Source organism: Pelecanus crispus, chromosome 4, assembly GCF_030463565.1.
Source record: "Pelecanus crispus isolate bPelCri1 chromosome 4, bPelCri1.pri, whole genome shotgun sequence".
NCBI classification, from domain to species: Eukaryota; Metazoa; Chordata; class Aves; order Pelecaniformes; family Pelecanidae; genus Pelecanus; species Pelecanus crispus.
In genome coordinates this window covers 77,174,294-77,317,232 of record NC_134646.1, presented here as the reverse complement: position 1 = coordinate 77,317,232, position 142,939 = coordinate 77,174,294, and the positions used below count along the sequence as shown (strand labels likewise).

Sequence of the window (142,939 nt, the reverse complement as noted above, 5' to 3'; positions counted from 1 at the left end):
TGTGATGTGTCTTGCATTTTGAGAATTAAAAAAAAAAAAATCATCATTAAGCAAATAGATAGGCAGGTGTATTGAGGTAGGTAATACGGAAATTTCAAGACCCCATCATATTGCATGCGTCTTCCCCTGTGATGTTGGACCCAGTTTTCAAAATTGTTACTGAATTGCAGTCAAACTGATTCATAACTATTTCCTTCTCCATATTTTCCCTGCTCTCAAATGAAAGGACTGGGGAATAGAGGAATCTCAATAAACCAGCTGTGGAATTTTTAGGTTCAGAAAGTAAATATATAGCAATAGCCCTATTGGTACTGTAGGGTGTGATGCATAAAGTCATCTTCAGAACCAATGTTTTGAGGAATGTAAAAGAATGTGAGTCTTTCAGGAAAAATATCAATATATTCCTATATTGATATTTTTATATTAACATAGCCTATTGATTTTTCAGTGATGGCAGGTCCTGCAACAGAATACACAGAATAACATTAAAAATACCACATTCCCCCTGACAAACATGGATAACTTGATGTTGGAGGCAGCAGATCCTATCCTGAACCACTCTGCCCCTGGCCACCAGAGCACCTTCTCCAGTATTCTTGTTCTAGCGATGCAGTACGCAGAAACCTGAGGTGATGCAATGCAGAGCCAGCCAAGGTCTCGTAGGACTTGTTAGCGTTATCTTACAAAGGCAGCTGTAATGCCACTGGAGCCAGGTGAGCTTTGAAGCAATACAGCTGCATTCGCACTGCTGCCTCAGCTAGTGGCTGTGGCACAGCCCATCCACAACCTGGTTAATTGATAATTGAGAGTGAGCAATGCCTCAGCACTCCACGGAAGCACAGGTGCATGAATAATTCATGATTCATTCATTTACACGTTCGTTATACTATTTGCAGCCAAGACGACGAGGATAAGTGAATAAGGCTGACTCTTAAATCATCTAACAAAAGAGACTTAGAAAATCAGAGGTTTCACCTGTCTGATCTTAGTGACAGACTCATTAAGAAACCGTTTTAGTGCCAAAACCTGCACATTCCAGAGGTCTCTTACTCCAGTGTAACTGGCTAGACTACACAAGCCTTCATATGCAACTACAGTGTAACGAGGCCCAGATTACCTGAGGAAGACCAAGAGGTTTCACCCCTACAATTAGCATCAGACGCAGGGTGCTTGCACCTCACGTAACGCAAGTCACTGCTGGGTGGCATTTGGCTCCCTCTTCCAAATCAGCCCCAGTAAGGTGGCACAGCCCACATTCAGTGACTGCCTGGCCAGGTAATCCGATCTGCCCTAGACAGCACAGGTATTTTGGTATTTAAATGAAACTGAAGACACAGAGACAGGTATGTTGGAATGGCAAGCAAAAAAAAAAAAAAACCCAAACCCATCTAGTACAAATCTCTAAGCGCTGTTCACCCAGGGGAGAAGGCAAGAAAAGTCACCAGGAAAAGCTACGAGTTTATCTACAAGCAGCCAAGCGGCAGGCACGGGGCAGCAAGACCCAGGAAAGGCCACGATTCCTTGCGTTAAGGCGAAGCAGTTGGGAAAAATCCTTTTTGACGCCAAGGTGAGGGCATTGAAACACCTCTGCAAGTGTTTGCAATGAGTTTCATACAGGATCTGGACTAATTAGGCCAGAGGCAACTGGTAACGATCTCCCAAGTCAATGGCTCTGACGAATTTTGCTCGGCGCCTTGGAAACATTTCCAGAAGACTGAGATGGGGGGGAGGGGGAAGCCCCCGAAGCTCACACCCGCCCCGGTACCACAGCCCTGCCTCGGCCGCCCCTTTCAGGGTCTGTCAGAGCCGAGCTAACCCTGGGACGGAGGAACAGTCTCCAAGGGGCTGCCCCCGCCCCTCAGGGTCGCGGCTACCCGCCGTGAGGCGCAGCAGGCCCCGGGCAGCCCGGCACAGGCCGCAGGCCCGCTCCGCCCCCCGCCGCCAGCGAGACTACAACTCCCAGCACGCCCCGGGGCCGGATAAGGGGCGGGGCCGCTCTCTACGTCTTCCCAATTGACGTGCGCGGCGGCCATTCCGCGAGCCGCGGGATCGCCGTCCCCCCAATGGCGGGAGAGCGGAGGCGGGCGTTGCCCTACGCCGCTGCCGGGCCGGGCGCTGAGGGTGAGTGCTGCAGGCCGGGGGGCTCTGTCGGGGGGTGGGAGCGGCGGCCGGGAGCGGCACCGGCGCCACCGGGCCCGCCCGGCCTTGCTGAGGCGCCCGGGGCGGCGGGCGACAGGTGAGGGGAGATAGAGGGGGGCGGGGGGGGGAGGCAGCCGCGCCCGGCCGCGGTGGGGGAGGGGAGGGGAGGGGAGGGGCGGCGCGGAGGGGCGCGGGGCAGAGCGGGCTGCTTCCGCCGGCGCCGGGCCGCCGCTGCCCCCTTCTCCCGGGCGGGGACGGTGGCCCGAGCCCCTTCCCCCGGGCGCGGAGCGGGGGCCCGGCCCGGCGCTGTGGCGGCCCTGAGGGGCTCCCCCCAGCTGCCCCCGGCCCGCCCTGGCTGCGCCTGGGGTGTCCGTGCGGCGCGTCCCGCTTCCCCCCTCCCCCGGCCCTGGGGGGGGGGGGTGTGTGTATTCCCACCCCGGCGCTCTGGGTGGCTCCGGGGCCCGCGACCGCTGCTGCCCGGTCCTCGGGGCCGGCCGCGCCGCTCCTGCCCCCCGTCACCGCCGGGCAGCCGCTGCGCTGGGCTCCGGGGCCCAGCTGGGCCCGCGGCCGTCTTGTGCCGCGTGTTGCCTCGAAAGCGAGCCTGGCCGGGCCCTGCGGGCAGCCTCTCAGCCGCCTGTGCGCCGGGGGCATGGGCTGCATGTGCTGCCAGGCCGTTCGGAGCGTGTCCTCAAGTGGCTGGGAGGGACAAGTGCTGGGGGGGCGGCGATGCCTGCCTCCTCTCCTCTGGAGGAAGAGGGGTGGCTCAACGATGCAGCAGATGTAGCTGCGTGAAGGTGTTGGTCTGTCCTCCCATTTTGTGTGACAGCGGGAGCGGAGGGAGCGCTTCCTTCCTACCTCAGTACCTCCTACACCTCCATTACAGGACATGAGAAGACCCAACTTCTTCCTTTTTTCTGTATCTGATTTTGGGACTATTGAAAGTAAGCTGTAGCCTCTGTCAGTGAAACTTCTGCACGTAAGAACAATGAGGAGCTTTTCTTCTGGCCAGTCTTCATCTTTTTTTGTTGTTTCTGAAATAGGACATCTGGCCAGCTGAAAGTTTTCTGTGTGTTTTGTTCTCTGGGTGTTTTCTTAGCTTCTTTGTTTTGTTTTGGAGTTGCTTCTTGTTGGTTGGTTGGTTTTTTTGTTAGGCTGCTCATAAAGGTGTGTCTTATTTGTCTGTAGATGTACCTGACTGCTTAGAGCAGGCAGGCTAGTATATCTCTATGGTAGGCTGTTTATCTCTCATCTTTACTCTTTTTACAGTGCCTCTCACCAAGCTTTTGTAATACGGGACTGCTTGACCTAATTTGGATAAAACATAATAGACTCAGCTTCTGTTTTCACTAAAGTTGGTGTAGAGCATCTGAAAAAGTGAGAACGTCTTTAAAGGTACTGGAAATACACACGGTAGGAAAGTGTTGAAGAGTAAAATGGCAGATTGCTGTTTCCTGTGATAAAAAATTTTAAGACTAGCACTTTGTGATTGGTACATGCATCTTCTGACCCCAGAAATCTTTTTAATACGTGATGCATCTTTGATGCTGTGTTTCCTGTTGCTAGGAGTGCAAAGAGAGGTCTTAGGAGTGGAAATGAGAAGCAAAGTCTTAAAGACATAGCATATCATCTTTTGACAAATGCAGTGTATGCAGTTTTTGTCACCTGTGCCTTGCACACACCAAACATTTAGACGGATGTTACTGCTTTCTTCAAGTAGTTACTTTAGTGTATTTGTAATGGCTAGGATGATTAAGAAGTAAAGTCTTGTTTGTGTTAGTCAGATGTAGTAAAAATGTCTACTTCTTGCTTAAGCTAATTTGCCTCAATTCATGCTAAGCATGTGGGAGACCAAGACTTTGTTTTCAGAGGGGTGTAAGATAAGTTTTCAGTTTATGTTGTCTAGAGAATCCATTTTTTTTTAACTCAAACATGTTAAATCAGGTCAACTTGAACTCAGTGAAAATGTTAACTTTTTTCATAGAGGAAAAAATTTAATAGGAGGCTTAAATGATGACTATGGGAATCAATATTCTTTTACGCCTAGTGTAAACATTCTTAATATAGGTGACTTTACCTTTATTTTTCTCAGGTATCTACCTGCACAGTGAAAGGTTGATGGATAGAGTCCTTAAAATGCTAGTGAGTTAGCTAGAGTAAACCTTGAACTTTGTTGTTATGAGGACAATGCTATTTAGGCCCTTGGGAGAACTAAATGACAGGAACAATAACTGCATGTGCAGAGCTCTGCGTATGAGAGGAAGGGGGAGTGGCTTTTTTTGCTATGGTATCATCCTGCAGTGATGCAATAAAAAGTCTGTAAAAGTTAAAAGTAATTATTGGCTTGCTAGGTTGATCTGCTAAGTTTTCACAGTAAAAAAGTATTTTTCTACTTTTAAAAAAAAATCTTAATTCTAGAATTTTGAATTGATGTCTGAACGCATCTTGCTACAGGTGTAATAGATGAGCTCGCTAACAGCTTCAGCTGGAATTTTTTGATGCTTATGGGTTGAGGGGGAGGAGGTTGGTGCAGTAACTCTATTTGTATTATCCAATCCTGGGAGTCTTGGTGCTGGGTTTCATAGTGACTGCTGGAGGAGGACCATATAGACCTTATAATTTAATCTGGGCTATCCAGTCCTGTATAACAAATCATATTATTAAATTGTATGGTCCTGAGGTTTTGAAAATCTTTAAGGAATTCTTATTGATGAGTGTCTCTAAATGTGCAAAACTTGGAGCTGTTTCGGTTACCTCTGTTCTTGAACTTGATCTGTGGTGTATTCAATAAAGTAAGCTTTGCTTTATTTTTGCTACCCATTCTTACAGTTAGGTAACTAACTTAGGATGAAGTTTCCTGAGTAAGCCAATAACGTGGAAATCTGTAGCCTCACAGAAGAGGTTTGTTCTTAGAAGACAAAAAAGTTGCTGGATCATGAGACTCCTTCCATAGTCATAATAAATAAATCAACAGTCTGATTTTTTTTTTTTCTTTAAAATAAGTGTGACTCTCCTGAGTTGGGTACTGTTGATACTGATGAACCTGCCTATGATGATTTATTTTAAGGTGGTTTTTCAGCGATGAGCTTCCCTACAGGTATCCATTCTCAATGTTCTTCTTCAGGAGAAGCTTCTGAAGAGGTTTAAGATTTGAGCCATTAGCAGCTAGAACACTTGTGCCTTATTTATACTCTCTGTATTAAGTATAAAGAAAGCCTACTGCCAGTGCTGTAAGATTCTGAAAATTAAATGATGCAAATAGCAATGGTGCTCTCTGTCATTCAGTTCAAGAAGTGTTTCTGTCCTGTTTTGCCTTTGAGGTCTGATAGTAGGTCCTCCAAGACATGTCATAGTAATCCCATAAATAATCTGTTCCTTGGTATCTTGGTAAAGAAGCGTGTGGATATTTAATGTGGATAAGGTGGTCTTAGCATGACAGATCTTCTATTGTATATTACTTTGGTTTTCTTTTCACCGTAATTTTCAGATTTAAGGGTTTTGGTTGGTTGGTTTTGTTTGGGGTTTTGGAGGTTTGTTTTTCTTCTGTGATGGCTGTTCTTTGGCACTTCAGCCACTTGTGGCCTGAGAGAATCTGTGCAACACTTCATGTTTAGGTGCTTGCTCCCCCCTATATTTTTAACCATTTCTAAAGATACTTTGTCAACATACCATTGCACTGGGTTGTATTCAGCGTTAAGTTTGAAAAGCACAGAGTTGTGTGAAACCTTCTGGGTGTTTTACATCCAAAACTGTGCTGTCTAGTGAATGCATCAGACGTGGTTTTTGCTGTCTTTCAGCAGTGCAGATATGTCAGTGTATCAGATTGCTCTAACAGAGCAACAATTAAAAACAATTCCAACAACTTGTAGTTTAAAGTAAGATTATGTAAAGTTTATTTCTTTATAATCCTCGGATGTGTGTACAGCTAACATTTCCCAGCTTTTTAACGTCCAAGTATTTTTTCCAATTCCATATCTGAGGAGAATCAAGGAAAATGTCTCTTGGCTTTCTTGATGAAATAAACTTATAAAGAATCTAATGGCATAAATTCTTAATATATGTCATATGTTGCTCAGTCTTGTTCATCCTTCTGCTATGTGCGGAAAACTGCTTTGCTTTGTAACTTTTTTTTCAGTTACAGTTGTAGCTGTTAGGTGAAGATGGTAGCTTGTCTTTGAGCAACTAGTTTGAAAGAGCAGATGTGCTAGGTTTAGGGATGATTCTCTCCCTTTCCCTCATTCCTTGTGCTGTGTGTCCTCCATCTTCCTCTTGTCTCAAAAGCTCTAAAACCAAACCTATGAATGATAATCATGTGGAGAGAGGAACTCCTATTGCATCTAGAAAATGTGCTCACAGAACAGTCTGTCTAGTTTGTTTTGTGTGAGTGCAGAATTAGGCATGGTCTTGTTTTAAAAGTTCTTGTTCCCTATCCCAAAAATTCAGTGAAGTGACTAAAATAGGATCTTCCCAAGAATGTTGGTAAGACTGGCAGAAAAGCTTTTGTCATTAACAGATTAAATGAAATCTAGACCTTAAGAACAGTGGGGTGAAGTGTGCAAAGGGAACTGACATTACCTGGATACAGATTGTTATGAAAATGGTTGTGTAGGTGAGTCCTGTACTGAGGAAGCAGCAGACCGAAAGGCAGTTCCCAGCTTTCTCTGATAGGGAGCAAACTCTGAGCCTTAGTCTTCAACATCTCAGGTGAGAACATAAGGCTATTGCTCACATTTGTGAGAAAAACTCTGGGGTAACTGTACATTTAAGTTTAGATTTTTAAAAAAACATCTTTAAAAACAAACAAAAAATCTTAAAACTATCAAAACTGATTAGGTCCATGCTGGGAGTGGGAGTTATGCGTAATGGTTCTGAAAATTTCATCTGCTGTGACCAGAATCTGCCTGTGGGTTCACTGAACGTTAAGTCTGGCATGTTAACTTTCATTTTGGCTTTTGCAGTCCATTGCCAGTTTTAAAATGACAAAACGGGAGGAACTTGAGTGGCACATTGTGTTGCTTAAAACTGTGCACAAATATATCTTTGGGCTTAGTAAAAGTACCAAATTTAGCATAAGGAGTGTAAGAGGAAAAAAATCAGTCAGGCTTCCTTTAAGCCAAGGTTATGATTGACTACCAGTGCCATTCCTATCCCACTGCATGGTCTCAGTGTTTCTTAATCTGAGAACAAGTTAATAGCGTGTGTGCTGGTCTTTGCAGCGTAGATCAAGGTCAGTATTGGGAAGACAGCTCTGCAGTTCTTGTTTGACATAATTGTTTTTTTCCTAGTTCTTCCCCTGTCTCCCCCCTCATGTCCTCATTGTGTGTTGGACACAAGATAACTTTACCATGAGCAGGGTTTAACTTAGGAACGTCAGTACTGTGTCAGATACTCATAACTGTCTTTACACTTGCTTTTCACCTCTTCCCACTTAGGAGTTTGCTTTCTGGTGGGTAGGGGCATGCACAGATACAGTTACCACAGGGTAGCTACTGTACACTCGTATGCTCTTGCAGATCCATGAGTATTTCTAAACTGAAATGTCTCTACTCCACTTGCTTTAGATTCCTCTCAAGCTGTTCAGCTCCCACCTGTTGGAATCTGGAGATGGGTTGGAGAAGAGAACTGCTTAGCTGCAATTTTGTGTTCTCTCAAGATGGCTGCTTATGACACAATTCGCAGTGATTCCTGCCCACACACAAACATTACCTTGAGAGTCAATCAGCTGCTTTCAGTGAAACTTAATTAGGATTCCTCAGTGAAGACTGATCACCTGGAAACTATCAACTCCAGAAATCTGGCATTGGGCATTAGTTCATTTTGTCTTTGAGGCCATAACATGATGCCGACACCTTGACAGCAGCCCCGTGCCATCCCTTTTCTGGGATAACAGTGTTCATGGTCTAGAGTAGAGGAGGACCCACACAATCTGCCAGAATTTGCGCCCTTTAAGCTGATCTAATAATCCAGAGCTGTGTTGTAAGCAGTGAGCTAAATTCTCTAGAATGTTCAGGACCCTGGGGGACTCGCATAGGTAAGCTGCTTTGTCGCAAAAGCAGTGGGTTATCCTGCGTATGCATTTCTTCCCACTTGTTCGCTGAGGTTTGCTTTGTCAGAGCTCAGGGAGCATCTTTGGCCTGTTCCTGGCTGTGCCCTCTTTGTGAAGGACTCTGCGCTGGTCTTGGCAGCGTAGGTCAAGGTCAGTATCTGGAGCGAGTGGATTTCTGCCTTGCCTTCCTGTTTTGTTTGACGGCAGTGGAATAGGCCTTCTAGTAACTCTTATCTTTGGATGGCACTACTTAACTCGTTTTAAGGCTTGCCGGGGCTTCTGTGCTGCCAGACCTGTAAAAAACATACAGGGGCAGGGAATTCTAGATGGTCAGACCCATGGAGGAAAAAGCAGCTGTGTGTCCAGAGGTGATTTTTATTTTTTAAGACGGATTTGTAACAGACTTTCCGTAGGCTTGGTCAGTGGACACGGAGTTGTCTGTTAAGGCCTTTTCCAGTCGTTTGTGCAGTAAAATGCAAGTTGTCTGGCAGGCTTGATCCCGAGGCTTTTTAAACACTTTACTACTTCTTTTAAAGAAAATATTTTACCAACTAATTTGCAGTGCTTTGTCTTCTAAAATTAGTTATTTGGCTTGTTTGGGGTCCTCCCATTGCCTCCGCCACAGCTCCTCACGGTGTGTTGGACACGGGGTAATTTTACCGTGAGCAAGCTTTAAGATGTGAAATTCAGTACCACACACAAACATTGCCTTGAGAGCCAATCAGTTGCTTTCAGTGAAACTCAATTAGGATTCGTCAGTATGTTTTTTGGTTTGCTAACAACTAGCTTGTTCTGGTGTTTAGTTTAAGAAATGGGTAGGAATGACTGAGACTTCAGGTCCAGTTGTGGGTGTCTGAGGCTCAAATACCAAACTCTGGGTCTCCCCTTCTAGCTTTGGACAGAAACTGGTGTCTCGGGAATCGTGGAGAGGGGTGTACTTAAGAGAAGAAGCATTACAGGTAGTAATCGTCTCTCTTCTTTTCTTGCAGCTTTGGAAGGACATTGTTCTCAGCTACTGAGAAAGCTGGACTTTTTAACAGTCTACTACCAAAAGGAATAGAAGGAGCTGATAGTCGTAGCTTCCTTGCAATTAATTTCATGGTATTTGTGCCTCTCGCTTTTTGTGTGGTTTTAGATCAAGAAACACCATGAGCACAGTAAGTATTTTACTACTCAATGCAAACCTGATTCTTAAAATGTGTTGGTCATGGTACTTCTGTAAAGGTTTTTAGGAGTTTGTAGTAGCTACATGGGAAGATAAGCATACTAAAATTCAGGTAACTTTGTGTTCTGTGATACTCTAAGATTTTTAATCTCTCTGGGTGCTAGCAGTAGTTCAGAAATGCTTACAGCGTGAGCAAAAACCTTAGGTCAGACCGATTCCAGGGGCTGGCTGGAAGCAAACATCTGATGTAATTGTGAACTAGAGTTCTCGTTTGCAAAGCATCACGATATGTTTTTTCCTTTGTCACCCAGCTGGTAAGAGATCTGGGGTGATGTCTTTTCCTTGGTGCGATGCGTTCAGGTAGGAATGGCCCGTACCACCATTCTTTGCACATTACAGCCTTTCAGGGGAGTGTTTTGTGTCTCCTTGGGTGCTTTCATTGGTGCTGCAAAGATGAGGGCCGCGTTAATATTACTCCTGAAGAAAATGCTAAGGCTTTGTTCTCTCTTAGGCTCAACGAAAGCGCCGTGGAGGAGCAGTTAATTCTAGGCAAGCTCGGAAACGAAACAGGCTGGTGGCTTCTACTGCGGAAATGGCTTCAGAAGCAGAGCCAATAGAACTTGAAGAAAGTGGTAAGCTTTCTTTTTAACTTGGGAAGAACATAAACTGCTTCTGGAGGGTTGGGGTCCCACTTCACGTGTATTCTTGCCAGTTTCTAGGCCCTTTACTGGGGACAAAGGGAGACCTCTGAGTTTTAGAAAGGGTCTACTATGGTATCAGGCTGCCCAGAGAAGTGGTGGAGTCACCATCCCTGGAAGTGTTCAAAAAAACGGGTAGATGTGCCACTTGGGGACATGGTTTAGTCTAGTCTACCCTTGATTGGTTTAGTGTGGACTTATAATGTTAGGTTAGTGGTTGGACTGGATGGTCTTAAAGGTCTTTTCCAACCTAAACGATTCTATGAATCTAAGATAATTAAAAGTTTGTCATCAATCATGCCCTGTCCCTCAAGGGAAGATTTACAGCATGGTACTGTAAAATTACTATATGCGATATGATTCACGTGTTATTTTGTGTGATAAACATTCTCCTATATTCAGATGAATAATGTGTTGCTGTGTACCCCCCTCCCCAAGCTGTTGTCATACAACAAAAGTGTATGAGGAGCTCAGCTGCTGTTCCTTTTGCATTGCAACTTGCAGAAGGTGGTGGTGGTAATGCTCTCCGTGGACTGTTGAGGGTAAAGCTTGGGTGAAATGTTGGATATGTTCCTGAAGAGAGGAGGGATAGGGCAAGGTTGAATCATACCTCAGCCTGTTAGATGGTGGCAGGCAGTTTTATTCCTCTGCAATCTCTGATCTTGATTCTAACGTTATGTTTTGAAGCTGGTGAAGAAGTGGTAGATCTCACATGTGAATCTTCTGATCCTGTAGTCGTTGATCTAACTCACAATGATTCTGTTGTGGTAAGTATTGAGTGGCACACTCATCTAAATTATGTGGTCAAGTTAGTTTTGTATTGTGCTCCCTGATAGAATCTGGCTTTCAGGATAAGTTTTTAAGTTCAAAGGTGACTTGTCAGTGCATGAAAGCCACGTGGTCCAGGTCAACACTGAAGCTGCTCTGGAGGTGCTGCTCAGCAAAACCCTCCCTGGGCACAGCGATACAGCCTTGTTTTCTCAGACTCTTGTAAATCTGCATGGGTACTTTTCTTGAAAAGTGGCTGGTTACATGTCTATGCAAGATTTTATCCAGTTTAACCAGTCTAGAGGTGATCTTACACCTTTTCCTTGTGTAGACGTGATGATAAATGCATTTCAAGTATGATAGTCCCTAAGGATTGTAGACCCCTCATTCATAAATGTTAGTGTGAGGATCAGAGGAAGTCTGGTGTACCCATCATGGTGCAGTCATGAATGTTTGAGAAGAATCCTACTGATAACTGCTAAGCTTGAGGCGTCTTGAAGACTGAATGCTAAGGCCTTGAAGAATTCTATTGACATGCATATGTGACCAGTATTTGAAGATCTGTATGGTAAAAGTAAATGGATGTCATGAATGTGGCAGTAAAACTTAGGCTTAAACCTTACAAGGTTTGGGTCATAGTTTACCAAGGCCTTAGATATTCAAAGACTCATCTTCTGGGCTTGTCTTCTGGCACCTAAATAAGTAGCCTGACTTAAAGGGTTAAAACACAGCTCTGATTTACCACTTTAGACACTAGTGTTCCCATTCGGCCCCAAATGGACCTACGAATGTGTCAGCATCTATGAGTATCACTTGCAGATTCTGGCAGAGTAATTGAAATTAGCTTTTTGCTCCAGAACTTGGGCAGAATGTCTACTGGTCATGGGTAATGTAACATAAGGAGATGCAATGTACAGATGAAGCTGTGATAGATATAGCAAAGGTATAGGCCAATGATTTAAGTAAATAGTAAAGGAGATTAAACAGTAAGTCTTTGACATCACAAATACAAAGTGTTTAGCTGCAACGTTGGTTTAAGGTTCTCCTGTCACAGAGATGCCAAGCGCAACTGTAGCTGACCATGGTACAAACTAGTTCAGTTTATTACTCCAAGAAGTCTTAAGAAAACACAGTTTTTGGGGGGATGCCACTGCTGCTGTGCGGAACCAGAAACAAGCAGCAGGAGTAGTGTGGGGGTATCTCCTGCTGGGATCGTTCCCAAGCCTTTGCAAAGGAAAGGCCTGGAACTCTATGCCATACTCTGCACTGCCCCAGCTCTAGTTCCACCAAAGGCAATAGTGGGTTTGGCTTTGGTGTTTTGTTTTTTTTTTTCTTCAGCTGCTGTTAATGTAATTTGAAGTGTTTATGGCTATCACACCTGAATTTGCCTCTTTGAGGGAGCAAGAGGGAAAGAATCTCATCCAGCCTCAATCAGATGAGGGCACTGAAACTGGGCAGCAGGGAGGAGGGTGTTCAGATGGTTCGTAAGCTGCCTCCATTTCTGTCCCTTTGCAGCCCTGTGAGCAGAAGCAGAAGCAACTGCTTGCTTATTTTCAGAGCAGCAGCTGATTTACTACCGCTTTTAACATTCTCAACCAAATGCGAGTGATATCCTACCATTCTCAGCTTGTGTGGTTGTAATTGCGTAGCTAATCTGGTGTTTGTATGTAACACTGAGGGTGCACACCAAAGTCTAATTGTATTTTTCTTTTCTCTCCCTTCCCATATATTTTGATGCAAGATTGTTGAAGGTGAGTTGACGTTTTTTAATTGATAATGCAATTGTCCTAAACTTTTTTTTTCTTCTGCAATGAACTTGAGCAGCATGGATTGAAATGTCATTTACCAAAAGACAGAGGACTGTGCTAAAGTATCTGGCCAGCGTCTTAGGGAATGGATCCTGCCTGTGTTTGATAGTCGCTATTAGAGTTTGTAGCAAGTATCTGAAGTGAAATAGACTAAAGCTGCTCAAAATGTGTTTTCTTATTTTCCACATACAGAAGTTGTATAAGCCCAAAGTTGATGATAATTTTAATTATGATCTGGAATATCTACTTTGAATAAGAAAATGTTGAGAGGCTTTTGTAGCCTGTGAAGGAAAGTTACTCGTAGTCAGAGTATTCACTTTCATTATTTAGCCTAATGTGCCTCCAATTTAGTATTGAGAAGTATTAACAAGTGTGGATTTTTTTTCTACTTGAGGTGTGACCATAGTTATAGATATAAAGAAGTTCAATCCTTTACACCCTTCAGGCCTTGTTCTGATTATAATACCTGAAAGTTTTTAGTATGTTTTTAGCTGCTTCCGTAGAATATTCTGTGCTCTGAATGAAGCAAGAGCAAGTAAAAAATACTTGCAGCAAATGTTGTAGATCAGTACTTATGCCGGAAGGAACTTTAATTTTGACGCTGTTTATGTAATTTTAATTGATTGGTGCTTGATGATTGTTACATGTACACTTGAATTGCTGAGATAATTATTGCATGTGGTTTGTAATTGTTAAAAAGCAAACAGCAGTTCTTTAACCTTTGGGTGCTACAGACCAGACAATTAAAATTTTTTTTTTATCTCCTTTTATCTTGGGCAGTATGACTCCATTTTCAAGTTACGTTAACTCAGGAGGAAGATGATGAAAATATCTGAGAGATGCTGCTTAAAGTATTTTTATAATTTCCAAGAACTGTTCTTAAAAAGACTCATTTTATAGAAACTGCCTTTGAGTGAGGACGTTTGGTTTAACACAGACAAAAAGAGTGGAATAGTTTTGCAACATACCTGGGTAGAGCAGTGAGGAACCACAGCAGCATCTCTTCCATCACTTCTGAAACTTTCTGAACAAAGCACTCTGTGTTTTACCAGGCCTTTTTGTTGTGTGTGTGCTTACCTTTCCATGCTCCCTGGAAACTTAACTTCAGTCCTCCACTGTTTCTCCCCCCAACACTGTATCGTAGCACTCTCCATTAGTTAGAATTGGGAGAGGTAGCTTCCCTTTATAGGGGAGATTTATTCACAGGTAGTCTAACTATATGAAACTTAAGACACTCAGAATACTTAAGATCATGTTTTAGCTGTTTGTAGGGTGAATAGAGCAAACGTTTTATGTTGATACGTAGCAGAATGTTCACAATGTCTGCTGATGTTCAGTCTTAATATTTAGGAAGCTAGTTTGTTTAAGATTACTTTTTAACCCAGCTGAATATGGTCCCTTTAAAATACGAGCAGACTGCATTTCAAGGCTAGTTCCAGGGATATATATATCATAATATATCTAACTTATTAAATTACAGAGAATCAACGACAAAGGAGAAATCTCAGACTAAGAAGCCAGCGACAGTCGGACAGCTGTGTACTGAGTAGCGATGATGAAGATGAAACAAGAGATAATGATGTGTATGTGACGGATAAAGTGTCTCGAGAATTGGGACCACTGGAAGATGAAACTGCAAGTTCAAAGTATGTATGCCTTATGACCTGCCAAACATTGAATTTTGCTTTTCTTATACATACAGGACTAAGTTATATTATACCCTGGCTTATCTTTGAAGTCTTAACTTACTCTAGTTCTCTCTTTCAATGAGTACAACGTCACATTTCGCATGATAACCAAATAGTACCGTTTGCACTTTAGGATAAAAAGCCAGCCCAAGACAGATGTCAATTTTGCATACAGCCTCAAAGATGAGCGTGGGGGTATGGCAAGGAAGGAGGATTAGTCACAGGCCATAGCTCATAATGTATTACATTTATGTTTCATGCGAAGCTCTAGTAGCGATGTTAGATATGGTAATATTTTCATTGGTGTCCATGACACTTGGTATCATGAGACCGGTAGGCAGCAGCCTGGCAAATTCCAGTCAAAACTATTACTCATTCACTGCTTTTTTACACACTGTGCCACTTAATTTTTCTCTTGGAGCGGTAACCGTTCTTCCCAAGGTATACTTGCAAGGTGATTGTGGAGGTAATACTGTTGTGGCCAGTTCTTATTCTGTCTCATGTATGTCATGGAGCTCTGCTGTGCTGGCATGTGAGGTGGCAGTCTCACTGTTCGGGCCAGGTGCCTGCACAGTAGAGACCACATTCTGCAGAGAAACAGTAAACTCCTGCTGTAGGAGCGCTCCCTTATGTTAAGAAAGATGCAATGTATTAGACTAATTAAATCAGGTGTCCATGTGACTAGGGAAGATGAAGAACATGAGAATTGGGCATAAACCTTTTTAAAGTGTTTGGGGGGAGGAAAAAATACAGGTTTTAATAAAGCTGGTGTGCTTTGAGCCTTTGAGATTACTGGAAGGCAATGTAGGAGGGAACTTGGGTATGGAAATTTTGGGTGTCGGGTCTTAAATATGCCACTTAAAGGGCTTATTCTATTCTAAAACATAGTGTGTTTTGCCAATGGATTTGTACATTTTTAAATTTTGGTAGTTAAGTATGTAGGTGAGTAAATCCCACTAATTAGTTAGTATAAAAAGTTAATGTTTTGTTCCTTCAATCTCAAGCTTCTCTGTTAAAGAATGTGCCTTCCTGCTCTGTTTCTGTAAGGCTGAAACAACTCAGTGCTGCAGCGGTTAACGTTGACAAAAAGGTACTGATGCTGGAGATTGCCACAGAGCCGACTACGGTGTTAGTCTGTAGTGTTAGACTACTCTTGCTTATACGAAGGTTATCATCAATTGTAATTAATTACTGAGTTGGTGTTATAACTGCTGGATAAAGAATTTGAGTAGTAAAAATGGGAGAATTAATGGAGTTAAATTACGTATGTGAAACTAGGGGTAGACATTAGTAGTGCTCACTGCTTGAACTTAAGATTATGGGATAAAGGATATCTGATGCTTTCTATTCCTGTTTAATTAATCAATTACAAACTGTTCCTTAGCATGGGCAGTGACATAATAAAGCCAAGTGTTTATGGTAAAGACTTATGAAAGCAGTTTACTGTGATTGTTTAAAATAGAGATTGATTTGTAAATAGAAGTGGCAGGAAGCTCTTTCAGATAGAGAATATTATTCAGCACTTATGGTATGGCATGTTCCTTATGTAGAACAGCTATGTCTGTTAGTAAGTGTGCGTGCAATACGGCTGTCCTGGAGGCTGAAGGCAGGAGAGGTACATCTGTAACCACAGCTTGGTAACAGCCACTGAGTCGGCCTTTCCTTCTCTGAACTAGAAATTTATTTTTGAATGTTACCTCACGTTAGTGTGTTCCTGCCCTATGTTTTACAAGGAAGGAGCTCTTGATATGCATATGTTACTGGGCTGGGGTGTTGCTAAGTTAGAGTAGGGGATGTTTTAATTTCTGACAACTTCTTTCACTTCTTGAATGAATACTTTCTAAAGGACAGCTATCTGGTTTTTTTACAAAACTCTTATTTATGACCTGTTGATACTGCCATACGAATGCTGCACAGTGCTATAGACTGCTGTTACTTCTAATAATAGAGCAGGGTGGCTACCTGCATCTTCCCCCTAATGAAAACTGAGACGCCAGTTCCTTTAGGTAAGGGAGACCCTAACGACTTAGTAAATGCCACAGACTGAGAGAGCTGAAGGTATGCAGGGATCTTCAGATGAAATGCATCCTGGCTTGTCCGTGCAGTTGGATGATGATGTGATGCTTTATGTATCGGTAACCCTTCAATGCACAGTGAAATTAATGGATGCATGTTCTTTCTGGTTTTGTTCTCTCTCTCCCCCAAGGCCGTCTGGTACCATTAGCTGTCCGATTTGCATGGATGGCTACTCAGAGGTAAGGATCCACGTGTTGTGATTGTTTCTTTTGTGTTGGAGGGAGAACGGGGCAGAGGGTGAGCTATGCAACTCTGTTGGGTTATGTGGGATGCCAGAGGCAGCTGGCTTAAAGTACGGACCTTGGATTTAAGGTGAAATTAGCATGTAAGTCAGTCATTTCTTAGTGATGTATGTAGAGGGAGAAACACTTTCCAAGATGGCACTGAAAGATCTTTGGTTCCTTGCTATTAAGGTAGTAATGTACTGACTGCAGATACTCCAAGTCCTGTTTGCCTGGTGCCAGTAGACCAGCAAAGTTGAATTCTTTACTCCAAATACCTGTTGTGGTTTCTTGTCTTCCAGATCGTGCAAAGTGGACGACTGATTGTGTCAACCAAATGCGGCCATGTCTTCTGTAGTCAGTGCCTCCGTGATTCCCTTAGGAATGCCAACTCTTGCCCGACCTGCAGGAAGAAACTCACTCACAGACAATATCATCCTATTTATATATGAGTACTTCTATTTCTCAGGACAGACTCAACTGGATTTTTGGGGAAAATGTCATGTTTTCAGTGCTCTGAAGATTTAAAGAGCAGCGGGTTGTGCCCACATCCAAATAAAACTCTTTTTTTGGAGAATAACTTGTACATATATAGACAGCTTTTTTTTATGGTCCAAGCTGCTTCTTGTTACGTCCCTGGTTATAATGTTAAATTTATGACTGTCTCTAAACTAGACCAGCAGCCTGTATCAGAAAGGAAGCAGCTAACCCATTTCCTTTTACCTTTTTAATGCTTAAGAGGGGTCTGAATATTTTGTTATTTCTTACTCTTTAAATTATTCCCACCATCGCATACAGATATGGAATAGTTACTTTTCAAAATACAGGTGAACAATTTGCTATTTCATTACACTTTTGTTTTTATCCTATAAGAAGCTCATGACTATATTGCTTTCTGCTATACCATCTTTGCCCAAGTAGAGTAAGTTCTGTAATGATGGATTGTTTTATCGTAAATCAATATTAAATTGACAACCAGGGTCATGCAATAAAATAACCTGCTGTTAACCAGCAATCAGGTTTTTTAAGCAGAAGGCTTGAACATGTAGATGTCTTTATGAACTCCGTGAGATCTAAAGTACGTAGACAAATTGCAACATGTACAATGTGAAAATACTCCTTTGAATGTTTTAACTGCCAAGAATTCCTGTATTTGAATTGCAACACTGAATTTATTTTCTGATGGGATGAGATGGTCTCTGGGGTTTACTACTGTTCTATAGCGCTCTCTCCTGATAAGTAAGGAGAATATAGTCTTCTCTAGGCTTGCTAGTGATGAATAAGAAGTAAATTGTATGCTTTTCTCTTGTCAGCTGAATACCAAACTACCTACAGATCATCTTACTGTATCAAGGGTACCCAGTGTAATGCTTAAAGTTCAGTATGTTCCCTTTGCTGTTCTCTTCAGTTGTTATGCTGACACCTGACTGGTTTTAGCCTGGTGCATAGGATTAAAAATTAAATAATTGTATTGCTGTGGATTTAGGAAGTGGAGGCTTCAAAAGGTAGCAATCTTGCCAAGGTAGCAATCTTGACTTGGCAGCTTTTTGGAGAGAAGTTTAATCTCCCTTTGCCCTGAGGGTTGTCCAGCTTTATTTAAATGTGCGTTTTTGAAAAAGAAGAGAAGTCAGATACATGTCCTCAGAGGGAGAATTCCTCTATGGAAGCAAGGCAGGAATACACAGGTTTATCCACTGTTATCAAGTCACTTCTGGGTTTGTTTGGGTTTTTTTTCCAGGACTGTTATAAATGTTGGCTTTAAACCTGCTACAGCTAAAATCTGCAAGCTGATGTGGAATCCCAGATGAGCTGATACAAACAGGATTGTAGTAATTAGATAAGATGATTAAAATCAGTATTTTATGATTCATGTATGCAGTAGCTGCATCTATGAAGGTTGAAATTTGGTCTGTAAAAAAAAAAAGTCCAAAATTAAACTCAGAAACTCAGATGCCTTTTGGCAGTTGGTTGATTATGATAAACCAATAGAAGCACCATTCTGTGCTCTGGTGCAGCAAAATTGTAGGATGCGTTTAGTTAATGTTGGTATCTGATGTGTCCCTGCTAACCTGTCCTAGGGATCTGTAGGAAGCCTTTAATTAAAGCAGCTCTTCTAATTAGCTGTCTCAAGTTCTTTAGGGAAGACTGCAACACAAAAGTAAAGGTTGTGTTTTTTTTTTTAATTAGGATGTTTAGGGACGTTTCTGGCTGTAGTAATACAGACAGAGTTTTGTTCCATAAAGGCCTGCTGAAGAAATGCAATACCTTCCCTACCCTGGTTTTGAATAGCTTTGATGCAGCCCGGTTGTCAGGAATATGCAGTTTCTGCAGTGTGGCAATATGTTAAGTACTAAAAAGTTACACATGTTTAGTTACTGTGTGCTCCCATTGGCAATACAAACTACAAGTGAGGACTACAGCAGTCTTAGGATAGCGCAGTGACAACAACGGCTGGAATTTGGGTCTGAAAAACCATAGAAACGATGAAACAGTACTAAAGATTGCTTAAAGCATTAATTGCATGAAGAGCAGCAGCCCAACATTAAAACTGTCAAGATATTTAAGGGCCACAGAAACAGCTTTCTCCCGATAGCTTAAAAAATCAGCAATTATGGCCAGTTTTCCTTGGGTGGCTACTGTACGAGAGGGAGGACAAGGAGAGGATTGAAGGGATTACCTCGGGGGATGAGGGCGAGTCACGTATCCGTGCAGCTTTCACCGTGTACTAGCCATAGCCTAAAATGACTTTGCACAACTCCCTCCATGTAAATACCACTTTATAGTTTGTGTCTCAATATAGATCTAATTGAAATTTAGGTACCACAAACTATAAAATATTTAACAAAGAACTTTTTAGCTTTTGTGAACCCTGTGAAGTACCACAGATTTTGTGCAGCTCAAACTGAATTTTACGTCTCGGTACATAGAAAAATACTGAATTGCGTTACACACTTTTTTAGGAAAAAAGAAAAAGGAAACCCCAATATATTTGAGTTCCAGTGATGTTTCCCATTGGCAAGAGTGATAGATAATATAAAGATTTTTTCATTATGTAAATGTATGTCTTGTTGTATATAGTTGGATTTTTCCTGTATTTAATTGTATTCATGTCTGTCTGTCCCATCTATGTTGGACTCTGCTGGTAGGCAAACAGTTCTTTTAACAAGTGGAAATAAAACCATCGATTTAATCAATCGGAAGCGCTCGTGCTTTTAATTGCCCTGTATTAATTGACTTGGAGGGGAAAAAAGTCCTAAATCCCCAAACCTTTCAGTTCTTTTGCCTAAATCCCCAAACCTTTTAGTTCTTTCGGCCCGTGTGGGTTGTGGGGGGGGGAAGGAGGAAGGCGCTGCCCGGGGCGGGAGAGATGCGGGGGTGAGGGGTGCAGCCCCGCTCGAGGCGGGGGGACCCTGGGAGCCGGCGGCAGAGGGCTCATGTCAAAGGGCGGGGGGTGCCGGGTGTCTCCCTGCTCTTACGCTGATGTGGCGTGCACAGGCGGCGCACGAAATGCCGTGCTGGGGAGAGAGCGAGGCGGGATGCTGAGGAGAGGACCAGGCACGCAGGGGTTTGAAAGTCACTATAAAGCTTATTTTATTTCTTCTCCAAACAAACTAAATAGATAGCGTTCCCTTGAAGTTCTTTTCTTGAAGAAGAAAAATTATTTCTGTTCAGGCTGGCCATTTATGTATGTATAAGCAGTTTATAGAGCATGTTCACCAGGATTGTTTCCATATGCAAATGCACTGCGTTAGAGGTCTACTTGTAATCTTATTTATTCAGTTGGTCTTAGAACAAGTGTTTCATGATGGACCTGAACAGCTGCTGTGTGTGTAAATGGATTATTCTGAATTATGTTGCTGCTAATAACACTCATTAAGTGCGTATGCTTTCTGTTGATCCTCGTTTACAGCAGACTGATGCCTTTCTGCATCTTCTGGTTGCATTCTTCCCTGCCCTATGTGCCCTAGTTCAGCTACGCTGGGAAATGGTTTTACTTTCTGGTAAGAAGAAGCTTACCTGTTTTGTAGGATTTCAAAAGAAAGAACTTGCATTACCTGGACACAGAAGGTTATGGAAATGGTTGCCTAGGTGAGTCCTGCACTGAGGATGCAGGAGACTGAAGGTCAGTTCCCAGCGTTCTCTGATGGCCAACCCTGAGCTGTAGTCTTCTATGTCCCAGGTGAGAACATAAGGCAATTTGCTCACATTTGTGAGAAAAACTCTTGAGTTACTGTGCATGTAAGTGTAGATTTTTTTAAAGAGCATTTCCTGTCATGTGTAGCAGAAATCTTAAAACTATCAAAACTGATCAGGTTTATATCGGGAACAGGAGTTAATGCATAACAGTTCTGAAAACTTCATCTGCTGTGACCGGAATCTGCCTGTGGGCTCACTGATCGTTAAGTTTGGCACATAACAGGTAGGCTGAGTCATTTTGGAATAGGATAGAATATTTGCAGTTGCAAGGGACCTACAAGGACCATCTAGTCCAACTGCCTGACCACTTCAGGGCTGACCCAAAGTTAAAGCGTGCTGTTTCGGGCACTGTTAAATGCCCCTTAACATGGACAGGCTTGGGGCATGGACCACCCCTCTGGGAAGCCTGTTCTGGTGTCTGACCACCCGCTCAGTAAAGAAATGCTTCCTGATGTCCAGTCTGAACGTCCCCTGGTGCAGCTTTGAACCATTCCCCTGTGTCCTGTCGCTAGATCCCAGGAAGAAATGCTCAGCACCTCCCTCTCGACGTCCACTCCTCAGGAAGCTGTAGAGAGCAATGAGGTTGCCCCTCAGCCTCCTTTAAACTAGACAAGCTCAAAGTCCCCAGCCGCTCCTCACAGGACATTCCTTCCAGCCCTTTCACCAGCTCTCTTGCTGTCCTCTGGACCTTCACATCCTTCTTAAATTGTGGGGCCCCAAACTGCATGCAGTACTTGGGGTGAGGCCACAGCAGCACTGAATCCAGCGGGACAGTCACCTCTTGACTGGCTGGTCATGCTGTGTCTGATGCACCCCGGGATGCAGGTTGCCCTCTTGGCTGCTGGGGCACACTGCTGACTCGTATGGAGCCTGCTGGTGACCAGCACCCACAGATCCCTTCCTGCAGGGGATTTATTATTATTATTTTCCAGCCACTCCTCTCCCAACTTATACTTCTGCCTGGTGTTACTCCATCCCAGGTGCAGAATCTGGCACTTGGACTTGTTAAATTTAACCATAGCCCAATGCTCCAATCTATCTAGGTCCCTCTGCAAGGCTGCTGGTCCTTCAGGAGAATCAACAGCACCTCCCAGTTTGGTATCATCAGCAAACTTGCTAATGGTGCGCTCAACTCCTGCATCCACATTGCTGATAAATGAACCGGCCCTAGGACTGAGCCCTGAGGAGCACCCCTGGTGACCAGTCGCCAGCCAGTGTAACGCCATTCACTACAAGCCTTTGAGCTGTGCCCTTCAGCCAGTTCTTCACCCAGTGCACTGTGAACCCACTCACCCCACAGCTGGACAACTTGTCCAGAAGGATGCTGGGAGGGACAGTATCAAAAGCCTTACTAAAATCCAGAAAACCTACATCCACCACCTTTCCTTCATACGCTAGGCAGGTGACCTTAGCATAGAAGATTATCAAATTATGTGAACCCGTGTTGACCGTGCTTGATGATTGCATTATTCTTTAAATGACTTTTAGTAGTACCCAGTATAACCTTCTCCATAATTTTTCCAGGAACTGAGCTTAGACTAAGAGCTCTGTAGTTCCCTGGGTCTTCCCTCACGCCCTTCTTGTAAATCGGAAGAGCATTGGCCAGCTTCCAGCCAGCAGGGACCTCCCCAGCCCCCCAACACCTTTGGTAGATGATTGAGAGGGGTCCTGCCAAAGCACCCGCTCACTCCTTCAGTACTCCGGGATGAATCCCATCAGGCTCCATGGACTTGTCAACATTCAGCTGATACAGCTGGTCCCTCACAATTTCAGTGTCCACAAATGGAAAGTCACTCTTCCCACGCTTGAGGCCCTCCTACTCAGGGGACTGGGCAGGCCAAGGTCTATCAGCGTTGTAAAAGACTGAGGCAAAAAGAAGAGAAATATTCCATGCCTCCGCTTTATCTTCATTCCTGTTAGTCAGACGACCATGTTCCACAAGTATCAGGCCAAAGTTTTCTTTAGACTTCCTTAGCTTTTGCAATCCGGTGTCAGTTTTGAAATGACAAAATGGGAGAAAATTGATGAGTGGTGCATTGTGTTGCTTAAAACTGTGCATAAATGTATCTTTGGGCTTAGTAGAAGTACCAAATTTAGTGTAAGGATTTTTCTCAAGCATGTTTTGTGGGTCTCTTAAGGAAGTAAGTCATTGAAGAAATACAGAGGAAGATTAAGAGGAAAAAAAGTCAGTCAGGCTTCCTTTAACTCAAGGTTATGATTGACTACCAGTGCCATTCCATCCCACTGCATGGTCTCAGTGTTTCTTAGTCTGAGAAATAGGTTCATAGCCTGCTAATTAGTTTTGATCTTTCAACTGACACAGGCAAAAAAAAAAAAAAAAAAAAAAAAAAGAAAAAAAAAGGTGGGTAGGGGGAGATCCCAAAATCCATACTGAGATTGTGTGATGAGGATAATTCAAAGGTCATCCAAGCTTTGGTATGAAGACTTTTCCTTTTAACTCACAGGGATATGCACCTAGCTCAAACCTAATATTAGTGCAAGTCCTCTTGACCTCTTCTAAGTCCTTCATTTCCAACTTCAGTACAGATGGTAAAGTTTGTGGGAGCCAGAGTAAACAGAGCAGTGCTCAGATATATACTGATCTGTGTATTTAGGAGGACTATAAACTAGTTATGGATTTATTTTATGCTTTTAGATGATGTTTTGTGTGTCCATTGGTGCTCTTGTCTTGATTTGCCTGAAGTCCCTACAACTCTTGTTTAGCGAAGACTGATCACCTGGAAACTATCAACTCCAGAAATCTGGCATTGGGCATTAGTTCATTTTGTCTTTGAGGCCATAACATGATGCCGACACCTTGACAGCAGCCCCGTGCCATCCCTTTTCTGGGATAACAGTGTTCATGGTCTAGAGTAGAGGAGGACCCACACAATCTGCCAGAATTTGCGCCCTTTAAGCTGATCTAATAATCCAGAGCTGTGTTGTAAGCAGTGAGCTAAATTCTCTAGAATGTTCAGGACCCTGGGGGACTCGCATAGGTAAGCTGCTTTGTCGCAAAAGCAGTGGGTTATCCTGCGTATGCATTTCTTCCCACTTGTTCGCTGAGGTTTGCTTTGTCAGAGCTCAGGGAGCATCTTTGGCCTGTTCCTGGCTGTGCCCTCTTTGTGAAGGACTCTGCGCTGGTCTTGGCAGCGTAGGTCAAGGTCAGTATCTGGAGCGAGTGGATTTCTGCCTTGCCTTCCTGTTTTGTTTGACGGCAGTGGAATAGGCCTTCTAGTAACTCTTATCTTTGGATGGCACTACTTAACTCGTTTTAAGGCTTGCCGGGGCTTCTGTGCTGCCAGACCTGTAAAAAACATACAGGGGCAGGGAATTCTAGATGGTCAGACCCATGGAGGAAAAAGCAGCTGTGTGTCCAGAGGTGATTTTTATTTTTTAAGACGGATTTGTAACAGACTTTCCGTAGGCTTGGTCAGTGGACACGGAGTTGTCTGTTAAGGCCTTTTCCAGTCGTTTGTGCAGTAAAATGCAAGTTGTCTGGCAGGCTTGATCCCGAGGCTTTTTAAACACTTTACTACTTCTTTTAAAGAAAATATTTTACCAACTAATTTGCAGTGCTTTGTCTTCTAAAATTAGTTATTTGGCTTGTTTGGGGTCCTCCCATTGCCTCCGCCACAGCTCCTCACGGTGTGTTGGACACGGGGTAATTTTACCGTGAGCAAGCTTTAAGATGTGAAATTCAGTACCACACACAAACATTGCCTTGAGAGCCAATCAGTTGCTTTCAGTGAAACTCAATTAGGATTCGTCAGTATGTTTTTTGGTTTGCTAACAACTAGCTTGTTCTGGTGTTTAGTTTAAGAAATGGGTAGGAATGACTGAGACTTCAGGTCCAGTTGTGGGTGTCTGAGGCTCAAATACCAAACTCTGGGTCTCCCCTTCTAGCTTTGGACAGAAACTGGTGTCTCGGGAATCGTGGAGAGGGGTGTACTTAAGAGAAGAAGCATTACAGGTAGTAATCGTCTCTCTTCTTTTCTTGCAGCTTTGGAAGGACATTGTTCTCAGCTACTGAGAAAGCTGGACTTTTTAACAGTCTACTACCAAAAGGAACAGAAGGAGCTGATAGTCGTAGCTTCCTTGCAATTAATTTCATGGTATTTGTGCCTCTCGCTTTTTGTGTGGTTTTAGATCAAGAAACACCATGAGCACAGTAAGTATTTTACTACTCAATGCAAACCTGATTCTTAAAATGTGTTGGTCATGGTACTTCTGTAAAGGTTTTTAGGAGTTTGTAGTAGCTACATGGGAAGATAAGCATACTAAAATTCAGGTAACTTTGTGTTCTGTGATACTCTAAGATTTTTAATCTCTCTGGGTGCTAGCAGTAGTTCAGAAATGCTTACAGCGTGAGCAAAAACCTTAGGTCAGACCGATTCCAGGGGCTGGCTGGAAGCAAACATCTGGTGTAATTGTGAACTAGAGTTCTCGTTTGCAAAGCATCACGATATGTTTTTTCCTTTGTCACCCAGCTGGTAAGAGATCTGGGGTGATGTCTTTTCCTTGGTGCGATGCGTTCAGGTAGGAATGGCCCGTACCACCATTCTTTGCACATTACAGCCTTTCAGGGGAGTGTTTTGTGTCTCCTTGGGTGCTTTCATTGGTGCTGCAAAGATGAGGGCCGCGTTAATATTACTCCTGAAGAAAATGCTAAGGCTTTGTTCTCTCTTAGGCTCAACGAAAGCGCCGTGGAGGAGCAGTTAATTCTAGGCAAGCTCGGAAACGAAACAGGCTGGTGGCTTCTACTGCGGAAATGGCTTCAGAAGCAGAGCCAATAGAACTTGAAGAAAGTGGTAAGCTTTCTTTTTAACTTGGGAAGAACATAAACTGCTCTGGAGGGTTGGGGTCCCACTTCACGTGTATTCTTGCCAGTTTCTAGGCCCTTTACTGGGGACAAAGGGAGACCTCTGAGTTTTAGAAAGGGTCTACTATGGTATCAGGCTGCCCAGAGAAGTGGTGGAGTCACCATCCCTGGAAGTGTTCAAAAAACGGGTAGATGTGCCACTTGGGGACATGGTTTAGTCTAGTCTACCCTTGATTGGTTTAGTGTGGACTTATAATGTTAGGTTAGTGGTTGGACTGGATGGTCTTAAAGGTCTTTTCCAACCTAAACGATTCTATGAATCTAAGATAATTAAAAGTTTGTCATCAATCATGCCCTGTCCCTCAAGGGAAGATTTACAGCATGGTACTGTAAAATTACTATATGCGATATGATTCACGTGTTATTTTGTGTGATAAACATTCTCCTGTATTCAGATGAATAATGTGTTGCTGTGTACCCCCCTCCCCAAGCTGTTGTCATACAACAAAAGTGTATGAGGAGCTCAGCTGCTGTTCCTTTTGCATTGCAACTTGCAGAAGGTGGTGGTGGTAATGCTCTCCGTGGACTGTTGAGGGTAAAGCTTGGGTGAAATGTTGGATATGTTCCTGAAGAGAGGAGGGATAGGGCAAGGTTGAATCATACCTCAGCCTGTTAGATGGTGGCAGGCAGTTTTATTCCTCTGCAATCTCTGATCTTGATTCTAACGTTATGTTTTGAAGCTGGTGAAGAAGTGGTAGATCTCACATGTGAATCTTCTGATCCTGTAGTCGTTGATCTAACTCACAATGATTCTGTTGTGGTAAGTATTGAGTGGCACACTCATCTAAATTATGTGGTCAAGTTAGTTTTGTATTGTGCTCCCTGATAGAATCTGGCTTTCAGGATAAGTTTTTAAGTTCAAAGGTGACTTGTCAGTGCATGAAAGCCACGTGGTCCAGGTCAACACTGAAGCTGCTCTGGAGGTGCTGCTCAGCAAAACCCTCCCTGGGCACAGCGATACAGCCTTGTTTTCTCAGACTCTTGTAAATCTGCATGGGTACTTTTCTTGAAAAGTGGCTGGTTACATGTCTATGCAAGATTTTATCCAGTTTAACCAGTCTAGAGGTGATCTTACACCTTTTCCTTGTGTAGACGTGATGATAAATGCATTTCAAGTATGATAGTCCCTAAGGATTGTAGACCCCTCATTCATAAATGTTAGTGTGAGGATCAGAGGAAGTCTGGTGTACCCATCATGGTGCAGTCATGAATGTTTGAGAAGAATCCTACTGATAACTACTAAGCTTGAGGCGTCTTGAAGACTGAATGCTAAGGCCTTGAAGAATTCTATTGACATGCATATGTGACCAGTATTTGAAGATCTGTATGGTAAAAGTAAATGGATGTCATGAATGTGGCAGTAAAACTTAGGCTTAAACCTTACAAGGTTTGGGTCATAGTTTACCAAGGCCTTAGATATTCAAAGACTCATCTTCTGGGCTTGTCTTCTGGCACCTAAATAAGTAGCCTGACTTAAAGGGTTAAAACACAGCTCTGATTTACCACTTTAGACACTAGTGTTCCCATTCGGCCCCAAATGGACCTACGAATGTGTCAGCATCTATGAGTATCACTTGCAGATTCTGGCAGAGTAATTGAAATTAGCTTTTTGCTCCAGAACTTGGGCAGAATGTCTACTGGTCATGGGTAATGTAACATAAGGAGATGCAATGTACAGATGAAGCTGTGATAGATATAGCAAAGGTATAGGCCAATGATTTAAGTAAATAGTAAAGGAGATTAAACAGTAAGTCTTTGACATCACAAATACAAAGTGTTTAGCTGCAACGTTGGTTTAAGGTTCTCCTGTCACAGAGATGCCAAGCGCAACTGTAGCTGACCATGGTACAAACTAGTTCAGTTTATTACTCCAAGAAGTCTTAAGAAAACACAGTTTTTGGGGGGATGCCACTGCTGCTGTGCGGAACCAGAAACAAGCAGCAGGAGTAGTGTGGGGGTATCTCCTGCTGGGATCGTTCCCAAGCCTTTGCAAAGGAAAGGCCTGGAACTCTATGCCATACTCTGCACTGCCCCAGCTCTAGTTCCACCAAAGGCAATAGTGGGTTTGGCTTTGGTGTTTTGGTTTTTTTTTTTCTTCAGCTGCTGTTAATGTAATTTGAAGTGTTTATGGCTATCACACCTGAATTTGCCTCTTTGAGGGAGCAAGAGGGAAAGAATCTCATCCAGCCTCAATCAGATGAGGGCACTGAAACTGGGCAGCAGGGAGGAGGGTGTTCAGATGGTTCGTAAGCTGCCTCCATTTCTGTCCCTTTGCAGCCCTGTGAGCAGAAGCAGAAGCAACTGCTTGCTTATTTTCAGAGCAGCAGCTGATTTACTACCGCTTTTAACATTCTCAACCAAATGCGAGTGATATCCTACCATTCTCAGCTTGTGTGGTTGTAATTGCGTAGCTAATCTGGTGTTTGTATGTAACACTGAGGGTGCACACCAAAGTCTAATTGTATTTTTCTTTTCTCTCCCTTCCCATATATTTTGATGCAAGATTGTTGAAGGTGAGTTGACGTTTTTTAATTGATAATGCAATTGTCCTAAACTTTTTTTTTCTTCTGCAATGAACTTGAGCAGCATGGATTGAAATGTCATTTACCAAAAGACAGAGGACTGTGCTAAAGTATCTGGCCAGCGTCTTAGGGAATGGATCCTGCCTGTGTTTGATAGTCGCTATTAGAGTTTGTAGCAAGTATCTGAAGTGAAATAGACTAAAGCTGCTCAAAATGTGTTTTCTTATTTTCCACATACAGAAGTTGTATAAGCCCAAAGTTGATGATAATTTTAATTATAATAATTTCCTGACTATATTGCTTTCTGCTATACCAACTTTGCCCAAGTAAGTTCTGTAACGATGGATTGTTTTTTCATAAATCAATATTAAATTGACAATGAGGGTCATGCAATAAAATAACCTGCTGTTAACCAGCAATCAGTTTTTTTAAGCAGAAGCTGTGCAGACACATAGGCTGTTGTGATGGGTGAGTCCTTGTTGGTTCAGTTAAGTCCTTGGTCTGCTTCTGCTGCAATCCCAGATCCATCAGAACTACCCTCTGATCTGCAGTCAGATTTGATGGTTTGGCAGGATGAAGCATGCAGCAACTGCAGAAAGCTTTTCTCACTTGGCGTCCGATTCTTGATCACATTTTTGGAGAGGAGAAGGGGTGAATATGAAACATGAGCCAGATATCAAAGTTTGTGAAGCTCTAGTCCAGGACCAAGGATGACCAGTCCTGGGCTAGGAAGCCAGGTACGAAGCATGGTCCAGGGGTTAGGTGGAACGTGCCATCTGGGGGATGCTCGCAGTGCTGCAATGTCTGGAGTGAAGGGTGAGATGAGTGGGGAGGATGGTCCTGGGGGCTGGAGTGGGCACCGGTGCTATGGAGTGGGGACCAGTGCTGGAGCATCGTGAGCCAGAAACTGGAACTACAGAGCAAAGTGCAGAGATGTGGCTGCAGCAGATGTGTGAGCAGCCAGGCAGCAAAGGGGAATCACCAAGGGTAAATGTTGGTGCACATCAGATGGATCAGCTTAGCAGGGCCATACCTTCTGCAAGGAGCTGTTGTGTTCTGGTTGCAGAGCTTAAACCTCGATTTGCCTGGGCTAGGTCTCATGGGGTGGTGACACAGCTCTGGGGCGATGCTTACAGGTGATGCAACTTTACCTAGGAAGCTTTTGTTAACTGTAGAAACATATGTCCTTACATTGTGTCTGATCTACACTTGGTGGCAGCGAGTGCTAATTTCATATGTTCTGTTTAAATCTACTTTATTCTCTAGGTCAGGAGCATGCAAATGAGCCTTTGGGCTTGTGAGGTCGTTTTAACCTCCAAATATTTTATGTCTTTTTATCTCTCTTTTTCCTGATGATGTGAAACCCAGCTTGGTTATTTGTGTGGTGCTCTGTTTCATCTGAAGACCAAATTCATAATAGTTTCTACAGCTGACTTAGGGCCCGCTAGCTGTGAGATGCCATAGGGCTGCTTCATATTCTTTCTGACATCCTAAGTCCTCCTACAATTTCTCTTCGAGGGTTCTGGGAAGGTAAGAGGAACAGCAATATCTGGTCTGGGGCTTCCCAGAGAAGATTGCCATCTGCACCAAGGAGAGTTTCTGGTGCTGTGTCCAGATGCAGTCCAAGAGTTCTTTCCCCTGACATGTCACTTCAGAGAGGGGTTCCACCCATGCTGGTGGTGGAGGATGAATACAGAGGTGATGTGATGTATTCTTCTGGTTTTGTTAGGAATGAGATGGAGGTCTCTAAGACCATTTTAAAAAGATATTGAATAGTTACAACATCTTTCATTCAGTAAAGCCCTTGATTATACCAGCAACATAAACCTGAAAGCCTTACTTCCCACTAGGAACTCTGCTACCCACATATTGTAGATTCAGACTTGGTGTATTTTTTTTTTCCGTATTAGATGTTACCTTAAGGTTGTAGGCAAGGCAGTTAAAAGCAGATACATTATGAATGAAAACGTGAATGGGGAACTGCTTATTTGTAAACCTGCTTCCTTTCCCAAATTGCATGAACAAGACATTAGCATTAAAAACTTTACACAGAAAAATGACAGGTTATGATACTTAGTTAATATAGAGGTAACAGAGGTCAGGGGATTAATGGTCTCAGAGCTCTGTCTATGCAAGCAATTGCAGACGTCCATTTTAAACACAGTTCAATTATTTATATGGAAGCTTGTTTCCCAGGGAGTGCACAAAATTCATTCACAGCTAGTGAGGGATTCTCCTTGCTTCCTGGGGAAGGTGAAGGACCTCTGCTTCCTCCTGCAGTAGTTTATTCCTCATTCCCTTTAACAAGCGTTCATCCTTTCGATCTCTGCTCCGATACCCTCTGCCCTTCCCAGTCCCCAGTGGCACACACGGCGGCAGAGCAGAAGCCACCCCTGGCTCAGCGCCCTCCGCTCCCGCAGAGCATCGGAAGGTGCCAAGTTAAATATTCTCTCTGCCGCAGAGACCTCAATTGAGACAAGGTCCTTGCTGTGCTCTATGAGTTCACGCTTCCCCTGATGGCAGAGACATATAGCATAGGTGCCTCGTGGCTCTGTGGGATGGGATAGATGCAGCAGCATTATTTTTTTATGCAAACTCCTGTGTAGCTCTCTTTGCATATCTTGATTTGCAGCATCATGACAAGTGGGCACTTTATAATTAGCGTGATTAAAAGTGCACACATTGCAGTGGAAGGGAACATGTAAATTAGGCGTTAAAACTGCTGCAAGGAGGTGGTATGCTACGGCTTCTTTCCTTTGCCATAAATTCCTCCATAAATTTCATTCCAATTCTTGCTCTGTGGAGGAAGGGTATGAAGCTGTGGCTATTTCAGTGACCAATGTTCCAACACCATTTCCCCAAATCATTTATTAATAGCCACAAAGATCGTAGCTTATTTCTAACTAATTCAGCAATCAGAATTTTAGACATGGATCATGCATATATTTGTGCCTTCCTCCTTGCTGGAGTGAAGACAAATGAATTTTAAAAATAGCCTGGGGTGAAGGTTTAAGTCATTCATTTAACAAGGCTCTTTAAAAGCTTCTTTTCTAACCTGCCAAATTATAGGATGGTTATAATTTGTTTAAGTCTTTCAACATTTAAGAAAATGCCTGCTGCATATTGAAGCATTAGCACCCCTTAGCTGAGCAAATTGAGCGTGGGGCTACGGGAGCAGCCAGGACTCCGCTGGGGAAGAGAGCTGTCTGCTCGACGCGAGGCCTCATGAATTGCAAAGAGCTAATTAGAAGAGATGCTTGCAAAAGAGTGATTTTCCAACACTTCTGGCTAAAACATATTTGAAGTGCTTTTGTCATACCGAGGGCTCTCTGTCAGCAGAGATAGTTTAGTAGGTTTGCCATCCAGCGTTCCTTTTATTTTTGCCTTCTCCTGCCTCTTGTATTCGGAGGTAGGGAGCATTGCACAGAAAGCAGCGCTGTGAGGCTGTGTGACTGCCACCATCGCTCAGAAAGAAAGGGGGCTTCAAGCTGGAGGTGCTTGGACCCTAAAACCAATTTTTATTATTATTTTTTATTTGACTAGCAAAAATCAGCCAGTTCCATAAATTTCTACAGCCGTCTGCAGGAGCTGCAAATAGCCCCCCAGCGCCATTGCCCGAGGGGAGCTGCGGGGAGCGATCCGAGCGGTGCTGCAGGCTGCCAGCTCGAGAAATGCCGCCTGGTTCCCAACAGCAATACCGTGAAGTCAGGCAGAGCCTTCGTTTCGGAACCTCCCCCCCGCCCCGCGACAGCGTGGGGCTGTTGTTTGCCACACGTTCGGGGACGCCGAGGGAAAAGGCTGGCGCCCTGTTTGCCAGATCGGCCGCGAGCCCACCGCTCCCTCTGGCACCAGTGGGGTTTCACAGGGCCAGAGCAGGGCAACGTCCATTTGTGTGAGAGATGAGTGAAATAACTGTGCTGGGTGCGCAGCAGCTCCCTGGAAATGAAAGGGAAGTAGGAGGGGTTTGATATTAAAGAAATGGAAAGTAAAGCTGCGTATACTTTTGTTATACATCAGCATTGCTACCTAGATATCATGTATCATTTTATTAAGTTTATTATTGTTTCGTATCTGTTAGGATGCCTAGAAAAAGCTTATTTTGACATTATTTTGAAAACAAATATTTATGCATTTATATATCTATACTGCCCTATACACTGATGTTTTTTTACAGCTGAAATTGCAAATGCTTAGATATTCTGGACAGAAGTGAGAGTATCAAGTCTAACCTCAGTCATGCCTCTGGACCGCCACATCTGAATTAGCAAATATCCACAAGCCTGCATCCTTAATATCTGAGAGATCCCTGGGGTAACGTGCTGTGTTTATGGGCTGGGAAATGCCTGCGGTCCCGGGCTTGCGTCCCGCACCCCTCGTCCCCTGCCGTACTGGTGCCCAGAGCTGTGGTCAGCCAGACCCGGGCACAGCACAGTTCACTAGGGCACAAAACCCTGTGCGTCTGTTTTAGCTTAGGTCCAACACTTAGGAAGAGTTTGGGGCTGCCACTAGGACAAGCCTGGTGTCTGACAGCGCAGCTTTGGCTTGGCCCCGGACAGGCGGGGTTCCCAGGGCTGGAGCTCACCTCCCCAAACCCAGTTACGCTGCTCCTACCTCACGTGCTGCGGCCGCAACACCCCGGACCCCGCGGGAGAGACCGTCCAGCGCTGACCTGCCCGCGTGGCTTGGGGAGCTGCACCCTGCTGCTGGATTTCTCCTGGAAGAGGGTCTTGCCCCAGGTGGGAACACCCGGGAAACGTCCCCTCAGATGCACTGACCTCACGGAGAGGAGGAGCTGACAGCGCAAGGGGGGACTTGGTTTCACGCCGATCCTGATGGGGTTTTGTGCCATGTCTCTATTTTCTGGTTGTGGGAATAACCAAAACGTAGGGGTAGGATAAAAACAAGGTGGGGAAATACGCTGTTGGCTGGTGCTGCACCATTTTGGTGTGGACCAACAGAGGTCTGGGATTAGTGTTTCTAACCAAAATCCAAAGTGTACGTGCATGTAAGCCACCATTAGCTTTATTTTTCTTATGTTGTAACGAAATATTGTTGGAACGCTGGGTTGAAGATTTTGTTCATTATACAACAGTAAGAAAACTTGATTAGAAATGAATGTCTTTCTAACTAGTCTATTTTTGCTTTATGCCTTCAGTAATTTGAAGAAATTAGTGGTGAATAGCAAATTTTGTCAGTGTTGTGAATAATTATACCTGCAATTATTAAACACTTGTTATTAAAGCAGATGATTAAGCTGGCAATTCCTGTTTAAGCTGCGTACTGATAATATTAAGGAAGCCAAGAGAAAAACAATGGAGATGATTAGGGATCTTGGTGGGATGTATGGAAGAAAGCTGACTTCTATTTAGCCTAATAAGGGAACTGTTAGAGAGGATTTCATGCAAGTATTTAGTATATTGAAATATATTGTAATAAGAGGCCCAGTATGAGAGAGGAGGGATCATTCAAGGTTAATGGCAAATGTTAAACCACATCGTTATGGTTCTTTATTTTCTTTAGCGCTCAGCTGTGAGCCAGGTGTCACACCAATATCTTACCTTACTTTTTACACATGAGATAAGAGGAAAAATGCCTGACCAATAGACGGGTGGACGGATGAACAGCAAAATGATACAACTCACAGAAGGGCAGTTTGAATTCAGCACCAAACGTAGCGGTTGAATCTGCTGGGACCCCGTCGGCAGCTTCCCGGCTCCTAGAAGCAGCTGATGCTGGAAAGGGAGAAGCGCAGCCTGGCACAAGCCCCGACCGAGACACTTGGGGCTGGCCACCTCACCGCACGGTGGTGGCAGTTCGTGCTCTTAATGCTGCCCCTCTTGGTTGCAAATCCTGCTGACCCAGGAGAAGATCCTCCTGCCTCTTGCTGAAGAAAAAATTCTGAAAATAATTGTAAAGACAGTAACTAAGGCCCCTCTTGGAGTTTTACTTTCTGGGCAGCCTAGAAGCAAAGAGCTACCAGGAGGCAACATCATTCAAAATTAAAATAGTCTTCTCCAAGAACTAAGTATTTTCTTGGAAGGCATTTTTATTTATAATTGTGATAGCCCAGTGCAGGACACTGCTATTGCAATGCCCAGTTCTTGCTGACTTCCCCACACCATAGCACATGGGGTTTGTGAGCGTCTGTGCTGGCCCTAGAGAGGAATTCTTCCCTTCCGAGCTCTGATGTATTTCAATTCATGCTGATTTTAATTCATATTTATTTTTTTGTTGTGTTAATTTCTCTGTCGAATAGCTGAGCACCCTTCAAGGTGGTGACTGGTGAGAAGCAGCGTCCCCCCTTGCCGTGGCATTTTGGGGTCTTGACCACGGGCGAGTTAGTCGCGGCTTTGCCAGATGCGCTGTCAGTGTGGCCCAGTCCAGGAGCAAAGGCCAGACAAGCCATTCGCCTCATCCTCTGGCTGAGGCAGGACAAGAGTCTGCCAACACCATAAGATATTGGAGGGGCAAAGACCAGAATACATATATATATATATATTATTCAGAAAATAACACGACCTCAAAAGCTATTTTCCCCAAGAACCCTGCTGAGGGCTACCACATTTGGTTCACATATATCCAACTGGTAACGAAAAGGGTCAAAATGTCGGAAGGGAGCTCCATGACTGTTCTCAGTAGACAGGACAACGGGGATTTCCCAGTGCTGGCTGTTGTGCACAGGTGCCAGGATCCTATGGATTTGCTGTGAGAGAAGGCGGTCGCTGGTGCTGTGGTACGTGTCACCGCATCGCTCGCCCGTGGGCCAGCGAGGATTTGAGGACCTCTGGATTATAAATTCACATCATATTTTGTTCCTGGAGGTAAGATGCCAGATGTGCTTAAATGATGATGGGCTCTATTTACTCTAGGGTCTGTGTGGAAAAAGAAATTATGCCTCGGATTAGAGATCAGAGATGAGCAAAGTGAAAACTCATATTTTCCAAATGACCTCAGCTCCAGTGGAGAGATTAACAGGCATCATTGGGATGTCTCCATTACACAGATCTCCACCTAATGGTTCCAGCTAGACCGAAATATTTTCTTTCTACTGCTCTAGAGCAGATGAAACTCTACTAGAGGAAAATAATGGATATTAACTTTCAAAAGCATGGTGATCTGGGCTGAAATAAAATTCCTGTGGTTGACAATATGTGCTGGAGTCGTAAGATCAAGTAGTGAATTACTTATGAAATTGCTACGGGGATATCTTTGAAGTGGTGAATAGGGGTAAAGCGTGCCATAATATATTTAGCAACTGATAATGCAAATTGCAGAAGAAGAGAGGAGGAGAGGAAAATAAATTAACTCTCTAAAATGTTGTTGAGTATTTATGGGGAGGTAATAGGTTTCCTGACACTTCTTATGAGAACCTGGTCATTAATCCTAGGGTCCTGGAGAAAAGCCAGTTCAGGTAATTGTGCTCTCTCAGCCCGAGTCGCGGCCACGGCCGCAGCTGGGTGCTGCTGGCTTGCGTCTGCTCCAAGCCCCTCCGCCGCACGGGGAAGCACTTCCCACCTCTCTTGTGCCCTTGGGTCATTTGCAAACCGACCCCTCTGAAGTTCTGCTGATGGTTTAAGACCCTTAAAGATTACGGATAAAATGTCCGTACTCTTGCACGAAATGTGTCGGTGTTTTCCCGCCCGGCTCCCTGCCGGCAGCGCCGTGGTCTGTCCCTGTGCACGGCTGGAAGCTGCTGTCAGCTGCAGAGGCGCTGGATGCCTTCACTGGCCTGACTTGGCCGAGCAAGTGATGGGCCTGTTCCCGAGGGGGGAATTTCTACCAGTCCTGGGGGTTTTGTGGCTGATGCGAATCCAGATGATTAAGGAATCTGGTTGCCACTCTCCCTGAGGCGGAGAGGGCAAAGTCACTGCTTCAGCATGGGAGAGCCCTCAAGATCAGCTCCTGTGACAATGTCCCTTGGCCTTGAGCAAGGAGTTTGACCCTCCTCTCTGGCTGGGTTCCCCATTTCCCCTCCTGCTGAGCTGCTCCGCCTGCTGCATCTGTGGCTTCCCACGCAAAAATGCTTGGTGCTTTGCTGGAGGAGATGTGCTCTTTGGGAATATATCAGAGGAGGTGGCAGGGACACCTCGTGTGGTGCAGGCCGCTTTCACTCAGGCTGAAGAAGAGGGTGCGTAGTCTCGTGGGTGGCCAAGACCTGCCAGATGATTAAGCATTGGAACCAGCTGCCCAGAGAGGTGGTGGAGTCACCATCCATGGAGGTGTTTAAAAAACGGGTAGACGTGGCACTCTGGGACATGGTTTAGTGGGCATGGTGGTGTTGGGTTGATGGTTGGACTGATGATCTTAGAGGTCCTTTCCAACCTTAATGATTCCTAGTTTTACTTTCATTAAAAATAATCTAGCCACCAAGCCAGGAAACATGAAATTAATTATTGCTCTACCCTTAATTGGTTTAGTGGTGGATTTGGTAGTGTTAGGTTAACGGTTGGACTTGATGATCTTAAAGGTCTTTTCCAACCAAAACAATTCCATGATTCTGTGAACACCCATCCCTGCACAGGCTGGTTAGATATGGGGAAGCTGGAGGTGCAGTATGGTGTCAGTGGGGCAGAGAGTGGTGGAGGATGGGTTTCGGACGAAAGCTCACTATTGTTTCCATGAGCTCCACTCCTTGCAAGTGGCAGGTACCTGGGTCAGCTGTGGTTTGCAGGGGGGTTGTGATTAGAGTCAGCTGCCTCTCAGCATTATACATCCCGGTAGATGACTTTGAGTATGGCCCTTTCGTTACTTTTACGTTGAAATTCAATCAGTTTTACATTGCTGTATACAAAACAGACTGACATATCTGTTGAGGTCTAGATAAGATTAACTGAAAGGTAACGTAGCTCCTGAAAGCCATGAACACTGAGCTATGTATTTGCCTGTCCTGGTTTTGGCTGGGATAGAGTTAATTTTCTTCCTAGTAGCTGGCATAGTGCCGTGTTTTGGATTTAGTAGGAGAATAATGCTGATAACACGCTGATATTTTAGTTGTTGCTAAGTACTGCTTATGCTAGTCAAGGACTTTTCAGCTTCCCATGCTCTGCCAGGCGCACAAGAAACTGAGAGGGGGCACAGCCAGTCCAGCTGACCCAAACTGCCCAAAGGGCTATTCCATACCATATGGCATCATGCTCAGTATAGAAACTGGGGGGGGTTGGCCGGGGGGCAGCGATTGCTGCTCAGGAACTGTCTGGGTATCGGTCAGCGGGTGGTGAGCAATTGCATTGTGCATCACTTGCTTTGTATATTGTTGTTATTATTATCATTATTATATTGTTCTTATTATCATTACCATTTTACTTTATTTCAATTATTAAACTGTTCTTATCTCAACCCAGGAGTGTTTCTCACTCTTACTCCTCCGATTCTCTCCCCATCCCACCGGGGCAGGGGGAGTGAGCGAGCGGCTGCGTGGTGCTGAGCTGCTGGCTGGGGCTAAACCACGACATTGCCTTACTTGAGACCTGACATACTCTGCAAAATATTCTCACTCCTTCCACAGGCAGCTGGGCTCTGTGATGGTCACCATCTTTATTTCCTGCATGGATTTAAAATTTTTTCATCTGAATCCTTTATATTCTCTCAAGACTTGGTCACCGTAATGCATCTTCAGCGACTTTTAACTCTCCAGGGTCACCGTGCCGTACTACATGGTGAACATGAGCTGCGTAAACACGTTCTTCCACTGCAGCTTCAAAAAAATTAGAGAAGAAATCATTTCCCTTTAACCTGAAATAGTTTCTTACATTTTTTCAGTGAATGAGAGAAACAATTTTAATAACCTTAAATTCTTTTCTAAAGGAAAAGCATTTTGAAATATTAAAATTAACCATTTCTGCGCAGGTGGGAATTTTTGTGTCACTGAAACAGTCCAGTGTAACTGGTGTGAATTTGTGAAGTATCTTGGTTAACTTCTTTTCTTTTTTTTTTTTTTTAAAGGAAACTGCTGAGAAATGTCTTACCCAGCTCAGCTTAAGAACAGAGGAGCTACTTAATGAGCAGGTGTTTGCAAGGGCAGAGGATGCGGGATGCTCAGCCATGCCTGTGCCTGGTGAGCTGACCTGTGCCGAGGCCCAGCTCCTGTGCGGGCGTTTGTGTGCCCCGTCAATCTGCGGAATGCCGCTTGGCTCCTCCAGCCCCTTCAGTTCCCCTTTAGCACCGGCGCTGTGGGTCAGGCACACGAGTGGGTCTAACAGCACCTGCTAAGGCCACAGCATCCCCACCACTTGCACCAGGCTCACAGGCAGAGCCCAGTGCAAAAAGCAAATATTGACCCTCATTCAAATGTTGCCGCGGTGCCTTGAATCCCCAACTTCTATTTTCAATCCCAGCATGATGTAATCACCGTTTTTCACACATATACATGCAGGTTCTTAAATAGTCTGACCACTCCAAAACCCTTGCTCAGCCTCTTTCCACCAAAGATAACGCAATTTCTGTGTTTAACATCTCCTCTCCAGAAGCACTGCTGCCAAGAACGCCTCGGTGGTACTGGCCACCACAATTTAATTAGCACCAGATTCCATGCTGTGAAAGACTTCCTAGAATAACTGATGTAAGAACAGAAAGCTGTGATGTAAGAACACGCTCTACATAACACAATTAATAATTGAGGTGCACTTAAAGCAACAGCGTGTGACTCGCACCTTGTGAATGTGCGTGTAGCCTGACCCTAGTCCGGACACATGGGTCTTCATGATGTCAGTCTGCAGGAAAGATACTGTCCTGGTTTTGGCTGGGATAGAGTTAATTTTCTTCCTAGTAGCTGGCATAGTGCCGTGTTTTGGATTTAGTAGGAGAATAATGTTGATAGCACACTGATGTTTTAGTTGTTGCTAAGTACTGCTTATGCTAGTCAAGGACTTTTCAGCTTCCCATGCTCTGCCAGGGGCACAAGAAACTGGGAGGGGGCACAGCCAGAATAGTTGATCCAAACTGACCAAAGGGCTATTCCATACCATATGGCATCATGCTCAGTATAGAAACTGGGCGGGGTTGGCCGGGGAGCAGCGATTGCTGCTCGGGAACTGTCTGGGTATCTGTCGGCGGGTGGTGAGCAATTGCATTGTGCATCACTTGCTTTGTATATTGTTATTACTATTATTATTATATTGTTATTATTATTATTTTACTTTATTTTATTTCAATTATTAAACTGTTCTTATCTCAACCCAGGAGTGTTTCTCACTCTTACTCCTCCGATTCTCTCCCCCATCCCACCGGGGTAGGGGGAGTGAGCGAGCGGCTGCATGGTGCTGAGCTGCTGGCTGGGGCTAAACCACGACAACACTCAGCTAGAGAGGTCATCGCTTTGGTCCCCCACCTTCCTCCTTCTACCTCGATGCTCCCAAAGAGACCCCCTGCAACAGTTTTTAATTGCCAGGACTTGCGCTCCCCTGATTCACACAGCATGACCGGCAGCACAGCGTTCACTGCTGCTCCACCAGCACCCCGGGAGAGCTGGGCGCAGGTGGTGGCTCGCTCCACGAGTCAGCTGTGGCATCTGCCTGCAAACACGGAGCTGGACCAGGTAAGGGAATCAAATGGCCCGGAGAGTTGATGGGTGAGAAGAACTGGAGTCTGGGTTCAGATCCAGTTTCACCTAGAAACCTCAAAAAAAGCCTCCGGTTCTGTCTGGTGATTTATGCTAGAGGCAGCCAAACCTCCTGGCTCGCTGAGCAAAGTGCCAAAATCCCTTGTGGTTCCCAATGATACGGATGCACAGCCCCCCTCCTGGGGGGGCAGCCGGGTGCTGAAGGGGCACAGGCAACAGCAAGGGCCCCCAGGGACAGGGCAGGGCATCAGCTCCCCCCTGTAGCTGCTGCAGGAGCACAGCCTGACACGTTACGTGGGGTAGCCCACGCCGGGGAGAGTGGCTGCTTCCACGCAGGGGACTGCAGCTCTTGCTTGCAGCAGCCTCTTTCCCTTTGCCCTTGTCTGCCTTGCACCTTATTGCAAGCCCTGAATGCACTTCAGAGAATTATAAATCAATAAAAACCAGTGTGTTGCAGCAGTTCAGTACATCGGAGGCAGATTAAAAGGCCGTAACTATCATGAACAGACGTAAGCGTCGAGAGAGATTTATTTCAAAACAGCTTTGGTGCTCCCCGGTGCTCCTGCACCAGTTAGAACTAATGCATAAGTCATCTATAATCTGCCAGCGACTATATACACAATGTGCTGCTGAACTGATGCTTGCACTCTAATTCATAGGGTACGCATATTGTGCCCTCTGGATGTACCACGGTGCTGCCTGGAACTCAGCACAGCAAATAAATACACATATTCTTACGTAGCCAGAAAGCAGAGCTGCTGTAAGCCTAGGATTTGCACAACGCAGTGGTCAGTGTGGTTTTGATTTTGCACGTGGCTTTCATCGTTTTCCATGGAAAATAAACTTCCACTATTTCCCTACCCCACTCCACCCCAATGTCTCTGGGTACAAATAACAAATACGTGACCCAGTGCAGTGCTGTGCCGCTTCACGTGGAGGCAGAGGTTTCACAGCACCCCATGCTGGTGCTCAGGCACCGTGCTGCAGCCACCAGCAGCTCTTGCGTGGTTGCCATCCTGCTGCGGGGGGGGCCAGGATGGGGCCAGCCCTGAGCTGGAGAGGGCCAGTCAAGCCCTGCCACACTGTCTCCACTCTGTGCCAGGCTAAGCAGGGCTAGCAGAAGTAATCATGAGCTGCTAATTTGCCCCGGGGTCTTTCCCTTGCAATACAGGTTGTGCTCTGCACCTTGCCTGCAAAGCGGGAGAGTCCCCCCAGTCTTCTTGCTGCAAAGCAAATCCTGCCTTGGGAATGGCGGTGCTCCCGTGGGTTCGTGCCCGAGAAGGAGGGGAATAAACCACCCAGCTCACAGAGACACGAACACATTTGTTGTCTGTCACATTTTAACATCAAAACAAAATGCTCCTGTGGTGGATGGCTTACTCATTCCTTTTGCTGCCCGAACAACCACAGGCACCAGTCCAGACTCCACAAGTCTCTGTTGCATCAGAGGCTGCAGCTGAGCAGAGCTCCAGCCCAGTGAGCGCTCCGCTGCATGACCACAGCCGTGTTACGCTCCTGGTGAGGACTGGAGGGAAGAGGGGAGATGACCAGAGCTCTCCTCATCTCCATCCATCTTCCTCCTTCCCAGTTTCCCAGACTTCAGGAGTTTCTTGGTCAGGCTGGGGATGACCTTGCCTTGCTCCGACCTCAGGCGCATTTCAAAGGGCTGCCGACAGCAATTCAAGTGTCTGTGCTCTATTGCCGCTTACCATCTCCCAGCCTTCAGTTGCGTCTTGAACTCTATGGGACTGGGCAAGGCTGCGCTGGGAAAGGTGTCCTACAAACTGCCCCTGTGCGAGGCCCAGGGCTGGGTTTATCAATTTTCCTTTAAAACATCTGGCATTGATTGCTCAGAGGCAGACGGCAGCCTGGACGAGGTGTCGGTCTGACTTAGCTGGACATCAAAGACTACCCTGCAAGAACAGATTTTAATGTTTTAAAGAAATGCCCATTACATCCAAGTGTGTACAGTATATGCTTACGGTTTCCCCTCAGAATTACCAGAAGGAAAACCAAAAAGGAGACAAGCATCTTCTGGGGCCAGCTTTCTGTTTGTTTTCTTAGGACACCGACTGAAATGTATCTATTAAACCAAGCATCCACTGCTTGCAAAACCGCAGGGTGTTATGAAATTTTGAGCTGAAGGAGGTCTGCAGAAAGACTCTAGTGAGGGTAAATCAAGCTTAAAATAAATCTGGTTTTTGGTTTGTGGCAAAACTCTGGAGAAGAAATTCCAGAAAGATGTTTTAAAGTTTAGAAAATGTTCCCCAAGATTTCAGGAGGTCCCAGAGGCAGCAAGGGGCCAGGTGCTGCATCCACACCAAGCCCTTCCTCTGAGGAGCCCATGGAAAGGAACATGCACCTTTTGATATATAAAGTGAGAAACCTTAAAATCGGAGTCTTCCTCAGGCAACTCAAGACTTAATATTAGGCACAAACAACATTTGTAACCATCACCTTAGAGGACAGAGCAAAACAAAGATCAAATGATTAATTTTGTTGTTTACAATGTAGGTACAATGCTCATTCCCAGGTGCAAGGACTTGAACTGCATTCGAAAACACTCACCATCTCATAAAATAAATGCCCTAATTCATCTTTTTTTCTTACCGGTCTTTAAAAAACTGATTACAAATAGATCTTTTCTTTCTGCCTTTTTCCTACCTCCTTTCAAACAATGGCCCATCCAAGGGCATCTCTCGGCTACAGCTGCTGCTACCTGCAAGAGAATATATAACAGGCTTCACCTCCAGGCATCACCTTGGAAACGGCAGAGTGGCTTTATGCAGTGTCCAGAGGAGAGCGCGATGCTTTGCAGGGAAATGAAAAGGCATTGCCCTTCTCCAGACTGCTCTCAATCTGTTGTTTACACGAGGTAACAGTACCCAGGTGGACGTATATTGGTGTGGGCTGATGCTTGCGGCTGTCAGCCTTGACTCCGCAGCCCTGAGCACGGTGGGGTCAGTGGGGTGAGCACGGTTGGGCGCACAGTTCTCGGTTCCCAGGCCTGGGACGTTGTTTCCAAGACTTGTGTTAATACCGGCAATGGAGGTCTGTCGAGCACATCTCTCAACGTCTTTTGTTATCGCAAGGAGGAGTCTTTGCACTGCGTCAAAATGTTCTGCACCGCGGAGGGAGCCCGTGGCTATTGCTGCAACATAACTGACTGCAAGGAGTCGCATCGTGCTGAAATAAATCACATCCTCCACTGGTTGATGTCACTGTGGAAAGGAATGGCTTCATAGCCTGCAAATCTAAGGCTGGTAATGGACAAAATGGTAATGCATGCACTCAGCTTCTCACAGAAAGGGTTTATTCATTAAAGACAAACCAGAAAAGCAGTATCAATCCCTGTAGAAAAAATACATAAGAGTGACATGGACACTTACAAAGCCGTAGAATAAAATCAGGCTGTTTTTTCCATCTGTCTTTAATCACACCTTATCCAAGCAGCCTGGTATTGTCATCCACCCTTGCTCTGTGCACGCGGAATAGCTCTGCTGACTGCCACAGGGTCGGCTGCAACATCTCCGTGATGTTCTGGCCACCCCAGAGATCCCTTCCAACGCACCGCCATAAATAAGGCAAAGTGAAGGCCTGGGAAGGCACCTGTGGCGTAGGTCAGACTCGTGGCATTCATCCTGCTGCAAACCAAGGGGATCCCACTTGTTTTATCTAATTACCAAGGAATTTTGCAAGAAACACCCTGTGAAAAAGGGATGGCAGAGCTGGGGGAGATGCCGCGGTGCTGGGGGAGTGTTGCAGCCTGCGGTGACGTGACAGCTACATGTGCCCTTGACTGCGTGGTCTGTCTTATGAACTGAGCTGTACTTTGTAATATTTTCACAGCAAAACCCAGTAATGGGGATGCTGGTGAGAGGGAAGCCGGAAAACCAGCAGAAGGTCAGCAGAGATTGTGTGACTGGGGGTCAGAGACAGCGAGCATTAATTGTCTTCAGCTTGTCAGCTGTCTGTGATATTTGTATATGCCTTTATTTCTAGAGGTGATACAGGGATGCTGTAAGAATAAGGATCACTTCAGCTTGCAGGCAGAAGGATGTTTCTGCTAAAGGTGAAACACTTTGAGAACACTCCTGACACTGAAAAGACATTTTCCTCCATGCTTGGTCTTGAAAAGACAGAAAAGCCTCCTGGGTCAAAGGTGGAGATGCCGGACCTGGAGTGGAAATCGAGCTTTTCCCAGCTTACCGCTTTCGCTGCAGGTGAGTGGCTTGCCGCCCACCCCTGAGCCCACATCACGCAGCCCTCAGCATCCTCACTGCCAGCTGCCGAAAGAGGCAGGCAATGCCTCCCGGTGCCGGCGGCCACACGTGGCATCAGTAAGGACCGGCAAAACCCGATGCACAATTTCCCCTCACGGATGGAGGCAAACAGGGCTTTGGGATGTGGGACACAATCTCACAGAGATAAAGCCAGGAGAAGCTGTCACCGGCTGATGTACCAGGGCTGTGTGTGTGTTGGTGGTCTCTCCATATCTCCATGAGCCTCAGAGGAAAGACGTGGCCACACAGAGCAATTCAGCAGCCACCTAGGATGGCTACAAACCATAAGCAGGCAGGTTCATTTACTACCTTGACTCTTGCAGGCTGCCTTGGGCTGAGAAAATCAAATCATCCACAGAGAGTGAAGCAAATGGAAAACTATAAACATCTGTCTCTGGTGCTGGCTGCTGGGAAAAGAAGCTCACCTGCATTTCAAGATGAGGGAGGCACCGACAGGGCCTCGGGCTTTGGGAAGTGACTGCGTGTGGCAATGGGAATGAAGTGAAAACCATTAATTAGCACCATTATTGGGAAAAGCAGGACTCTCTTACATGAACGGGGTAAGTTCATGGGGAAAATAACCTTTTTATTTACAGACGTTTACGTTTTTCAGCTGAAGGCCTGAGCTCGAAGGCACGTGCAGGCATGCACAGCCTCCCCGGTGCTGCGGCAAAGCCAGGACTGACTTCCCCAACAGTAGTCATGACTGGGGGGGAAAAAGAGAAAATGGGTGCCTGGTGTTGCCACGGTTACTCTGAGGCTTGACTAGCTGAGAAAGAATTGGACGTTACAGTAATTTGGATGTACCCTAAGCATTAATTTTTAAGAAAATACTTCAATTTTTTTTTTTTTTTTTCCTAAAGAAAAAGGTTTCATCTCTTGTGCAGAGGGGGACATGGATGAGCTCACAAGTCTTGCAGTTGGGCATTTTGAGATCACCACTACACTTAACTGCAGTGCATGGAGCTGCAAAGGTGCTCTGCCCCTGAGCTGATTTTGCATGTGGGCCTAATAAAGTGAAAGAAGGGGTGGCTCAAAAACTTGACATTTTTCTTTGTCCCCTTTGCCTTTTGTTCTTCTGTTCTCCGTGAGCTGCATTTTCTGTGCCATCTTCTCCTGGTTTCTGCTTCCCCACCCTCACCCCTTGCCCTCTCGGCTGCTGAAGAAGCTTTCTGGCTTTTCTTCAGGAGACCTTCACTGCAACCGAAGTCTCAGAGACATCTCCAAAAGTCCACATCTTCCTTTCTTTCCTCCAGTCATCGCCTCCCCTCCTGTGACACTCACTCACGGGACACTCACCTGCTCTCCCCAGCCCACCTCCCAGCTCTTTTGGGACTTACATCCCCTTGAAGTCATCAGTTTCTCAGCCTTTTTTGGGGGTACATCTTCCACAGCCGTGGCGTTTCATTCACTCCTCACCACGTCCGAGCCCACTTTGTGCTCCTAAAGGATGCCCTTCTCATCTCTCCTCCACTTTCCCTCTTCTTTCTGTTCTTACCAATAATTACAGCTGGGGTTAGACAAAGCCTTCATTGTACCAGACCTCCAAGGGTAACAGGAGGAAAATGCTGTAGAAACTCACCCAAGTTAACTAGGCAAAACAGATGAGACTTCTTCTTGCAGTTTAACAGCAATAGCGGGAGCTTTTTCCAATTTTATGCAGAACTTAAAAAAATGGTCAATGATATTCTCCAGAAAACAGGGTCACATTTTAAAACCTGGGAGGGGAAGAAGATTTTACTTTAACAGCTAAGAACACGCTCAGCATGAACTCAGGCAGATCTATTTCCCTGAGTTATAGGCAGACCGGTGTCTTATGGAGTGGAAAGTGCTGCAGCTCCTTTGGCTTAACATGATGGTGTTCAGACTCCAGCATCTCACCTGGGTGAGGAAACTGGGACTATGGTCTTTTTGTAAGGCTTTAACAGTGAAAGCACTAAGGAACTACTGTATGTAACTGGTAGAACTAGAACAGTTACTAAATTGCTATAAGATAGCGATTTAGTATTTTATTGCCACTTTAAAAAAAAAGGAGTTTTTAAATTGTTTTAATAAATGCTTGAGGGAAGATGCTTTAACCAAGTATCACAAATACTGTGACAAGGCAGCAGATTTATAACTCCTTACTGCAGATCTGAATTGCCTGAACGTTAAGCCATCCTAACACCGGATGACAAAACAGAGAGCACAGCTTTTCAAGTGCTGCCAACATTAGATACCACTTCTTAGATTGTTTTAGAGTGATTTGACCTGTGCCAATATAATTCCACTGACTTTTTACATGATGCTACTGTTGTGTTTCGTAGGAGAAAAAGATGGTTTAGTTCAACCACGGCAGCTTTTTTCACAGATCAACCTACTTTATAGATCAGATTTATATGGTCCTTGCAAACTTCAGTAATTTATTCTGGAAACAGTAAGATACCATGCCAGAGAGGCTCAGAAGGAAGATTTGCACAGTGGGTTTTATTTCCATTTTATACAAGGGAAACTGAGCCCAAGGAGGTTAAATAAATGGTCAGAATCACACAGGGCACTGGGCAGAAAAGGAAACTCAACCCAGACCCTGCATATACTAAGCTAGAGCACGAGCAGCAAGTAACGTCCAAGGGGTAACCCAGGTTAGATCGATTTCTAAAGGGTATCCTCAGTAGAAAGTCTTCTTCGAAGAAACACATTTCTGGCAGCCCTTCCCCTACCAGCTTTCTAAGCTTTCAAGCTGCCAAAACTGAATTGCTCTCTTTGACAAAGCTTTCGAATTCATTCAGGCTGAATCTGCTGCCCCTTCTGGATTCGAGTTCTTAACCATTATTTTTATCTACGATGCATCCAGTTACCACATACTCTTAAATAAAGACATTTTCCACTTTTTTTCTTTTGCACTTTGAAACAAATAAAATTGCTTGAAATGTAGAGAGGTGACCCCTCTTTGAGAAGTGCAGGATATTCAAGTAAATCTTTAGGACAGAGTACTTCTCAAAGCAGCAAGTTATTTTACTGAAGCCCGCGATGTAGTGGTTTTCTATATCATTTATTTGCAGTCATGTAATGAAATAGCTCTTCTTTGTTCCAACCTGTTTTGAATTTAGTCACCAAGAAATAAAAGAATTCAGAGAATACACCCATCTCTTATCTGGCATAACAGCCATGTCATATTTTTAATTTTGAATGAGATAAGTGCTTCATTAGCCAAAGACAGGGAGCTGTTATATGACCTGTAGAAGCTGAAATGTGATATCAATAAGTATAAATAAAGTTATTGTAACCAAACCCAACTACAGCCTGCTTCCCTTGACTTCAGTTGGCATGAATTGCCTACAATAATGTAGACACTTTAAAAGGGGGAAGAGAAAATTTCTCATTTCTCCGTCAGCCTTGACTCAGGTACCGATTAGCCAGGATGGGGAAATTTTACCCTTGAAAAAAACAATTTCTGATTATTTAAAGTTGCAGCACTGTCTCCCTGTTGTTCAAAATCATTTGGACACCATCCTGGAGGGAACTGGGAGAAGTGGGAGGAAGACTTGCGCAGAAGAAAAAAGGAAGATGTTGCTTTCGTCCCCAGGTTTGCCAGTATTTGCCAGGGGATCAAACAGGCAGAAATCAATGGAGTGATCCACAATGCCTTTGAAGCTGCATTTACATGCTCTCCCCTGACGTTCTCTATAACTGGTAGGGTTGCATGTGGTAAAATGTTTACAATGTCCAGACTTTCCTTGTTCCACCCCTTTCCCAAACAAATGGCACGTGGTTGTTGGCACGACGCACTCTCTGAAGGTGGATGCTTTAAAAACAAATCGCGGCATACAGCTGCGCCCTGATTTCTCTCTGGAGTTAAAGGTATGCTCAAATGTGTATGCTAAATGTGACCAAAGTTCCTTTTCATTCATATGCATGAACAAGCCAGTGCACGTGTCATTTTTACTACTTCAAAATAAATACATAGAGAGATAGATAAACTCAGACTAGCAAAAGCCCTGAAACCCAGCAACTGTAGCCTTCTGCTAATGGTTTGTGCCCAGAAACAGTGTACATTAACAAGCCTATCTCTGCTGAAGCTTTTGATATTGCTGTTGCAGTTGACAACTTTGATACTGAAGTGGCTCAGAAAATGTCTCTGCCAGCCTTGCTAATGCACAAACTGCCTCCTTGCACTTACAGAAATGCCTCTTGCAAGCGCATACTGTGCAAACATGTCAGTGTTTATTAAATCTGGGGCTGAGATGTGAAGCGGCCTCAGTCCCATCTGATACCAAGGCAGACGATGTTCTACCCCCTGCAGGATCAGCTCTTAGCTGGTAAATAATGCTATATTCTCATTCTTCGTCAAGTAAATTCCCTTTCTCTGGCAATCGCATGCTCTTGGAGTGATGCCAGCCTTATCCAAATGTGACTTGCCCTTTGGGGAATTTCCTTGAATATTTTCTCTCATAGGGATGAGAGAAGCTCAGAATTATGACACCCTGTATTCATATAAATACCATGAAATGGTTGTTTACAGTTAACTGCTTATCAATCCAGCAAAAAGCCCCACTGTGCAAACGATGTGAATGAGGTTAGAATAACAGGTAGCTCTTAAAGGACCTGCAGCTGAAACCCAGACGTATTTATACTTGCTGCTGCGAGGTTTCTGGTGCTCAGCATCTTTTTGGATCACATCATTATATTAACTGCTCAAGTTTTCTGAGGGTTAAAAGACTTGTTTTGGACTTCAGAAAACAAGGTGGAAATGATTCGACAATCCAGGGGCAAGCTCAGTCAGTTCCAATAATCTCATCAAGCAAACTAAATATTTAAGTTGAAGTACAGATACTTATTGTGGTAAGGAATTAGTTCTGGACTGGAATTTCACAGCTGGTTTTGGTATCTTTGATCTTGGACCAAACACTAGCCCCCAGTGCCCCAGGCTTGGAGGCATCTCAGTGAGGCCACCTCTGAATCTCAGTCTTCACTAAAATGTGCTGCTCTATGAGGAGTGGAAATGAAGTTTCCCGTGGGGTTGGACTTTGCATCTCCACATTCCTTCCCTTCCCCTCCCGGCTCTCTCATTTCCTCTCTGCCTGGCCAGGCAAGCGGCAGCATCTTTTATGCCGTGCTTGAAGTTATGCATGGGCTGACTGGCCAGCGGGTTCTTGCCTCTTGTTACAGATAAGAGACTGAAAGTGTTTTTCCCTTTGTGGGGCTACCCTGGGGATGTGAAAGTTAATGTCTCCCTAAAACTTGTAGGATGGCGTATCTGGGGATTCTGCCTCTGTCAAATGGGACTGAAAGTGATAGGTGGATTAAAAAAATTCTTAGGCAGGTCACTGAGACAAGGTGGTAGCATACAGTTTGGTTTCCTTTGCACACCACTGCTAGAAACAGCTTATAGAAATTAGCTTTTCTAGCTTACTTCTTTTTTTAGTGCTTAAACTGATATGTTCTTCTGGAGCCAAAAACCTCACTCCAGACATGGGATGTGTCTACTGCACAGCATCGGGTGATTCATATTAACCTTGCATTAGAAGCAAAAGCAGTAAAACTTAGTTTTGGTGCCTTGTTCTCCACTGTGTTGTGTAGCTAAAACATCATGGTTTGGTGGTAGGTGTCTGCACCACAGTCTAAGGTGCAAAGATGACAGGCTCACGGGGGTTTGAATCCATTCCTGTAAAGGAGCTGGAGGCTTTTGATGGACCTCTTCTCCCTCAGACTCCACTCAGGGTGGGGACAGAAACAGGGACTGGCACATTGCAGAAGACCTGGGGAAGAGACAGGCAGAGATCAAGAACCTGAAACATACAGGATTATCAACTTCATGAGGGTTCCTGCTAGTCTGTTTGAGCAAGGCACCATAAAAACCAGTCCCATAAAAACCAGTGCCTTGCCGCAGCTTCAAAACTTCCTCAAAGTGAGTGCCCCGTGTTTGCTCCCCTCAGCCTGCCCACGTGCAGAACATGACTCCCACCCCTTCTGCCCCACGATGAGACCTACAGGCCCTGCTCCTTGCCAAGCCGAATTACAATTACTGCCAGCACTGAGTCATTTTTGCTGGGGTTTGATCTGTGTGTTGCTTTTCCAGCTTGCTCTCCACCTACCCCATAATAAAGGATGGGCAGTGCCCTCACTTTGCTGCCATCCCTTCCTGCCTCCTGGGCAGTCATTCCCAGGGCAGCACCCACGTGCTCCTCATTCAGTAAGTGGGGAGGCTGTCAAAATGTGCAATGAAGAAGAAATTAACGTGTTCCAGATGCATGAAATGACACTGGGCTTCCTGAAGACGGCAGTGGACAATGCTCCAGGCATGGCAGGGCAATTTGCTGCCTCAGTTGAACTTTTTCTGTGACCATGTGTTCTCCGTTATTCAGTATTTTTAAGGTTGCGACCAGAGATCTTTTGGAAAACATATTGTCATCCAGCAACTGGTTTGGGGGCATCCCAATGATAAGTGAAATTTTAAGAATTATGTTGAAAGTGGTCAGGTAAATTGGGCTTTTCTAGGCTTAAAGGCTACACCAGCAGCATCCTAAGGCCCCAGTTCTCCACTTCTTTCTGTTCAACCAGGATGGACAAAAGATGCTGTCGGTGACTGCTGCTAGTTCCCCAGTGTCGTGCTGGTGGAGAGGTGTTCCCATCCAGGACTCACCCTCTCCTGCCATCAAAGAAAGGTGGTCCGAGCCCATAAAACCCCTCACTGTTACTCTGGGTTCAACTGCTCTACAAATGGCAATTAAAATTCATTAACTTGATTGCTCAGAGACAAGAAGAGGGAAAATGGAAATTTTTATCCCTTTTCCCCGTTGGGTTTCTCAGACATAGGGTGGAAACCTGGGTGATCCATGAGCTCTGTTAAGCTTCCTCATGTTATGCTACTATAACCACAACTCAGTGATAGGGAAAAAGAAATTATTTGGGATATTTTGAGGAAACAGCAGACAGAAGAGCAATAAGATATTCTTTTTTCCTCTGTGGTGATAAATTTAAAAGCCAAAGAAACAGAAAGATAAACGGTAAGAAAGATTCACAAGCTGCATTGTTCATTTTGAAAATGTTAAAAAGCTCCAGATCAACGAGTGCAAAAGCAAAACATGCTTCGATCAGCACAACTCACAATGAAATTGGACGTGTGCTTGTAGGTGCTAATGGCTGCCAGGAGGCAGGTTCTGATCTTTCAGCTGTCATACTCTGGATTAAAACTGATGGATGGATTTAGCATCTTTTAAAAGGTGGAATGAAAGGGTCAAAAGAGCCCCAAACCTTGTTATACAGCAGTAGCTGGAAACAGGAGAAACACTACTAGAACAATTCTGACCCAACAGGCAGAACCAACCCCAAAATGCTGGGACACCTCACAGCAAATGGCTGCCAGTGCTGAATTTTAAGGGTTATTCACAATAATGATGGAAGGAAAAGGCAGAGAAGGTGAACATCCCCAGTGACCGTGGCCTTCAGAGGGAGCGGAGAGCCTGGGCTCCTCAAGGCACGGAGCTGGCTGGGCAGGCAGGACTGGAAACTGTGAGCAAGGAAACTGCTGCTGTATTTTCCTACTGCGTGGGGACTCTGTGAATAGAGCAGATCACACTATGGAAATATCCTCTCCACTCCCCCAGCACACCAGCAAAGCTCTGAATGTGTAGGTTAACACCTATGCTGACAGGTGGAAATTGGATTTTCTTCCAAAACTCTAGCTGAGAGACTTAAACTTCATTCCCCATACACTTTATTTCACGAGTTTGAAAGCGTCTAAGGGCAGACTTGTCCAAGCTGCTCTGCTTCACTTTGAACTGCTGCTGGTATTGCTGGTAAGGCCATCCTCCAGCTGTGTGCCAGCAACCTGCAGGTACGCCATTTCCTACGTACAGGTATATCTCATGCTCTTGTCAGGAAAAACTGGAACCAGTACAGAGTCTTATCTGTGGTCTTGGTACTGATGAGCAAAATGTTTCTTTGTAACTGTTTCAATAGGCAACAAGGGACAGCAATGTGGCTTTTTAATGCAAAAAGGCACCATATTTCATTATGTAAAATGTCAGCTCGCAGAGAGCAACGTTACGTGACATAACCCATATTTCAGTGGTCAGAATTAAGCAATGCTTTATAAAATGCAGGTTACATTTCAAAAGATGTTCTTCAGAATAGGCTGAAAGTGTTTACTCTGAGGGGGGAAAAAGTGGAGACTCAAAGGAATATTGGGAAAAAAGTTGCTGAATTAAGATCAGTTCAGTAGGCAAACACGTTCTAGCATTCCCATTAAAAGAAACAGACCTTCATTCAGTTTATTTACTGAGGTGTTTGGGACGGGGAAAAAAATTGTCTTGCTTTTCTGCTTCTGCATTTATTGTTTATAAGTTCAGCACAACACAGGAGTCTTTCAGCACTGGCACTATGAACGAGAACCTAGGAATCACACATTTTCTCAGCTACAGCAAGTACCAAGACAAGGTTTCCCTGGGATATTGTTCTCTGCGGCAGATGCTCTGGAGCAAGTCTGATTTTCTGCAAGACCTCTGTGCTTATGGCTTTAAAGAACACATTGCTTAAGGGCCAGTGAAGATTGTCTAGAAAAAAGCCAATAACCATAAAGCCAAAGAGGTCATAAAGCTCCTGAAATCAAATTTTATTGTACAACACGTGAGATTCCTTTTATTTTGCTCTAAACCTCTCGGTTTTCTCGGCTGAGGCATCTGGCTGTGAAACAAATTCCAGAGGAGATTAGGTGACACTGAATTTGGCCATCTAAAGGAAAACCTGGAGTCCTCTGCTTTACAGAAAGCCTTGCCAGAAGAGCAATGTTGCTTGCATCATTCTTCAGTTTAGTCCCACCAAGCAACCGAAAACTCTCTCGACCAAAGCAAATAAATCAATAACCTTATCCTGAGAACATTTTCTGTCTTTGAAAAGGAGGCAGTGCCTAGGATTCCATGAAGCCCATTCAGGAATTTGTTGTCAATATCCATTGTACGTAGAAGGAGCTCAGACACTCTGGCGTTGGGTATGAGAAATGGAGGTGAGCTGATTAAAGGTATTGGCTGTAGATATATGCTGTGGTGCTGCTTTAGTGATCTATGTGCCAGCTTGTAATCATGATACTATCGCTGTGTGACCACAGATTGAGCTCTTCTGTGAGACCTCAGTCACCTCCAGGTGCTTTCCCAAAAAGTGGTGGGCTGTGAGTTTGGTATGTGGATCATGGAGGGGGTCTCCCACCATTATGATGATCCTTAAAGTGATAGGAACGCAAGACTGGAAGAGCCCTACCTAGTCCTCATGCCATGCTGTGGCAAGGTCCAGTACAGTAGGTCCTCTTAACCCAACCTGGGGAAAAGACAGAACAGCCTCTGGAGGTGAACAACGTGGACCTCTAATGCCACAGCCACTGTCAACACTCACATGAGATGAAGTGTGTGGGCTCAATATTTTCTAAGTGTTTTCACTGATATGTAAATACATCCTTCCCTATACCCACACACGTGCATGTTCACTCTCCTGTAGAGAAGCCTTTTAGAAAAATGAACTCGCTATTAAAATGACAGCTTGTTGGACAGCGAAGATAAATTAGTGCTAGTTGCAGAATAATTACATTGACAAATTGCTTGAGTTGTATAATGTTAGTATCAGTGAAAAGCCCCAGGTCCTCAGTAAAACTGCAGCAATATGGGAAAAATGGAGAGAAACCCAGGACCCCGAAGTAAGTTTTGGAAATGTAAATGAAACAATAGTTCCGTGAATCAGGGTAATTACAGAATGGTGAGGAACAGAAGGACAGCTTTAAACTCTTCTCGGGGCTGCCTTGCATGTGAGCTGCTCATTTGACTTCAGTCCATTACTGATGTCACCAAGTAGCACTTGCAGAATTAGGAACTACATGCATAATTAAGAACCCCTTGAAACTAAAGAAACCATAAATTTTAACCTCTCTGGCACAGAGACTATTATTTCAAGAACAGTAACAATTAGCAGGTCTCTTATTTTTTACTTGAAGTTATAACAACAGTTCGGTGCATAGATTCCTCACATCATTGCGTGTGCAACAGGAGACCAGCACAAATATTCCAGCGAGGAGGTAAAACCATATTGAGTTTTCCCAGCCACCGTGGCATCTTGAAGGCAGAACTCGAAGGTAACTGTGACCCGCACAACTCATTGACTTTATGGCTCACAGAGAAAACTACAGTGCTGCTGAAACTGGGCTGGTTCAAAGGAAGAGCATGGGAAAGCACTGCAGTGAACTGCACTGTTTATGCAGTGAGTTTTTTATAAATGTCATTCCTGGAAAATTTGAAAAATTTCAGAGTATAAATAATTTTTCCCCCCAAAGGATTTTGAAGCGCAATGCCACGTTTTAAATTAACAATGAGGTAAATTAAAGTTAGTTTGTTCAAATGGCTGAGTTTATTTTTTTAGGTATGAGGTGGAACATTTTAAGTAATTTGATTCAAGTAAGGGCAAGAAACTTAGTTGTAGGTCTTCACAGCAGTCAAATTAATTTCCTCTCGCTTTTCCTCCGGTTTGTACAAATGCTCAAATCCACCACCAAAGAGGCAAGTTCATTTCTAAAACAACCCACTGGCTCAGCAGCTAACTGTAAGTTAAAAACAAGGTGTGGTAGCAGAGTTCAGTTCAAAACCATAAAAGTACTTCATTTCCCTGAGCACTAGTATTTACTTGCAGGTTTAAAAAAAGACCCCGACCTGCACAGTTTGTAAAAACTTATCGTCCCGCACTGTGAATTTTCTTTAATATTGAAAACTGGATCTAGAAAAAAAATCATCTGGATGGCCCTACATCTGAAGTGTAAAAGGAAAACATTTATGTTTCTATAATGAGAGTATGGGAATTAAATGTTGTAATGTCAGACTAAGTAGTATTACTTTAGCTCCTGTACGATTGAGTGATTTTACTATAATAGTTTCTCATAATAATGCTTTTTATCTGTAATACATAGGGGATGGAGAGACTGACAGAGCTGTAATCTTTCTTTCAGAAGCACGGTGTTAAATGAACAGGGACCAAGTGAAAATATAATTCTGAAAGGAAGATAAAGACGGCCCTATATAAGACTCAAATAAGACGTGTCACCATTTCAAGTGAAAGATGTTAGCTCTGAAAATAATGCCATATATTAAGAAGAGATGTCACACAAAGCCAACTTCAAATTTATACTACAAGGCCTAGAATTTATTTGCTTGTGGCAAAAGGCTGTATACAATTGTGTGAGTTTTGTATAGCCCCTACTCTCGCCGCTGCTATTTGCTGTTCATGCAGCGCTGCGCGTGCTAAGCGTTGAACGCGTTTATGAAGGCTAGGGCCCTGCCCCAAAAAAATCACCATTTACTAGACCACAGAACGAACAAACATGTTCTCCTGGTTTCACAGCTGCCTGCGTGTACGTGCAAATCTCTTCCGCCTGTACCGAGGCAAACTAATGCTGGAACAGCTTCAGCATGGATGGTAGCTTCTACCGGAGCTGCCAACCGCTCATCAGGGCAACGCTGAGATGAGCGTCGCCTTCCATTTCCCTCCCAAAACGCCAGAGCTGTCTTTTCCATGACCTTTTAAGCGCGTATGGTCATCGGTGAATGAAAGGCAAACACACCGGTGCCCCTGAACTATACGCTCACCCGCTATCACTACCACGCAACGCCATCAAAATTTTAACGCTGCAGTAAGATTTTATACCGCTGTAACTTGGAATCATAGAGTGCTTTGGGTTGGAAGGGACCTTTAGAGCTCATCCAGCCCAACCCGCCTGGAGTGAGCAGGGACAGCTTTAACCAGATCAGGGTGCTCAGAGCCCCGTCCAACCTGGCCTTGACCAGGTTTAATGCGCTCGTTATCTATTATTTTTACATTATGCCGCCCGGTCACGTCAAAGCCCAGCGCTACTGCGTTTCATCTGGGCCCGCACGCGTGGCGGTGGAGAGCAACCCGGGGAAACCACGGCCATTGCGGCGGTGGTTTATAACGCGCGGGCAGGCGATGGTGGGAGGAGGAGTAGCCGGGCTGTCGTGGTTGATGGAGTTAGGCTACAGGAGACCCTCCTTTGGCCTAACATGGAGGCCGGCGCCTCAGCAGCGAGGAGCCCCATGGCTGAGGCCTGCTCGCCTCGTGCTCTTCAGGAAGGGACAGCAAGGCCCTCGGTTAAACCGCCATATCACGGGGCTGCGTCCCCTCAGAGCGGCGGGCGGGCTGCGGCCGCAGCCCGCCCGCCGCTCTGAGGGGACGCAGCCCCTGGCGCCTCAGCTCCCTACGGGAGCAACCGGCAGCTGCGGCCCCTTTAAGACGCGGGGAGGGGCGCGCGTCACGTGGTGCTCGCCGGCAGCCGGGCGGCGGTGTAGTCCCTTGAGCGGGGTGGCAACGTCGGCCGGCGGCGCTAACGGCGGCGGAGGGGACTACAGCTCCCAGCAGGCACCGCGGGGACGGATGAGCTCACCGGCCGCGCCCAGGCGGGCCTCGCAGTGCACGCCGGAAGTTGTAGTCCGCCGTCCGCCTCCGGCCAAGGGCGGTGGCGCCGGGCGGGAACTACGCATCCCAGCGTGCCCCGCCGGGCGGGTTCCCGTCAGCGCAAGGGGGAGCCCCCCGACGTAAAGGGGGATCACTTTCCCCTTGTGTCCGCCATATTGGACGGTAACTCTGGTCAGCGGCGCTGGGGCCGAGGGAGTCCCCGTTGCCGTGACAGTCGGTGCGCTCCGCTCCTCGGCGCCCGGGGTGGCCCGCGCCCCGGCCCTGCCCCTCCCCTCCGCTCCCGGGCGCTCGCGGCGGCCCCGCGCCCCTTCCCCTCCTCCTTCTCCTCCTCTTCCTCCTCCTCCTCCTCCTCCTCCTCCCCCCCGCTCCCTCCTCCCTTGCCCGGGTGTCAGGCACGATGAGTCCGGCCGACGCCAAGCGCGGAGCCAAGCGCCGGAAGAACAAGCGGGGCGGCGGCCTCAGCAGCACCGGCGGGCCGGGACCCAGCGGCGGCGGCGGCGCCGGCGGCCTGGGCAAGGCCGGGGCGGCGGCGGGAGCGGCCCCTCTGCGGGCTGCGACCCAGGCGGCCGCCGCCTCGCCGAGCGCGGTGGGCGGCCTGCTGACAGCGCCGGCGACGGCCGCCGGCAACGGAGCCCTGGGCGGCGGCGGGGCCGCGGCGGGACACGGCGAGGTGAGGGGGGGGAGCCGAGGCGGGCGGCGGTGACATCCCGCTGCGGCGGGCCCGGCACACACCCACCCGCCCGGGCGGGCGGCGCTGGCAGGGGCGGGGGGCTGCCGCCGCCGCGCCATCCGCCCTCCCCTCCTGCCCTTTCCGGCGGGTGCGGGCCCCAGGGCCTCGGCGGGGCGGGGGGAGCCAGCGCTGGGCCCCCGGCGGCGGCGGGGGGCCGCGGCGCTGCCCTGCGCGGCGGGGCGGTGGGGCTGGGCAGCGTCCCCGGCTCCCCACCCTTTGTGGGGGAAGGGCAGCGCAGGCTGCTCGGGGCCGCGCCGTCCTGGGGTCGCTCCTGAAAGCCCGGCGGGGGGCAGCGCCGGGGTCCCCATCCTCGGGGGTCTGCGGGCTCGGGCCCCGCCTTAATGGAGGAGCTGGAAGAAATAGGTGGGCAGGCCTTGAAAAAGCAAAAATATACCTTTGTGTGGTTTTTTTTCCCCCCCCCCATTAATATTAGAGCCCTTCTTGCAGCAGACAACTTCGTTGAGCATAGGAGGTTCATTGGAGCTTGGACTGTGGTTTGCACTCTGGTGCCTCAGAATAATTTAGATCTGTTACATTATTTCATAATATGGTGAAATTTATTGGAAGCAGATTGTGTGGTTTAATTGGTCTTTCCCCCCCCCCCCCCCCCCCCAAGAAAAATTGCTCAGGGATTAGGCCTTTAGAAAGGTATCCTAGTGGCTCAAGTGACAAAAGAATAAATAAGTTTACATTCCTTTCTGTCATAAAGGTTACCCCAAATTTTTCGTTATCTACACAAAGCTTGTGTTTAGGTGTCATATTTACAAAAGCATTTCCGGCTGACAGCATCTTCAGACTTCCATGTGTATGTCATACAGCCTGCTGTTTCCTCTCTCTCATAAACTTATGTTGTACACGGGAGGGGGAAATAGAAGAAATGGCTTTTGTGATTTAGGGTGTCTGAAATACGTGATGTAACAAATGGCTCTTTTTTTTGGGGGGGGGGGTGGGGTGGGTGGGTTTTTTTTTTTTTTGTTCTCCATGTAATTTTGTGCCCATCTATTTTGCTAGGTCAACAAGGAATTTGATGATTGTAGATTAACTTCTTCCCCCCCCTTTAAAACTTGTCTTTCTACACTCTTATACTTGGTGACCCAAAATCCACAGTGCTTTAGATTAACCATTTCTGTATGTCTGTTCTAATCTGACACTTATTTCAGGCATAATTTCCTTTTGGGACAGTAGCCCTTATGTGATTTAGATATCCGGAAGAATGATGTGCATAATGTCGAAGAGGTGTGCAAGTTTTTATTTGTCACTTTGCAAGTCATCACTAAAGTCTGTTCTAGTTAAACCTCCAGCAAGAATATGCATCTTGTTTTGTTTTACATCATAGATTGCAAGCTCTTTCAGGCACGGGTTCCTAGGCATTGTTGGAATAAACATGATAACACAGGGGAAATAAAACAAGCAGTGGAGTGATATGCAGAATGGGACATGGATGTGATTCAAATAGTGAAGGCTCCACTATGCCTGATATTTTGATATGTTTGTATCTTGTGGTTATGTGTAGTCTAGGACTTTGGTTCTAACCTAATTGCACTGTATCAGATCTTTTTCTGAAATTCATTTTAAAAGGGCAACATCACTGCTAGTCTTCCTACTTCATGTTTCTTCTGTCTTTCAGACTAGGTAGTTCCTAATAAGATTTCTCAGTCTTCAGGAGTCTTCGCTTGGAAAGTATAAGTCACATCTTCAAAATTAAATACAGTATTTCAGCATGACATTTCTGGGGAAAATACTTCTCTATGTTACATGTACTGATAGGTTATTCATGCTCTTATAAGTATGCACAACATGTTATTTTGAATGCATTTGTAACCATCTTCATTGATCTTTTTTGCTGGTACTCTTAGATGTGTACGCAATTTGTCAAATGTTTCCATTTCACTTAACAGTGTGGTACAAGTGATTCTGAAGACTGATGGACAAATGGGGAATTAAGTTGGTTTAATAGATCAGTTAGTTAAGCTAGAATAAACCTGCAACACAGACTTATTTAATCAAACAGTAAGCATATTAGAATTAGATTTTGAGGATAGATAAATCCCTGTGCTCAGATTCTGAAAGGTAAATGCTTATACTCTATAATAGCCTTTTAAAGTTGCTGTTACTTCCTCCATACTGGTTTGTGATCTTTTTCGTGACATTTTCAATACCTTTCCAGTGGTGGTGACATATGAAAGTTGCCAGTACTTAAAAGTTAACTGATAATCTTGTTTCAAAGATGAAAGCAAAGATGAAATCTTAAAGCATCATTACATGACTATGACTTAATATGAAAATGTGATCTCCTTAATAGTTAATAATTTGCTAGTTAAGGGTACATGGTCAAAACAAGATTTCGCTCTTTGAGTGAAAGACTAGCATATGTTGTTTCTGGACGAAGTTGAGAAAGAAAACTGTGTGTTTTATATGACTGATCACTTCTAAATTAGGTGCAATATTTGTTTTGGATGGATGGAGAGTAAGCAATGCGCTAATAGCTGTAAAGTAGTAACCGGAGTTGCTTTACTTTCATCTCACAGAGAATATGGTAAAGTTCCCGTTAGTGGGTAAGAGAAGTCACCAGCCAATTCTCTGCTGGACAAACTTGAATGTTTAATCTCTGAAAATATATAAAATATAAAAAAAACCCCAAATTTCATATTTGCTGCACAGCATAATGTTTTCTACTTGTTAGCATGCTTTCTGTTTCCAGGTTTTCGTCACTTACCTGGTTTTAGGGCACTCATTCTGGATTTGGTGGGCACACCCTTCTACTAATGTTCTATCAGATGCTTCTTCCAAAACTTGTCTAAAAATATGGAGTGAAACAAGATGTTTAAGGAATGATCCCACATGTGTTCTGCATTCTTGTGTGTCAGTAATTGTTCAGAATGAGGTATAATTTCAACATGTATAAAACAGGTTGAACAGAGTTTTAAAACAGCTATATTTATGGTTGAAACTAAAAGCGCGTGTGACAGTATTGAAATTCTAGCTGAGCCTGTTAGAGCTAACAAATATATTTTAATTGAGGTTTTTATACATCTTATCTGGAGTTTTTTCTAAGACTGTAGGCTAAATTCTCCATTAGAGTACCTGTTAAGTCTTGTTCTGGGGTGCAAGTGGGCAACTCCTGATGGAATCTTCCTGGAAGCTACGTTGCCCCATGCACATGCTTCATAGCATCCGAATTCATCCTCTCTAGCACTGTCAGATGTTTTAGAATGATAGTGAAATTAAGGATGCTTTGTCAGTGTTTCAGTGCAAGGGAGTATCTCAGTTTTGGAAACCTGTAACTGTGTTGACATTAACTGGAATTGGAAACAAAGTCATTTACTTGTGTGGTGCTGCTGCAGGACTTCCCTAGGAGTTACATTTTTTTTTTCCTTACAGAACTATTTACAGCAATGTTATGGAGTGAAGACTCGGGTATCCTATAAATAACAGTAATTTGTAACAATAAAATAAAATACATATTTTGAAGTTTAATGTATATGCTTAATGAAATAGATCTTGCTTTCTGTTGGGTGGTTTTTTTTTAAATTCAGTAATGCATTGCATCAGGCTTTCATGATTTGATGCTATAAATTTTTGACTGACAGTTAGATTATTGATGCTGTGAGATGCATTTGATTATCTTTATCAACCACTGCATAACTCATAGATATACTCTAGTAAAATTGGCTGTTCCTTAGTATGTTCAGGTACTTTGGAATGAAGAGTTATACGTCAGTGGCTGGGTCAGCTACAGTAGTAGTTTTTGTTACGGGCCTGACTGATCTTGTGTTATTAAGGGAAATAATTTAGTAGCCATTTTACAAGTCTTTCACTTGCATTTTTCAAAATATCGTTTGTCTGTCAAGTGTAGTAATATATTAAGTCATCTTACATTTGAGAGCTGTCTGTTTCAGAATTTTCATAAAATACTTCACTGGACTATTCCTTTATTATGAGATACTGCTTTTTAAATAGATATTCTATACATAGCAGACGATACATTGCCACCTTTTAGACCAATTTTTTCAGCAGCTTTGTAGTTCATTGCATTTTACTGGTATCTGTGCTTGATTTGTTGTTTGAGATTTTCCCTTTCCTCTCTTCCCCCTCTGTGATTCAAACATTCAAAAGGAATAGTATACAAAAGAGGAGCTTTGTCAGGAACTCAGAAGTTCAGCAAATTGCTAGCTTTTGCACTTTTATGTAAGGCCTCCTCCCCTCCAAAAGCAAACTTATTTTGGCATATTTTTCTTAAGGCTCAGGTAAACTAGATTCATTCCAATAAATAAAACAGTATTGTAACCTCTACTCTTCAGGCTGAGGAAGCAGGTACTTCTAAACACTTGTAACACTTACTCGATGAAAAATGAGTCTTTTTGACAGTCTGGTAGCACATTTGCTCCTCTGACTAACTGCAGTTTGCGCGCTCTCTTTTTTTTTTTCCTTCTGCCCCCCTGCCCCCAATAGACATGCAGTCCCTGCCCTAAAGAGTTTATGCTCTGCTTGTTTTTTTAATAAAAGGAGATATAACAGAATGAGATGAAACTGTTAGGATTGGGTTTAGGTGGTAAGGTTGAGTAAACTTGCTAATTTAGAAAGAGAATCTGTTGTGACTTAAATGAATCTAACTAGAACACTTCAAACTTTAAAACAAGCTTAATGGTTGCATAACATTCACATTAATAGCTCTTTCTTAGCTTCTTCCCATGATCAGTTAAGGCATTTTTCAGCTAATAGGTCTGGGACCACAGGCCCACGTATTAGTGGTTCGTTCAGATCTTGTAACACTGCTCCTGGGAAGTGTGTGCCTGTGTGTACTCATGACCTTGATGTATATCCAATCCCTGAGCGCTGCATTTGTCCCCCACCTCCTGCACCTGCTATATCATGGTCAATTGATAATGAGAGTAATCGGTTGTGAATTGTTAAATGAAACATGTGGAAAGTGTGTCCAAAAAAATGGCATCTGCTTCAGCGGTGTCTAATCTGTACTACCTAAGTATCCTCCTATGGCTTTGTTCTGAGACACTTGATTCTGGGTGTGAAGGCAAAGGATTTCCCCCCCACCCCTCTTACTGTATTGCTTGCAAAATGGTTGAGAGAGATTGAGAGAGAAATCTTTTACTCTGAAAAAACATAGTGACTCCCTTCCGCTCCAAACTTTTGTTTCCTGACTGTGAAAACGAAACCTTGTTGATGTAATTTGGAACTAGATTAATATGAAAAGTTAGTTCTGAAATAGGTGCATATTGATGAGACTATTCAGGGTTCTATCCACTTCTCATCCTGCAACTTTTTTGGATCCCAAACAGTAGCTGAAGCTTCATTTAGGTATTTAATATCACATTCTTTTCTTGGTTATGGCATTTATTGTTTTGCAGTGGTATCCCACCTTGAGGGGAGCCCTCAGATCCTTTCTCCTTTACAGTCTGTGTAAGGAAGGGATCCAGGCTTACTCTCGTCTCCTTGCCTGGCAAGGAGAGCTGAGTGGATGTGGAAATTCAATTTGGTGGTGTTTGGTGCCTACAAGGCTAATGCTTAGTCCCTGATGTATGTGTAGCAAGGGTGGTCCTTAAAAAATACAGGTCTGCTGAAGGTGTGTTGTGGAAAAGTTATTATGAGAAATAACTGGGAAATAAACTTGCTTTGCTTAGGATGTACAGTGCTTCATGGATGTGCTAGGCAGTGTTCCAGGTTTATATGGATCTGGGTAATCAAAGAAGATTTAATATTTGTTGGGGCTCCTTCACTGGTGGGAAAGTAGGTCATATATCCTCTTTTATTAAGGTAATGAAAACAGTTCCTACATTTTCCTTTCTTGTGGCAACTTTTTTTATTTTAATAGCAACCGAGGTAGCTTTGGACTGCTCTCTTTTAAGAAAGAGTATTCCATATATGAAATTTTCCTAGGATAATTGAACAGAAGGAAAAATTTCAGTTAAATGGATAGAATAATGCTTCAGTTCTCTTTCTCCGCTAATATCTTAATCTACAAGTTTTAAATTTTGTGTGCTGCAAATGAAGACTTCAACTGGGAAATAACATTTATGATGCTGCTCGTAATGTCATTATGGGAACTGCCCAAACTGAAGCTTGTCTGAGAATGCAATAAAAGGAATATGCTGTTATTTTTTTTTTTGACACAAGAATCACTTAATTTCATATTGTAAAAATTCAAGACAGCCTATGACATTATTGACCTTCACCTCCTAGCTGTGTGGGGAAACATAGTAGAAATAGTATTAAAGATAGGTCTGAGCAACATAGTAATTGTCCTGAAGTATACAGAAAAGATATGAAAAAAGAAAACATATATTTTCTTTTTTTTATATAGAATATACAACTGCTTTAGTGGTGCAGAAGTTAGTCCGAGCACTGTTTTATGAAGTGGATTTTTAGGGGAAAAATTAATGGGGTTGCCTGCAAGGCTGTTTGAGGCTGTTGAACTGAAGTTGTTCATGTGGGACCGGTGATAGCGCTGGATCAGAACTTTCTTGGAGTGTGAACTTTAACCATGTTCTTAAATAATCAACTTGCCTTCTGTTGCACAAACCACAAATGTAGTTCTCTCCATCTCAAAATTCCTAGTAGTGACAGAACACACTCTGAGAGGGAGGCACTCCTGTTCTGCATCACTCTGTAGAGTGGCCATCTCTCACCACTCTTTATTAAAGGAAGCCTTGAGGGACTTTGGTACTAACTGGATGCCCAAAGATGCGTAGTATGGAAAATCTCTGTAGGGGGCCATGCTTAGCCTCTACTGGCCTATTTGGTTATGGCTTCTTCCTTTTTTTAAAAAAAAAAAAAAAAAAAAAAAAAAAAATGGTTGGTGCTCAGAAGGGTTGAGATGAGTGACCCCTTAGGTAATTTCTTAAAACTGAAAGAATAGCTTTGCTCATTTACAGGGAGGAAACAAAAGATTGACTCCACTGTGCATTTCTCAGAAGAAAAGCTCTGTGTACTTCCATGAAATATTGCTATGCATAGTCTTTTCTCAGGGCTAGAGAAATAAAACAGAATAGGTTGTAGATGCCTCTGTAGTGTTACTTATGGTGGTATGTCACAAAGTTAAGTCCTCGTGCACAGTAGATCTTTACAATAGTCCTCCTTTAACGCATTAACTGGTTTGTAGTAGCTTTCTCAAGTGTTTGCTTCTGAAGGAACTTCAAAAACATAAGACCACAATCATGCAGGTAAATAAGTTTTTACAGGATTACAAAAGTCATTATTTTGAAGTTCAGGGCTTTGGATTGCCTTGATCTAGAGCAGACTTGTCAGCCATGGCATCTGGGCTTTAGGGCTTCTCTTATGGTCTCATTTTCTACTCGTCTTAGAACGTGGCTGTGGGAGGTGAATTGCTGGTGGTCCAGGAGGGGCCAGGAGCCCTGCGCCGCAATAGACAGGGAGGACTAATTTCTGGGAGTGTGCGTGGATGGCAGTTGCTCTTAGAAAAAGCTGCTGGATTTTTTTTTTTAACTGCTTTGGCAGCAGTTCAGTGGTCTGTGTTGAGCTGCGAACAGATGGAGGATGTGATCAGCTGTTGGGGCAGTGTTTGCTGCTCTAAATAGCTGTTCCTTGTCTTCTCCAGGGAAAGGTAGCAGGCTGGACAGAAGTGTCCGGCTGGTAGCCCAGGGGACTTCACTGTTCTAGATCTCTATTTTGAGATGCCCATCTTTATTCTTCTAGATATTAATTATGCCTACGCTATCAAAAGTGTTAGTTTAGTCATGGCTTGCATTGCAATGTCAGCTTTGCTCACTTTGATCCATAAGTCAGTTGTTGCTCTTTTTGGAAATAACAGCTTCTCTGCTTAAAAGTTAGAGCAAAGCCAAACAGTGTAGAGAACTGGGGTAGTGGTTGGTTTATGTCCCAAATCTGTGAATATGCTCAAGAGGTAAGCTTTCTAAAGACTGTATATAAATACATGCATTACTAGCATATAAAACTCTAGTGATTGATATCTGTTTATTAAATAGTATATGATTGATATGTTAGCTATATTAATTAAATCCAGTAGTTTCGTGTGAAAATGGCTCCACGTTATGGGCTCCACGGACCCATAACTCTGTAGTTTTCTGAATTAGGAATGCAAACACGGGCAGCTTAAGTCTATACTAAGGCTTTTAGTGCTTACACTTCTGTGGACAGCAGTGAAATAACTGAGAGGTGGTTTTGTGTAGCTTTTTCTCCCTCACCCTTAAGGTCTCACGTCCTTTCGGAAATCTGCGAGCATAGCAGAAGTAACTGCTGAAATTATTCCCCAAAGAGGGTATGGGAGAGTAAAGGGTAGAGCCGAAGGCATGTTCCTCTCCAACACCAGAAGCTGAAGGAGGTTTACAGTAACGGGAATCTCATTTAGTTATAACACTCAGAAAGCTATTGGGAAGGGGGAAAAATGCATATGGCATGTTGTGGTAGGACCATCCGTCTCCTGAGCCAGCTTTCATCTAAAATTGGTCATCTAAGATAATATATGATCTGGATCCATGGTAGTAATCTGCCTCTCAGGTGGACTTAGCACACCTGTGTGCTAGCAGGGCTGTCTGGCTTCTGCCAGAGCTGGTGCATAGTAACTCAGTGTTCAGCCATGTCTATCAATGTTCTTTCTGTGCCACCACCAACCATTTAGGAGCTGTAAACCTGGATATTTACAAACTAGACTGAGGTCTGAACAAGACCCCGAAACAGCACCTGGATATACTTTGTATGTAGCAAAATATTGCTTTCTCAGGGACTGGTATCTTTTGGTCTACTTTTATTCTCCCCATCTGTCAGAAGAAACAAGTGACAATTACAGATCTGGTAAGTTAAGAGAAATCTGTGGTTAGTGAATGAGGATGGGGTCTTTGGAAGGATAGATTAAGACTAAAGTGGCTTTTCCTTTCCCCTTTGATGATGTAGGAGAAGAGTTAATGTGGATAAGGAGAGAAAGAGCTGTAAAAGGGCAAACATTATTGATGTTACATGAAATATGCTTAGCCTTTTGAAATGGGCAAGTGAGTTCATGAAAGAAAGACTCTTGAACATATTAACTGACCGTGACATTATGTAACTTTTTTTTTAAACTTGCCTAATAAGTTTTGGTCATGCCCTTCATAGTTTTTGAGTGTCTGTCATTAGTGACATCTAAAATAAACTTAATTATATCGGCATTGTAAAGTGAGGGAAGGAAAAGAAGGCTGTCAATTGAATCCTACTTCTGGAAGAAGTCTGTTAATGCAAGCCATGACTCTTTAAAATCTATGTATTTCTTTATTAGGGCATATCTCATTGTGTGTAGTGCTAAAATTTGTTGGAAACTATATTAAATGTAATGTACACGTAATATTCTGCAAAGTACTGTAAGGCTCTACCTTGACTCCTGTTCTGCTTTAAGCTTTGTGCTGTCAAACTGCATCAATGACAGCTCCTTACAAACAAAGAAGTGGCTTTAGGCAGGGGTGCCAGACTTGAATGCACTCTGCCACCACTTCTTCTCTTTGAGGCTTTTTTCAAAGTGAGAGAACTAGTGCAAACAGCTGTATGTTGATGTCATCGGAGTCAGTGCACTAACTGTGGGCACTGCAAACTTTTGGATTTCTTCTGTATTTTGGGACTAAAGTAATTTTGCTTTTAAACTAAGATGAGGGTGTTTTTTGAAAGCCAAAGCTTGTTTTCTGTTTTTTCTTTTTTTTTTTTCCCCCTATGTGCAGAAATAGTAGCTTTAGCTCTCAGAGCAGAACTCTTCCAAACCTAGGAAGGTGGTGCTACCACTGAATTGTACACAAGGGTGGTTCAGCTATTTTCTAATATTCAGTGCTTTTTCCATTGATCTAGGTGCAACAGTGTGATTTAAAAATACCTCGAGTTAACATGTTTTCATAGGCAGGCTTTGGTTAGTTTGTGAATATTACAAGAAGTTATGGAACCTCTTTCAAATTCTGTAACCATATTAAACCCAATAGTTGACTATTTCAAACTTGTTGTAGGGAGTATTTCACAGAGATGGATGTGAGACTGAATTTGGATAACACTAATATTGCCGCAAGCCCAGAGACACTTTCGTGGACGGATGCGTGAGTGAGAACGTGTGTGTGCATGCTCATACATGTGTGTGCATGTATCCAAGCTTTTGAAAACATGGCATTTTTGAATGTGGATTAATGATGTTGCTGTGTAAGTGTAGGCATGAAGTAAATACTTTGTATGTGTGCATGTACATGTTTTGGATTAGGAGAATACGTACATATGTGTTAGGGCTGCTGATGGACAAAGAAGTGCCTGGTAAATGTTTAAAGGCTCTTTGCCACAGTGGATCTCATAGTGACACTAGTCATTGGGAACAGAAGAGTTTGCCTTAAAAAGGAGTTCTGAGCCACAGTACGGTTTTGCCAGCCTTTAGTGTTTAATTGGTGTGGAGTTAATGACCAAAAGATTTCTTAATTGCCGTAATGCTTCCAGGCTGCTTATCTTCAATAAGCTGCTGCCACAACAGATGGTAAGTTAGTGGTTTAGCTGAGGTTCACTGGAAGGTTTTCACCACTATTTTAATGGCCGTAACTTATCTATGTGGCTATAGGTAATGTGTAGTTGAAACCCAAATCTTCACTGGAATAGGCTTCAGATGAATTAAGGTTTTATTTTGTCACTCAGCAAGAGATAGAACACTCCTTTACTGTCAGAGGAAACTTTGCAGTTTTATCTGTGTGATCATCTTTGTTTTATCTTTACTTCTTTTTCCTGGCTAGTCCCAAGATTCATCTTCACTATACTGTCATTCTCCGCTTCTTTTCAGGGAGTCTGCAGGGAATTGTACTGGTGTCTGCTGTGATTTGAGACAGCTTGCAGCAGCAGCCTGAAGATGACTGGGGTTTTTGGTTTGGTGGTTTTTTTTTTTGTTAGCGTCATAACTGGCTAAGAGTCTGAACCACTGGAATAAAGGTGGACAAAACTAAACTTCCATAATTTTCAGATATACGTTGCTTTAAAAAAGATTCTTATGCTTTCAATGGAAACAAATTACAATTTTTTTTTTTTCTGTCCTGAAAACAGGCTGCCATACTTGCACAGTATCCTTCACTAGCTATAAATTTGAAACCTTATGTAGGAGGAGGAGGAACTTTGTACTGAGGAACATTGCATAGTAACGAAGTTAAATATTAATTATTATTTAATGTTTTTGGGAGTGCTGTCGTTGGCAACCTAGCTTACTGGTTTTTGGAATTATGGGGAAATCATGACACTTAATCATGCATACTTTGAATATTATTTAGACTGCTTCTTGCATGTTTTTTTTAAACTTGATGGCTGTATCATGTCTTCATAATAAGAATGAAGAGGAATATTCTTTTGTCAATATTTAAAGTCATTCTGACCCTGTGTTTTCATTTTTAATCAGGTGAAAAATCTACTGATTGTGTAAGGTTTAGGGGATTGTTCTGGTCCCCAGGAATTTGTTAAGACATTACTAGTAATGGCCTGTGGGGATTTGCTCCTTAAGTACAAGTAGAGTTTTCAAATAGAAGTCTGAATGTGTGCTTGCCTTTGTGGCTTTTGACTAAGGACATAGAAATGAGTATTCATCTAAATGTGAAGCCAGTTCTGAAACAAACTCTGAAGTCAGCGGGTTGCACCTAATGATGTTACCTGTTAGTGATACTCGCTCATCCTCTCAGTCAATAAGGTATTTCTGACAATTTGACAGCTAAGCCGCAAAAGTCTACCGTAGTATGTGTTTGTTTTCTGTTAAAGCCCAGAGGATCCTAACCAGTGTTAGACCTCCCTTATACTGAAGACACTAACAAATCTGTTAAAGAAAGTTACTCCCAACCCTGTTAATAATTAGGATAATCCTGAGAAAGTCGACATCCCTATCATTACCTTTTTCCGTGAAGTCTTGGCTTGGCAAAATGGCTGATGCATAGTGTGCAATGCTTTATTATAAGGATACTTGAGGTATTGCTGTAATGTTGAAAAATCATTCCCAAATGATTGTATTTGTACACTTTAATTGTTTTCCCAAGTTAGGGATGAATTCTTCTGTTGAGAAAAGAATTTTCTATGGTTTCTTTGTGACTCGTATTTCCTTTTCTTTCATAGCAGGAAGTTAGTCTTCACTGTTTTATTTTGCTTGCATTGTCCTATCTCCAATGCTTCTGCCACAAATATATTCTTTTGTATAGTTTGCTTGAGTAATTTAACTTTTTGAAGTTACATGCAAAATTTTTTTTTTTAGTGTTTGTTAACATTTTGATCAGCAAAAAAAAGTTGATGCAATGGAGTCTGCCTTTACTGATGCTTTTAAGGCTTTGCATTTATGACTAGTAAATTTTTGGTGTCCTTGTCTTAATCTTTTTCACCAAAATGGATATTTTGTAGGGGAGCTGTCTATGACATGAGAGAGTTTGGGTAAGTATAGGAATAATCTATTAATAAGTGTTAGTACATGGTCAGGGAGGTGTTATGTCTGATGATTATTCCTTTTGTAGGTGTCTCTGCTTAGTGGGGTTTAGTGGAGCATGAATCCCTTTCATTAAACCGTGAGAGGATCACTGGAAGATGTCTTTCTGGCACCTGTTGTGTCTGCCCCTCCAATATGTTGTTGTGATTCTTCCTTTCCTCTTAAGCAAAATTTGATTGACACTGGTCAACAGGGAGGATGACTGTAGCTCCTCTTTCTGGAAAGCCAGCCCTCTTTGTGGTCAGACATCCTGATCTAGTTGGCCTACTTGAAAGGAATATTACATTGGATAGGCTTAAAACTCCAGTATAATGCCAGAAAATAGTGGTGGGGAAGGCATAAAAGATGTCTGTGTGTCCCACTGCTACTATGTGGATTTAGCCTTTTAATTAGGCTGTCTTTCCCTCCTCCTCCCCCCCCATCTTCCTAATCACACTTTTACTTGTACATTCATGAGAGAGAGCGTGCATTGGTAACTGGTGAGCAGGCAGGCAGTCTGAGCACGGCGGTGTGTCAGGAGCTGGGGAGCTACCAGGGAAGTTGAGCTTTGTGGCCCTGTTTTTTCCCTTTGTGAATTGTCTTAGGTAGACTCTACTGATTATAGGGATTTTTATCTTCTTTTAAAATACCAATTGACAACAGTATTGGTAATTAGCTACCTCGATACATATGAAAAGGTGGATGATTTGTCTGAAAAATACAATTAATTTTCTTTAAGGTTGTTTTTTGTTGTGGGCTTTTTGGGTTTTGGGGTGTTTTTCTTTTTTTTTTTTTTGGTTTTTTTTTGTAGTTGCATTCTAGGAAGCAGACATAAATCCAAGCAATCGTCTTTTAGAGTACTGCTCATAACTGTGGTAATTTAACTATGCTTGCTTTACCTTTTAAATCTCATGCTAGCCAAGTAGCCAGACTTGCTGCTAGTCTAACATAGCTGCTTCCTCTGTGCAAAAATGCTTTGCTACAATCTTACCACAACACCTGTGTTAATTTCATTCTGTTACAAAGGTATCCTTGCTCGGTAGGCCATGGTTCTTGGGTGTGGATTTGGGGATTTTTCTTGTTGAAGAGCCCATTAGAACATGATGTTTTATTCTTGTGAAGGTACTTGGTTACTGTAACAGAATTACCCCTCAACCTCTTTTTTCATAATCAAAACTCACTAGACTCTCAATTATTCTAAGCATGTGCGCTGGCTCTCAGGTAGTTCTTTGGTTCCTTCTGCACTTTTCTAACTATCTCCTTAAGTTTGATACCAGGGCTGAATGTAATATTCCAGAATCTCTTATCAGTGCTATAAAATCTTGACTTCAAGCTTCATTCCATCCTTGTTTTTATCTCATTCATTTATCCATCTTCTGGCCAGTGGAGACAGCACTGATTATATTTTTGTCACTTGTTTGTCTAACCTGCTCTTAAAATGACCTCGTTGATGGAGACTCCACAACCTCACCAAGCAGCCTATCTTTGTCCTTAAATACTTTGCGGTGTATTTTCTATGGCATAGAAATCTCCCTTGCTGCAATTCAAACATTTTATTGCTTGTGCTGTTTGCTGTGGAAACACAGTCCCCTCAGTATTCTGATCTGTAAGCTTGGTGTTCCCAGTTCTTTCAGCCTTTCCTGGCAGGTAATATTGTCTACATCTGGTAGTTGTTCTCTTGTGGCTTTTCTCCAGCTGTTCCTGTCTGGCTTGAAGACCTGTGTTCAGAATGAGTTGCAGTTTTCCCTCTGAGACTTACTGGAGCAGTATTAGGTGGAAGGATTATGTTGTGTGTCACATAAGCTATACATCCCAAGGTAGCATTAGCTTTTTTCCAGCAGTCTGACCTTGTTGACTCCTCTTTTGCATATAGTCACCTATGTCTCTTTGGAAATTCATGGTAATTCTATCAAGATCTGGCTTTTTAGTTTGGCTGTGAGAAAGTTTCAGTAATTAAGACTGTCACAAACATTAATCAAGTAAATCATGACATTTATTCTTTCTCCCCTGTGTAACTCTGTCATGGAAGAAAGTTGTACTGGTTTGACATGGCTTGTTTTTGACAAAACCAAGGTGGCTGTTCCTCATCTCCATATCATCTAAGTGCTTAAAAAGACTTGTTTGAATATATTTGACTAACTTTTCTGGGAACTGAAGACAGGCCACTATTATTCCTCAGGTGTGTCAGCCCTTCATCCCTTTTCTCTCAGTTTTTTTTGGTTTGGTGTTTTTTGGTTTTTTTTTTTTTCTTGAGGGGTGAGATTGTTAATTTACTTTAAAAAAAGGGTTTATATAGTTCAACTTTTTCTAGGCTTCTTCTAAGATATCTCAGGCATCCTCCCTGAGTTTACAAAGATAGGATTATTGATTTTGAGATGGCTCAAAGGATTTCCTGAGCAACTTGGTTGAATGTCATCAGATCCAGCCAACTTGGAAAAAAATGTAAGTATGGCTATTTCCAATAATAGACTGACTCTGGGTGGGGGGATTTTTACCTATTTATTTGTGCTAATTGTGCTAGTCACCTGCTTGTAGTTGATGTCTTTAGTGAAGAGTTGTTCTTTTTTAATCTGTTTTCCCTCTTCATTCAGTAATGGGCAAATTCTCTTAGTAGTGTACTGATAGAATTTCTTATTTGTAGCCTCAAGCTGTTTTATGAGAATTATTTCATTTTGTGCCTTTAGCCTTTTTGATTTGTCCCCTGTATTCTGTTGCCATTGTTATGCTTGTTATTCCTTTTCTGAGTCATTATTCTCTTGCTATGTTTTCTATTCTCTTGCTGTGCTTGGTTTTCTTGAATTTGTTTGTATCTGTTGTGTCATTTGAGAATTAGCTCTTCCTTCCGTTAGACCTGCCTTCTGCAAGCTCTTATTTAGTGATGTTAAATCTGTCTCTTGCTGTTCTTCCTTCCTTTCCCTCTTCAGTAACCATTGACTTGACGGTTCACTTCCAATGAAACTGTCTCTCATTGTTTACTGTCAACCACTTCTTTCTTGCTGGCTGCAGCTAAAGGAAGGTCTCTGATTGCTTTCTGTGTTTTAAAAAAGTAAGTTCCTTGAACTCTTGCTGGAGTTCTGCTATGTTGCGTTCCCAGTAGGTGCCTAGGGTCTTAGTATTTCCTTGTAACAAGAAGTCCTGTGCTTTTCTTCACTCTTCTGCCTGCTCAGAAAAGGTATCATCTGTCTGTCTGTCACTTTCGATGGTCTGTAGTAAGCTTGTAGCTTGATAGCACTCATGTGCTTTCTCCTTTTCATTATTTGTAGGCTTCCAAAATACCTTCCTCTGCATTTGTGATGCTTACATCCTTTAGATATAGGGCATAACACTCGTGTGCACTTGGATTTGTTTGTTTTGGTTGCTTGTTTTCTTGGTTTTGGTTTTGGTGGTTTGTTGGTTTTTTTTTTTTTCCCAGTGAACTGACTGTATCCTCTTTCTGTTAGTATTCTAGCTGGGAATGGACTCTTGTGGAGTAGATCACAATCTTGATGACGTTCAAAGAATTCTAGCTCCCCTTCTTATGATTCATACATTAGTATGCATACCTCTAAGACTGATGGATTGGTTGCTTGTTTCTTATGAACTTTATGTGAGTAATTACTTGTTCTTACTTTTAGGCTCTTGTTCAGGTTGCCCTGGTATATCATCTTTGGACTCTTGATGTTTTGCTCGTGATCCTAGTGTAAAATATTCTTCACTCAAGTTAACAATCAGGAAGAGCTTCTTTTGTGTGTTAATTCCTTGAAATCTTCTACATCGTCAGCTACCAGCACATGGAACCTCATCACATGGTCAGAGAAGCCAAAGCTGTCCTCTGATAGCATTTTCAAACACATGGGGTTGTCTGCAGGATGCGTATGTTCCTGACAGTGTTAGGATATGGAGGGCTGATTAGGAGCTTCTTATTCATTCTTGATCGTTGTTCGCAGCATAACTAGTACCCATGTGGATAAGCAGCCATGAGCAGTAGCTGGTGTGATGAATGAACATTGAAACAGCTTTCTGTGACACCTTCAAGGTGGTGCACATTTGCCTGTTGGTTAGACCTGATATATGTGATTTCTGCTCCTCTTAGGAGTCGGACAACCACTTCTGTTTTCTTGGGTCTGAAGGAGGCAGAGAAGAACTGGAGAAGCATGCTGCCCTAGGTAGGGCCAGCAGACAGCTTGTTCTCTGTGGCTTTTTCTCTGACACAGCTGTTGAGCTGCCTTTGTCTTTGGCAGTCTCTTCACAGACTGCCTTAAAGACATCACAATCATGGATGTCTCAGCTCAGCTGTCTCCTGCTTCTCCTTAATGTCCCCCCCCGCCCCCCCAGTCCAAAACCCACACCCAAACCCCCAAAAGCACTTTCTAAGACAATCTGTAATGAAGAAATTCACTGCACTGGATGTTTTCCTTGTGATCTTCCTCAGTATAGGAAATACAAGCAACTGTTCCTACAAATCCAGTCCAGGGCTTAGGTTTGGCTTGCTATCTGGATATAGTCCTTACATCTCTGGGTCAGGGAACATTTGAGAGGAGAGTTTTGGAGATGCCACTTTCCTTTTTTGTTCCGGTTATGCATGTTGGGATCATGGCTGGCTTCCTGCTATTAGCACCCCTGCCTTTTGGTGAGGGGTAGCTGAATAGACTCCCCTGGACTCTCTGATCTCAGCTTCTTAAGCTGCAGCAGTAAATCACGTGCTTGGGTTGAAGGACTTCAAGCTTTACATATTTCCTCAGTTAATTCAGTAAATTTCTGGTCCCTCCCATAGTGGTAGTTGAGGCACACCATGTGTTATGTTTCAGTAGTGTATCTCATGTGGCTGTAAGAAACTTAATATATGATGTGTTGTATGCATGTATGGTGGACATCTAGTGTTGGGCATTTTGGGGATAATGGAAGTGCAAGGACTGAGGTAATCTGCTATGGATATTAGCTTAACTTGTGGTTTTATTAACTTCATAGTGATTTGTTAGAAACATAACCTTTAAATGCAGTTCTGATGTTAAATCTTACTTGCTGCATCTTCTCCCGTAATTTTGCTGATTGTTCTTAAGTCTAGCTATTAAACTACGACTTTGCTTCATGTTGGTGCTGATTTTTGTAGGATTGAAGGGGCTTAGAACTGGAGAATTACTTTTCTGCCTTTTATTGTCTGTGTCATGTCCGAGTACAGCATATGCAATTTGCCTGTCAGTTCTGTTTCTCTGTTCTGGGAAAAACATGGCTAGTTTTAGAAATTATATTTGGAGGATCCTTCTGAAAATGCCCTTTCCCATGCATGGCTTAATATTTTAGGAGATTTTGTTGTCAAGAGTGAGTATGTTTAACCCTTTACCAGTTACCAGGTGAGGTCATTTTCTTGTAACATAATTCCTGGAGTAGAGCATCTACAGTTGTATCATTGAAGCTACATAGTCAAGCAATTAATTCCAAAATGTTGTCTTATGCATCTTAAACTTGCCTTTGGATGAATGCTTCTTACTGTTCATAGGGGAAGTGCTGGCACATTTTGAGGGCTTTTTGTTTTGCATAATCCTATTAATTTTACATATTTCTGTTCAGGATTGAAGTATAAACAACAGATTAAATCTCTAACAACTCTTTACTAGGAAAAAAATGTATATGCACAGTTGTTACCTGTCAGGGCTAGTTGAGAGAATTTTGGGGCGTTTTAACTACCTGCTCAGAACACTTTTGGCCATTGTACTGGGGAAAAGAAATGCTTGAATCATCTTCATTATTAGCTTCTGGTATTTTTTTTTTAGCACGTGGCTGCATAATTGCTGGAAAAACATTGAACATTTTTCTAGTACAGGAAAGGCAGAATCCTGGTAGGAGGTGGATTAGCTCTGTTCTGCTGTGTCATATTTGGCTACAAAGAAGGGAAGTATTGCATGTGGGATATGTGCTCCTAAAGAATTTGATGTGTGTAATTAAAACAAAATCTCCTTCCCTCCCTTTTTCCCCTGGAGAGCACGGGTTCTTGGTGGCTGCACATCTAGGTATTACAGACCCAAGTCTTTTTTCACTCAAGTCTAAGCTTGTCCACGTTTGAATTAGTTCTGTTATTTCATATACCTGTTGCCATTTCACTTGTCAACTAGGGAATAGCATTTAATGCTGCACAGAAAACTCTTTAAATATAATTAATTACTATACTTCAACTAGTAAAAGACATGATTTCCTCCTCCTCCTCCCCTTATGGCTTAATATTAAGTTTGATTTTAATTCGGTTTCAAGTTTTCAAGTTTGCTTTGTCTTGCAAATTGTGCATACCTTTACACAAAACTTAAAATACTGACTTTTTCTTTGTTTTATTTTAAATGCAGTGTTAAAAGATACAAAACCCTTAAAAACTACTGCAGGCAAATTTCCCTTCATCTCCCCTGCCACAAATAGAATTTTGAAAAAACACCCAGAAGACAAAGGCAGCTCATATATTACAACTAAGTTCCAAATATATTTGGGCAACTGAAAAGCTTTTTCATGTGAATGGTCATAAACATGTGAAGGGATCTGGGCAGTTTTTTTGGTGCTGCCTATCTGTAGAAATGCCATACAATGCCTTTCATTAACTGATTCAACTTCATTGAAATGGATCTTCACTATCCCTATCTTCAGTTCTGCTTCACATCCTTCATGCTGTGACTGATAGTATTTTACTTCAGTTTGAATGTATTCCAGGACATTTTACTCGGCTTTCCCTGTCCTCAGTTTGATTCTTGTTTTCCGCCCACCCCCACTGCATTCAGGGAGAGAACTTCGTTGCTTCGCTAAGCTAAACGAAGCAGGCCTCTTGCTGACCGCCCTGTTTGGTTGCCACCGTGCCTATTGCAGTTAGTCGTTTCTTGAAGGTGGTTGACCAAATGAGGTCTTCTCCAGAGGTCTGCGAAGCCACACTAATACTTTCCAGTGTCTCTTGAAAACGGTGTGATGCATCTTGGAATCATGTTTCCTTTTCACAGTCTTAGGGATGAGCATAAGCCATTGGTGTAATCAAATCCTTGTCCCCATTCGCTTCCAAATCTTGATGGAGAGTTAATCTCAGAAAGGCCGTTCGGTTGCAAATATAGCATGAGACACTTGTCAGTGTCTCTGACTTTTCTTGATGTTTCCTTAAGATGTGAAATTTCTTGATTTGGAGCTGGGGATAGAAAAATTCTGACAATTGGAAATGTAAATTATGAATAATTATTTTAATAAGATGAAAGGAAAGAAGTTAGAGAATTATCAGTACAAATCATTAAATATGCATGTGCACAGTGATACTTCTTAAAAAAATAACCAATTTCTAATAACATTTTTCAATTTACATGCAGTACATCAGATTGATGCAATGCAAAAAGATAAGGATACTAATTGCTGCTGCCTTTAATCTGAATAAACGGTCTTATTTAGCCAAGTAATTGGTTGCACAAGTATAGGCATGCTGTAGTTTCTTGGTTACACATGATTTAAGAGCTGAGAGCCTCATACTTATTGTAGTTTGGGTTTTATTCTGTTTAAAAACATTTTTTTCTCTAATAGAAGAATGAAGATACAATTACAAACAAGATGAGTGCAAGCTTATGTCATGGTTTGCAGCCTTCTGATTTGTATTTCATTTTTTACTTCAAAACCTAGGGCTTTGATTCTTCCTGTCTTCACCATTTCTTTACTGAAATATCATTGGTTTAGTACGCTAAGCAAGCTGCAATATTTCTATACTAAATCCCATTTTAACTTACTGTCCCTCCGTTAAGCTTAAATATAGATTTTTTTTAAAAAAAATTACTATTTTTTTTAATGACCAAAACTAATGTTTTGTTTTATTCTGGAAGTCAATTTTTCCTCTCTTTATGATGCTATGAGGAAATGGCTCATCATCTGAGGCTGCCTGTTTGTACAAATAGTGATGCTGTAGTTTACAAAGTGAAGTTTGACAGCTGGATAAAAGTGTATCTAAAGCTTCTATTCCTCTCCTCCAATCCCCCCAAGGGCAATATCTTTCATTTATTGCAATACAGTGTGAATTTCAGTATGGTAGATGATAAATATTTTTCTAGTATGTGTTTATAGATTTAAGTGTGGTATAAATTGTGATTCTGATACTTTTAGTTTTTTGTAAGATGAGACAGATGGTCTTAGGTTCAAAGGAAGATACAGTGGCAAGATGGGACTTGCAAGCATAGGCACTTTTCATGGCATCAGGGATCTGTTGCTTTCTCCTGTAGCAATCCTTCTCCACTGGAAGGCAATTAACCATTAACCACCAGAGACTTCAGTCAGTGCAGGTTCACTATGGCATTAATAACTGTTGCTTGGAAGCATACGTCTTCCTTGAGAATGAACGTATGCAGGGCCACGGGGACGGCTGGGGAGTTTTATCTTCAGGGTTGGGGTAGCACTGCATCTGGTGTTTACTGCTTTTGAAAAAGTAAGGGTGACTTCAGCTTGTTTGCTTTCAAATGGAATAGGAGTATTTTTGTTCCCAGATGATGTAGATCTTCCAGCTTTTTGTCCTGGAAAATCTTCAGTTACTAATCGTAAATGGGTATATTGCTAGTGGGTTGTAGGGAATTGTGGTAATGCTGTTAACATTTTTGTGTTGGCTTGGAAGAAAATGTGAGATTTCGTTGATAAAGCTTCCAGAGGATATAATGACTTGGGAAGGGATAATAAGAGCTCTCAGCTGATGGAGGAAAACCAGTATTTGTTCATATGCTACAAACAAACAGTATTCATGCAAGTGTTGTCAAATTTCGTGTGACTTAACTAGATAGATAGATTGACCTTTTGGGGTGGCTGTGCTGATAGCCTGTGCCTAGCTGCACAATATTTTGTGTACAAAAAAAAAAAAAAAAAAGACTAGCCTGGTCCTTGAATCTATTCACAGTGGTATCAAATGGAGGAGTAGGGGAGGTTATTTGGTATCTGGCAGGGATTTCTTCCTGAAAACCAGTTCTTGTAGCTACCTTGTAGGAAGGATCACGCTAATTGTGCTCCTTCCTGACTTCCAAGGGCCTGTTTTCTAGCTCTTTGCCATTTCTCAGAAGGTAAGGAATAAATGGTTCACAAGATAGAAGCATCTGAATACATAACAGAAGAAAAATTATAATGGAGAATAAACAAAAATAATGAAATTTGCTAATTGATTCTGAGCCCAGATGAATTCTGTTTTGGATGACTTGCTACTTGCAATCTTTAAATAAGGATTGCACTAGATCATATCTTCTGGAAAAAGCTCCCAAACAGGAATTAATCTGGGAAGGTCTTTGGCCTTTGTTAATACAGATTTAATGAGATCGTGTGCCAGGCAGTGCTTAGATATTTTTCTTAAGGACAGCTTATGTAGGTTTGGTTTTAGTGGTGGAATTCAAGTTAGAGTGTCTACAGAGCGCAGCAGGACTTCTGGTAGGGTCTGGATACTTTATTCTACAAAGCAACTGTGTATTTCTTTATTATTTTTTTTCCTTAGGGTATTATTTGATAGTGATTAGTTGTCACATCAGACTTTAAAAAAAAAAAAGGGTGGGGGGGCGGTTATTGCAGTGGTTGAGGTAGGAATGGATGTACCCATCTGTACGTTTCATGGAATGAATAGTTGAAGTCTGCATCATTCAAATTAGTGTCCAAGGAAGTAATCTGTCCTTGTTTAATAAAACAAAATAGATGAAAGACCTCTTCTTTGAGTATAACCTTGCTTTAACTTTCAGTTAAAAAGTTAAGCGATTGTAGGTCATTCTGTCTTATAATGGGATACAGATCGGAGTTTCATCTTTTTAATTTTGGTTTATGAATGCTTCCTAGTTCCTGTAGAGACCATAGCTTTTTGTGTGTGTGCTAACATTTTCATATTGTGGCACTATAACCTGTGAACTCCTTATTTCCTAACAGGTGCTCATTTCCTGAGGGATGTATTTTAGATTGATTTAGCTAAAAGAAAAATTGAGTGCACTGTTGAAGAATGTGTGGGAGGAAGGGCACAGAATATAGATGTTGCTCCTGTAAAACTCATTACAGAATAACAATATCTACGTTCTTTTGAAAGTACTACTTCAAAGTTGTCTTTTTGAGGTACTACTGAAAAAAAAGAAAAACCAACTTTCCCAGGATGGTTTCAGGCACCTTTATTTGTGGTGTAGTTCATTTCATTTAAGATGGCTGTGTTTCTGAGCATAGCTTTTTGTCAATCAAGGTTTGATGCGTTTGTGAATTTAAGTAGCTATTTAGACTTTAGGCTATTCTGATTACTGTGTTACAGTAGAATTGTTATATCTTGGCTCTGAGGACCCAAAGGAAAAAAAGATGCAGCAGGTAAATAATCAGTTCTGTGTAAATCCACCAGAAGTGTTGCTTTTACCTATTTTCAGAGGACATGAGTCCTTACAGAACTAGAAGTAGAAAGATGACTGGTTTTCTTCCTATTCAGCATTGTTCAGTGCTGTCTGATTTCCTTCCTCCCTGCTCTATTTTTGAGGATCGTGTGTGTGTCTGGTCATACTGAAAACAAAACAAAACCTTGATTATGTATACTTTTTGCATTGACTTTTTGAAGTTATCTATGTATTTGATCCGGCAGATGCTAACAGTGCATGACCAGCACTTTTCCAAACCATGGTGAGAAAAAATGCCTTTAACTTTCTCCAACTACTGTTATGCCTTGTGGTGAGAAACGGGGCTGTCTATAGGTGACTTACACAGACACCCTCCACCCCCCCATGATGAGCCTGTAAATAGTTGCATCTTACAGAAATTTTTTGGCACAAGGTCTTGTTGTCCGAGTAACTTAGACTTGAGTTTTAGCAGGAGCTAGCAGAAACTTGTCATCTTGGTTCTGGTTTAGGCTATCTCCCAAAATGGGTGAGACAGGGACTGCCTCCCCACCCACCCCCAACCCCACTCTTAACTCATAGCTTTTGCTAAACCAGAAAGGGTTGGTCTTTTTGAACAAGTCCAGTATATGCCTACTGTTTACACTTTTTAGAATTCCTCTCCCTAGATTGAACATCTATAGTGATAAAAGCTTCAACTGGAGAAAGTATTTCCTTTGAAAAAATTTCAATTTCTGTTGAAAACTCCTTTGACGTTTTGACTTAGTATCAAAGGTCCTAAGAGATTTCACTGCTGGAAAAGCAGCAAATCAGGTTTGGGATCTTGGGGGTGTGGGTAGAAGAATAATTATGTTGGGTTTTTGAGTCATTCATAGTAAACTTGCTTCGTTATCTATATGCAAGGTAGACTGAGCTTTCTAGATTAAGCCTTCCCACCCTCAGCTTGTCAGCTTGTTTGACATCAACAATTTATTTTAGGAGTAGCTTTTACTAAGCTATGGAAATACAGTGTTATGTTTACTTAAATCCAAGTGATAAGTTTTAATAATATGACTTGTTGAAGAAGAGAAGCCTTCAGAAAACCTGTCTTGCAGGTTAGTCAAATTCTGTAATGGATTTTACTTAATAAAGAAAACACTGGAAGACGATGTTATTACATTAAAAAGATGAAAATTGCAATGAAGTGTCACTAAAATTATTGAAGTCTCCTAATGTTGATTGTCTACGAATAATGAGCATTTCCCAGAAAATTACAAACAAGAAAACTATTTGTTATATTGGCTGAAAAGAAATTTACCTGGTATCTCACAAACTGGATTTTAGCAGTAGTACAAGTCAAAAGGGATAGAAACCATTTTGCTCGTAAGTATTTTCTGTGGAGATGCTTGGATAGCGAGTACCTAATCTAGGATTAATGTGATGACTGTCTATTGCAAATACATCTTAAAAACTTTTAATAGATTTATCTTCATATCTTGATCCTAATATGAGGTAATATCATGCTTCACCTTTTGGAGGGCTAAATGAGTGACCTACTTGACAACAGCCTTGTTAGCTCCTTGAACAAGTTTCTAATCCAGCGCAACACTGGTGCTATCTGCTCAGCATTTTCCTATCTTTTGCTTGTCTTTACAAACAAAACCAGTGTGAATTCTCAAGTTCGATGAATCATCTTTTGCTGGTGCCAGCATTGTCTCTCTTCCTCCTTCCCCCCTTCATAGGTTACTTCCTGTGGTTAGCCCTTTAGTACATAATTCCCGCTGGCTAAGTGTCATGGAGGGAGCATGACATGATGGGCTAGCATGCTTTACAGTCACAAGATTTCCAACCTGCCCTATCCAAATGTGTATACACAAGATAGTACATAACCAACTGCATGTTACTAAAACTGATTTATCATGGCTAGTTGCTATATCTCACAGCTAAGATGGTGTTCTGCAGCAAATCTGCTTCCACAAATGTCCTCTTTGACCAGGAGGGGGGTGTGCAGTCACGTTGTGCTTAGCTCCTTGGCTGTCAAGTGGAGTTTGGGCTTATTTCTACTTCAGAACAGTGTGGTAGGGTTATATGTTTGACTGACTGACCTCTCTGGTATGATGTTAATGATTTCTGTTTGGTACGATAGCTATTGAACAGAAATGTGCTGTGTATTAGATACCAGCATAAGTAAGGGTTGCGTCAACACGTTAGCTGTGTTGGTGTGCAGTGCTTTCTGCCATCCTGAGCCTCTGCCAGGTTTCTCACTAATGCTTTACTCTTGGCTGTTGTTCAACTTCTGGCAACTTCTCTTTCTTCTGGTACTTAATTATTTCAGATCTAAAAGGTATTTTAGCTGTATTTGAGAGTAATATTGAGATTTTGTATTTCAAATTTTGGGTATCAAGAGAGTCACAAAAGCCTTGTGACGCTCCTTGGAATGCTGCTTCTTCTGTAGACTTCACTTTTCTATATCCCTGTCAATTGACATAAAGATTTAAAGGTTCTCTGAAATTGCGTGTAGTCCAGTAGCTTTTTAAAGGAGTACCAAGGGACTGACTTCTTGCATCACTGACTTGTTTATGGATATGTTTTCCTTCATTGAAAAGTTTTTGATCTCAAGAGTGTGGACTATACTAGAATAATGCAGGCTAGGCTGGGAAGAGATAACTTAGGAGTTTTTGGGTATTAATGCCCAAAATAGCATGCTAGGTAAAATGGCTTAATAGTCTGTAAAATTAATCAATTGGCCCGATCAAGCGTTGGCTGCCTTAATATAGATATTTGAATTTTAATTATTATCACCTTGTCTTTGCCTTCTCTGGTTTCTATTTAGTACTTTGGCATCCTTAGTAAAAACAAGGATCTTTTTGTGTAGGAAACATTCACAGCTTTCCCTGTTGGTGATGGTTGCAGCTAATCAATAATCACTTTTTCTGTCAGTGTCTCTCCTGTAATACTGAGACTCCCTGGCAAGCGTGTAAGTATAACTGCATTCTGTTCAGTGTCACTATATCACACTAAACCATGACTATGTTTGGAAGTAGGAACCTCCAAACTTTTCACCGTTGCCAGTCAAACATTTACCAATTTCCACGCTACTGCTTAAAAGCTCTTTGGAATTAGATTTTGTATAACTGATGTCAAAAGAATTTTTTTCTCTAAAACAATAATAATAAACTCTGATAGCTGCTTGAGTTTCTCGAGCATTGCTGTGCCAGTGAACCTGGAAGTATGTTGCGTATTGCTGATTGTTTTCCTGCCTCTTGTTGGGCATGTTAAATTTGCATTCTCCATACTCCAGTGCTAGGAAGAAAACCCCTACATTTAATCTTTTTAAAAATACAATGCTTTTCTAAAAGGGCATGTCCTCTTACTGCAAAACTTTTGGGCATTATTTAACAATGAAAAATAAGAACTCTTTAGTTTTCTATCTTACTTTCTATTAGAAAAAGTTTCCTGTTCACCTGCCACTTTGGCTTTGGACTTCCATGACCATGGACAGGGACCATTGGTCACCTTGGGCCAGCCCAGCTGCCCCTCACTGAGTGCAGCAGGTCCAGGCACGCTGTGTCAGAGGACACTTCTGTGTTTTTTGGCCATGGCGATATTGGCCATAAATATTCCTGTGGCTGCATTAGTAATGTGGTCATCTTCTCCAAGAGGATTCCTGAATATAATCCTGGGTGATTATTAATCTGATTCCAAGACCTCCCTGGACCACTTCTTTCAGTGTTAGGCCATCCTTAAGAACAACTACTTTCATGAAGAAAGGATGGAATACACTGGTTTTTGTAGTACAGGTAATGTTCCGCTTTATTAGGCGTATGCTTTGTTTTGCTTTGTTTTTGCAGTAGTTTGGTATCTTGCAGGTCTTACGCTATTTTGGTGGGTGAGTTTGTTCTCACTTGCATGTGGTGCATGGAACTGGTCTGTCCAGGGTGTAGTGAAGATGACCTTTTCTGTGAGAAACCAGACAGTACTTTGCTTAGTCTCTTGGATGGGTACTTCCAATGCCTTAAAAAAATGTTCATTCTTAAAGTACAGCAGATGAAAACCAATCAGAATGTTGAAATACATGAAAGCAGATAGGCAAGAGTGATGACGCTGCCAAGTAGATCTGTTTTGGTTTGCTCTTCCTCTGAAAAACTGGGCTGTACCAGATGTTAACTAGATCTAATGTGGACTTAAAAAAGGATTAAGGAAGGGATAAGTGTTGATAGTTTACTGCTAGTTTTTACATTATCGGTGCTGTAATATACCTTCTGCAGAGGCTGTTGTTACTGCAGAGACTACAGTCGCTACTGACAATGTTCGGGAGCAATGTTTAAAGCAAACAAATGCCACTCTTGCTGTGCTAGAGGTCTGGCCAGCATGCTGTCCAGCCTGATGGTGCTTGGTACTAGGTGAATGGAGAAGAGAACTACAGTACGTGTGTAGCATACTCCTCCTCCCGTGTGCCTTTCCAGGTCTTACCGGTCCAGAGATGTCCTGCATCAGATTTTGTTTGCTACCTACTGTTGAACCTTTCTCTCCTGCATTTGTCATTATTCTTTCCCTCATCCATGCATTTGAATTCCACAGTGGCTTATTTAAGAATCAGTTGGGGTTAGGGAGGAAGGATCCTAAATTTTCACTTAGTGAAACCAGATAGTTTCCTATCTCTTGAACTGAAGGCATAAAGAAATCTTTCTTCATATCTGAAAATCACTTAGGAGTTTGTAAGCATCACTCATTTGCCAGCAGCAGTTCTGTGACTGATTTAGCTGTGCCTGGGAGAGGAGAGGAACAGCTCAGCCTGCGACTGGAGAGCACCCAAGTCAGAGCTTCACTCGGGCTGCGGGGAGGGAGGTCTTCACCAGCGAGTGTGACTTAAGACTGCTGCCTCCCAAACGGCGTTGGGCGACAGCGGTGGGAAGCGAGGCAGAGCCGCCATGTGAAGCTGCGGAGCAATGGCGTCGTGTGCTCCCTGACTGGAAGTGCCTGAGAGAAGGCTTGGCACAGAACAGCTGTGGCAAATGGGGTTTGGCACAAAAAGTGTAGGCAGGAGAGCAAGCGGCATAGACAAGACATCTTGATGGGTTTTGGGGGGGTAGCCAGGGTTAAGTGCAGTAGGTTTCTTTAGTGTTACTCAGACACATATAGAAAATATGTTGTTTCAGATGTTTTAACGAACTTAATTTTTCACCTCCCTATGTAAAAATAAGGGAATTAATTCAAGTGGTATGGAATACCTTTGTTCTATTAGGACTGTGTAGAATAAAGTGTAGCCTTAGTGGTCTCTCAATGACATTGTTATTTTTTCTAGTCTCTATCTTTACTAATGTGCATGAGAAAATCAGTGCAATATTTTCTAGCTGTTTTCTCCCAGGAGAAGTTTGATTAAATCCTGCTTTTTTTTTTTTTGAGCATCACATTTCTGTTGAACTGTTTAGGGTTCAGCGATGATGAGTCAAATCTACATTTTCTTCTTGTGCTTTTCTTTTTCTGAGCTCTCCTGAGATGTTGCATCACTCTCACTTTCATGATGTTTGTGTGACTTCACCAGGCTTCAACTGCGAGAAGGATGGGGGTGTGTTGTCTAGTAATATGTCACTCAGCCCACTGAAGGTCTGATTTTGATTGTGACAGGCTATTAGAGAAAATTATGGCAGTCTTTGAGTGCTTATGTTCTAATTGCTTAACTGGCTCTTCAAGGTGATTCAGGTGAAATCAAGGAGTATTGTTTAGGCTGTGATTCTCACTTTCTTTATACTTTCTGGTACGAATTATACTGTGCCAAGATGGTGTATGCCTTATTTTCCAGAAGATTAACATTGTACAGAGGGTGAATTAGTGTGACAGCAGCTTACAAGAAAAACAGTAACTTTGTTTCCATTGTAAATAACATTTACAGAAAGAACAGAAAGATTCCCATACACACATACTTTCCATTACAGTGAAGAGTGCATGCAGAGATTCCCATGTTCCTGATCCATGTCAGCCTTCCTTCTGCCACTTATCTTCACAAAATAGGTTTTTAAAACATAAAACTTCAAAATCATTAAAAAAGACACTCAGGATTGTAAAAATAAGTTTTCTTTAATTAAAAAAAAAAAGTTAGGGTTGTCCAGAAGTGACAGCTGTCTAGCTTGTCACTTCTACTTTAAATCTCTGCACATAGAATTATATCTGTCAACATATGGCCCAGTAATTACATCTTCTAAGGTCCTTCTGCCATTCTCCAGTCTCTTTAGTAACATGAAGAATCTAGTGCTATTAGTTAACTTTGTCATCTCGGGCACTTTCTTGCCACAGATTTTGGATAACTGCAGCTTCCTAGATCTCCTTTCAAAGCTTAATAAATAAATATTTAAAAAAAAAAAAATCATCTTCTGCTCTTCTAGTACTGGTGAAGTATAAAGCAAGCATTAACATACTGAAATTATTAGAGCAACTATAACATCCTTGAGCTTCTTTAGGACTCTTGGCTGAATGTCATCCGCTCTTGGTGGTTTGCTAATTTTTGAGTTGTCTGTCTGTTCCATACTTTTTTCTAGCAGTGTCTTGCTTTGAAACAGATCCTCTAATGCGTTTTCCATAAAGAAGCCTTTCACTGGGAGAATATCTTTAAACTCCTCCATAGCAAACATGAAGATGTGAAAAATAAATCTGGTGTTTCTGTCATGTTAGCTTGTTTGAGCATTTTTTTAATGCATCTGTTTGTTTACTTACTTTAGCCTTACAGATCCTGACAGGCTACCTAGTACTCCTTGCTCCTCATGTGCCTTGAAAAAGGATTTAGTTGTAGTTCTTATACTTCACATACACACACACACTCTTCCTTAAATTATTTGTGAAACTGTCTTATTGTATTTTTTTTCTCTCTGTTTTTAGCTTGCTATTGTTTGAGCCCCCTTTGGACAACTTCTACAAGATTCTTCTAATGTTTTCTCTAATATGCTGTTTAGCCATCTCCTTCCCATGCTAGTCATGGCATTACTCACCCCCACTTAAGTCCTTTTTGTGATTTTTTTTTTTTTATTTATTTATTTTAATTTGCTCTAAGCCTGGCATACAATGTCTTAAATCTCATTGCCTACAGACATTTAATTTTTGATGATTCTCTTTAAGTTTCCTCCTATTTGTCTAATTCCTTTCTTTAAAATCCTAGGTGTTTGTTTCTCCTGCAGATATTTAGGTCACTACTAAATTCTGGGGGGTTTGCACTAATATTTCGAACGGAATTCTGCACAGTGCGTAAGATCAAGAGATACCTTTTCTTTTGTTAGTAGCATGACAACTAGTTCCATGAAGGAGTCGCTCCTGATGTTCGGTATTTTGTCTTGGTGTCCTGTGACATTTAGTAGATAACAGAACCCTCCCACTGGTTTTGCCTTTGCTTTCGTAACATTTCTGACTGCATTTCAGCTTGGTCACTCAACACTTCCGTGTTTAAATGTGACAGCTCATGTATTTCTTGTTATCACTGTCTTGAATGTAAAGAAGGTAAATGTGCTCCCTTAATGAATAGGTAATATTTTTGGATAAACTTGTCTTTTTTTAATTTTCTCAAAAAAAAATTTTTTTTTGAGTTGCAGGTACCAATTTCATTCTAAACTTTCTTACTGATTTCTTTGTTCTTGAATGCATATGCTTGCCAATAACCAGTGGATCTCCAGTACTAGAGGGTTTCTTTCCTTGGTGAAGACGACTTTCTTTAATTCAACAGACCTTTTCTTTTTTACACTTTTTGTAAAGTGGCTGAATAAAAATAGGGAACTTGTTCCACATCAGCATTTTTGCTCCATTGATTTTAGATCTGAGATGCTTGACTTGCATATGAGGGTTTTTTCTTAAATACCTACTCTTGAAAGTTAGGATAGGGTATGTAAGTGAAGTTGTGTGGTTTCTTATTTGTATCTTCTCTAGCAGTGATTTGAAGATTGTGTTTTATCCTCTGCTTTGCCTTTGAAAAATCTGGCTGAAGGCAATGGCTTTGCGATAATCTCACTGGCTCTGTAAACCAAGCAGTTGGTAATCGTGTGGATGTGTAAAACGGAAGGATGTTCCTTTGTACTGGAGGAGGCTCCAGTTTGAGTTTCTGGTTTGGTAGCAGGGTAAAAATATTTTCTGAACTCTGTAAATCCAAGGCACAAGATGTAGGGGTTCCTACATTAAACAGGCTGGTTTTTATTGTAGTCTTTAGAGTAGTCTTAGAAATATTAATATTATGGCAATAGTAGGTGGAAAACTGGAGAGCAAGAAGAGGTTAGCAAAAACATGTAAAAGGTGGAGCAGGAGCATGAGGTAAATTATATCTCAAATTCAAGAGATAAACTAGTGTTCAAGAGGAGGGAAAATAAAGAATAAAATAATTGACTTTATTTCCTCTCCTTTTTTTTTTTTTTAAATCAAATGCCTTTTATTCAATTCATTGTGCTTTAGGGCTCGTCGTTGTCACTGACTTCAATTTGTATGCTGTTTTTGTGAAACGCACTTCATTGATATCTAGTGTAGTCTCTGTAACACTTGTGGAGAAACAAGGTATAGAAGAGATCTCTGAGAAGTTTCTGTTTGAATTATAACCTGGGACAGGAGGAAGGCTTCTGCAGTGGAATAGCTGAATGCCATTTGGAGGCTTGCTGTGGAAGAGTCTTCCTGGTTAGCACTGCATATTTTTCTGAGCAGTATTGTATTTGGTAATTGTCTCAATTCACAATAGAAGTTTAAAAACTAAATGCAAACAATCAAATACAGAAGGAAAAATGTCATTTTGCTTATGACTTTTCTTTTTTGTTGTATCAATTCTTTCATCTCAGAGTTGCATTGCTAATAAAACAGCTATAGTGCAAAAGTTTAAAATACATAAATAGTAAACTTTAGCATCTGTAGAACTAGGGCAGGCAACTCAAGAAGAGTACAGGGATCTCGTTAGGTCATGTAGAGAGAGAATTAGAAAGGCAAAAGCCCAGCTAGAACTCAATCTGGCCACTGTTGTAAGAGATAATAAATTTTTTTCCTACAAATACATTAACAACAAAAAGAGAGCCAAGGAGAATCTCCATCCTTTATTGGATGCAGGGGGGAACATTGCCACCAAGGATGAGGAAAAGGCTGAGGTACTTAATGCCTTCTTTGCTTCTGTCTTTAATAGCCAGACCAGTTATCCCCAGGGTATTCAGCCACCTGAGCTGGAAGACAGGGATGGGGAGCAGAATAGAGCTCTCATAATCCAGGAGGAAGCAGTTAATGACCTGCTACACCACCTGGATGCTCACAAGTCTATGGGGCCAGATGAGATACACCTGAGTACTGAGGGAACTGGTGGAGGAGTTTGACAAGCCACTCTCCATCATCTGTCAGCAGTACTGGTTAACAGGGGAGGTCCCTGATGACTGGAGGCTTGCCAATGTGATGCCCATCTACAAGAAGGGCCAGAAGGAGGATCTGGGGAACTACAGGCCTGTCAGCCTGACCTCGGTGCTGGGGAAGATTATGGAGTGGTTCATATTGAGTGAACTCAACAGGCAAGTGCAAGTCAACCAGGGGATCAGGCCCAGCCATCATGGGTTCATGAAAGGCAGGTCCTGCTTGACCAGCCTGATCTCCTTCTATGACCTGGTGACCTGCCTGGTGGATGAGGGAAAGGCTGTGGATGTCATCTACCTGGACTTCAGCAAAGTCTTTGGCACAGTCTCCCATAGCATTCTCCTAAGGAAGCTGGCAGCTCATGGTCTAGGCAGGCGTACTCTTCGCTGGGTAAAAAACTGGCTGGGTGGCCAAGCCCAGAGAGTTGTGGTGAATGGAGTTAAATCCAGTTGGCGACCGGTCACAAGCAGTGTTCTCCAGGGCTCAGTTTTGGGGTCAGTCTTGTTTAATATCTTCATCAACGATCTAGATGAGGGGATTGAGTTGTGCCCTCAGTAAGTTTGCAGATGACACCAAACTGGGTGGGAGTGTCGATCTGCTCAAGGGGAGGAAGGCTCTGCAGAGGAGTCTGGACAGGCTGGATTGATGGCCCGAGGCCAATTGTATGTATGAGGTTCAACGAGGTTCAACAAGGCCAAGTGCCGGGTCCTGCACTTGGGTCACAACAACCCCATGCAATGCTACAGGCTTGGGGAAGAGTGGCTGGAAAGCTGCCTGGCCGAAAAGGACCTGGGGGTGTTGGTCAACTGAACACAGCTGAACATGAGCCAGCAGTGTTCCCAGGTGGCCAAGAAGGCCAACAGCATCCTGGCTTGTATCAGGACTAGTGTGGCCAGCAGGAGCAGGGAGGTGATTGTGCCCCTGTACTTGGCACTAGTGAGGCTGCACTTGGAATACTGTGTCCAGTTTTGGGCCCCTCAATACAAGAAAGGCATTGAGGTGCTGGAGCGTGTCCAGAGAAGGGCAACGAAGCTGGTGAAGGGTCTGGAGAGCAAGTCTTCTGAGGAACGGCTGAGGGAACTGGGGTTGTTTAGCCTGGAGAAGAGGAGGCTGAGGGGAGACCTTATTATTCTCTACAACTACCTGAAAGGAGGTTGTAGTGAGGTGGCTGTTGGTCTCTTCTCCCAAGTAACAATAGATACGATGGGAGGAAATGGGCTCAAGCTGTGCCAGGGGAGGTTTAGATTGGATATTAGGAGAAATTTCTTTACTGAAAGAGTGGCCAGGCATTGGAACAGGCTGCCCAGAGAAGTGGTGGTGTCACCATCCCTGGAGGCATTAAAAAAACGGGTAGATGTGGCACTTTGGGACATGGTTTAGTGGGCATGGTGGTGTTGGGTTGATGGTTGGACTGATGATCTTAGAGGTCCTTTCCAACCTTAATGATTCCTAGTTTGCTACTTTCATTAAAAAATAATCCAGCCACCAAGCCAGGAAACATGAAATTAATTATTACTCTCCCCTTAATTGGTTTATTGGTGGACTTGTTAGTGTTAGGTTAATGGTTGGACTGGATGATCTTAAAAGTCTTTTCCAGCCTAAAAGATTCTATGATTCTAGCTTTTATTACAAAAGCAAAGGCATTTTCCACCTCTGCAGTCAAACAATCGCACAGGTTTCAAAAGGCATTTTATCAACCCTCAGATGCAGAGGAGGGGTTTGTTGTCTTAACTTTTTAATGCTCTTTCTTAAATTATTGTAACTGATGTACTATTAATTGTTTTCCAGGTTTCGCTAAATGGTACACAGTTTACAGACAGTTCTGTTGGATCAGAATTCACAGGTGTTTCTCAGGTATGTGCAGCCAAGTTTTGTGGGTGCGTATGATAGCAGAATTATTTATTAAACAGTATTAAATGTACTAGAGAAAACTCTTCAAAAAGATCTGTATTTCTATTTGAGATTGGGACTTGGCTAACTGAAGGTGGTTTCTGATGACTTTGCTACTCAAGCTTTAAAAAGCAGTAAAAGCTACTATTTCTGAAGTAAAATTTTATTGTTACAATAAGCTTGAAGTCAGACATAGATGTTTTAAAAAAAAAAAAAAAACAACAAACCCAAAAACCAGCTATGCAGTTCTTATGGTAATAAAGTTATTCTTGGAAGTAAATCTAAATACATAGCAGAGATGCAGTTATTTCTGTTCCGGCTTGTCCTACTTCCAGCCTTCGTTTATGAATGTTATATCTGAACATGTTTCAGAGAGAAAGTGAGACTAGGTGTTTTCTTAGAGATGCATCACACATTTTTTTGAAGCTTGACTAGTGGAAAAATATCTTGCTTTTCTCAAAATATACACTTTGCTCTGATTACATTGAAGACACATACAAATGTATATGTGACCTAATTCCAAGCTCATCTAATCCAGGAAGAGTGTACTGCTGCTGTTGAAATGGTCACGTGAACAGTTACTGCATTCATCATCTTTTAAATAAATAAGAAACTGCAATTCATAGCTTCATTTTAGTATGACAGAGCCATAACAGGAATCCGAGATGCTTATGGTCTAGATTTTGTCAAGGTTCTAAATGTCAGTTTTGTTAGAAATAAACAGCTTAGAAATTTTCAGCCTTAGCAGTTGATTTGCATCATGCTCTAGGAACCAAGTGCTTTCATTTGAACTTCATATCTGTTGTAAATACAGGCCAGTTGGGAGATTGTTAGGGTCTATGAAGTGGCCAGAATTAAGATTGTTCCTGCTGTATTTGCCATTGCTTTTTTTAATGATCATGATGCAACTCTAAACAAATTACACACTCAAGTGTTAACTTCTAGAAGTCCTTGCAGCATGGCTGGAATGTGTTTGCCATGACCCTTACCTTTGCAAAAGAGTAAGTGTCAGGTTGTCCTAACTTCTCAACTTTTAGATTTTTCTCTTCTGCTTTTCCTACTTGTTGGAAGATGTCCTGCAGATGATGTTCATGAGGATTTGCCTGCAATAGCTATAAAGATGTCATCATCATTCCAACAGAGACTTCATCTGGCTTAAAAAAAAAATTATTTTAACAAGGAAACTTTCAGGGCTAAGGGGATGAGCAGCCATGGCCTCTTGCATGTGCAGGGTTTTTAGGCTTTAATAAGATCTGTAGTTGAGCGCAGGTCAGCCAAGAGTAATGTCTAACTTGAGAAATCTCTTCATGCTTGTAGAGCCAATAAGGGGGTGGCTCCAGACTTTCAGGAGGCAGAGCGAGTCTTCCCTCATGAGAATGTTTTCTGAAAACCTGCAGTAGGCACCTGGAGAAATTATGTTCTTTTTCTTGCCTTAGTGCTTAGGTGTGAATTCTGGAAGTGGCATCAGTGAGTAAAGAGATTAGCTGTTCTTACTAAATCTATTACCTTAAATTTCTCATGAACTTCTGAGATAGAAGAAGATACTTGTGGAGATGAATTCAGTGTGTCTTTTTTTTCTTGATGTCTAGAATGCTCAGTTTTTCTATATTGCTGAGTCTGTCAGTTTTATAAATGCAAAGAACACAAAAATCAGAGTTTGTAATGCTGTGCTGTTTTTCTTCAGATGTCAGCAATAGGGAATTGATTTGTTGTTGCTATGAAGACAAGAAGAGAGTTAGTGAATTACGTCATAGCTTCAACTAGTCCTTTGCCCTAAAGAACTTTTCACCTGTGCTTGTGCGGTTCAGCCCTACAGGACCTTTAAAGCAGTATTTTTTGTTAATATTGAGGTTGGAGAAGTATGTAGAGGAAAGCTTGAATGACTTATTTAAATTGTGTCTTTCCTTTGAGAAAGAATTTAGCTATTTTGAGGCTTACATAGAAGACCTTGCTAATTAAGGCAGAGCTAGCAGCTGTAATATTATCAGACAAATCTGTGATTCTGCCATTACAAGATGTTTTGTTCCATTCATTATAACTTCGCTTACGTCTTGTAAAGTTGGGTTCTGTTTGTCTTGTGCTGCTTGACATATTTTTGAGTATCAGTTTTGGTGAATAATCAGGATCTCGTGGCTGAACCGTAATTTCATGCACAGTAGCATCTTGGAAGAGAAAGTAAGTTTTGAACTGCCTCTGTCCTCATAAGTTACCAAGTCTACTTTATTGAATAGCTGATAGTGGATTTTAAGACCCTACTGATTGGTTTTGTTAAAACTGTCAGGCTTTTATTTTGTAACAAGCTTAGCTGAAAGTGTCTTTGTTTCAGTTAGTATTGAAAAAGGAGGTGACGCAGAACTTCAAAGAGCAGCTATTTTCCTTTTTATCTCTAAGAATGACAACAGTAAAAGGAATTGTACTATCCCCTCTTTTTTTTTTTTTCTTACTAAATTATTGCATCTAGGCTGAATTATTTTAGAGGGGAAGGCTGTAGTCCATGCTCCCTGAAAGCATTACTTTTTAAATGGGAGTGTACTCATAATCAGAATTGTTTGCTATGTGGATATTAACACTGCTGTGTTTGATCTCAGGACACTCCAAATACTCACCATTTAATGATGACTGTTAAAATATGTGGTGTTTTTTTTTTTTTTTAAATCTTGAAATAAGGGGTTTTTGGTACGTGTTCTGTGAATAACCAGTTATCTATCAAAACATTTATTTCTAGACACCGTTTACCTTTGGCTTGGGCCAAAGGGCACCATATACAACTGGCGAGCATTGTCTTCTTTGTAGAAGTGAACGAAAAGATACTTCGCTTTCAGAGAGCGGAATAAAAAATTCTAGCAAAACAGCACTTTCCACATCTCCAAAAGCAAACAATATGCTGCATCTTCCACTGTGGGTGTGTCCAGACTGTCGTCGAACAGTCGAAAAGGAGGAAAGGCATGCTACAATAGAGCAATCTCTTGTGGTAAGTTGAAGTACTTCAGTAGCCTAAAAAGATAAGTTGTTATGGGCTGAATGCTACTTGATGCTTTGGAACCACTTAAACTGTAAATGCTTAGAAAGTATTTTAGGAGATTTTGAGTTGGTTTTCCCATAAGCTAAACTGAAGAGGCAAGTTGTTCCAAAAATGAGGAATTCTGATTCTGAGTTTTGGATTTTTGAGTAGAGCAAGGCTCGGAATTGTTTCTTGCTGGTTTTTTGACCTTTCAGTTTATTTATCTCATACTTCGTCCTTTTCCCCTTTACTTAAATTATGTTTCTTCTACTCTTACCAGTGCAACTTTAATCATTACACTTTTTCCTATTCTCTGTCTGCTCATGTGTACTTCCCCCCATGTGTGAGGTAAACGATCTGAATTTTCCTTGTTCTTTCAGTAGTGTTCTTGAGTCACTGCACCTGCACTGCCACCTTCCTGCATGTGTCTGAGTTCTGTCATCTTTTCTTTGCTGTATTTTTTTAATATAGAAGCGCAACTTTGCATAGTATGCCTATAACAAATTCTTATTCTTTGTTGTAGCACTGCAAACACTGATTTGATACATGGTGCTAATATTTCAAGTCATGATTATTTACTAAATTAAGTGTTAAAATATATTTTTCAAATGAGAATTCAACCTCACTTAAGAGCTGTGCTCAGCGTAGCAGAAAGATACAAAAAGTTCATTGACAGGTCCAGCAAAACCTCATTAGAAGTAAACTATGATGCTATACTGCAGAACCAAATGTTCACAACTGATCTGGGAAGGTACACACTTCCGATAATTGGAAGCATTATAGATTCCAGCTGACATCTCCTTGTAGAGAGCTAACAGACTGTGCACATGCCCATAGGCGCATACAGATTTTTATTTCAGTAAACAAATCAGTGTGAAGAAAGATTGTCTTTGTATAGCATATGTTGTTAAACTCACGTTAAAAGCGCAGTTAACAGTTTTTTGTAAGGAAAATTTAGGAGTATATCACTTGTATACAACTAGTGTTTACTGATAATCTTTCTATTAACAAGGGTTAGTAAAATTAATCAAAAGAGATTATATCTCAGGGAATTATACTGGTAGTCTGATGGTAAACACATCCTAGAGAGTTCAAAGCACAGCAAGACTGAAGCACATTATTGTTCAGTTGAGTCAAAATTCTTGACATATTTAAGCTCTGTTTAATGAACTATTAAAGAAAATAAGTGTCCTACAAGTGCAAGGAAGGCGGGATTTGCTTCCTAAACATTTTCTTAAGTTATAGATACACCAGGTAAAATAAAAATTCACAATATTTTTTAATTTGGCAACTGTTTTCTTACTTAAAGAGGAGTTTTTAAAAGTAAACAGCAAAAGGATTTTCTAAGTTGGGAAGCTTGACTTAAAAAGCAACTAAATGGATTAGGTGGCTAGTCAAATTAAGGAAACCAGCTGGGGAAAAAATCCAAAATGAGCTTTAAAAAAAAAAACAAAACAAAACTCTCTTATCAGTCACTGCAAGCCAGAGTGTAAGCAGTTTGCTACAGATGCTCCTGTGTTCAGGTTGCTGTTGCTCTGATTACCTAGCTTGGTTTGCTTCAGCACCATCCCCATTAGCTGGTCTTGCTGTTGGCAGCAAATGCATGCAGGTTTGTTTTGACCTGTGTCTGCATCCTGCTTCAGGATCTGGGGTGAAGCACAGAGAAAGCCCTTCATTCATGTTCTTAGTGTGGAAGAGGTCTCTGCCTGGTGCCACAGAAAGCTGGTGGCAATCCGCAGAAGGTGCAGGAGGGAAGTACAGTATGTACTGGGGCTGGGGCACAGAGGAGGGAGAGAAACTGGAGACCAAAATACCAGCAGCCTTGGGAGAGGTTTGTGTCATCTGCTAGTACTGAGCAGCACTGTACACAGGAGTACACAGCATCCTTTCCCAATGACAGCAGCTTTCTAACATCCATTACTATGAAGTAGTATGTCTGGCTGTTATAAACAAGGAGATTTTATGCTTTTTGCTAGGGATATCCAAGGGATTGTTGGACTACGAAAGTCAAACATACTGTCAAATTGAGACCAAAGAGATATTACAAGTTTATGATTAATTGTGGATGATGCAAGCCTTCCTTTAGCTCAGTTCATTGTTTATGCTGGAGTACATAAAGGTGATAATTATAACCAACATGCTTTGGTTATTAGAAATGAAACTATATTTATATCACTGGTTTTCTCAGTCTGTATCTTTATTAGGCTTTTTGAAGGTAAATTCTTTGTGCCTGGTTGTGTGTCCTCCCAAAATACATTCAGCACTAAGAACTGCCACATTAATATCTGTCTGCGTATTAACATTTCGGACTTCTACCTTACAAACTGAAGGCTACCTGTGTTTTTCCCTTTCAGAGCCAAGATTTCCTTTTGCACATGCCTCTTGGAAACAGTGGATCACAGCAGGAATCTGTAGGAGGAGGAAGAATAACTGTTGGTGCACAGACGGTGCCTGCTGCAGATCTTAGCAATTCCTCTCCTTCAGACATAGCGTGCAACTGTGAGGCCTGTAATGAGCGCAGGTAAGAACTGAATTCAAACTCAATAGCATGGTGCCTGCAGTCAGACTGTCGGGAGTGTTGTTGCTTATTTGTTGGTGTATGCTTAAACTCTTTAAACAGGCTATCTGACAGTCACAGTAACTTATGGATGGCAGCTTTTATCTAATTTTATACTTTATTTTAGGTATTTTCAGATATATGTTGTTTTTCCTGAAGAGCATCTTCAGAATAGTAGGAATCAATACACCTATGTGATTTACAAGTAGAGAGTAATTATTTTTGTCATTATTTGCAGAGAAAATTCAGCAGAGCCTGAACGTGAACCTCAGCAGCTTCAACATTACTGGTCAGAAGTAAGATACATGGTTCGGTGTATATATCGCCAAGCTGGGACCCCTTTGGCAGATGACCAAGACCAGTCTTTGGTACCAGATAAAGAAGGAATGAAGGAGCTGGTGGATAGGTATAGCACTTTGAAAAATATCTATGAATTGCTAAGAGGATTTTTTAAATTAGTTTTTAAGTAGTTTGGAATATTGCTTTCGAATAGAACGTTATTTAGCGTCTGCAAGTCTGGTTGCTTGGAATGATTGCCTCTCCACTAGAATGAAAAGCCGGAACAGTCAATTCTATTTCATGCAGGACTTTTCAATGTTAGATTGAATGCATGGAAAGCTCTTAAATTTGTATGCTGTTTGCAATAGGAATGTTAATGGATAATGATGGAAGGGTACCAAAATCTTATTCTTCAAAAGACCTTGAGATGATTATTATTACTAAGACACTGTTCAGTTTGAATTGCCCCACATGCAAATCTTACCTTGTCAAACTAACCTGAGTTATAATAGTGCTTGCATCTTGCTGTAGTTGTAACAGCTAGAAGAGGCATTTCAAAAGTATTGGCCATTGATCACTAGATGAGGCAAATTCCAAGAACGTCTTTCTCACTTCCGGAGTTGAAATTATAGCTTTTCTAGGTGTGAAGATGAAGATGTGCTTAATGAGATCCTCAGCTGTGGGTTTTTTCCTTTTGAGAGTAGTGTGGCTGTCCTTAAAGTGCTCCATGATGTTCATCTCTGTTTCTGTCTAACTGAACATGTGGTCAAGGAATAGTTGCTCTCCTTGGTTCTGTATGTGCTTAATATACTAAGGTCTGACTAGTCTGACAAACTGTAGTTCTTATGTGGAGTTTCTAGGTGAAGCTAGATTCTGGCGAGGTGAAGAAACTTTTGAAAGATTATAGTCATCTAGCTTTGCTCTTTATATGACTATACTCCTGAAATCAGCCTTAATAGATAATTAAATAAGCTTATTGCACTCCTGTTATAAAAACTGAGAGTTTGGTTTTGAACATGAGTTGTATAAATGTGGAGTAATGTAGTAAGTTTCCCTATTAGTCACACTTGTTTATTTAAGTGATCAAAACATGCAACATAGGTTTTGAAATCAAAGATGCTTAAATATTGCATAGTGTGTAGGTAATTAAAACTGAATCACAGCTAAAATGGTTGTTGATTTTTATGCAGTTTCTCTTTAATGAAAAAATTTTGGAAATTGGAACACATACTGTGTATGTGCCTAGGACCTTTGATTTCTCTAGAACTGTTTTTCACTTTTTAGAGAGATTATACAAATACAAAGGCAGAAACAGGATCTCAAAGAAGGAAACCTTAAGTGTCAATATGATTATTTTTCACTTGAGTTCCTTATGGTCTCCAAAGTATGAAATAAAATTAGGATACTGTGTTTGAGCAGACACCAGTGTGTCCAGTCTGTGGTGCTAATGTCATGCAAAATTTTTTAACAAAGCTAGTCAATGTAGGTATTGGAAGTGTAAAAACAAACCAAACAAAACAAAACAAGCCCCAAACAAACCATGTAGGTAGCATGACAAAGATCATACTGTGGCTAAGTAAATCTATGTTTAAAAGGCAGAAATTCCAAATTCCATGCTCAGCTCTGTTAGACAAAGCTGGCAAGAAATGGACTGTCTGGTCGTCTTGAAAGTGGTGCCAAGTAGTGTCCCTGTTGTATGTGTGAGTGCTTTATGGCAATATGATAGTACTCTATTTTGTGAGTGATGAAGGAAGAGCAGGGACTAGATAGCAGCAGACTTTTATTCATCGAACTCTTAAGTACTTATCTAATCCCTTTCTTCTTCCCTACCTCCCTGTGCTGTAAAAAAACCTGAGGCAAGTTCTTAAACTCCATACACAGGATTAAATAGTATGATTTCACTCTAAAGTGCTTCAAAGCAGCCATCGTGTTCAGTTTTCTTCTGTGTGGGGTGGTTCAAACCCATGTCTCGCTTCCAGGAGAGTATCAGACCTAGCCAGCTGTATGCTGTCCTTAGCAAGAAGTTCTGACCTCCTTTGAAGCTGTGTCTTACGGTGACAAGTCTTGCAGGTATTGAGTGGCTGAATAGAGTGCATGGAAGGCAGTATGGTTCTGGAGCTTCAGTGTTAGTGTGCTTCTCGGGAACAAATGAGTCCCAAATTCTGGTCCCTATGCTAGGTTTTAAAATAAATAAATACACCAGTCATTTGTAATGATTGCAGCTTAGGTGCTGCCATATTAGAGTGGCCTAAGTCATGTTCCTTGAAGGACATTCTTTGTGGCCCTGTGAATCCCACACCTCTGCTATGCGGTGGCACAGCTTTATTAAAAGGTGTAAAAAATGTCCTTGTACAGAAGATCTGCAATTTGGGATAAGAAACTCACAATGAAGGTGAGAAGGAGTTTCATGAATGAGTGTCTTAAAAGTTTGGTAATTGTATGAAATGTCTTCTTTCAGTGCAGCTCAACAACAGAAGGGTCACCCAAAGCAGTCACTGAGTCCAGTCTGGTTAGTACGTATTTAGGCATGTTCTGGCTGCCTAACAGGTCAAGCTCCTTCAATGGCTTGAAGTAAAGGCCTGTTCTTCTACCGGGTATTAATTGGGCCTAGGTCTGCCTGTTCCAACTGGGACATTTGTTAGCGCTGTATATAAGAACACGGAGAAGTTGTAAAGAAGCTTGTCTGAAGAGTCTAAGTGTCTGTAGAGCTGTATGCAAATTGAGTAAAGTTTGTTTGTTTGTTTGTTTGTTTTTTTTAGCTCACAAGTTGAAGTGAAATACTGAGGTCCTAAATTAATTTGTTCCTTAGGTTTGCAAGCATCCTAGTCTTAAAGCTACACAGGAGCTCAGTTCCGCAGTGTGAAAGTAGGGAACTGCAATGTGTTCTCCCAGATTTAAGGTAGTTCTGTAAACCCTAGCCATTGTTTCTTTTTGATGATGGTAACTGGTAAATATTTTTTAGGAAAGTAAAAGTTGTTGATTACATGTGTGTGTTTTTTTTTGGTCACAAATATTCTAAAAATACAGGCTTTGTGAAAGAGATCCGTATCAGCTTTACCAACGGTTGGAACAGCAAGCTAGAGAATATGTGCTTGAAATGAAGGTTCGTCTGCTCAGACACTTGTCGCTGGGATCTAAAGTTGCATCAACATTAGCAGTACAAGGGCCACCACAGGCACATCAGTTCATCTCACTCCTACTTGAAGAATACAGTGCACTCTGTCAGGCAGCATGTACAATCAGCGCCTTTCTAGTTACTCTGGTAAGACTGAAAAAATAACCTATATGCTTCTATTTGCTAGGGCTAATGTTAGCAGAGCTGTTCTGGGCTCATTCAGGTGTCTTCTGTGGTTTGTAAAATGTAAGGTTTGTCGTGTGTGCATGCTTGGAGACAGGGATATTCTGAAAATGCAAATTTAATTCTTCGGAAATGTAGATTAGGCATCTCTTATAGTGAATTGATGAAAGTACCTTTTGTTTGTAAACAAAAAGGTGGGATGTTGTTTGTGGCACTTACTCTGAAACTAATCTTTAAGCAGGTCTACAAATTTTAGATAATGCCTTTGAAAATATGTGAAACACTTCTCTGTTAATCTTTAATGGTCTCTTGACAACCACGTTTGAAGGACACAAACTTTTATGTGTAGCACTAACTTAGGTTGTTTCAATTTTTCACTTATAAGCAAGAATGGCTACTTGAAAAGATGACCTCTTGCCTTGGAATTAATCTGCTATGTTTTTTATTATTTCTAAAGTTCTTGTTCTTTCTTTAATGCTTTTTTTTTTTTTTGTCAACTGATTGTGATGTTAGACGGGATTATATTGTCAGGTAGAAAATAAGCAATAGCCTTAAAAAATCTCTTCTTGAGTAACTGTCCATCATGAGTGCGTAATACAGTAAACAAATTCTGTGATTCTATTTGTTTAAGGACTGAGAAGGTTATTAATCCTGTTTTGTTAATAATCCTTTCCTGTACATCCTTTGTTAATGTCTGTACATCCCTTTTCTCATGTGTGGATAAAATGGTAAATTTGGGTTTTATTGCCAATTAGTTGAAAGTGACAGTAGGTATCTAAAGAGAGGAAAATAGGCAGTAACAAGACTATGATGGCCACAGGTGAGAAGGATATAAAATGGAGGGGAAGCAGAGTGTTGTTACTGAGGTAGGGCTGACAGTAAAATTGAATTGGCAAAGCAGGGAGGTGTTTCTGTTAAGAAACTTAAACATATCTGATGCTTTCTTTTGTGTCAGTGCTCTGTATTTGCTGTTGTCTGTATTGGCTTCCCCAGCTTTATCACTTGGATACAGATGTGAGGTCACTGCCATCTCCAGTTTATTGGCTGCTTTTAATAGTCATCAAGTCTCTAACAAGGTGCTTGGGAGAAGATTGCTCTTCAGCTTGATTTGCATTGGAACTTAGAAGTTTGTTCAGCTGAAAAGTGGATGGATTACAGTACAAATGTTAGCTTTCTCAAAGCAGATGTGCCAATAATGAACCCATTAATGCCAGAATTACATAGCTGATCAGAAAATAATCTTTTAATATTTTTTTCCCCTGGTTCTTATTGTGAACTAGTAATTGTGAAAACTTAACAGGTATGAAAGATTGAGACAATGGCCATGAAGAGACAGAACATGCTTGAACTCCCTAATCTACCCCTTTTTTGACAAAATTCAAAGTAAAATAAAATTCCTACTGTCTTAAAAAACAAAGCATAAGACAACACAAAATACCCCAGACTTCTCTTGTCCTTTTCCTTCTGCAGCCCAGTAAGTACTGAAAACTTCTTTCTACTAAGCTGTGACATTCAGAAACTGAAATGTGAGAATGCAGGATGCTGTCTCTTGTCATACGTTTCTTAGATTTATTAAATAACCTTTTTATTAAATAGAGTAGTATGTCACAGCTTTCAGTATAGGTAGTAGAGTCCCTAGCCTTTTCAGAGTGCATGGTTGTTTTCTCTCAAGATACCAGTGCACTGTGGAAGAAGGAATCTTTTCAGCTGAAATACATAAAAGGCAGTCAAGATCTCTAAACTTAGTGCAGCTTTCCTTTTAAAGGTAAAACCTTTGCACACAGCATCCTGTACAAAGGCATATAATGCCTTGAACCTCCACCTGTGAGGAACTAATTTCTCAATGAAATGATGAACAGTTGTTCTTCCTTTCAAAGGAATCCAGCTAACTAGTGAAGTTCAAGAGCAGGGAATGACAGATTGTACTGAGAGCAAGCTGGAAAGACTGTGGTCAGTACAGAAGAGTCCTCAAGTATGCAGTATAGCAGACTAGAAGGGAAAACTTACTTCTTTGACAAATATCATACTCTGTGCAATCTGATATACAAGATTTTGTAGCTAAGTGACTGTTTTGTTCACAGCATAATATGGAAATTGCATAGAAAATCAACCAGTTGCTTGGAAATCAACCTTTCTCAGTGTTGACCCTTGGGAAATTATTAGCAATTTACAGAAATTTTAAATATTCTAAAGACATGATATTCAAAATGAAAGGGTATGTGTGTCTTGGGTTTTTTTCTGAGTTGCACCACCCACGTTTCTTCAATAATAATAAAAATTCCAACTTGATTCTTTTTTTGAATACTGATAGTCTCATGTTTGGGTCTGATATAAATATGTATTTGTTTTTTAACTCACTATGCTTAACACAACTTTGACATTCCAGAGTATTCTGGTATTTCTGGGTACTTTATAAAGTACCTGTGGGTACTCTGTAGTACCCAGGTTATAGTGCATAGGGCTCACTTGCTGATCCGATGCAAGCAAAATGCTTGCATTTAATTTTGCTGTGTGAGGGAGCCCTGGTATAGAAAACCTGCTTACTGCTGGCTACATGTGGGAAAACTTACTGACTTGAAAAAACATTACACCTGTCTTTGATTCTTATGTTTTGATAATAATAGATTTAAGTTTTAGACCTTGAAATTATATACAATTATGTGTTAAATAATCTCAAATAGAAAAGCATTCTGCTTACTAGAGAAATAAGCTGTTAGTCTCTGGTCTATTTAGAAAACTTCATTTTTGAAGCTGTACTTGGAGAGAACTGTTTACTTGATTTATGTCAGTTTTGAATAAAGATTATAGCTTGCCATCATATATGTGTTCAAAGAACTGAAAAATAATCAGAGTTAGACAGTTGTTTGACAAGAAAACCTGAGAATAACTGGTTCAGGTCATAAAAGACTTCTTTCAGTGCAGAAATGAATAGAAGATTTCAACAACATAGTCTGATTTTTTTTTCTTTTTTTTTCCTAATCCATGACAATTCATAAAAACAAGGAATGAAACTATGGTTATTTAAATTGAAGAATTACCTAAATTCTGAGTGTCTGGGTGTTAAAACTAGTTAAGATCCAAGCTGGATAATCCTGCCTGTAGGTTGGAAACTAGATTTAAAAAAAAAAAACAAACTTGCCTTGGACAGAAACTGCCCCCCCCCCCCCCCCAACCCCTGGCTTATTTCTGGTTGTTTTTCTCATTATAGGAAAATGAACATTTGAAGAAATTTCAGGTGACATGGGAATTGCACAATAAGCATCTGTTTGAAAATCTGGTGTTTTCTGAGCCAATCCTGCAGAATAGCTTGCCAACACTGGTGTCACAGCTAAGGTAGAGTTTAACTTTTCTTTTGTAATTTAAAGGAGAAATCAAAACCCATGTTTGCAACCACAGTGTCTACAAAAAAAAAAAAATTCTCTGCTGCTTCTACAGTTTAATAGGTAAAAATCCTTTTGATCTATCTTGAAAACAGTATTGTTGATTGAGCAGGCTGCTGTCATAACTTGCTTGTCAAAAGAATTACTACCCTTACCTGCTTACTTGTAGGTTACCTAGTAAAATGACAGCATCCTATGAAAATGCTGATGGTATGATGAATAGTGCTGTTTTCACTTTGTCAGGCGTTGCTACTGTCTTTACAGCTCTACAAGCAACTTAAAGCCTCAATGCCTTCATGCTTCCCACAGTGCACAAATAACTTCATTTGGAGTTTTAAGCAATCTCTTCACTGGAGAATGCAAAAGAAACAAAATCTCTTGCTATGGACTTGTAGGTCTGATGGCATATTGTGTTTCCTAGGGCTTTAGAATGTATATTTTGTTGGCAGGGTTGCTCTGCTTGTAATTTGTGTACCTGCAAAGTGTTTGGTTTTTTTTAGGGAAGAGGCATTAATTCATGGAAATGTTATTCTTTATCCTAAGTCTGAACACTTTTAAAGTACGCTCATGGAGGGGTCATGTTGACCTCTCAATCTTGTTTCTGATGAAGAGACATTTATGCTCTGTATACATGTGTTTTAAAGGTATTGTCTTGGGTATTTTTCCATGCTACAAGAGCAGTTTGATTAAGTCTGTCACAAGAGATGTTGCTCACAGTGAATAAAGGCATTTCTGATGAGTTCTCCTTTTGCTAGTAGATACTAGAAAGGAAAGCAAGAAAAGGCAAGAAAGCTTAATTGTCAATGGGCTCAGCAAGAAGTCTGAGGTCCCTCAGAATAACTTGTCTGATTGGTTTACATGAAACTGGTACAGAGAAGTAGTAAATCGTGATCTAGTAACAGGAATTGACAGTGTTTGTACTGATAGTGAGGACGTGTTGTATCCCAAAATCACGGTATCCCTTTAAACTGCTTTTTGTACTCTACCAAGCATGGACTTCCCAAGTTTTTAATGTGCAGAATTGCTTACGCACTGTTCTAAAGTGGTTGTGTTGCAGGTTCTGGGCAAAAACAACAAAACAAAACAAACTTGAATTTATTGGCAAAGTCATGCTAACAGCTGTAACTTAATGCTTACCAAGTTGTCTGTTTGCTCAGCTCCTCATTATACTTAATGGCCACATTAAAATTAAGGTGTCAGTTCTTTGCCAGATGATAGGCAGGACTATGTAGTTCTTAGCTTGGGGTAGGATCCTGTTACAATGGAAATCTGTAACAAACCTCTCTGAAATGCTGAAACTGGGCTTAAATGTCAAGTTTAGAGATGCATGAATTTTGTTTTTTTGGTACTGGCTTTGACTTGCCACACAACCTCTATGCCTAATTAACTACCGAGCAGTTTCCTCTTAATTACTGAGTAGGAGAAATGTTGAAAAGCTTCAGTTTACTTGTGTCAATTACACAGGTCATTACAATTCAATGTGCTTTAAATACACATTATCATATAGAATTTTGTCTTTTTATTTATTTCCAAAGTCAAGATTTCAGGAGCTTGCTTATTTACTTAAGAATCATTGTGATGATTCTCTAATAAATTTTTTTTTAAAGGAATTTGCTGTACAAAAATGTAGTAGTAGAAAGGGATGTAAATCTGTCTCCTATTTCTGGGGCTCCTTACAGAGACAGTCATCAGTGAACAGCATAAGCACATTTTGAACTTGATGCTGCTCGAGTGATAGTAGATAACTGCATGCAACCAAATTATCTTGCTTGCCTCATTCTACAGCACTTTCCCCAGCTGGAACTCCAACTTGTCTAGTAATCTTTTTAGCATTGATCATGAGAGTTCTGATGAACAAGCTTCTGGCTGTATCTTTACTATATAGCTCCTTCAGTAAATACTCAACATGTATATTTAGGCCATAGAATTTGGAAGGATAAATATATCAAGCAACAAAACTTGAACAAATACGGCTCAGTAGGCTTGACATCTGGTTGCTTGTGGGAAAGAGGCTCTAGAAATGTTGCACTTCCCACGTTCTTGCTATTGTTGGTTACAGAACATTGGAACAAGCAGTTGTTGGATATTTTTTGAAAAATGACTAAAAATACTCAATTTTGGGATACAAACAGTTATGTGGGCCTAGGTGTATCAATAACTGCACTTTAACAACACTTTTTTGGCTGACAGAACTTAAAAGCATGATTTTTTCAGTGAAATGTCTCTTCCATAACTAGTACTATTTGAACTTACAGGCTTGGAACAACACACGATTCCTGTAGTGAAGACATGTATAGTACCTTGCTACAAAGGTATCATCAGCTGGAACAGGAAATGGGTCAAGTTGCTGAAGCATGGCTTGAATGCCAGAAAAGAATAGATGATTATGTTGATGAACAGGTAAGAATCATGTAAACAGTCTCAAGACTGATTATGTAGGGAGCAGCCCATGCAAGGCTGTACCTCCAGTGAAGAGTTTCTTTGGCATTTTTATCCAGAGCTTTGAAGCAACAAAATGTAACTTTTTTCATTGATGTCAGTCTTTCAGAACAGAAAAGGACTTTAACATACCAATTGGTAATGGTGATTGTACAGAAACATCTTCGAATTGTTGAAGCAGATTGTTGTGCCGTTATTTAGAGATGATCTTTGAACATTTTTGAATGACTTTAGCCTGTAAATTACCCAAAGCACAGTACTCTGAAACTTTCTTTTGTAGATGTCCCTAGGAAAAGGGGGAAAAAAACCCCAACCCCACCCCACAAAAGCCCCTAAGCTTCCAAAATAATAATTGCATTAAATGAAATTTGGAGGAAGAGATTGCTTTTAAAAACTATTACATGCTGCGTAGTGTGATGATGACCTTTGTACACTGTCAAAACCAGAACTCCAGAGTCTCACTACATAAATATTTGAGACCTCTGAAATTATCCTTTTTTTAAGTATACGTTCTGACAGCAGATTCTTCTGAGTCTGTGGTGTGTTTCAGAAAATAATCACGTTGTTGTGCTGACTCCTACATTGTCAAGAGCTTAATTTTTGGAAAAATAGCTGTTTATTTTGCAAGTGGTTGTTTATACTCTCCCAAAATTGTTCATATGATTTTTGTGTCATGTTCAAAGAACTTTAATTTTTTTAAAACACCTTAGGATAAGGCTTTGAATACTGTTTAGTTCAATCTTAAGTATACTAGAAGGAAGAATATATCTTGAAATAATTGAAGATACAGAATTTTATAGAACTTTTCTTGTATTTTGAAGTTTTATGAGCATTAAGAATATGGAGATCCAATTTGAGATTTAGTAAACTCCTATAGATAACAAACATATTTTAAAATCTTATGGTACACTGTAATTGTCCTTCAGAAGCTGCTCCCTGTGATGAAGATTTAAGTGAACTTTTATCATTAATTCCTGTACCTTCAAGATGGAGACAGGACATAAATAATTTTATTTTTAGAAATTGTTCTATATTTGGGGTCTGCATCTGTGAGCTATCAGTTATGAAGTTTTCTCTTGGTCTGGCTGCTTTTGTGCACCTAAATATTTGATGGCAGCCCAGTAAAATTTCATCACCTCACATTTTGTGCTACTAGAAGTCTTTTTTCCCCATGGTGTCAGGGTGTTGTGGCTGTCTGATATGGCCTCTCCAGTAAGAAAGGGAGCCCAGTTCACTTCTCATTTACTTATTTTTCCAAAAGATGGAATTTCTAGAGTCACATTCATACCGGGCTTCTGACTGGTAGATCTGCACCACTTCAAAATCAACTCTTAACTGATTTTTCTGTATTTCTCTGTATCAGGTGACCATGCAACTGCCACAAGTACTGTCTTATAGCATTTTTTGTTATCTGCTTAGTGAAGCCTGCATCCTGATGCAAACAGAAACCTTTCTCCCATTTGGGGAAACTAAATATGATGACTTCTTATTTCCTAATGACCAAAAAAAGGTGCAAGGGGGGTGTGTAGGGGAAACAATTCTAAAACTTTAACCATCAAATTTAAAGGAAATACTGATATTTATATTGGTATTTATATGTAGAAAGAACATTTTCAGAGTCGCGCCTTAAACCCCGTGTTGGTGATAACCTGTGGTTATACTCTCTTGATCAAAAATACATCATTCAGTATGATCATCTTACCTGAATTTGCAGTGATATTTTTGTCCACAGGGTAGAAATCAGAAAGCCCAGCTACTATGGAAACTGTGGATCTTAACAGTGAAGGCATATTCATTATTTGCTGCCTCTTGGCTTAACAAAACTGTGAGGTTTTATTGCTAACATATCAAAGGTTAGAACATGCAGACCACCACAGAGGAGAACTTAAGAATGGTCCTCATTTATCTCCTGTGGAACTATACCCAAAATTTTAGACAGGGCAGGGCATCAGCAGAGATAATTAATGGACCCTCCACTACGGTGTGTTATGTTACTTGTTCTTGGGAAGAAAAAGTGAATAGCTTTTGTAAGCAATACAAATACTACATCTTGGTTTGTTTTGTTTTTTTTTTTAAAGACTGTGTAAGACAGCTGTGTCATGCACAGACATGTAACAATACACTGCTATACCATGTGTGTACGCTCTAATAAAATTTAGAATAAGGATTCGTTCATATCCGCACCTGTATTCGTCACATGTTAAAATCTGAGAAAGATGTTTAGGGTATCTGGAATACAGGGGAGTTTAAATGTATTGCAGCCTTATACCTCCAGATCCTGTTTTTCTTACCAAATTTAGGCTACACGTAACTCAGGAGGTCCTAAATATATCATTCCCGTAAGTAATGGCTACATAGTCATATGTACTTTGTGTGAAAGTGTTTCCTTCTTTTTACTGCTGGCTCCCACAGAAGAAAGGAATATAGGAATGCCTTTGCCTAGCTCCACAACAGCGCAAGGAGAACTTCTTGCTTGTCTCTCCACATTCAGTGTGATTTTTTTTTTTTAACAGTCCTGGTCAACTTAACAGAAAAAATAGTATTGTAAGGGCATAATTGTTTTTTGTCTTTATGGCAGCTGTATAAATAATTGAAAACACTTGCTACTTTGGGGTGCTGAGAGTTTGTGATAAGAGGAATTATTTTTATTATTTCTAGTGAAACAAGCTAGGAAAATAGATTAGATTCACAGGTGGAATTTGGGATGCTCAAATGTGCTATTCGCATTTCATACAGTTTAAAACTGGGAAGCAACCATCATCCTGTGATATATGTATGAACATCAGAGCTCTCACAGGTGATCTAGTGGTATGTGTCAGTTCTGACCAAACTGCTGGTTTTGTTTCATGCTTAATCTATTTCAGAATGGAAAAATACTCGTTCACCTGCCTGTCCCACTTTACCATGTCTTGTCTGATGGATCTCAAATACTTTTTAGCCTCAAATAAACGGGGAGGAAGGAAGAGGGTGGTAGTGTGCCTCTCTTCTCCATTGGGCAGCAGTGATAGCATATTCATTGCAGATGTGCAAGAGTGAAGTATAAATTTTTCCTTCTGGTGGCATTTGAATTTATCTCCCACTCCCTAGCAGAATTCTTGGGCATGAATCATGTGGTTTGTATTGCAGCTGCTTTGCTCTGCTAAAATAAATATCCATTGGGGAAAAGAAAGAGGGGAGAGAAATGCTTTCCTATTATTTATGGAATTAATAACTTCAGATACTTGCAGACATGGGCTATTGGAAAGGCTGTGAAGTTGGAAGTAGGAAAACTTCACTTCAGCCTCTGTTCCCATTAATACTCGAGTACCAAGACTTAAACCATGCTGTTTTCTTTGATGGTTTCTTGGAAGGCTTGAGTAGGCAGCTCCCAGTTAATGCACTGGCTGTTTTAAAGTTATTCTTTGGCATTAAACTCTTCTCTTACAATGTATAGCCAATGTAGGTGCTTGTCTTTGGTGAGGATTCAGCTAGGGGGCAGGGCACCTAAACCAGTGAGTATTGCTCTGTTTAAATATAGCTCAAGGGTGCTCAGAAGCTGGTAGTACAGCCGGGATGAAATCTCTGATGTTTTTGGCTACAAACTCTGCAGTACCTTTTAGTGTGTATAAGAAATGGTACCAATGATTCAAGAATATTTCATACATGCTATTTTTTTAACAAACACACAAGCACACAGTAAACTCATTTTTTGGTGTTAATGTAACCTCGCTGGAGCAAGCATAATCCACAGTAATAATTAGAATTACATGCTGCTGATTGTTTCAGAAATTCATTAGGCAAAACTTTACCACTTAAGAATTCTCCAAATCCCCAGCTTAGAATTTCATTTTCCCAAGTTAAATAATGATAATAGCAATAGTACACTTAGGTTAATAGTAAGACTTTAAACTTTTGATCAAGCATGAATTTCTGGAGCCATGCTTTTGAAGGGGGTGGGAGGAGGGGGAAGATTGCTAGTGGTATAACCTACTGGACTTCAGCTCACTACCATACCATATGACATCATGCTGAACAAAAAAACCTGGGAGCGATTTGGCTGGGCGGGCATGGCCACTGCTATGGGACTGGCTGGGCATCGGGCAGTGGGTGGTGAGCAATTGCATTGTGCATCACTTGTTTCGTATATTCTTTTATCATTATTATTATTTTCCCTTCCTTTTCTGTCCTGTTAAATTGTCTTTATCTCAACCCATGAGTTTTACCTTTTTTTGTTTGTTTGTTTTTTAAACTGATTCTCTCCCTCATCCCACTGAGGGGGAGTGAGCAAATGGCTGTGTGGTGTTCAGCTGCCTGCCAGGTTAAACCACGACACCTAGATAGTTGTTCCTCACTGAGGAACTACTGGTCTTAAAATGTTGTAAGCTACAACAGGATAACCTTTGTTCTTGTGTTTTGCTGTGTTAAAGTTCATGGAAGCTTTTGTGTTCTGTCAGTGAATTTACTGACTAAATCAGAAAAATATCATTTATGTACAAAAAAGCTACGGGGGCTCTATGTGCATTTATGGTGATGTGATTGAGGGATGAGTAACTGTAAAATATTTTTCCAGCCTTACATAAATCATGGGCATGAAATACATTGAGGAATAAAAGTGGTAAATAGTGTTAGTTTAGGTCACTACTTTTGTTTACTCTTCTAATTTTTTTGACTCTCTGGGTGGTTAGTTCCACATGTAGTACATCAGAGTTGTACTTGAGCCTGTGTTGAGGCCTTGCTAAAAGTCCTGTATCTCTGGATTTTAATGGATTTTAGTGGATCTGAGATGATGAGGATTTAATGCCAATCACATTTTATTGAAAATGCTATGAAAATATTTAATGAAAAGAAATATTAACATAAGGAATAACAGTGGAAAAATCAGACTGAAAAATAGCGTAAATGAATATAAAATCTTATGTTTAAGTGACTCAAATCAAATGATTAGCAAATAAAATACAGTTCACATTGACTAAGTACATAAGTACTTTCAAAATAGTTTAGACAAGCTAGATTTAATGAAACTGATAGACCAATTGACCACAGTATAGGATTTCTATGATTGAATCAATGAATTTTCCTTAAATTCTGTTTTAGATGGCAATGAAAACAAAACAACGCATGCTAAAGGAAGACTGGGAATTTTTTAAACAGAGGCGTTTTATTGAAGAGCAGGTAGGATTTTTTTTTTTATACCATACTAAGTTATACTTATGCTTCATGTATATTTGATGCAAACACTTAAGTGTAGTATATGGTACTAGTTCTATATGATCTAATTCTGCAACTATGCCAGGCATGAAATTTGGTCAGCTAAAATATGGAAAAGCAAGATCCAAGGAGAGAATGTAATAGTATGTAATCTCAGTTACTACAAGGTCAAAACATAGTCTTAAGATTGTCTTAAGATTGAATACCAGGTGTTAAAAGTCTTTATACAATGAAAGGGGAATTTTTGATGCCTTAGATCTAAAACAGCCAATACATTGAGCATGGAGCTGCCTTGATGTAGGTGATAGGGAGTATTGTGCTCAAGAGTTTAACAAATTTCCTTGTGTGTGCAGGGCTGGGGAGGGTGAACAATGGTAGCAGGGCAGATGTTTGCATCTGTTATGACTGGAGATGGCTCCTACATCTGTTTTGTGGGGAAAAGCCTGAGCAGAACTATCTGCCTTTTTAAACCTGTAGCCAGAGAGGAGCCAGTAGAAGTTCCTACCTTATTATAAAATTACCTGCTGTTTAAGACTCACTACTCTCTTCTGTAGCCTAGAAGTGTTCAAGTATGTATCATGCTTTCCATAAGAGTACAGTGTGACTCAGCTAGAGTCAAAGCTGGATGGAGAACCTCTCTGTCCTTGTATCACTGTGCAGAAAGAAATGCTAGTCATGAGCCAGAGAAAGAGAGAGTATGACAGTATATTTTAATAAACTTAAACTTAAGCTTAAATTGGCAATGTCTCAAAGCCGTCATCAGTAAGTACTTTTTCCTTTAAGGAACATAAGCCTGGGTTAACCATGTCTTTAGAACATCTGGTATACAGGACTCCTCAGAGGACTTGAGGAAGAATCCTCTTTTTCCTTGATCCTAATTGGGCTTAAGTGAGCTGTAAGCCCATGGCTGCTTAGGTAAGGATCAGATCTGGGCATCTGTAGATGTAGCACGTATTAGGCACATCCTTGTTTAACCTAAGGTTTGTAGGTATCTAATGATATCAGGTGCTTTCAGGATTAGGTGTCTGCAAGGTGGAGGTTATTTGGATTGTATTTTTTCACTAATGCGGTCAAGTCCTGTTTGGGCAGCTACTTTGTTCCTTGAATCTATCCCATTGTGGCTACAGAATTAGTCCTAATTCTTTTCTGCAAGCTAAGGGTGAGTTTGCATTCTCTCTCCATTTGTCAGCAGTGTCCTTTTGTGCATACCATGAAACAAGACAAGAACTGCTCAAGTACAGAGTGCATCAGCAGAAGTGCCATGCAAGATGCACATACAAATGAGTCAGAGATGAACTTGCCCACTTTGCTATTTTAGAGTAGAAACATACTTTCTTTGAAGAGTTTCAGTGCCAAATATTTGTTGTTTGTAACTTTGAACCTCTTCCTTTTTTCGCTAATGATGAAAACACCACCTTAATGAAATTATTCTGCTTTTAAAATATTTTGCCCGAAGAACCCTATTGATTATGTAATTTGTTAATCATGATGTGCCATTGAATTGTTAATGGGAAGACTTGCACTACTAAAACACTGCCTTTATAATTTACTTCAGCTTAATAACAAGAAAGCACTAGCTGGGGAGAACAACTTCACAGACACAATGAGACACATGCTGTCATCACGTTTGAGCATGCCTGACTGTCCCAACTGTAATTATAGAAGAAGGTGAGCTCATGCTTTTAATATGAAATCATAATAAATCATTAATTTCTTGTTTGAGGAAAAAGGAAATACATTATTTGAACAAAGAGTGTGGTTACTTTAAATGAATGCTACTTAAACAAGGTTATAAAGATCTGTAATCTTAATTCTTGAACAGATGTACTTGTGATGACTGCAGCCTTTCACACATTTTAACATGTGGCATCATGGATTCCCCTATAACGGATGATATCCACATTAACCAGTTACCACTACAAATTGATTCTGCTCCGGATTATCTATCTGAGATCCGCCCACCCAGTATGTCTTCAGCAAGTTCAGGATCAGGTTCCAGCTCGCCTATTACAATTCAGCAACATCCCAGACTGATCCTCGCAGATAATGGTTCTGCACCAACTTTGTAAGTTCTTTTTCCTGTTTTAAAACTTTGTACGTGAACTTAAGCAGGCAAGTTACATTGGCTGACTATCATTATGTGATGCTAGTTTTGCCTCAGAAAATTATTTAATAATAGTACTGTATTCAGCAGAGCATAACTCCAGTGCTATATATTGCACAAACATAAATTTTAAAAAAAGTCCTGTAAAGTTCTTAAAAATTTCTGAAGATGTTGACTTAACAGTCTTGCTAGAAGTGTGTGTAGTATGTACTTTCCAGCTTTAAGATTATAAGGACATCAGATACTGATCTACTTTAGAGCATTGTTTTAAAATGTTACATTTTCTTAGACTGAGGAAGGGAACTGGTGATCTTTTCTTTGAGGGACGGTCATTTCTTATGAATCAGTTCAGTTCCAAAAAAGCTTTTATTAGGAGGCTTTTAGGATTGTTGAACCTGTGTTAACTGAAGTTTTGCATCAAAAATTACTGTCCCTATGAGAAGTATCTGCCACCCTCTTTCTTTTATTCAGATCACAATGATGGTCAAATTTGAGGCATTAGTCTAATGGTGGGCTTCTGCCCCTTCTATAATTCTGAAGGGTTAAAACTGCTTGGTAGGCTGGCTTCTGTACGTGGTTAGGGTATAGCTAAGCAGCAGTCTCCTCTGTCATGGTATTCTAAAGGAATATTTAAAAAATCCCAACTTCAGTACTGGTGGGAGCACTAATTAAATACCTGTTGTCAGTACAGTCAAGGGAATTGGCATTAGCATTCTGTGTTAATATGGTGTGATGAACGAGGACAGTGCATGTGTGTGCGATGTTTCTGATGAATATCACTTCACCAAGTTCAATTTCCTTTAAATGTTTATCTTTGCACCTACTACTATCATTGGTTTAATCTTCCATAACAGGACTTTAGTTTCTGAACCCATTTGGGGAGCACTTGAAAACAGATTATGTGGTGGTATGTTTAGCTACGTATTCTTAAATGTGTGGTTTGCAATTTCTGTAAACTCTCATTAGTTTTAGTGCTGAAATGTCCACAATTGTTCAATTTGTCTCTTCAGAAGCTAGTTCAGTTGAATCCAAGTATTATTTACTGTAAGAAGCCTATTTTTAGGGAAATACCACTGCTCCTTGGGGAAGGGCCATTGTATGTCTCGTAATATCTGCTGTGTTTTATTTCCTTGTTGCATATTTGAAATATGCCTAATGGTGCCACCATGTAATTAAATTTTGGCGCAGCATCTCATGGAATGCAAAAAGATAAAGTGCACAGTTTAAGAGCTCTTTTAAGAGCTCTGGATTGCTGTAGGAACATGAACTAACCAATCTTTGCAACACTTCCATGGAGCGGGTAATTAAACATTAATGTTCTTTTACTCGCTGTCTGTACAGAAAAAATCTCCATTAAGTATTTTAGAGCAGATTCTGAAAAGCACATAGACATGAGGTTGTCTAGGAACTAATTGCTATTAAGAAATTTGAGTTACTGTGATGTGTTCAATGTTCCCTACTTACTGTTACTGGTTTGGCGTTTAATGTATGGAAAAACTTGAATTTTATATTGTACTTTTTTCCAATTCACACTTTCTGTGAAGGAATCATTGGCATAAGGGTTTTTTCATCAAATTAAAGATCATCCATATCCTGTCGTGATTAATTTGATAGATTCTTGATTAGAAAACAGTGGTGGAAAAATATTTTACACAGAAATAACAGAGAATCTTATTTTTGATCCAGTCTGTTCAGGCATGCAACTACTATATTCAGTAGGATTATATGGCAAGTTGCTTGATTTTACTTAACTGAAAAAATAAGTTCAGTTAAACAACTTGGAAGACAATCCTTTGACTCCTAATTGGAACATTTATACAAGTGATGCCCTCAACTTTATTTTATTTTGGTGTTCTACCTGCTTTCACAATAACTGAGGTTACTGAGTATTGTGATTTATCTAAGCCTCTTTTCTCCTCAGTGGTAGTGATGATGAAGATGTTGCACCGTTATCAGCAAAATTTGCTGATATCTACCCACTGAATAATTATGATGATGCAGAGGTGGTAGCCAACATGAATGGAATTCATAGTGAGCTAAATGGCGGAGGTGAAAACATGGCATTGAAAGATGAGGTACAGTATTTACAGTGTCGTATCTTTTTCTGGCAGTTGGATGTGCTCGCTGGAGAAAGGCCTGTCCTTCACCCCTTTGTTAATGAGTTAATGTTGTCTAGTCTCCTCAGGTGAGCAGTACTAGCAGCAGTTCCTCAGAAGCAGATGATGAAGAAGCGGATGGGGAGAGCAGTGGTGAACCACCAGGGACTCAAAAGGAGGAAATGGCTCTAGGAAAAAGGGCATTAAGGAAAGATGAAGCAAAAATGGATAGTCCGCCACCTTCTTACCCCAGTCAACAGGTATAGTAATCTAAAAGAAACTCTTTCAGTAAATTAACTTCTTGAAATGTGGCTGCTTGAATGACAATACATTTACATCTTCAATTAAATATTTAACTTTTCATGTATTAAGATATCAGTAGGCAGCTATGATACCTGATTTTATACTGTCATGGCTAATATCTTCCTATAGCTAAATCTGAAATATGTTAGTTATATTAAAGGTGGTTTCAGTAAAAGGGGAAAAAAGTTTATTCCTGCCTGTAGGGATGAGAAACAGAAACTAAGAAGCATTTCTGCCTGGAAGTTTGAGCTTGCTATTTGTTAAATGTTAAGTTATTCGAAATCAGTTCGGGGGAGAACGGGGAAATGATGCAGGTACTTAATTAACAGGCACTTCTTAATATTACATCTGAGGACTAACTTTCCCTGTTGAAACCCTGTGTAGTTAAATCGATTGCATGACTTATGGCATGGGTCTTGGGCTAGTTGATGGTTAGGGGTATTTTTTTGTTTTAATAGTTTAAGATTATTAAGCCCTTTATTGTAAGGTTGCCAAACCACCCAGAGAACGAAGCCTGGAGTATCTGCTGAGCAGGTAGTGGTGTTTGGTTTAGCAGCTGAGCACCAAAGCAAAGCATCCAATGGACTTGTCTTTGTGCCTGTATGGCTTTTAATCTGAGCTACCCTGTGGCCACAGCACGGGCTCTCTGCTTTGAGAGAGAATGTGCCAGTCGCTTTCATTGCTTATTGTACAAAAGAATCCGCATCGGAGGGGGCACCTTTGAGAGCTTAGACGACAGTCAGGTGGGAACTCCCATTAGATGTTCCCCTTTGGTTAGGATGTTTGTAAGGCCTTCCACTGGAAGTATTTTCTCATGTATTAAGCTACTTTTCTTTCAACAAGTATGTTGAGATTCTTTTCTGTGTATGGCTGACCAATGGCATAATACTTACATAGGATGAGACCTCTGTCAAACTAGTTTGAAACCGATGAACAGATTCAGCATTTGTTGTGGAAAATCAAATGAGATTATGTAAATCTATCTACTTGCTTTAGGGAAGCAAACTAAAATGCAGGATAAAAAGGTGGATTTAACCTTATTTTCTTTTTTTTTTCTTTGAGGAAAAAGAATTTTCTGAGGGTTATTCTGAGGAACTCTTAATGACTTTTTTTAGCCTGATTTTCTAATTGGAGCTGAGTAACGCTGCATTCAAGTGATTGATTTCACTGGTACATGTCATGTGCATTTGAGATTTTTTTTGGCATTACCTGTTGGGATTGCTCATTTACTCTGTATCTTCATTCCTCTTCGGATTCCTTTTCATACTCAGTACCCAAAGGTTGGTCAGAACTGGATTTTGAATCTCACCATGCTGTTTGACATCTTTTTTCCATTTTCGTTTGTTAGTAGGTTAGTATTGGTTTCTTGATAATACTGATTATTTTTTTATGAGGAAGTTGTTTGTTCATCTCTATACACCTAATTAATTCAATCATTTTATTTGGTTTATGAAATCTTTGGTTGTTAAAATATACCTTGTGTCAAAGGCTGTAATGCATTTAAGCGATAAGGAAGAGTTATTTGTTTCCAAGAGGAAGGCATATTGAAGAAGAATACCAACTGTCAATTCTTTTCTAGAGAGCTGAGTTAGCTAATGTTGCTTTTTGGAAAAAGTGTACTGCCGTGTCCTGGTTTCAGCTGGGATAGAGTTAATTTTCTTCCTAGTAGCAGGCATAGTGCTGTGTTTTGGATTTAGTAGGAGAAGAATGTTGATAACATGCTGATGTTTTAGTTGTTGCTAAGTACTGCTTATGCTAGTCAAGGACTTCTCAGTTTCCCATGCTCTGCCAGGTACACAAGAAAGTGGGAGGGGGCACAGCCAGAATAGTTGATCCAAACCGACCAAAGGGCTATTCCATACTACATGACGTCATGCTCAGTATATAAACTGGGGGGGGTTGGCTGGGGAGCAGCGATCGCTGCTCGGGAACTGTCTGGGTATCGGTCAGCGGGTGGTGAGCAATTGCATTGTGCATCACTTCCTTTGTATATTATTATTATTATTATTTTGTTATTATATTGTTATTATTATCAGTACCATTTTACTTTATTTCAATTATTAAACTGTTCTTATCTCAACCCAGGAGTGTTTCTCACTCTTACTCCTCCAATTCTCTCCCCCATCCCATCGGGGTCGGGGGAGTGAGCGAGTGGCTGCGTGGTGCTTAGTTGCTGGCTGGGGCTAAACCACGACATGCCTCATTGCTGGGAAGAACAGCAATTGGGAAGTGTTCCTCGTATTGCTTCTGGTAAAATTATCTTCCAGTGCAATGTCAGGTGACAGTGGCAGGAAAAAGTACTGAGCTGAGAGGGGGAGATGGATCTACTCTTTCCTGGGCTGCTTTTCTTTCAAAATCTTGAAGCCTTTTGAGACAACAGAGGCTAATGATACCTTGAGCTCAGTAAAAGGTTCTAACAAGGCATGGATTTCTCATGGTTGATGCAATTATGAAATGTTTTGTGAGAAATGTCTGTTTCACATAATCACAGAATAGCTGTGTTTGGAAGGGACATCTGCAGATAGTCTAGTCCAGCCCTCTTGCTCAAAGCAAGGTCATCTAGAGAAGGTTGCTCAGCACTGTGTCCAGTCAGTTTTTCAGTATCGCTGAGGATGGGAGACTCCAGAACTGCTATGGGTAACGTGTTCAACCACTCTCACAAATAAATAAATGCTTTAAGCTTGAGTGGAATTTCTGTATTTTAGTCTGTGCCCATTTCCTCCTGTCCTTTCATGGGATACCACTGGCTCTGTCCTCTTTACTCTCCTCTTCCCCGCCCAGTTGGGGAACGCACATTGGTAAGATCCTCCAAGTCTTCCCTCTTGAGGCTGAACAGTCCCAGCTCTTTCAGCCTCTCCTTGTATGATGAATGCTCCAAGGCCTCAATCATCTTTGTGGTCCTTCATTGGACTCACTGCAATATGTCCATGTCTCTCTTGTACTGGGGAGCCTAGAACTGGACCCAGCGCTCCAGATGTGTCTCACTAGTGCTGAGCAGAGTGGAAAGATCACCTCCCTTGACATGCTGGCAGTGCTCTGCCTAACGCAGCTCAGGACTACCAACTTTGTCAGCTAATCAACCCTTATTACTACTTTCTACACATGCTGTTTTTCTGTATGCTTGGAAAATTGTGGAAAATAATAATCCAATTTGATTTTTTTTTTAATGTATATAGTGGGGTACTTAATTGCCTAGAAATGATCAAATGCTGTCAAGGTTCCTGTTCCTGTCTGTTCTTGATTATTTGTATCAATATCTCACTTGTGGTTACTGATAGTGGACATTAAATACCTGTATCGTATGAAATGCTGTCAATTTTTAAGGCATTCTTTTCTTAACTGAGTGCTTTTACTTCACTACAAGGTTTTTCCACTGGTATTAGATGAAAGAATTTTGTGGATGCTCTGAAAATATTGATGTATGCAAAATGAAATAATATTAATGATTACTAAGGAAAAAGGACGGGGGAAATAGCTGATTTTACTGTCTGTTGAGTAGATTTGAAAAATTTCTTTTTTTTTTTTTTTTTTTTTTAATTTTCTACCAGGCTGACCAAGGTCCAAATGCTTGTGAATGTCACGTTTGCAAACAAGAAGCCTCAGGTCTAACGGCCTCTGCACTTGCAACTGGACGCTTGCCTGCTGGCCACCAGTTTATGAATCCTGAAAAACCTGCACATCCTGCACTTCATCTTTATCCTCACATCCATGGACATATACCATTGCATACAATTCCTCATCTGCCTCGTCCACTTATCCATCCCACCTTGTATACAGCCTCTCCCTTTACACACAATAAGGTAAGCCTGATGAAGGAGATGGATGTATCCTGGTCCCAGGAAAAATACTGTACACCTGTATAAACCAGCATGACTGAGTATCAATGAAACCATGAAAGTTGCTTTAAATTGTGGTCTGTTCATTGTAGTCCTTTTGGAGGGAATAGTGAGGGGTAGGGAATAGGACAGATTCAGAACTGGTGGGAGGTTCATACAGCAGGGCTAAGGGTAGCTTTTGTCAGGAAGGCTGATAACTTCCTTACTGTGATTAGATTAGAAAGAACGTGGAGTCAAATGAGTCTTCAGTGGTGGAAACAGTAATGGGGCTTTAGTAAGTGTGACAGGACTAATTAAATCTTCGCTTCCTATATATCGAAGGTCAAAATTTAATATTCCATTTTGGCAATAATATCCTGGGGTTTCTAGTTCAAAATATTAGTGATTTAAATTTTTTTTTGAGACAATTGAAGCATAGGAATCTATTTTTAAGTGTTTTTTTGCTTTGAGAGAACTTGCTTTTTTGCAGATTCTGCAAAATTCTTCTGACCCAAAACTTGTAAGTAATAAACAAGAGAAAGTTGTGGAACAAGGATTGGGACCAGGTGACTGCTTTTCAGAAGTATGAGTCAAAAGCAAGAATTACTGTTAATGTGGTGGCATTTCACGTAGTATTTAAATCAGTTGAACTGTGGGTGCTTCTGAAAGGGGCAAAGACTTTGTCATTAGGTCCATATTTCTGTCCTCTGGCTTTCATCTGCTCCTGTGATCCTGTGGTTGCAAGGAGAGTAGATTAAGTAATAGTCATCTTAGTGAACTACTCTTACCGTCCTTCGTAATATCTGCTTTGTTTTTTCCCGTCTTATCGGTGTCCCTTCCTTATCTTTGTTGCAGTGTGCCAGTTCCTTAACGGCAGCGTGCCAGCCTGCTGTTTCTCAATAGCCCACTGCTGTTCTTCTGAAACCTCTGATTGTTGTACCCCACCTTCTGCCATCCTTCCAGAGCTCTTTTTATATCCCTTAGAGCAGTCTACTCAAGCTCCCATCCCTGATCTCTGCTGTCTTCCCTTTCAGAAGACCTTTGTGTAGTGGAACATTTGCAGTGGACTGTCAAGGCTACACCAGAAGCCCCATGCAGAGTAGCAGGCTGCTAGCACTGAGTGGCTTTGTAATGCAGGCCAGATCTACTAGCTCTGGCACAGCACCTGAACCAGCTGGGATCCATGTATCTATGTTGTGCTGGAGCTAGAAAGACATATGTGGAAGCTGAAGCTTTAGGGAGCTTTCGCCTTTGAAGAGCCAGCTGAATTCAGCAGAGCTGGTAGTGAATGAGCTAATAAGCCCTCCTGGATCAGGCTTGGTTCATCATGGATAGGCTGTTCTGCCCTGTGAAGTGTTTGTTTGTTTATGAGTTTTCTTTTATGCAGGACATTCTAGCCCCTCCCACATTCACCTTAGTCAGGTGGTGAAAATTCTTCTGTGTAGAAAAAGGAGACTGGATATATAAGTAGTTTGTTTGGCCATGAATGTTTAGACTTTCATGTCTGAAATGTCATTGCACTTGGCTGATATTTTTAATATCTATATCTACTTCTTCATAGCTTTTCATTGCATCAAATCTAGTGCAAAAATAGAACAAGCTCACTTTTCCTTGGCTCTTTTCAAGTAATTTAATATAATGCTTGCATTGTACAAGGTCTCTGGGAGAAAGTTACATTTTAGAATGTGAGTAAACAATTTCAGCTAGAAGAAATGGGGTGAGCCAGAAAAACTTGCCTCTCTAAAACAAGAAAAAAAATGTGTGGTCCCTTTGTCTCCGCAGTTGCCTTTTAGAATAAAAGGGTGTATTCCTTGCCTTGTTAAGTTTTAAGTCAGGAAGCTGGTAATACTTGGAGATGAAAAAAGCAGAATATAATCAACTTTAAAATTATGTTCTCAAATAATATGTGTTTTATTTCTTTTTCTACTGTGCTTATTTTCAATCCTGAAGTGTATGTAATCCCTTTATCACAATTGTCTCATGTGGTAATGATTATCATGTCACAGAGGATTGGTTTTGGCAGCTTGGGCTTTGAAAGGTAATAATTCCTAACAAGTTCTACACTCATACAAATACTGGTTTTAATTAAAAATGAGGGCCTACCAATATATATTAACCCAAGTATTTCTGGAGAATGCTTTTTTGTATTCATCAGTTAGCTGAATCTAAAAGCAATGTTTGTGATTATAAAATATATACATACAATCTGTGTAACATATTATCTGTATTAAAAATCAACAAACCAGTCTTTTTATCATTCTGGGAAATATTGTTTATTATGCTTTTTATAATGCCTTTCACAATTGAAACACTATGATTTGAATATTGCTGTTGGAGTTGACTGTGTAAGCAAACAGAATATTAATGAGGAAAATACTCTTTATTTTTGTAGGCATTACCGCCAGCTCCAGTTCAGAATCATACAAACAAGCATCAAGTATTCAATGCATCTCTCCAAGATCATATTTATCCAAGCTGTTTTGGGAGCACTCCAGATTGGAATAGCTCTAAATTTATAAGTCTTTGGGGATCAGAGATGATGAATGACAAGAACTGGAATCCTGCTACATTTTTGCCTGATACAATTCCTGGTGAGGGTTTGTTACTACTTCACACTGAGTGGTTAAAAACCTTATGTTTTGAAATGGAGTGTGGCACTTTTTTCCAGGAATGGTAGGTTTCATCATCGTGGTTTTATAAGACAGGATTCTGGCAGAGATTTGCTGCCATTTCTACTCCAGTGGGGCTGAAAATTGAAAAAATAAATTCTTATGTACTGGGGAGAGGATCCTAAAGGCAAAAGAATAGCACGCTGTTTTTCACCTACAGTCATTGTAGAGGTATTTTTGCCTTCAGAAGTTTAGGGTTGCAAAGAAATGAGAATTAAGGGGAAACTTAAATAATTTTTGGTCTTCTGCCGCAAAGGCCTGCTCTCTTTCTACAAGGTCGTAAGAGTACTGGTAAAGTGATACTACATCCTACTTCTTATAATGAGCAGATAACTGCATTGTCATTCAAAAAGACAGAGCAAAAGATTAATTTAAGCCAGGAAGCCTTTGGAAATACTAATGGTTAAAGTGAAAGAGAATAGAAGAGAAATAACAACATCTGTAGATCTAGATACAGATATATATCTTTCCATTCACATCACAGCAAATACTAAAATGCCTTTTTTATTTTATTTGACGTGTATGAAAAAGGAAGCTTGGTTTTGTGTCTTGGCTTTTTTCAGACTGATCTGCTGCTAACTTGTGTCAAGCTACTACAGGGATATTTAAAAGAAAAGGCATTAAAAACCTCCAGAAAACTTCCCTGGTAGCATAGCTCATCCATTTACAAATGTAGTTATGGGTAGCTGTTCCAACAGATGGTTAGTGTCAAGCTTGTGTGGAAGGTCTATCACAAAGGTGTTACTGTATTTAGCTGGAATTATCAGTAAGTAAAGATAGGATTTGTGATGTTATATTGATAGAAGGATATGTTCCTGCTTATAACTGTTGCATGGCTAACCTGGGCTTCAGATATTGAAGCTTCTATACTTAGCATGTAAAATGGGGTCCAATTTTAATTTTTAAATTTTAAGTGGATAAAGATATCTGTAGCATCTTTGCCACTTGTTAACACACATTTAGTAGTGTTCTTAAAATTGTAACGTTAATGTTTGTGACTTCTGCTCCGAGACTTCTTAGCACTTTTTGTTACAGCTATATTATTTGGGGGGGAGGGAAGAGAGAGGAGGAACACTTCACTAATCCTACCAAGCCAACACTAACAATATATCCTTGCTTGTCTGCATCTAAATTATTGCTTGTTTAATTCTAAATACCATAAAGACAATTCTGTAATTCTGTGATTCTTAATTACTGTGTGTGTTTCAATTGAAGGGAGTGATATATTAGCACCAGCACTCTCAGAAATAAGACCTGAAGCACTTCCTACTACATCTAGCAATGAAGCAACAGCAGTTACTGACAGCAAAGAGAAAAAAAACGCTGCAAAGAAGAAATGTCTGTACAATTTCCAGGATGCCTTTATGGAAGCTAATAAAGTTGTCATGGCAACCTCTTCTGCCACTTCTTCTGTCTCCTGCACTGCTACTACAGTGCAGTCAAGCAGCAACCAATTCAAAGTATCATCCAAGAGACCTTCATCAATAGGTAAGGATTTGTCATTCACATACAGCTTAGTAACTGACTCAAGTACGTTTAGCTAACCATAAAGACTTATATGTGTTTATTTTAGTAATACTATGGATCTTGATGATTTTCGTTAATTGCTGTTCTTACTAGTCTTGAGTTGTAGTCTCTGTACTCCTGAATTAAAGAACTTTGTAAAAGACCTTGGTGTTATTGGGACTGAATAGAAAGATATTGAAATACTACCCCATTTTTACAGAAGCTGAGAATATCCAGCACTTTGCATGATTGTGATGAGACTTATTAATATTTTTAATTTTAAGTGGTTTCTTTTTTCCCCAATTTAGGTGAAGTGTTCCACAATATTAATAAAGAGGACCATAGACATTCTGCACCAGTTGCACCACGAAATAGTCCTACCAGTTTAGCATCCCTTCCTTCACTGTCTCCTGCTGCACTGTCTCCAGCCTCTACACCGCATCTTCCAAATCTTGCTGCTCCTTCTTTCCCCAAAACTGCTGCAACAGCCCCTGGATTTGTGGATCCTCATTCAGGTCTTTGTCCTACTACAGTTGCACCTCCTACTTCAACCACAGATAGCTCTGTAAGTGCCCCACCAAGTGTCTGCAGGTAAGTTTGTTGTTATTCTTGTCATTCTTTTTTACAGTGGAAGGGGAATTAAAATACAGACACCTTTTCTCCTTTGCCAGTGGTTGTAGCCTGAAAGAAGAGCTGTCTGTGTGGTCAGCAAATGAGACTGAGTTCTGATACTTAATACATAACTTGGTGTGAGACTTTGCAGATATGATTTCCATTGCAGAATCTAGTTACTGAGTTTAGAGGCTTGAAAACAAATGTTTGCTCACTTTTAGAAACGTGGCCTGGGATAAATAAGTCAAGCTGTATTCTTTCTTACTCTGTCATTGACAGTAGTGATTGCTGCTGCTGACACACAAACCTGTTGTATAATATATCTGTTTTCTGTCGGTTTGGCCTTACATGGCAAGCAGGAATGAAAAGCTGTGAAAACTTAAGGACTCTGTAGACAGATTTAGTTCAAACTATAAGAAGGTCATACGTGGTCTTGAAACCTGCCACACAGTAACACATTTTCCCGACTGCACTTAGACTTCTTAGGTGTCAGTACCACCATTTATACAGTGGTTGTAGTGTGGAAGGATGTTCTGATTTCCAAAGGCTTTCAAAGGTCTTGGAGGTTGGGAGGAATTTGGGGGAGCTATCTTCTGGTAGTGTTATGTCTTGTGGCAGACTGACAATGGTGCCAACTCTTTGATATGTCTGAAGAGTGCAGGCATAACAGAAAAGCAGTTGAGTCATTGCTCTGAGTACTCTGACCTGTAGGGCTGTGGTCATGGTTGCTATGAATGTAGTCTCCTGGCTACAGCAGTGGTTTTCAGAAGATGATGTGAGATTTAGACAAGAGTTAGATAACTGCATACCGAAGCTTCTAAAAATGCCCTTATTTCTGTTATCAACTGTTTTTTTTTAATGGTATCACAAAATAAGTAATTGTTCTTTCATGCTCAAGAAATTATTGCAATTTTGTAAAGAAACTTTCTTACCTAGTGCAGGGAGAGAATTGAATATAGGCTATTTAATGCAATAGAAATCCAACTTTTATCATCATCTCCACGTGCTAACATGATAAAGTAATTTTAGTTCATAAGGAACAAACTGGGAGAGAACCCAGCAACAATTATTGCAGTCTGTATGAATCAGTGATGTGCTATAATGGGAAAAACTGCTTTATGCTCTAGTCTTTCGATTTAGTGACTGAGCGACAGAACTAATGAAGCCTTGATTTCTACGGAATTGTATCTGTTACCCATAGCACATGGTATCCCACCATGCTGCTGGGCGCTGTAATGCTAACTCGCAACAGGCAAGAAACAGTGATGCCAAGGCTGCTCAAACTGACAAGTCAATGTTTGCACTGACTGGCAGTATCTGCTGTTATGTGCAACAATTTTGCATGCCTTTTCCCCAAGTAGGATACTGAAGTTGAACAATTTTTCATTCTGTCCTGGTCACTAATTCTTGAAAAACTTACGGCGGAGGGGGGGAGGAAGTGAGGTTAGAAAGAAGATTCACGTATATTTTGCAGGTAAGACAGATTATAGCCTGTTTTCACCTTTCTAATATAAGAACAAAGAAATACTAATGCTAGATGAGTGGATTTTTTTAAAGTACTTTCTACATTTGAAGCAAGATCACATCAGTTTTAGAAGAACTGGACAGTAGTTGGGTGCACAGTTATGCAGAGCTCTGGAGGGAATAAACTGCTATGTACCTGCTTACTGAAGAGACATGCTAGTATTTCCTCTTGAAAATAAAGGTGCAAATAGGGTAATGGGAACATTCTGTTTTTAGCTGACCTTGAATTTTTTAAGTCAAGAGTTTGAAAATCTATCTAAAACCAGGGGGTTTTAGAAATAAGTTGAGTACTTTGCAGCTGCACAGCTCTCTTCAGACCACAAGTGATGAGATGAGCAGCAGTTTCAAAACCATTCCATTTAAAAAGCTAAAATCACTATTTCTGAAACTATTTTACCTGTTTAAAGCCAGGAAGAACAGTTCCAAAACTCATTTTCTAGGCTGCTCATTCAGTGAGTCACTAAATGAGTTTCTCATAGATAGCTTTCCCATGTATCATCTTATCTTGCTGCTTGGTTTTGAGCATCTCTGAAAGCTACTGCATGAAGGCTTTAGGATTTGATGCATCACTGATGGTTGATAGCCCGGTTTGAGTCATTGTTCCTGGTATACATATAACTATATATGTTTTTTTTTTTTCAAATACCTGGAGTTTTTATAAGCTTTTTCTTAATTTAACGTAGTGATCCTGATTGTGAGGGCCATCGCTGTGAGAACAGTAACACGTATGATCATCAACAGTATGATGGAGAGGAGAGCCAAGATGAGGACAGCTGTTCAGAGCATAGCTCCAGTACCTCAACATCCACAAATCAGAAGGAAGGAAAATACTGTGACTGCTGTTACTGTGAGTTCTTCGGCCATGGAGGAGTAAGTTGTTGGATTTCAATTTTTTTTTTTTGTATTTGCTTTTTTGTCACTTACTCATCATTGATTGCATGTGATTTATCAGACTGCAACTCGGGGTGGCATTGGAGCTTGCTCAAGAGAAGTAGTAAAAGGAGCATGGTTAGAAAGTAATTTTCCTTCTTGAAATGAAGGATTTGAAACAAATCTTTCTAGTTGAAAGCAATTCAAGAGCAATAAAAAAAGACTAAAAGATTTAGGAAGCAACTGAGTTGGATAATAGATACACTGTTTGACTGAAACTGCAAACGGGTGTTGAGCCTTTTAAATAACTTTACAAAATTTATGCACTCATTTGTAGTAGTGTAACTATAAATAATGTGATGAGTTTGGGTAAAACTACACTTAATATGGGATATTTTTTAAAATGTTTGTGGCAATTTATAAGCCATTCTCCCATCTGTAAAAATAGTGATCCTCAAAGTATTCACTTTAACTTGATTTTAACAAAAAAAAAAAAAAAAAAAAAGAAACTTTTCTTACCTAGAACTTAGGCACTGTAAGTCTAAGTTATACTTGTATCAAAGGAAAACCCAAACTGCATTTCCCCTGTTTTCAGTATGACAAACAACTTTCTTTACTGGTGCATTTTGATAGACACTGACTTGTATTTGTATTTAAAGGGTGTTTTGAAGAAATTACGAAGTTCTAAAGCACGCAGGTTATACAGGGTCTTTTCCTTTATCATCTTTATTTTAAGATGTAACACTTTTGAAGCATCCTTAAGTTAACTTCATACCAGTAACATGTCTAGTGAATTCTTGTAATCGTATCTTTTCATTTGCACAAATGAAATGCTAAAAGCTTTTTCAAGTTCCAAATTTTTCTTAAAATTAATTTTCTTAACTTAAAATTTCCTTTTCCTGTTGGCCTCATTTGCAAATCTGTGTATAGTCTGTTTTAATAATCAGTTAACTAGTAGAATTTGAGTCTCTGGCATTTTTTTCCGATTTGAAGTGAAAGCTCAGTTTACTGGCCATGTGTTTGATCGAATGCAGTTTCGTCTTAGGGCTTGAAGTGAATTAAAAGCCCCTGCCCTGTGGCTGAAGGGGACGGGCAGGAGATCCCGTTTCTCTTTGCATGTTCCTACCGTGTCCGTGATTGATCTGTCTTTGATAGTCATCTGACTGCACAATAAATTATTCATTTTGCTGAAGTGGCAGAACACTACAGGATTTTTAAGTTACTAGGCTTTGTTTTGCTGGTTTAATGAGTTGAACTGGTGTAGCTCCAAACAGCTGGGCACTGAATCTGGTGCAGGAGGGGAGAGGGTAAGGCAGCAGGAGGGGAGGAAGAATGAGGAGTTCAGAGGCAGGAGCAGTGGGTGGGAATACAGATATGAAACATGACGCAAGGATTCAACTTGCAGCAGTGTTAACAAGTTAATGATGCAACTCTGCTGGAGTTATGCTGGCACACTTCAGTGCAGGATAATCAAGCCTTCACAGCTGCAGCCCAGAGGCCCATGTAGCCCAAACTCTGAAACAGACTTCACAGAAAATGGAAACAGCAGCAAATGTCTGCTCCTTTCAAATGTTCAAATGTGGTAAACTGATCACAAGAGAACATGGAAATCTCCTTTCTTGCTTTTAAAAGCATTTTTTTGTCTTCTTACTTGTGCATTCCTCCACAAGATCAGTCATTGTTTCAGTTGGAAAATAGAGTTCACAAGCTAGCAACAAGTCTGACAGGTCTGTTTGCCTGTTAAATACACCTTTAGGTACACATACCTAAGGAGTTTGATAAACATAAATAAGGAGTTTGATATTCAGGTTTGGACCTTCCAAGTTATTTGAAGGTCTCTAAAATGTCAAAATCTCACAAGTATTAGGTCAGTGAAATATTTACATTTAGTCCCTAAATTTTTGTCTCGTGTCCTTCAGCCTCCAGCTGCACCAACCAGTAGAAATTACGCAGAGATGCGAGAAAAGCTTCGTTTACGTCTAACAAAAAGGAAGGAGGAACAGCCGAAGAAACCAGATCAAATCTCTGAAAGGGAAAGTGTTGTTGACCACCGAAAGGTGGAAGATTTGCTACAATTTATAAACAGCTCTGAAACCAAACCAGTAAGCAGTTCTCGGGCAGCCAAGAGAGCCAGACATAAGCAAAGAAAGGTAAGACATAAAAGTATGTTTGTCCTAGACCTCATGTTTTTGAATCTGTGCACTCTCTGTAAGTATACCACTGTATACTGGCTTTATAATAATGGTATAATTGTTTTCTGTGTAGTTTGTGGTACGCTGCCTGTTTGTATGTACACAGCTGGCTTACCTGTTCTGAGGCTGCCTAAGGAGTTATGTAGTAGACTGGGAAGATTCCTCACAATGTCATTGTCATGTGTTTTGTTGCAAGTCGGCTTTATATTGGAATTTTTTATGCTTTAGAAAGCTATTTCTAAGTGTCAGAGATGTTAAGAATTTGCTTGGTTTGTAGAATTGACATTTAAAAGTCAAGGAAATTAGAAAACTAATGTTTCTTTATTGGGATAATGGTTATGATAAAGTGTCTCTGTAGGAAGCCAGGAAACATAAGGTCAGTGTTTTTATGAGAGTGGAAAAGTCAAGATTTCATATATTTAGAATGATTGCACTAGGCACCTTGCTGTACTGATTGAATGAGGTTAAGCACTGTGCCACAGGATGACACAAAGGGCTATCCCAAGCTAGAGAGAAGTGGCAAGCTGCAGAGAGGTGGCAGAGAAGAAACAATTACAGGTTGCTTTCAAATGGAAATTGGCAAAAACACTTCTAAAAAAATCTAAAGTGTAACAGTGAATTTTTTTTTAAACAATATTTGCTGAGCTACTAGAGGAATTTTTTTTTATTCTTTTAAGTTGAACAAGCAGGAAATTGGCTTTTCTTACTGCAGTTCAAGTGTCAGCCTTAGGTATAAAGTTCAAGGTGCAATGAGATTGATAGCTGAATGTTTTTGAATTCTGGTAAGCATGTTGTGAATATTTCTTCTGCATTGTAAATATTTTTTGTTTGTGAATTTGTTTGCTGGCACTAATTCTGCATTCTTTAAATGCTTCCATGGGTTTGGAAGACCTGATGTTCACAAATCATATTCTTTACGTTCATGTTGCTGCACTATTCAGCAACTTGAGGACTTAGTGAGTTATTTATAAATAAAATTCACTTTGCTCTTGGAATGCAGTTTGAACATAAGTAGTGGAATATTCTCATAGGTGTTTTTGTGTGATTTCTATAACTGTGAAAAGGTAATCCCACACAGGCACTTCTAAATGTGCAAGAAAATAAATGGACATGATTGTTCTCAGCGTACAACTTTTTCTTTCATTTTCCTAATGATACAAGATCGATGCTGCACAGCAAAGTTTTAGGCATTTACGGTAATGGCTGGAGAAACTCCCTTGCGTCTTTGCTTCATGTGGGCAATGAACTTATGGCTGACAACAGAAAACTTTACCATCCTTATTATTTTTAACAACTTCTAGTGTAGCTTTAATGTGCTTAGTGTTTTGCTGTAAAATGTTTTTAACGATTGCTCTTCCTAATGTTTATGAACACTGAAACAGAGCAACTCTGCCACCACAGCAAGAGAACAGGTAAACAATGCAACATGATGCAAACCTGAGTTACCTTAGTAATTAATACACACAGTTGTTGAGAATGAAGCTGAATGTCTTGTTTTCAACAGGTTTTTGTGGTTGTAGAGAACTTTGATATGCAGTTAGGCTTAGCAGTAGCAAAGAGAAGATCAACAGTTGGTATTAACAACAGTCAAATACATTACAGAAACATAAAAAATGGAAATATAGAAAGGATTTTAATGTACTTTAAAGGGCAGCTTTTGTGTAGATAGCTATTTGCTTGCTGCGCCAGCATCTGGATTTAAGTATGTTAACATCCTAGGGTTTATAACATTCATAGAGAAAAGTAGTAATAATCCCTAGGACTCTAATTTCCAAAATATATGTCACTTTCAATAAACCTATCGTTATGTTGTAGCTTGAAGAAAAAGCTCGACTTGAAGCAGAAGCCAGGGAGAGGGAGCATCACCAGTTGCTTGAGGAACAGAGACGGCGAGAGGAAGAAGAAGAAGAGAGGCTGAAACAAGAATTACAGCGGCTTCAAGAACTTCAGCAGTTGCGGGCTGTAAAGAAAAAGAAGAAAGAACGAACAAGTAAAGACTGTCAGAAGGTGGACATGCTTACTCAAAACTGCCAGGCAGTGAAGGAATCTGTCCCAAACACACCCGAAGACATTCAGAATGGTACACTTGAGCAATCAGAAAAGATAGAAACCTCCTCTGGTTCACTGTCAAGACATGTGAATCATACAGAACAGAGGCCGGTTTCGGAGGCAGGCTGTGAACTATCCAATCCTGTAAACACTAGAGACTCAAAGCTGCTTTATCAGAAAGAGGGGAGTGTAAAGCAGCATGAGCCCCTCTCTTTTCTGCTTGATATTATGCATCAACATAAAGAAGGAAACAACAAACAGAAACTAAAGCAGGTAAACAAACCATGTGCTGAACAAATGAAAAAGCCTGTTGAATCCCCCAAAGCAGCTGAGATTCAGACTAAAACCAGAAACCAAATAGAATCCAAAGCAAAAGCAGCAGAGCTCCCAACACTTGCAGAACCTAAAAAGGAGGAGAAGAAATTAAACAACAAAAAACAGTTGAACCATGTAAAGGAAGAGAAAGCACCCGTAACAAGTGAATCCCCTTCACCAAGTGAACAGCAGCAAAATAATAAACTAATACTTGCAGATTCTCCTCAACCAAAAGGCAAGAACAAGAAAAACAAGAAGAAAAAAGGGGACAAAGTCAACAATTCCATTGGTAAGTGTATAAGAAAGCTGAAGAACTTGGGTGATTTTTTTATTGTTACCATTTAGAGTCCAGAAGCTTGAAATATTTATCTTCATTCATTCCTGCCAATGTAAATTAGAGAAACAGAAAAACTGGTGTCAGGAAAACTCAAGTAATTGTAATTACAACGATTTGGAAATGCATACAGTTTTACTAAAGAGGTGTAGGATACTTTAAAGAATGAAAAAATTAGCATATGCTGCTGATTTTGTATGGGTTTTTTGTCAGTTAAGAAAGCCAGTCTCTTCTGTAAAGCCTATCTTGCTTAAAATAAATATTTAAAATAATTCAATAGTATGCTGAAATCCATTTTGAACTTCTTTAAAAGCAAGGTTGTTTCTCATACGGCATTAAGACTATGGTCTAAAGTTGGTCTTACTCTTTGAGCAAGGAAAATAGGGGGTTTCTGCAGCAAAGAATGATCATTCATGCATAAATATGCATTTTCTCAGTGGAAATAATTCTTTTCATGTATTAATTACATTAACAGGTGAAGTAAATACAAAACCTAATTTGCTGGTTTTTATTTGCCAGACTGAAAACTTAGTGGGATGTTAATTACTTGGTAATATTGTTTTCTCCACGTGAATATTAGTTTGTGCTAGTAAACAGATTTTTTTATTTATCTGATAGAAATAATAAAACTATAGAAGATTGAGTTGACTCAAACAGGTTGCACTTGCATTCATTTTCTTCCCGACTTTTTTTTTTTCCTTGAAAATATCTAACGCCTAATACCAGAGCTGAGAAGCGCATGCAGTGCTAGCTGGTTTGCTTTGTCAGCATGCTAATCTCACTGCCATGCTTGGGCACCAATTTATGGGCACATGCTCGGTCCCTACTGGGACTGCCAGCTGGGATGGCAGTTTTGTGGTACGGACATCTGTCTGCCCAGAGCAGCTGGCCATTCCCCTGGTATCACCCAGTAGCTGAGTGGCAACAGTGCATAAATTAAATGTCCGTTCACCAGACTTAATACTGTACTTCTCGCTGCCGTTCTGTCCGGTTAGCACGTTGAGATACGAGACCTTAATCCTTTGGCGGTCTCTGCCAGTGTTTCAGAATACGTCTGTTTGTTTCTGAATACTTATGTTTATTAAGCTTTGTTACAAAAATTTAAATCAAATTCATGTTTGTTGCAAGTGCTAGGTGTAGAGCTCAACTTTGTTTTTGTGGTTTCATGGTTGGGTTGACTCAGCCCACCAGTCTTTCTTTTTAACTCTTCTTACGTTCAGTGTTTCCATTCTGTGTCAACTGAGCAGCGATAACAGCACTGAACCCTTTTCTCTGATACCTTAGTTCTTGTGTGTACTGTGGTGTGGTGTGGTTTGGGTTTTAATTTACTGAGAAGAATGTACTCCAGTCATTGCAGTGAGACAAAACTCTAGAACTAGGAGCAGAAAGAGAAGACTGGAGACATTTGAAGGAGAAACTATTGAAGGGGGTGGTGGTGGGTGGAGTGTGTTTACTGTAGGAGAATTTGGGTAGCTTCCTGTATCTTCTCCTCCTCCTTGCCCCTCACCATTGTTTTCTGCTGTGTAAATCAAGTATAGTTCCAATTTCTGAAAACTAATGTTTAAATGTGAAAAAACATAGGGACATGTTTCTGAATTTATAAAGAAATAATTGTGCTGCTCTCTGAAGAGTTGGGACTGGATCGCCACTTTAGTTCTGACTTTAGAACTACCAGAAAGATACTACAGTATACAGTTTTTCATTCAGCTGTAATTTCTTAAAGACATAGGTTTGATGTACCAAATTAGCGAAGGCAAAAAAACAACGAACTAAGAAAAAAAGATCAGAACTAGGGTAATTGAAAGAACATGAAAAGAGGCTAACAAAGTTTGGGGTTTTTTTTAACTGAGTTTTAAAATGAAGTGTTAAGGCAGTGAATATTGTTGGTTTTGGTGTGATCTCTGTTTCTTAAATTTATTTTGGCAGGGTATTTTAACTCCTTGTTGTGAAGAGGCTGAAGAAAACTAGGGGTATAGGGAAGCCCTGTGTTTATAGGGCTTTCTGGTTCTTTAGAAGTAAGTTGCACAACAAAAAAGTGTAACTTTTGAACTTCCAGGAATGCCTTTAGAAGAGAGTTGTTTGTTCTCATAATCTTAAGGATTCTAGAGAGTCCTGATGTGTACTGGGTGTTTTCGGTTAGTTTCTTTGTCTCACCCTTTTTGGAATGGGTTCTGAAGCTGCCTCAGAAACGAGATTGGAGTATATATGTAGTAAGAAAAGAGACTTTAAGGAGAAAATGCTGAAATTGGTTTCTACAAAAATGTGTACTTTCTGAAGCATTTTTTTTTTTTTAAAGTACAAAAGAGAACCATACACTGAGACAGTACAATATACCAACAGACTTTTAAAGAGACTTTGTTGCTATAGCTGAGGCCTAAATTCAGGCCATATTTTAATATGTTAAAAAATGTTGTTTTAAAAAAAAAAATTCCTAATTGTAGGTAGCATGACTTAGACTCTTGCAGACACAGTCTGGTGATCATGTCCCAGACAGAGTACAGCAGGTCTACAAACCTGGAATTCTTGAAATATTTTTCTTTGTAAATACCATTTTTAAAATGTTTCTAAAGCTACCTTTTAAGTAGGAAGGACAACAAATTTCAGGCAGTCGAATGCTATTCATTAGCTATCTGATTCATTGAGCCCTTTGTATAACTTGACCGTTCTTATGTGTGGTCCAGGTTTATGGCATCTGTTGCAACCCGTGTGATCAGTAAATTTACTGTTGATTCATCTCCTCCTTGTTCCCAGTGTAACTCCTTAAAGACTGAGCAGAGGTACTAGTACAGGGTTTTTAAGAAGTGTCTTTCTAATTATAAGTTTGTATTAATTCAGTCTAGACATGAATAATCAATAGTCTACAAAGTTCAGGCAGTTCTCCAAAAACATCTTTAATGCAGCGTCTTCAAGCTTCTTCCTCTCTTTCCCCCCTCCCCATGGAACTTAATGTAGTCTCATCCTTTTTCCTTTGTAGATGATGTGTTTCTACCCAAAGACATTGATCTAGACAGCGTGGAAATGGATGAAACAGAGCGAGAAGTGGAGTATTTTAAAAGGTAAAGCACTGTAATCCCTACGCATAAAGCTGTTGTGCCTCCTCCCATATGCTGTGGTTTTAAAAAAAAACAAAAAACAAAAAAACCACCAAAAAACCCCCCCACAACTTCATAACTAACTCCTACCAGAAAATCCTGTGTTGTGCTGTGTTGTAATGTAGCAAATCCTGTTACAGCTGACATTCTGAATGCTGTAACAATCACCAAAGCTGTAAATTTATGGACACATATCATCGCTGAGTAACATAAATACAGAAATGAGTGCCAGAATCATCTGTGTGTCCCCCAGGTTCTCATCAAGGCTTTCAGAATATCCTCAGTGACTATTTTTTTTCTATAAACAAAGTTTGCATGAATATTTCTTTTATTATCCTCACAGACTAAATACCGATTAGTGTTTAAAATAAAAATATGAAAAATGCCGTGTTAAGTGTTGAACAAATAAAACTTTACGTTTTAAATTTCAGAACAGATACTTTAAAAAAATGTTTGTTCATGATGTTTTTGTCCTTGTTTATAGGAGCTATTAGTTTGGAATTTTATACTGTACATGAAGTTAAGATAGTATAACTGTGGGATATTAGCTTATGCCAATCATAAAGAGGGGATGCTTATGCTAGTGCAGTGACAGTAAAAGAATAATGTGAACCTATGCTTATGAAAGTTTTTTCTTCTGTGCACTTTGGTTGCTTTTGGCATTTATGCATCACATTAGTAACCTTTAAATTCCTCAAATATGAGCAGACAGCTCATGTTTAAATAATGTAGCACATATTCTTCCATAATACTGAAATCTGCTCAAATTTATGTTCTTTAATGGTGGCTGGGTGTGCTAGTTTCCTATCAATACATCTAGTAAGCCTTCCATCATGATAGCCAAATCTGAAATGTTACAAATAAATCAGTTTCCTGCAATTGAATAATTTAGGAATCAATAGTAGTATTTCATAAACAACTAAATCCACTTGTGTAAAGGGTGGGTTTTTTTTAAGAAAGGGCTTCCAGTATGGATTTCAAGTTCTTTTCTAAATTTATATAGTTTTGATAATCTATGTGCCTGGGATGTAATGTAGATCTGGGTCTTGCAAATGACAGAGTACAATTGCTCTTTGGTGCTGCTTATTATTACTACACAAAATGCATATGTCTGTGATTATTTATGGGGTTACGATGTGCTAGAAGATGAAATTTTCAAAAGTACATACTCTCTATTCTTAAAAATTATTTTTGAGTGGTGCCAATTAAAAGATTTTTTTTTTAAATCGAAGTGTAGGTTTTATAGGTGAGATGTGGCATATATTAGATAGTGCTAGTGTTGGTATAGCATAAGCCTTTGTTATAGGTTTCATGGAATATTCTTAGCTTCATTCAATTTTGCAGTATCTGTAACAAGAAAATAGAAAAGTTCTTTTCACCAATTCTCTACTCTCAATAAGACAAATGAAGCAGTGTCTTATATTTGTGGAAGTGCAGCTGAAGTTTGGAGATAAACTTGTCAAATGTGGTTCCAAATGAAGAGTTAAAACTTTTAACTGTACCGTTTTATAATCAATTCAGTAACTGGTGTAATCTATTCCTTTACTGTCATCTGTTAGGAAGTGTCCAGTTTTTTTATGTATACCTGTTTAGAAAAGGTGTCTGAAATGCCCTGATAGGTGCTGTTCTAGGGGAGAAAAACAGCTACTTTATGCTGTGAAAACACTTATAATGCCTATGTTTTCTATAATTTTATAATTTCCAATATAATACTTAGAAGGCTAGCAACATTGCTTGTTTTAATAACCCTCCATGGCAATGAGCTGCACAGGCCTACTGAATTCATACTTTTTACTGATAGTTTGTTAATTCATCATCTTTTCTTCTTGCTTTGTAGTGGCATAATAGATGGATACATTAATTTATTTACACCCTGACTTCAGAATTAATTTTGCAAGCTACTTCTAACTTTAGCATGAAAATAACAAAATAAGCTTAGTTCTTCTAACCTTCTACTGTACCTTTCTATTTCGCCGCTTCTGTCTGCTCCCCTTTTTTGGCTTTCAGTTGTTAGAAAAGCTGTATAGCCTTCTAGAGAGGGGTATGTGCTACCTTGATGCTGTCATGCAGCCTTTAGCCTAAACAAGCTACAGCTTGCCTCAGTAAAAGACTTCAGCGTGAATTAACTGTCACTGACATACCTGCATATGGCAACCTTTTTCAAAAGCTCTTCTGTAAATTGTGTTCAGTGAAAGCAAATAAGTAGGGTTTTGTTCTGAAGGTGCTTTTTCCAGGCATGTGAGCTACTTATCTGCTGTTATTATAAACAAACCTCCTTTCCCTGGGTCTTTGTCTCAAACATAACTTTCCTGTATCCAGAAGAGAAGCACCAGTGTCCCATGCTATTGGTGCTTCTGCTTTACATATTACCTACTGCTCATTCTTACTGCTACAAAGTTTTTGGTAAATACAGCAATGCCAGCTCTGTTTCTAGTTAACATACAGCCAGCTTCTGTGCTGTTAAATATGCAGTGTTCTTTGCTACTTCATTCACTTACTCTTGATAATGCAGTGGTGTTTAAAATAACTGGTTTGTGATGTATTTGAGTGATGGACAAGTGATTTTTTTTTTCTTTAGGTATGATTTTTTTAAGAGGTTTTGTCTTTCTGAATGAGAGCTGCCCTTCAAAAGAGGGTAACACCTGTGGTTTGATTTTAAGTATATTGGTTTCACTTTATCACTTCTTTCTTTTCAGATTCTGCTTGGATTCTGCCAGACAGACAAGGCAGAGACTTTCCATCAACTGGTCCAATTTTAGCTTGAAAAAAACCACATTTGCTGCACATTGAAATGACACAATATGGGGAGGGAACCCTGCAGGAATCAATGAACGACAACTCCATTTATATGTCCTGCTGTGCTGAGAGCTTATCTGGTCTTGAGCCAGTGCTGCCTTGCCTTGTCCCCAGTGCTGTGTGGATCTGCACTGAACCCTTTGGCCTGATAATTCTTGCGGACTGAAAAATTGCCACTTTCTACCTGAATTTGTTAGCTTGTGTGCTTGTAGTCTGTGAGTGAGACTTACTTGATTGTAGCTGTATGCCGTTGGAGTTGGAACAATAGCTCTTTTCCATCTCCTTCTGAATGCCTTGGCCTCAAAGACTTTAAATTGCTTAGGCTTGGGTGGAGGCCAAAATACTAGTTTGCATCATCTGCAGTGGCTCCTGTCACTTCTGCATCTAGCTATGTTTTGTCATTCTGACTCCTGACAAAGGAATGGACCTAGTCAGTTGTGCTTTCATCTGCTCCAGAATTCTCCTGACATGACTTCATGAAAAAGAGGCTCTTATGGGACAAGTATTTCCTCAGTTCTTTCACAATCTACTGTTTAAGAGTGTACAAGTTACGCTATTTGTGTTTTGATTTTTTTTTTCCTGACTTGTAGCCGGCTTGTGTAAGAATACTTGCAGAATGAGAAAATTTAAAAAAGAACAGTACTCACACTATCAAATCTGTTATAGAGTGTATAATTGTATTAACACTGAAGCCTAACTGGCTACTTTTTTAACATATTGTTAAGTAATATTAAAATCATGTCTTTCTTTTTGAAAGATGGAATACATTAGTATGGCAGAAGACTTGTGTCTTGCTTTTTTCTGCTTGGGTGGGGGAAGGGAAGAAAGAAACATAACTCAAAAAAAAAAAAAAAAGGCTTCTAAACTAAATTTCATCTTGTGTCAGAATTGGTCAGTGAATGCTATTTAACTTTAGCATATTCCTCTATGAACCCTTGTTTGCCAGCTCACCTGATGGGAAAAACTGCTCTCTGCTAGAGCAAGAAAGACTCCCGCTGAATGCTACAATTAAGCTTGTGAATTCTGTGAATTACTGTAATGCTTCTATTTCAATAATTTGTGAGAAACAAGGTAATACAAAAATTTCCAATTTCATGTCAGAGCAGAAATTAAGTAGGTAGGCTCAATGCTACTGTCATGTAAATAGTTAACAATATAGTAATGTTTTACAGGTTGCATAGTATTGCCCAGCATGGAGGAAAACTGGTAACCTAAGACTTTGATCTGTCTAAAGATATTGCACTTGTAGAAGTTTTTCTGATACTGTGCTATTTATTCAGAATAGAGACAACAGAAGCTTTCTTTTTACCTCTAGATAGCAATACTTACCCAAATTATAAGGCAGCCTTCCTTTTTTTTTTTTTTTTTTTTTTTAAAGAAAATAGGACTTCCACTCAGCATGTATTTAAAAGGACAATACAGGTTCAAAGTTCACAAACATCTTTTTCCAGAACCATTCCACATTTTTCTTTCTTCTACTTGTTAACACATATTTTTCTGTGATACACCTGCTGGGCTTGGGACTGCTTTGCAAGACACAGTGTAATTACACTTGGCTTTAGACTTGAGAAGCTGTAATGGTTGATTGCTTCCATGTCCCCTGTGAGGCCCAGACGTAGCAGGACTATTGGGCTGGCTGCAGACCACTGAGATATCTACAATGTCCCATCTCTCTTGTTGGTCCTGGTGCTCCTATCCCAGTGTGTGCTGCTGGTACAGAATATGGTTGCTCAGCTTGTACCCAGCCATTGTAGGTAAATGAGCCCTCAGTCTCCTCTTGTAGAGGAGGGCATGACGTGACACAATACTTGTTCTCAAAATGTAGTCCAGGGATGCAAAGGGGACAACTTCTATTATTCTTCTTCAGATTCAGGTTGTGGAAGGGATTAATAGCTTAGCCTCACTTTTTTGTCAATGCAGTATTGTAACATATGTATTTATTTGCTTGTGCTGGAGGAATAGCATCTCAAACCTAAAAGGTAATATCTATGCCACTTAGCACCGTCTCTGCAAAACTATGTACTGTTGAAAGTACTTGCATCAGTTAGTGGAGAAGAATGAACTTTGTTTCTTGAGATCATGGAGGCTTAAATCTGTTGCAGTCTGAGTTAGATCTTAGTTATGTAAAAGTGGAGAGGCTGCTCATGTGGGACAGTGGCTGTGGAAAAAAAAATGCAGTTAAAACAGCTGAAGCTGGATGTTTGTGTGAGATCCAGCTTTTCAGGCCTTTTCAGTTCTAAACAGTAACACAAGGTGGCAGTGTATGTCATCACTAGTAATTTCTAAACCAGTGATCTCAACAAATTGAGGCATGGGATGGAAAAACTAGTTGATGTCACACTGGCAAATATTGGTGCAGATCCCAGCGTCTCTAGAGTAGGAACACTGTGAAAGTACTGAGATTTTTTTAATGGTGCTAGAAAACTCATTTCATAGCATTTGTTTTCACTAGTAAATGGGGAAGAAAGTTGGCTTTATTTGCTACTAACAAAGCTGTTCAAAGAGTGTTACATGAATATGACATGCTTCTCTCTATTTTGAAATCCTTGGTTAAGACAACAGAAGAAGTCCTTTTGCATTTGAGGAATATATGTATGTATTTGTAATATCCTTCAAAGATACTTTCCTTATGCTCCGTCACGGTATATCAATACAGCTGATGTGATTTCATGCACTACACAGAAAGCATGAAGAATGGGTCTCCATGGATCTGCTGTTGTTGCACCTTGATGAGAACTTAAAGGCAAGTCATATTTTTCTAAATTCATAATTAAGTGAAGATAAACATGGACCAGTCTGGGACCCAGGAGATTTGAAAGTACTGGCTCCAATTCTACTACTTTTGTGGCCTTGGGCAAATGAGTTAGTTACTGTTACTCCATTCATTAAATGGTTTTATTAAGACTTTGCTGAATTATGAGCAAGTTTCTTAATCCCTAAATAAGTAGCACTGTGAAGTCTGTTTAGGTGCAGCACCAGAACCTCCTACTGGAAGCACAAGTGTCCTGTGCTGGTATTTGGGTAGTTCAGATGCATTCAATCCAGATAAAATATGTTCAAAGGTACCTTTGAGTAGAGAAGACCTCCGCTATGACTGAGTAAATTTGAGTTCTTCATGAGAGTTGGAAGGGAGAAAAATTCCACCTTTGAGAGTGGGCTACTTTGATAACTGTAGTGTAACTTGTCCCCCTATTCCTTACTCATCATATGTATGTATGAAAGATGAATATCTAAGCTCTGGAGCTGACTGGTGGCATATGTATTTTAGGCCTGTCTCCTGCTGTCAGTGCTGCTGAATCTGAGGGTGTGGTACTTTTTCAGGCATTTCCTTGATGGAAGAGGGCATAATTGCACAAAATGTTTATATCTTGAACAGTGTTGATACTGGATGCTGTAAGACAGCTCTTACACAGGGATGTCTCATCTCTGCTTGGCCTTCACTGTTGCTGCTTTCTGAGGTAATGTAACTGAGAGTTCAGAAGTCTTCAGCACACTTTTTTGGTGTGGTGTCATTGGTACTTAAAACTGTGTAGCTGAGGTTCAGCATGCTGACAACGCGAATGTCACCATAGCCTGAGAAGAAGATTGATGTGTTAAAAATGAATTCACATAGTGACTGTTGAGTGCATAGGTGTTTGGGCTCACTGCTGCTCAAAAAGGCTTTGCAAGTTGCTTTCTGTTCCAGTGAAAGGTTAGCTCACCTTTACTTTAGTGTGGATCTGTAGTATCATGATGGAGAAATTAATGCTTAATGTTTACTAATATTCACAATTTCAAACATCTCCCAGTACAAACGAAGGTGTGCAACTTGTAATTGAAGAAGCTATTATATTAAAAAAAAAAAAAAATCTCTGCTTGCTATGTTATAACATACATCTGAGCAAGATTAGGTGTGTAGTATCTTTGTTGTCTTTGGCTCCCTCTCTGTATTTAAAACTCCAGGAAATCTGAAGACTGAAACTTTTGGTAGGGGAATTCTCTGAAGTGAAGTCACAGAAGTGTTGATTTGGGATGTCTTCCCTTCCTCTTCCTGTCCATCAGAAAGAACTTTTCAAAAAAAATTCCAGGTTTCCGAATTTTAAATGCCTTGCTAATCATGAACAACTTATCTGTCCTCCTGTTACCCCGTTCGTCATTAACTGAAAATGTTAAACATCATAAAAATGTTGTACTGCTGCTATAGGCAGCTGATATAAGTGAACTGTTGTTGAAATGAGGATCTCCCCCTCTGCCCCTCTCCCCAACAAAGAAGTACCAATACCAAACCTTTGGGCCTCATTTCTATTCTTCACAGGTCTGTGTGTTTAGTTTCAGCTTTTCTGCTCCTTTTAGCTGTACAGTTGGGCCTTTCCCAGCTCAGTGCTTAGAGATGTGGAAGAAACTTACCTATTGACGCACTCTGGACCTACATAAACTGTTGAAAAACATGCCAGGTAAACCTGTGTTTTCCTGTAACTGTACTGGTGGGTTTTTACTGGTTTGCTTATAAAGTTGATAGGTACAAATGGGATTTTGAAGTGGATGGTGTCCAATTTCTATCTCTGTGGAAGACTTAAAAAAAAAGGAGAGAAGGTATATATTGATTGTGTCTTCTCTGTTATGTTTTTCTCAGTGATTTTGGTTTGGGTTGGTTTTTTGTTTTTTTTTTTAAAACCTCTAGTAGTTTGAATGTCTTGTTTTAGGATGGCTTGAAGCATGTTTTCACACTTCAGCCACAGGTCCATAGCCTTTAACATTGCTGACTCACCAGGTGTTATTTGATCAGAAATATGTAGTTTTATTGTGTCATTAGCGGCTCTTTAGGCAAAGTTTCCAGGAGAGGGGACTGAATGTAGTCTGGATGTTTGTTTAAACTAAATGTTCTTTCCGGTACATCTGTGTTGCAGAAGTACAGCAATCCATAGATCTGCATAGACGCAGTGTGTCAAGAGGGATTTACTGGACAGTTCTTTTCTAGAAATCGCCCAAAGACAAACCTCTGCCAGTGATGAGCATTTGGGAATCTCATGTCAACTCGTAACCTCTATTTTCTTCACCGGTTTTTCTGGAAGCTGAACAGAAAAGTAATAGCAACATCTGTTTGACAATGCTGTAATACTCATAAGCTGACAATTTCTGATTTGTTAACTGGCAAGGAACATATGAGGAAGGTAATCTTTTTGCTGCAGATAATACTTATGTCCAGCTTGCCATCTACGAAGAGAGGAGGCAGTGGACAGATGTAATATCTGTGAAGAAAAAGTGGCGCCTAGTATTAAATGGAAGAATAAATAAAAATCTATACTGATGTACTCAACAAAGGATTATGTCACTTATATTGTATAAACTAGCATGCATTCCACACCAACTATGTCACTCAACCAGCTTATACAAGTTTGATTTTTC

At 41.1% G+C, this 142,939-nt stretch overlaps 3 protein-coding genes across 5 annotated transcripts; all 3 read left to right on the top strand.

Annotated features, from left to right (window-relative positions):
• Nucleotides 1-2,083: 2,083 nt before the first annotated feature.
• Nucleotides 2,084-18,323, top strand: LOC104036822 (E3 ubiquitin-protein ligase RNF4). 2 transcript variants are annotated; one of them, XM_075708895.1, is made up of 8 exons: nt 2,084-2,121; nt 9,172-9,339; nt 9,859-9,979; nt 10,733-10,812; nt 12,555-12,564; nt 14,102-14,267; nt 16,516-16,564; nt 16,909-18,323. In XM_075708895.1, the coding sequence occupies exons 2-8, from the start codon at nt 9,331-9,333 to the stop codon at nt 17,056-17,058; spliced, it is 585 nt and encodes a 194-aa protein (XP_075565010.1). In that variant the 5' UTR covers nt 2,084-2,121; nt 9,172-9,330; the 3' UTR covers nt 17,059-18,323. The 2 variants fall into 2 exon arrangements, with proteins under 2 accessions (XP_075565010.1, XP_075565011.1); XM_075708896.1 differs by lacking the exons at nt 10,733-10,812; nt 12,555-12,564.
• A 6,566-nt stretch (nt 18,324-24,889) lies between these two features.
• RNF4 (ring finger protein 4) lies at nt 24,890-27,858 on the top strand. Its single transcript, XM_075709766.1, has 4 exons — nt 24,890-24,974; nt 25,494-25,614; nt 26,366-26,445; nt 27,786-27,858. The coding sequence occupies exons 1-4, from the start codon at nt 24,966-24,968 to the stop codon at nt 27,798-27,800; spliced, it is 225 nt and encodes a 74-aa protein (XP_075565881.1). The 5' UTR covers nt 24,890-24,965; the 3' UTR covers nt 27,801-27,858.
• A 29,288-nt stretch (nt 27,859-57,146) lies between these two features.
• FAM193A (family with sequence similarity 193 member A) lies at nt 57,147-138,415 on the top strand. 2 transcript variants are annotated; one of them, XM_075709062.1, is made up of 22 exons: nt 57,147-57,158; nt 91,035-91,100; nt 93,862-94,107; nt 96,492-96,658; nt 96,933-97,100; nt 100,001-100,235; nt 103,480-103,604; nt 105,907-106,051; nt 111,164-111,241; nt 112,833-112,945; nt 113,100-113,342; nt 115,303-115,456; nt 115,558-115,737; nt 119,329-119,580; nt 121,988-122,186; nt 123,480-123,752; nt 124,079-124,361; nt 126,590-126,776; nt 128,696-128,926; nt 130,784-131,621; nt 134,641-134,722; nt 137,455-138,415. In XM_075709062.1, exons 3-22 carry the CDS (start codon nt 94,018-94,020, stop codon nt 137,546-137,548), a joined length of 4,137 nt encoding a protein of 1,378 aa, XP_075565177.1. In that variant the 5' UTR covers nt 57,147-57,158; nt 91,035-91,100; nt 93,862-94,017; the 3' UTR covers nt 137,549-138,415. The 2 variants fall into 2 exon arrangements, with proteins under 2 accessions (XP_075565177.1, XP_075565176.1); XM_075709061.1 differs by lacking the exons at nt 57,147-57,158; nt 91,035-91,100; nt 111,164-111,241 and having other exon boundaries at nt 93,974-94,107.
• The last annotated feature ends 4,524 nt before the right edge of the window (nt 138,416-142,939 follow it).

What these genes read in the sequence shown, in the direction of transcription:
- LOC104036822 (XM_075708895.1), top strand. An exon ending in AATAGAACTTGAAGAAAGTG is followed by an intron (nt 9,980 to 10,732) that starts GTAAGCTTTCTT and finishes TATGTTTTGAAG; the next exon opens with CTGGTGAAGAAGTGGTAGAT. An exon ending in GCATGGATGGCTACTCAGAG is followed by an intron (nt 16,565 to 16,908) that starts GTAAGGATCCAC and finishes CTTGTCTTCCAG; the next exon opens with ATCGTGCAAAGTGGACGACT.
- RNF4 (XM_075709766.1), top strand. An exon ending in AATAGAACTTGAAGAAAGTG is followed by an intron (nt 25,615 to 26,365) that starts GTAAGCTTTCTT and finishes TATGTTTTGAAG; the next exon opens with CTGGTGAAGAAGTGGTAGAT.
- FAM193A (XM_075709062.1), top strand. Translation starts at nt 94,018, where the DNA reads ATGCTGCATCTTCCACTGTGGGTGTGTCCAGACTGTCGTCGAACAGTC. An exon ending in GAGGCCTGTAATGAGCGCAG is followed by an intron (nt 96,659 to 96,932) that starts GTAAGAACTGAA and finishes CATTATTTGCAG; the next exon opens with AGAAAATTCAGCAGAGCCTG. An exon ending in GCCCCACCAAGTGTCTGCAG is followed by an intron (nt 124,362 to 126,589) that starts GTAAGTTTGTTG and finishes AATTTAACGTAG; the next exon opens with TGATCCTGATTGTGAGGGCC.